This window comes from Passer domesticus, chromosome 3 (genome assembly GCF_036417665.1).
Source record: "Passer domesticus isolate bPasDom1 chromosome 3, bPasDom1.hap1, whole genome shotgun sequence".
NCBI lineage: Eukaryota > Metazoa > Chordata > Aves > Passeriformes > Passeridae > Passer > Passer domesticus.
In genome coordinates, this window is record NC_087476.1 from 16,616,130 (window position 1) to 16,748,965 (window position 132,836).

The 132,836-nt window shown below is 38.1% G+C and overlaps 2 long non-coding RNA genes across 6 annotated transcripts; one reads left to right on the forward strand and one right to left on the reverse strand.

The window, feature by feature from the left end:
* Nucleotides 1–13,887: 13,887 nt before the first annotated feature.
* LOC135296077 (uncharacterized) lies at nucleotides 13,888–96,226 on the forward strand. Of its 5 annotated transcripts, XR_010358126.1 has the most exons (6): nucleotides 13,888–14,046; nucleotides 16,961–17,109; nucleotides 23,139–23,258; nucleotides 35,738–35,804; nucleotides 92,719–92,960; nucleotides 94,291–94,589. It is a non-coding gene; the product is annotated as an uncharacterized LOC135296077 (long non-coding RNA). The 5 variants fall into 5 exon arrangements; XR_010358125.1 differs by lacking the exon at nucleotides 94,291–94,589 and having other exon boundaries at nucleotides 13,889–14,046; nucleotides 92,719–93,591; XR_010358128.1 differs by lacking the exons at nucleotides 35,738–35,804; nucleotides 92,719–92,960; nucleotides 94,291–94,589 and adding an exon at nucleotides 95,861–96,226 and having other exon boundaries at nucleotides 13,889–14,046.
* Nucleotides 87,823–91,116, reverse strand: LOC135297923 (uncharacterized). The gene is made up of 3 exons (XR_010359858.1): nucleotides 91,049–91,116; nucleotides 88,175–88,277; nucleotides 87,823–88,070 (listed from the first exon to the last, which is right to left on the reverse strand). It is a non-coding gene; the product is annotated as an uncharacterized LOC135297923 (long non-coding RNA).
* Nucleotides 96,227–132,836: the final 36,610 nt, after the last annotated feature.

Sequence of the window (132,836 nt, forward strand, 5' to 3'; positions counted from 1 at the left end):
ACAAAAATGCAATGTAAAAACAGTTGTACCTAATAAAGCTGTAATCTGATACAAAAATAGGCAAACCCTCAGGAATTTAACACAATAGGCCAAACATTGTCCATTCCAAATGAGTTCCAGTAGTACCACTATTGATTCGGCTTTGAATAGCCTTCTGCTCTTTTAAAACAAACATATATAGATAAAATAGGATTTTATTTTCTGCTGTACAGATGCATCTGTTATTAATAATTTCTTTCACAAAGGATTTTGGCTAATGCAGTCCAGAAAAGTTCTTTTGACCAGCTTGCCACAACCTCTTTCTTGTTCGTGAAGCTTTTATTTTCCCCTCTCCTGATGAATTCACTGGGGTTCCCTCTGTCCCTGGCTCACGAATTGCTCATGTTCAGGGTTCACCAAGGCCTGAGTCTGTCTGACCATGGGAAAAGGAACTGTCTCTCCCAATTTCTGACCATGCTGTAGAGCGACTGTTGTGGGGGACTGACTGTTGTCATGCCATGGTAGTGCCAGAGCAGGGAGCTGGGGCGGTGGAGCGAAGGAGCAGGAGCAGATGTATTGCCTTCCTGCAGTTGGATCTGTTGCTCCCAAAAACCTGGAGCTCCAAATGTCAGAGGAAAAGTGACATTTTAGACAACAAGGCATCGCTCCCTTGCCTCCCATTGCACTCAACTATTCTATGGCCATCTCAGCTGAACTGAATATTTATTGCTTACAGTGATCATTTATTATTCTGTATCCCATTTTTCAGTTTTATGTGGACTGGCTTAGAAACAAGCACAATTAGCCTAACAATGGGTTAAGCTTTCCAGGAAAAAAAATAGAGACATTTAGAAAAGGTAAATAAAATGTCAGTTTCAATTGTAGAATAATAAGACATGTTTTTATTTGTTTAATCTCCCTCCTTGAGCTATGTCTCAACAGACCACTGTTCACCTTGTGATGAATGCTGGGCTTTTTCAGGATCTATGTTTAAAGGTTCTACAGAAGATTGATGGGCTTCCCTTTTGAGTTCATCCTTCGCTTTCAAGATGACAGTTTATCTGCCCTTTTCTTACTCCTTCTCTCTTGCTTTTAAAATTACACTTCCTTAGACAGAGAACAATGTTCTTTGGTAATTCAGCTTTTTCTTTTTTTTCCCTCAGCCAATGGCAACATAGTTTTGACAGCTTATAAACCAAGCTTGCTTTTAAGAGTTATTTTGACTTGGCTATCTTTCAATCTCAGATTCTGACTATTCCAATTCACCTTCTCCAAGTTTTCAGCTGAAGCCTTAATTAACTCTTCTTTTTTTTCTTGTGAGGATAGTTTAAAAACTATCCAAATGAAATCAAATAATTAGATATTGTAAAAATTATTATTTTTGCTATAGTGCTTTTATTCCCACAGTTCAGATACTGGAGACCACACGCATCACATTAACAATTGGATGATGGACTGTTAACAACGTGCATTGTCCAAGCTAATTCCTTCCATGCTTTTTTCCCTGTCATAAGGATTTTCTGTCATTTTAAAGGACATGGGAAAGCTAGATCCCTTTCCTTCTGATACTGACAAGAAGTTGGGAGCTCCATTGCCAGGTTCTTGCAGAGGAACTAAGTTGAAACCTGTTTGGCTGAGAAGACTGATAAAGGCAGCTCTCATCCTCATTCTTCCTTTTTACAGTCACAGTAGAAGATACCCACCCTGGGGAGCTTTATGGCTCTCCTCTCCTGATAAACATGAGAAACTTGATGCATGGGAAAATGGGACTTGATGATAGCTTGGCACTTTCACACCTTAAGACTCAAACTCAGATCTGTCAGAGGCGCATGCTACGAATATGCTGATGAAACATAACCCACACATCACAACCCTAGTTAAGAGGCTTTGTATTTGTCTACTACAAGTTATTCTTTCATCCAGCCCACACTGAATTACATCAAAGAGTTCTATTATAAGGTTCTGACCATATCATAAGGACAACATGGAGGAGATGATTTGACTTGTGAGAATATGACAACACTTAAAACCTCCTGCCATGTTGCTGGCCACAAGACAACACTTACAGTACTGACACTTGCATCTCACACAGACTTTACCAACATTTCAGGCTTAATAGTGACAGGTCTTCATTTGAGGCTTTGAGGTTATCAGGAAATCTTTAGCCCACCTGATGTGCACACAGTTAGCTGTATTACTTGTTCAGCTAGAAAGGCAATCCAGTAGTCACCAGTAACTGATGCTTGCCAGCACTCATTTAAATTCAGCTGTCAGACACAATCAAAAGCAATTGATAGAAAGCTGCTCCATTATAATTCCTCCATTTCTATCAAACATTCTTATGTGGAGTTGGATCTTGGTCTGGAGCAGTGCAGTAATGTGAGTTGATAGCAAGCTGGGAATGAGCCAGAAAGTAAATGCTTAACCCAGAACCAGCACCTCTGGGAGCAAAGACTTCAAGAATCAGATGTTTTGCATTTGCATTCCTTCCAACTTCATATTGGAGTATGGAGAGAGATGATGGAAACCATCAATAAGATCAATTATAATTTCTTCTTTAACATTTCTCTTTCCACACTTTATCCAGTTGGGAATTTCAAATAAAATCTAGGACTGTGTTATTACCCTCACAAGCTACAGACTAAGAAGTTAATGAAATGTAGCTCTAATTTTAGAAATATCAGTTCATTTGGAATCTGTTTGACAGGGACAATGATGCTAGGCAGCTACAACTGGAACAAACCTGAAACAGACAGCAATGATGCTTTCAGTTTTCTGTGTGTGTGACTTGAGATTTCAGGGCTGCCAAATTTCACGCATTCCCACAGCTTAACAGTCACACATTGAGCCAGGCTTCAGGGATTGATAACGTTGATCATCAGGAGATTGCCTGGTTCTTGCCCAATTTTATTTGAGACATGGTTTCTGTCATATTTTTAATAACATCAATCCCTTGGGACGCTATTTTCTCTGAGATTTTGCTGCCCACATTGTACGCAAGAAACATCTTGTAACCTCACTTAGACATATTTCTTTCACCCCTCTGTAATTTAAACCAGAAACCCCTTGATAACGAACAAACAAGCTTGCTTTTAGTGCACGAAAACATATTAGAGATATAGTATTCTTGTTTACATAATACTTTTTTTCCATTTGAGTCCCTTGCTGTGGAGTTCTGAAGAAATATTGTACTCTTTTTTATTTGTATTGTTGTGGCACCTAAGAGTGATAGTTCTTGACTCCATTATGCTTCATTGCGTGGAGAGAATGGCAAGATGTACTTCTCTAAGAGCTTGGTTGAGAAGCCTGGAGAAATTAAAATAACATGCTGATTGGAGAAAGAAGGGAACTCAGTGCTTAACTACTGTTTAGATTTTGGTTTCAAGGTATTTAATGAAGTAATTTTTGGATGCTTACTGGGAGACCCTTTAACAGAAGGTAAACAGAAAGACAAATCAGGCATCAAAACACTTTAGTAATTCCATCATTGAGATTCAGATTGTTCATCTAACATGATTTTGAGAAACACTTGTGCTTTCTGAAATCCATGGTATAACAATGAAGAAAACAATTTAGAGGTGGCGCAGTTGAATGCAAGAGAGTATTTTCACTGCACACCTGTAGCTCTGTACTTCACTCTGTGTGGTCATCAGACAAAGGAGAGGTGCTCCAGGGAGGCAAAGTACCTGTGTTGAATGTGTAAAACTAACTTGAAAGTTAGCATGAATACTAACTAGAATGAAAACTAACTTGAAAGAAAGCATGAATAACCCTTGTAAGAACTCATACTAAAGGATATTGATAAATACTGAAATTTCCCACACATTTCTCTTTCAAATCCTTCTAGGAATATCTCACTAGAATATTTATAATATGTTCAGAGGTTTGAAAATAAAGCCATTTCTAAACCAAATTAGACTATTTAGTTTACCTGCAATATATATATTAAAGTGATTCCACATGATTTAGCAAACATCTTGGCAAGCATGTTATTGTACTCATCACTTCTGTTCATAGCTATTTTTTAGGTTGTATCTAGGGGCCTGCTTTCTGCTGTCTACTTTCAGACATCTATTTTGGCTGATTTAAATGTGAGGACGGAAAAAAAAACCACTATAAAAATTCCTACAAATAAAGTCTTTTTTTGAAAAATGAGGTGTCATGTATAGTTTAATTTAATCTTTGTGTGGTTTTCTTTGGCATGTTGCTCACACTTGGGATTCATATGGTGTATCACAGCAGTTCAGTTTACAAACCCACTTGTTGCTCTACAAATGGTTATAAAAATTCCAAGAAAATGCTGCAAAAGAGCAAGTTTACAATCTTGAGAGAAGTAAGTGACAAATATGTTCTTCAGAAGAGATAAAGTTGAATTTCTGGAGCACATGCACTGTGAAAATATCTTAGAGAGTAATTTTGGTAAATAATAGATTGTCTTTTTTCCTTCTGCCAATACCTTCTCATTTCACTTCTCTCTCTTTTGGTGTCCATCAGAGGAAATATCAGGCCACAGTTCATGCATAAGGAATATGTCACATTTCTGAAATTCATATGTGTGCTGTCAGCTCCTTTTTCTACCAAGAGTTTGATAATCATATTGCATTGGAGACATGAGGGCTTGTTTTCATGAAGGTTTTCAAGCCATACCCCCTGAAATGTATGTCCTTTTGTATATGAAAAAGGCAGTTTACACAGTTGTGTAGTAAAGACCATATTTTCTTACATTTAGGAACAAAGACATGTCAGGCTTTATTGAGCACATCACTAACTATATAACTAGCATTAAACACTCTATTTGCAACTGTTGCTGTGTATTTTGTGTGTGATTATCACCCCTAGATCTGCATCCTATAAAAAGATATTTCTGTTTGCTTAATTATAAAGCTCTTTATGAACAGGCTCATCTGTAAATAGCTTGGTGCAGCTGAAATAGAAATATAATTATAATGAAGGCAGATGTTTCTGAGATACTTCTCATGAAACTTGTTCTGAATATACAAAGGAGGAAGGCTCTTCTATCTGGAGGAGTGTTGGCCAAATGTGGTCTAATCATCCAAATGTGAGGGGGGGGAGGTTCACTTCGAGGGAAAAATCTGAATAATAATGACAACAGCAGTAACACCAACATTGCTAACAATGATATGATTATTATTTCCAAACCTATATACAACTGCCCTTTCCCTTGGTAAAAATGTTTCTTCCTGAATCCTGAAGGGGCAAAGAAATAACTTACGTAATTTATTCTTTGTAGACTAGTTGCCAGAAAATGCTGGACTTTTATTCTACAATACTTTGTTAGATTGATGAAACTCTCATGGATCCACGAAGTTTAGGGTCATTTGTGTATAAATATAGCACTTCTGTCTGCCTTGCTGTCTCTGCATATGCTCTTGAATTGTTTAAATCCTGTCAGTGAAATAAGGAGACAATTTTTAAAAATTGTTATTTTGACATCCAAGGACTTATAAAACTACTAAATCCTATTTCCCATGGAAATTTTCTTTCCAAATCCTTAGAAAATGTCACCTTTCAGTCAAACCACAATCTTCCTTCCCCCTCCCCCCCTTCCTTCACTAACAATAAATGCTTGTGCCATGACAGCTGGCTGAGAGCTGTTGATCCAAGCCTGCAGTCCTCACTTCAGTGGAGTTGCCATCCTGATCATCTCCCATTTGTCCCATCTTCAGTGACTCACCAGCAGAGCCTGTCGCTGTCCCAGTCATCCTGTGATCAGGGTGCCCAGACAGCTACAGCCATCTGGCAGGCTTGTGAGCTGGAAACAGCCAGTTTAGTCCACGATGAACTGCTGCAAACGAAGCTGTGCTGTGGAATAGCACCTTCCAGCCCAGGACAGTCTTGTTGTACTCACAGCATGTACACGGGAGTTACTGGTTAGCACTGCTGCTCTGCTCATCTTCCTCTTCCTCATCTCAGACTGCATGACTGAACAATGAAGTATGGAACTGGGCTGCCTTAAAATAAGAGAGGCAGAAAGTGAAGTGAAGTGAAGCAGAAAACACTTAAAGGATGATTTGAACTAAGCCAGTAGAACTCCTGATATCTCTGCTGTGGATATCTCTGTTTTCAAACATAAACACAAGCCTCTGACTAAAGTTTACAGATGAGAAATATGAGTGTTTGTACCATGAGACATCAGGGATTTGATCTAAAAGGAACACGGTGATTTTAAAGGGTTGTGTATCAAGTTTTGAATGTAACTTGGGGTAGCCTGTGGTTCTCTTTGAATGGTCCATTGGCACTGCTCCAGGTTTTGGGAGAAGCTTTCACTGATAATATATATCAAGCATATTTCAATTTAAGAACACATCACAGTTCTCATTTCAAAAGTTGTATCCTAGGTCACTCCTCTGCAAAGGAGGAGCAAACCCTGGGGAGAGATTTCCTTGCCTGGCTGAATAATTCTGCTCTCTATTTGTGATATTCTTAATGGAGGAACAACAAAATATCAGGTCTTTCAGTGTAAGTGCATCACTTCCATTAACAATAAAAAACATTGCATATGTGCTCAGGATGAGAATGAACTTCTCAGACTGTACATACCTGTGCCTGAGGCCAGGCCTTGGGGCCTAACAAAACAGGCTGGCTTTCTGGTCTCTTCTGACCCCAAGGGACCCAGTGTAACTAGTCTACACATATGGGACAGAAAAAGACAGAAATGAAAGGTGTTTCATTTATCTAGAAAAGAAGTATTCAGCAGTGACTCAAATGTAGGAATTGAGATTAAAATTAATGGAGTACCTGATGCTACAAAACACATTCTATTAATGAAATTAACAATTATTTTCAATTTTATGCAGAACAAATGCATTAAGAAAGGTGATGACAAATATTTGTGCATCAGGAATTATACATGCTGTGATAGGAAGAAAATTACCCAACTGTTTCTTTTCTGAATGGGGAACTGAGGCATAGGGATATGATTTACTAGAGATTTCTCTTTTTCTCTCTTACACACACAAAGGAAAATGGGTGGTTTTGACTCCTGTGCAAATATTAATTTTTCTGCATTTGTTCCAAATTTGTGAACTGCACTTGTCCTCAGACTCCTATATATATAAAACTGCTGTCCACAGGACTGCTGCTGATAGAAACTGTCAAGTCTGAGGCAGACATTTAACCTCCCAGCTGTGAATGTGCATCTCCTTTGCATCTCCATCCTCACCTTATACCTGCTCTTCATTGTCCTTGTCAGACATTTTCTTCTGAGAACTTCTACTTGAAACTGTGTCCTTATACGAAGACGTTAAAATGCTACTCTGGCTACTAACTAAAAGAAAGCAGTTAATGACTAACCCTTGTCCTTATTAGGGGATAAGGTAGAAAGCATTCCATTTGAATTTGGCATAGAGGAAAAGTATCTGAAACTGTCTTTCCCTGAAAAAGAAATGTTACCTGTTTTTCACATTTCTCCATAGTTGACTCTCTAAATTGACACTGAGGCATTCTATCTTTATTAGCTTGTTCACTTTGTTATGTTCTTAATATAATTTGTTTTAGAATATCTTGTTAGTGAAAAAAATGCAAACACAAAAAAACCTTGTTAAAGTTATTTTGTACTTTGCTACAAATTCAGAATTATAGGGCAACAAATTAATTTGTCAATTTTGAAGAAAACCTAAGTGTGTCTGATTTAAAATATTTTGCTGTCATTTTTGTTTACCACTTTCCTGTTTTGTTTTTTTACCTTTGTCATACTGATGACTGTACAGAAATGGAAGTGTTTCAGAAATGTCTGTCATGAGATTAACAGCACAGTTTTGCAAATGTGTGAAATTAGACCATACAATTACTCTTAGTGATTCTGAGATAAATTTATTTTATTTCTTCCCAGTATGTACAGAGGGGCATGAAGGGATGGGTTTTAGATTGCATTCTTATTTAAAAGAAGACAAAAATGGTCTTATACCATTTTAGGGACTGCTGTGCAGCATTAGCAAATCTGTGCTCTTCAAAATAAAAAAAAACCCAAGAATCTCTTCAAAATGCTGAAAGGTTACATTGCTGTATTTCATTTGTATCATAGAAAATCAGTTTTTCAGATTTATAAATTCCTCATGTCTAGAACTACTTAAAGTGATGATTATTTCAGGCATCAGTTTTGCAGTTGACTCCACATAGCCAAATCTGTGATCTCTATAAAGTCTAGAGGATAGTGCAGACATGTTTGTAAGCCCATGCACTGATCCATTATTCCTTCATCTAAACTGGTGTTCTGATACCTGTAGCTACTATTGTGGCTCATCCATTGCAGTGAATCATCACATCCCCAGCTGGGAATGCCATACTTGGCGCTAGTGTTTAGTTAACCAATGTGTGGTTAAGGGTCATGAAATGGATGTGAAATAAGAGGAAACATGGTAGGACAGCTAATACCTTAACAGGGACAACAGGGGCAACAGGGAAATTGTGGGTAGAGGTGGAATAGCCCCACCACTGAAAAGCTGAAGACTTTATTATGTTGGCTGCTATTTATCTTGGTATGTCTGACTCGGACAGATATTGAAGCACAGATCCTTTCTCCATATACTCAATATAGATTATTTGAGTTAGAGGAGTGGTGATCAGAGTTACACATTTTGTCTTGTTTTGTTTTTTCTCCTCTCCTTCTAAATAAAGAATTGAATTGATATATAGAGAACTCTTTAGCAATTCTAGAGAAAACTATTCAAGTGAAATAGTATCAAACTGTGACTTGTGATCCTTTTAATGTATATTCAAGTGAGACCAAAATCATGTAAACAATGAGCTTATTTCCCTAATGTGTTTAATAGTTTTCTTTGAAAAATCAATGATCTTTTTCTTGACTTATAATAATCTTTATACAAATAAAATTCTGTATCCCAATACTAAGTTGTGAGGACCTCTGAATTCCCTTAATGCTGGTATTTCCTTGGATCAGTTTTACAATGTGAAGTTGAAACAAAGTTAAGAAGATTTTGACTATGCTGTTAGAATGGGATGAAGATGTCTGAGGCCTGAGTTTGGTGGTAAGCTCTTAAGTAAAATAGAGGGAGCTTCAGTTTTCTGTGCAGTTTCATTTCAGTTACCATACATAAAAGTAAATTTTAAGGATATTGATTACATTATACTATGCTCATTGTTAAATGTCATTTATTTATGTGTGTATTCTATATAATAATTTAATAACAACATTTTATTGGCTGTATAACATACAATTAATATAATATTGATATTGTATATTCAAAATAGTATGTATTACAGCATGTAGTTTTACAATATTCCAGATGCTGATAAATCTACATTAAGTCAGGATTTTTTACCACTGTAAATCTACTGCAGCAGGAATTTTTTTCTGAAATCTTTCTGAAAAGTTATCCTGTAAAGAATCTGTGATATATAATAGTAAATTTTTTGCACTTGTAGGACACTTCAAGGAGATAGGATCTGGACCACAGCCTTCAGTGGTAATGGGCAGAGCAGCTGGGAAGGGACGAATCAAAGAGGTTTTACAGTGTGGGATCAGGAGGATTGCAACAGCTGGGAGGGTCAGGCAGGTTATGACATTTGGGGGAACTGTTGGGTAGGGAGCTCTTCGCTGAGGAGGGATGAGAGTTATGGCAGCTGGAACTGAGTTGGTGTTGAGACTTACGATCAGGAGGAACTGGGAACAGTATAGCATCTGGAAGCTGATCAGGCAAGGGGCTCATATTATCCGGGGGATCAGGAAGTACACAACAGCTGGGAAGGGTCAAACAAATACCCAACACACATGGAATTGAACAGCAGGGCCTGGTGCCACATACGGCTTCTCACATTCCTTTTTTATGCATTGCCGCTCTCTACCTTTCTGTAAATTTCTCTTAACTCATGTTCAAAATGTGTCTTTGAGGAAAAATAAGGAGGAAAAAATAAATTATATGAAATTCTACTAAGAAAAAAATGTGGACAGCCCTTCTTAGACAAAAGGTGTCCAGCCAAAGCCCATGTAATTCTAACTATTGGCTAGTAAAATAATTTTTTCTTCAACCCTCTTGCACACACTGCCCTACCATGTGAAGATTTTTTTAAACATTTTTTCCAGGAGCTCAATTAGCCAGAGGAGTTTAACTTTCTCCTCCAGTGGGAGCTCAACATATGGAGGCTCAATTTTTTGTGATACTGCCCAGTGATACTAAGGGAACTTCATGACAGATGACCCTGGTGCAGGAAGAACAAGCTTCATGTGTCTTGCTTGGCATACACCACTCTGGCTGAATTGATCTGTTTCTCAAAAATTTGTTTATTTAGTGCTTTCCTGGTCTCAGATGTTGCACTATTATATAATACAGTTATAATTGTACGTGACATTTTTTTCCTAAAGTTTCTACTTCCTATCTGAGGTTTATTATTTCTGTCCTTCATGTATGTTTTTGCTGCCCTGTTTTTTTTCTTAAATTAATTCAAAAAGTGAGATCTTTATGACCCAGTCCTGCCACATTTTCCATAGTTTTACTTTCCTATTTTTGTCATTTCTCTCTGACTTTTGCTGACACTCCTAGAAGACCAGCCTTTTTCATTATACCTCTTTGCATCTGCACCTCCTTGCATCTGCACCCAAATATTTTGTTTCACGATGCATTTTGATTGTAAGCTCATTTTGCAGAGATTATTTTTAAATTCATATTTAGATAAGTACCTAGCATGATGCAGTCCTTCACAATCAGTGTCACAGGTACTAAAAAGAGTAATAAATTATAGTAATGAGTTCTTTGAAAGCCCTGATTCTTTGCAAATCTTTGACAAATTGGGAAATTATGTCATATGTACTAGGCAGTTGTGACAAATATGCATAGGGTGGATGGTAAATTGTTGCTTTACCTCTACAAAAATCTGTAGTAGTCTCTTGTGTTTTCCATAGCTGCTCATATGATTTCTTTTCTTCTATAGGCTCTTATTGCTTTCCAGACATGCTGTGCCTTGTCTTTGCCAATTGTTGCCATCTGTCCTGATGACATTGTGATGGAGGTTGAGTGTGTTGCTGAGCTTCTTAATAATGTCACAGTGTCATTTTGTGTTACTTCTGTCACTCTGCTGCTGTTACGCTAACTTGTCTTCCTTCATCTTTTCTTTTACACAACTCTTATACTCAATGCACCAATGCAGTCTAAAAAATGCCCTCTGGATATAAGTTCTTCTCTTCTTTCCACCATATCCAATATCTCATCTGTTCTCTACAGCTGCTTTCTGTGTTCACTATTTATTCCAATCACATTCTATATGGTAGAAAGTGCTGCTTGTAGGACAGATTTTTTTAATTTCCTCTTGGCATTCAGTAACACCCTATTAAGTGGCTGTGTTTACACTGCAGTTGTCAATGATCTTTTCCGGGTCCTCTGCTCATTAAGCAATAAATTCAACTTTCCTGGCTAGCAGTGTTTTGAACATTTCATGTGGCAATATGGAGCCAGTCCCACAGGGAATGGTTTCCTCTTACCAGACTGCTCCCTCCACGTGCTATACTCCCTGTTGGGTTTATCTAACTATGTCATCTCTAGGAAGGATACTTGAAGCAAGCTGTTGCCTCTTTCTTAGTCGCATGCAGGTTGCCAGGGAGCCTGGGGGACCCACCATCTGACATTATAGCACTCAGTTTCTAACGGAATATGTCTGAGAATCCCACTGAAGCATAGGATGATAAGTTCCCTCTTTCTTTTTTGGAGAATTACTTCTCATCCACAATCAAGATAATAAAATATTTCTGCCAACCTGTTATTGTGTTAGCATTCGGATTTCTATCCTTCACTGAAAAATTATAAAAATAGAAATAGTTTTCAAGGGCATCTCATGTGTGACTTTATTTCACGTTTTGCTCCAAGACTGCAGAATGTGAAAAGCCCTGTCGATCTGAGTCACAGAGATGGCACAGGAAAAACAGTAATTACTTGGGCTTTCCTTTGCTGCTTCTGTATTCTGCTTCAACTTGGACACAGGTAGATCACACCCAGGAGTGAGAAAATAATTCATTGCACAATCTGGTGCTTAACCTGCCTACCAAGACTGAGAACGAGGGTGCCCATTAGTGCCAGCTGTAACAGTGCTTGGGAGATGTGGACCATCCACCAGGAGTTGGACCATGATCACAGTTAATTTCAAAAAGGACACCGAGCAGCCTTCAGAATAGTAATAATTTTCAACCACTCCTGAATTGCGACAGATTCAGACTTAATTTAATAGAACAGACACTCTTAAGAGTACTAAGGATTAACACTAGGCAGAGTGGTAACATAGAAACAAATACAGGGACAGAAAAATGTAACAAATCTATAACCTTTATTTAAAATAAAGAAAGAAAAAAGAATTAGAGAAGCTTGACCCACAAAGGGCCTAACAAAAAAGAGGGAGTGAGCTTGCAGTCATGCTGGTATATGGTGGAAGGGCTGAAAAGAATAAGTTGTGTTATTTCTTGATATCTTGGAAAGGAAACTGAGATCGTGCAGATAGAATAAAGTACCATCATACAAAGAACTATGTTTTAATATAGAGCTTAAGCAACAGTGCTGAAGGATATCCATTATTAATGGTTTAAATCACCAAGTTCCCTCCCTTGTAATCTTTGTGTTTGATTCTAGTTTCCACTTGTGTAACATGCTGATGCCTTTTGTTCTCTACCTCATTCTATTCATCTACATGCAAACTTAATTTTCTTCCTTCATAGTCTTTTTCTCTGCAGCATCACTGACATCACCTAAGGTCCCAAATATTTTCTGCTTCTTTCAGCTCTTAGTTCAAACCCCAGCTTTGGTACAACTCTCCTGCATGTCAAAGGGTTATTTACACAACTCAGTCTTCAAGTGATGTTCCCTTTTTGGCCTCTGGGCATGTATGAAGGGCTATTTCAACATTCATTGACTTTGACCCTCTCCTGGTCTTACCTCAGCATGCCACCTTTCCACTTGGATAGTCTAAGTCTGCCTGTCATCATTTCCAGTGCCACCAGTACTGTTGCCCTCTCTTCTGCTTTCAACAAAATCTAAGTGCAGATTTGTTAGCTTGCTATAGGTAAAGTAAGTTAGAAAGCATGAATTATGAACTGCTCAAGAAATAGCAGCTGTTGAGCTTGTGTGCACAGCGAGGTTTGTTTGCTGCTGATCAATAAAAATCAGAGTCAGTAGCTATGCTACCAGAGAGACCATCTGTGGCTAGAGAGCCAGAAGCTTGCTGACCGGGATAGACACTGCTGGCTCAAAAGAGGACAGGGACAGGTTATATTCATATAACCACCCAAAGAGGGCCATATTTAACTATCAGCAAGTGCTAGTGGGCAATCTGTGTGCAAAAGCACCTTACTGCCCTGAACTTCCTTTGGGAGGAAGGGGATAAAAATCAGCAGCAAAGTACTGGGATGTTACTTTGCTATGTTAGTGTAATAAAGTAGCTTGGCTAAAAAAATAGGGATTTTTACTAAAGACATTTGATACCAAGTGACCAGACAGGAACAGAGGGACAGAAATTTCTCCATTCTGTTGAAAAAACAAAGGTAGGGATGGTTCCTCTCCTATTCTTCTTGTGAACCTTGTGCTAACATCTCCTAATCAAAAAAATTAACTTTTGGCTCCATTTCCTTTTCCAGTTACTGCACTGCTTTATACTTCACTCTTGTGCACGCTGTTTCCTGTCACTCCATTTTTGTTCCCCAAGTGTGGACTCCTCAGGATCTTTTCCTTTCAGGAAATTCCCCAGAGCCCTTCCTTGGAGGACTTATATAGAGCTCCCCCCACCTGGGTGGACAGAAAAGTTCCCCATGGAGTCTTGCACAAAACTGATCCATCCCAGTTCCTTTCCCCACATGTCCCAGCTTCCCCTGGTTTCTCCTTCCCCTGTCTCCTCATTGGTTGTGGTGCCTCTGGTGGCTGCCCCTTCTTCCCCAAAAGCCAATGCCCTTTGCCCTGCCCCTTGGTACTGCCCCTGTACCGGGCTCTACTTAAACCTCCTGCAGAGCATGTGGTTCATCTGACTCTGGTTCCTGTGTGGTGTGTTGGAATAAACCTCGGTGGAACTGACCACATACAAAAGACCCTTCTGCCTCTCTTCATTCAGCTAGCCATGGTGAGTGTAGTGTGTTGACTGCCTTGCCTGAATGTTTACCCAAGTGGCTTTTTCACATGAGATGCTTATTTGGAAATAGGTAGCAGCAACCACCATCTAAATCCCCATGCTGCTACACCCAAGCCCAGCACAGATCAGTCTCATTCAGGTAAAATTACTCTTGCAAAATTTCAGATGCCTTCTTGTTAGCCAAATCTCATACTCAATTCTCTGTGCTATAAATTTTCATCAGATGTCATAAATGTATCAAGCATGCTTGTCTTAAAATTCTATCATCCACTGGCTTTTGAGGTATCAACATATGTTGGTTTTTCCTCTTCCATTTCTGATAATTCCTCAAGTCTTTTATAGTTTCTTGTTACTGATTATATATTAATATGACTCTTTTTTTCTTATTCTTCTTTCCTTGTATGTTGTATCTCTGAATAACACATCCAAAATCAGCTTCTGTTTCTTTTCAGATGACTCACAGACAGAGTTCTCCTTCAGATTTCTCTCATGTTCTACAAATAGAAGAAAATACACTATATTTTTTAAAGGTCATTCTGAGTAAAAAAATGAGTTGTAACTCCTTAATGATCCACACCATTTCTTTTCTTCATCACTGTAACATCATCCTGCTTGTCTCTGATATAATTCAGTGTTTCTGCACTTGGCCCTCTCTCCATGTTCTACCATCTTGAGTATTACCAGGTTTTGTGGATGCTTTCCTGGAACATCTGGAAGGTGTATAAGCTATATTCTCTCTCATTGTTCCTCACTGTGAAAACCTTTTACAAGCACTCTTCCTTACAACTGCATTCCTAATTACTACCAGCATCTTTAATCTCAATTAATGTCTTTACTTCAGAGTCACAGTTTTGCCTTTTTGTTTCCATCCTCTCTCTTTTGTTGTAAAGGTACATAGATTCTTGATTTCAATTTAACTCTGCCAAGGAAATTATATCAATTCAGTGGTTTCCCTTTTTCTTTTAAATCACTTTCTCAATCTTTAAAGTCCTTGCCAGGTTTTCCCTGCTTGATTCATATTTGCTGGAGAGAAGTTGATTTCTAGCCTTAGCAGTTGATGTCAATATTTGTACTGTCCTTGCTTGAATTTTTTTGTGTGCTTTTTTCTTAAAGACTTCTTTGTACATGGAGGAAAAAACCATAATCCTCATCAGTACAATTTCCTTCTCCTCCTCCAAAACTTCTCTCTGAAAAGAAACCACCTTCCTCTGCTGAGAAACCTACAAAAACCTTAGGAATAATTTGGCAGCCTGAGTGGGATACACCTGCTCAAATGTTAGTGTTTCTCACATAGAAGCTATGTCTGAGCTAGTCCCAGCACACTTACTAGTCAAGTCAGATGGGAATCATGGATTTATCTCATCCTAAAGTTCACATGCATCTCTCTACACTGATGGTAAAGAGAAGTAAGCAGATGGTTCCTGTGCAGACATCACAGATATATAAAACCCATTAAGTATACATAAGATAAACTTACTATGCTGATTCTATTTATCCCCCTATTTTCTGTTATTTCACTTCAGGTATTAGTATTATTTTTCCTTGGATGTCAACTCTAGAGTAGGAACTTTCTATTTTCCCATCATCGTTAAACCCATAATTATCTCATGGCTTATTTTCATAGTTTTTCACAGTGATAATATACAAAGCAGCCAGAGAGCTCAAATAGGTGACTTGACACATTCATCCTTCTTATGAAGCACTTGCAGAACTACTTAGTACTTTCAGCTGTTAGACAAATGTTTTCATGGGATAAATATTAATGAAACAAATTGTTGTTACTTCAGAGCATTTCTTTTGGCTTGATTAATGTGGTAGGAGATTGTATCTGCTGATTTAATTCTAACAAATAAACAAGTTAGTCAGAAAAAAATTACGTGGGAAAGCTGCTGGATTACTCAAACTACAATACAGTCAGTTTCATGGACCTGAGAAACCATAGTCATAAAAGAACGCTTTCCTATGTCTGAGTATAGCACAGAGCCTACTTTTTTACTATAGTCAGAGAAAACTTCCTAAAAATAAAGAAAGAAAAAAAAAGTAAATAGGACGTGGTAAAAGAAAGGAAAATAACTAGTCTTAAGCACAGTGTAAGAAATAGCTTGGCAATTTGTTTACTCTCATACAGCAATTACTGTGCTAAATTAAGTGCATTAACCAAATGCCCCCAGTGGCTTATGCCGTGTTGTAGTCAATTCAACATATGTGAGGTCTTCTCAATTGCACCAACATGTTACATTTGCACAAGTCACATTTTGTGTCATTCTCTATTGGAACCTGAGGGCTGTTTTTTTACAACTATAAACAGAGATATGAGCAAAATAATTTTACCCACTAGCAGTGTATATGTTCCCAGAAACATAACATCCATCTGTCTTTCTTGCATTCTTACTGCGTCTGATATCAATTTGAGTAGATAAATACTTATTTTGAAGTGTTTTTTCATAGTCCCAGATGTGTGAATTTTTAATTAGTTCTAATAATTGCCTTTTCTATATTGTTTCTATGAACCATGATGTATAGCATCTAATCCTTATAAATTACATCTAAAGTGAAAATTTCAAAATCAACCTATTATAGGTTTATATTTATTGCAAGCAGAATTGTAGCTTTCTTGATACAGACAGAAGTGCACCTGTGATAAAAACTAGTCATAGAGTGTCTGTCACAGCTAATGTTCCAATATAAGATATATTAGGGCTGGAGCCCTTTCATAATGATTTGTCTTAGTGGTATCTGTAGCAGCATGGTCAGCATTGCAAATCATATTAGTATGTGAAAGACTTTCTCAAAGAAAAAATGGGTGTGTCCCCAAGAAAACAATCCCGTCTTTCCACTTTGACCTTCAGCCTTCCCTCTTTGGATAGTGTTCAATTAAATACTGTTTCTCTCTCCTCTGCTCCAGGCACATTTGGGTGGTGCAGAGTGCTGAAAAACTGCTGAAGAATTACATCTTCACTGCATGGAGAAGTCCAGAGGTGCCTTGCAGAGACATCATCTATACAGAGAATAATTTTAAAGCATTCCCCATATGAAGATGCCGAGGAGGAAAAGGTTAGCAGTTAGTATGATGATCTTTGTTTTAAAGGGTCCAAAAAAATATTAATTTGAATAATGAATATTAAGCAAAGGGAACAAGAGTATTTAGACCTATGTTATGTCCTCTAGACACTTATATAGTTGTACACAGAGAATTAAAAATTTGTCTGGATAAAAAATTTATCCCTCTTGGGCTTCTTTCTCTCTCTTGTTTTTCTCCATCAGCTTTGTGCGGAGGATGACGTATGTCTTCCTTTTTATAGTTGCTTCTAATTATTTCCTTTTCCTGTGATGATCTACCTCAATCCATTTATTTTTCATTTTTAATCTTCCCATTCCACTGAAAGCATGCCTTAGAACAAGGAGAAATCAGATCCTTTGATGGTGCAGTGGAATATTGTTGGCTTGCACTGGCATTACATATTGGTTTGCTTTCTTTTCATACTGTTACAAAATATTATTATTTCAAGAGATTACAGTGAAAGTTGAGGAAAATTCATTAATGAAACGCCATTAAAATGAATGTTGAAAATACAAGGGTTAATGAAACAATAATAAGCAGGAAATAGCTCCAGGCTGGACCAGTGCACCTTATCTGCACCTAAAGCCTTGACAGTGTCCCCTTAGCAATTGCCTAAGTATTCCCATTAGTCAATAAAAGGAGAAATAGATTTTAAGCACCTACATACCCACCACTTAGACAGCTTGAGGAAACTGGTATCTCACTGACCTTTTTGGAGACAGAGCTGAAGACCATGATGCTTTCTTTTTATCTTCTGGATACCTTTGATAATTTGTCTTTGATCCCTGTGATTTCAAAATTTATACCTCACTCAATAATTTGGAACTTTGCATAATGGGAGAAGTGAGTGTGAAGGTCATACAGGTTCCCTGAGTGGTGTAACTCCAGTTTTTCTTGATGCCTTTGTAGAAATTTGAGTTGATGTACTGTGGCTGCATGACTGTGAAAACTCTACTTACAGAGGAAAAAGTAATGCACATGGATTTTACTCTAAGCTAGTACTCTGCACAGAAAAATAGGAGGTCCTGCACAGGTTTACATGGGTCGACTTGTTCTCCCCTCCAAAGAAGTTCTCTTCCAAGTCTCAGTTAAATAAAAAAAAAAAAGCAGGAAAGAAGAAGAAGAAAGTGTGAGACAGACCTTAAGGATTTAGAAATTGCCTATGCTTTTTGAGAGCTCAGATTTTTAGCAGATACTTTTATGTAGTAATCAGTGCTTCCATTCTCTACAATAGACTGGGAAAGAAAAGATTGTCAAAAGAAACCCCAAACCAAACCAACAACAGCAACAAAACCCTCCCAAATCCAAAACTCCACCAAAGTAAAACAAAAAATCAATGAAGAAAAAAAACCCAGAAAATCAGTTTCGGATGTTTTTGGTTTTGGTAAGTGTATTTATTATTATAAAAGGCACTGGTTCCACTAAGTCTCAAGGCATGACTTTAGTTTTATGCTTTGTTTGATGCACACCAGACAATTATTTTAAGAAAACAGTGTGCCTAACTGTGTACCACACCCTACTGGACTTGGTGTTTCTTGAATGTAACAGGAAATGTTCAGTCTGTAAAGCCATAGAGGAACAGAGTTTTTGCCTATGGGCTTCTGGAAATGATAGTTTTTGCAATTGCAAATTTCAAAGCAAAATCTCTTCTGAAGCATTTAACAGTACACAGATCAGGAAACTGGTATTGTAGATTTGTTAATGATGCACATGCACAAAACTAGACCAAAATGCAGGTTGCAAAAACAGATGTTAGGTCTGTTGGTGGGTTGTATGCAGCAGCCTACTGGATGTGAAATGGGTTTACATGTGTTTTTAATCAATGAATCTGTATCAAATTATACCAATGAATGCACACATGTGGAAGATAGTGCTTTAGTGCTTCAGTGTTATTATCAGTAAAAAAATAAAGCGTTGTCCTGCATCAGACTACACTTTATCTGATCTCTATTATAAATGATTTAATGAAAAAAGAGTGACAGGGAAGTTCTCCTTATACGGAGAATTATTTTGCAGATTAAATTTTATGTTAGTCTGAAACACAAGTTACATTTACTACCAGAAGCTTTATGTGACTGAAGAAACTTGTCTTTATAAAATGGATGTAACATTTTAGGGCTTTTAATCATGCTTGACTGGAAATTAGTCCATTTTTTGTGAAACAGCCTTGAACACATGGTGGATTTTTATTTTTTTTTCCCAAATAAGAAGTTCCATTTCTTCTAACTATGATTTTGAATGCTTAGTAATTCATGTCAGTTATTCACTGCTGACTATAAACTTGTGGAGCAGAAGCGATCGGTGTTTTTTACTCTGCTTATGTATATGAACTAATTCTCCAGATACTACTGCATGGAAGTGACAATTCAATGAGCTGGAGTCATCCGTGCCTCATTGAAATCTGTTTAAAGCACTTTCAAATTGTGTTTAGAAGGCAGTCTGTATGCTGGATGTAGCACTGCTGTAGAAAATGGCAAGCTGGAGACCACTCCTCTGCTTGACAAATGATCACACTTTGGAGTACATGCCTTTGGAACAAAAACTTACGTTAGTCTAATATTTTATTCTCTTTTCTGCATCTGTGTAGCAGTTCAGGAGTCTAGATGATTGCACACAGGCCTAGCACAAGGCTGTCCAGCTTCTATCAAAGTTTCTTGATCACAATGCAGAAATTGTTACCAAAGTCAGAAGGAGCATTATGCAAGACATAACATATTCACAGATTATAGCACATCACTTCTGGGTGTCAAGGCTAGTCAGTTGGTAAATGGCCAGGCTTGCAATTTCCTTGTCATTTTCTCTGCTAATCTTTAAGCAAAATTCCATGACATTTCTTGTGCAAATGAATGATATTTTTCTTTTTAAAAAGGTGAGTTACAACATGGAGTTTCAATTGCTATGTAATAAAGTCGTTCCTGAGGACAGGTGACATGAAGGCTTTTAAGCAAAACAAAAGGAAAATTGATGGGGACGTTAGAGAAAGGTATTACCTGGAAGAATTTCAGCTATTTTGTAGAACAGTCTTGTGAAAAAATGCTCTCTTGAAAGAGACAAATCTATCAGTATGACTTAAAACTGAATTACTAAAGGCTATAGCTGTTATGCTCTGCAAGACTTCAGAGATGGAAATTGTAGAGGTTTCTTATTTTACTCTAGGAGATGTCATTTAATCACAATGTGACATACAATAAAGCTTCATTTTTCATAGAATCATAAAATTGTTTGGACTCAAAGGGACCTTAAAAATCATCAAGTTCCAATCCCTCTGCCATTGGCAAGGAAACCTTCTAGTAGACCACATTGCTCAATTTTTGTCTTAATTTGCATGACAAGTAGGGAGAGTTGCTTAGGAAAAATCAATAGTCTACGATACTGCCTTTAGTAATCCTTATATCAGTTTGGCTTCTCAAAGTTGAAAACTCTTAGCCACCTGAAGTACAATGCAATTAAATTAGAGGACGAAATAAAGACTGTGACTTAATCTATGTGCATTATTTTTATTGGAGCCTCCAATATCCCCAAATTAGGGCCAAGTTCAGCTTGGGCTAAATACTGCACAGAACCACAGAAACAGTGGACTAAGGAAAAAAAAAAAGGTTAATGGCAAGTATCTGGCAATCCTTTCCCACCATTTTCTATTTTCTCAACAGTGGCTTGTAGGAGGCGCTATTTTATATAAACTCCTTTTTTGTAAATTTCAGATATTCTGGAACAAGACTGGATGTTGCTACAATTTCTGTGTCTGTACTAGGGCACAAAGCATGACCAGTGCTGAACTCTCTAGTCTTGGCTGGACTGTCTCCTGACAATGATCTCTGGCATTATGCCATGGCTGGGGGTTTCCTAAAGGAGTTGCCAGCTAGGCATGGATCAAGCTCATTCCAAGGATGTGCCAGCACTTAAAATGATGCATGATGTCTTTGGCCCTGTTTGATTTATTGCTGGAGATGTTGCAAAGTGTCTGAAGCATTGCCCTGGTCTGAGTGCACTCCCGTGCTATGTGTGAGAGACATTGTGGTGTTCACAGTCCTATACATCTTCCCTGTCCTCCCTTCAGGAAATCTGCTTGTGATGAAAAAGTACTGATTGTAGATTCAGGAAGCAGTTATTATATCTCTGCCAGTGAAACCCTGGGTATTCCAGCACAGCCAAATAAGAATATTTAGAGAAATGAGCACAAGGGTTTAATGGTCTGCTGTTGTTTGTGTTGCACATGTTGAGTTACATTTGCAGTTCTCAGCTCTGAGGGCTGGAGTCATGTTCCCTTTGCATTGTGATTTCCTACCAGGTGAGACCTGTGAGCACACTGTATTCCCCTGCTATCCACACCTGGAGTCTAGGAACGACAAAATCTGATGGAAAACAGTAATGGTGACCTCCATGCAGATGTTATAATCTGGTCTGTGTGGTTATGAGGGCTGCAGGAAACACCATGGGATCCCTATAGTAAGGACAGAGAATTACAAGCATGGCATCCAGGGATAATTATCTTCCAGTTACCCTGTGCTAGTGGTAATACATTGGTCTGATATTATTAACCAGATGTGCCAAATTAAATGTTGAAAGGAAATGGGTGTTGTCCGTGCAACAAATTTTTAGCCCTCAGATTTTTTGTAAATTACTCCAAACACTGCTAGAGGAAATCCATGTACTTGCTTAAAAATACTTGTACTTCAAAAATACCGATCATCCTGCTGTGTCTTTGTCAACAGTAACTGAAAAGATGAACCAAAACCATGCCAAAACACCACTTAATTCAATCTAGACCATGTTTTAAGTATGCAAGTCCTAATCAAGGTTAATGTAGCTTGAGACTGTTACAGACACTGTAATAGTAAATATTAATAATTTGTTTCCATGATTTGTATAGACTATTGTGCTAGAAAAGTGGGAATGTGATTTCAAGTTACATGAGTTCTCCCTTGGAAAAGCTCTTAATCAGTATCCATCCTCCTTCTTTACTAGCATAATTTTATCAATACTACATATTTATTCATTATTCCTTATTATGCATAATTTTATATCTGTATATTATTTTCTTATAATGAGAATGTAGGATATCTAATGAGGAGTCTCAGGTGCAAAAGCAGAAAAAAACACACTTAAAGAATCACAAGAGGCCATAAAGTCGATTTAGAAGCACATTTTTAACTGAGTTAATACTTTTTTTCCACTTTGATATAATTTTGTGGAGGATCTAGAAATCACTAGATAATTCTTCTGAAATATTTTTTCCCTCCTTTGATGTTTTACCAGAAGTTTGAGGGAGGTGCTCCTTCCCCTCTCCGCAGCCCTGGTGAAACACAGCTAAAGTGTTGGGTCCATTTCTGGGCTCCCCAGCAAAGATATGGAAATACTGGAGTGAATTGAGTAAAGGGCATGAACAGAATGAAGTAGCTGGAGCATCTGATGTATTAAGAGAGACTAAGGTACCTGGGGCCATGCACTTCTCAGTAGTATCCAGTTAAAGGATGAGAAGCTGTAGGCAAAAAACAAAATAAAGGGAATTCAATTTAAATATTAGAAAAACTCTTTTATTGTGATGGCTTCTGAGCAGTGGAATAGGTGACCCAAAGAATTTGCACAGTCTCTCTCCTTGGAGTTATTAAAATTGACTGGACATGGTCCTGGGCAGCCCACTCTCCTTGATTCTCCTTGATTAGACTACTCAATATCCAAAGAGGCCTTCTGACCTCATCTACTCTCTGGTTCTGTAAAATTGATTTGAGTGAGAATTCCAACAGTCAAGGGTCTCTTTCTTGTTGTGATACTGATGCTTTTGCCCTGAAACAAAAATCCCACACTTCTTGCAGTTCTCATATAGTTTCAATAATCCTACTAAATGGGCTGATATTGCCAGTCTGTGATTTGCCTTTTTGGGACTCCATGCTGAACACAGCACTTGAATACACAGAGTCTATATCTGTGTGAGCAAATCAGTTGTGTGATTCACTGGCACTGAGGCAAACTGGAATGAATTGATTGGTATTCACACTGTTCAACTCTCCTACCTTCCAAACAGGATGGCCCCATCCCAGCTGCCTACTGGAGTGCTTGGCCTGTTCCTGCTCTTACACCATACCCAGGCATTCTCTTGGATGGGACTAGTTACATACTGGGATCATTTCAGCTATTTAACAGTGTAAGTTACCAGTTGCCAGCCTTTGGAAAGCATTGCATAATTTGTAAGTGTAGAGCTACTCATTCAGATCTATGTTCTTTTTTTTAAACATTGTTGTATTAATTAAAAAATAAAGGATAAAACTGCAATGCTTTAGTAAAAGGAGCTCAGAAAATACAAGCAAAAAAATGCAGTCCATGTCCTCATTTCCCTGCTATAAGACAACAGTTTCATGGTCTGGATCATCCCTCAGGTTTGTGCTCAAGTCATCCTGGAGGCTTTTTGAAGATCAGGATCCTTTTCCTGGATGACTTTTCTCCAGAATCAAAGAGATTTATCTCTGAACCAGGATAACTTATAGTGAATTTGGCTGGTTCCTCAGTGAACCCAAACTCTCTCCTGACTCCCAATAGGAATGACTGAATTCCCATCTCTTCCTGTCTTCTGCTCAGAATGCTCAGAAACTTCCTGTGTGGGCCCATTCTAAATATTCCTACTGGTGCCTTGGCTTCTTTGTTTTGCCTCTGGAAATTCTGTACTTTCTGACGTATTTTTTTCCCTTGCAAATTAACTGACTTTCTGATTTAGGCTTTCTCCCTTGCATACTAACCATCTAATGAATATAGCCATTAATTACCTTACATTGTACCAACACATCATTCTGGTAGGGGTTTTCAGGAGCAGCAATTCTCAACCTTTTATAATTCATGGAAGACGCAACTATTCTAAAAAGAATCAAAAGATGCCTTAGCCATTTCAAAAAAAACCCCAAAAAACCCAAAAAAGAAGAAAAAGTGCAGTACTACTGTGACAGGTTTTATTTGCAAATAAAAATGAGTAAATCTAAAATAAATGTCTATTCATTTTTTTTAACTTCAATTTTGTCTGGATAAAATCATATATGAATATATTTCTCCCCTCCCCAAACTTAAATGCACTATTACTTTGTGAATTGCCTTCTAATATTCTATGACAATAGGGACCAAAGACTAGGAGAAAACTTTTAAATAAACAAGAAGAAATACACATGCTAGGAACATTGCGCTAAATGTTGTACATGAGCACATAACTGAATGTCCAAAGAGATTTTGAGTCTAAAAGTACAAATAAAGACCTATGAGACTGAATATAAATAAAATAGGGGAAGGGAAGGGGAAGGGAAAAGAGAAAAGATGGGAGAGATCATAGTATACAATAGTTCTTTTATTCAGTCTAGGTAGTATCTCTAGACAGTATGCGTGTATATAAAAATTCCATTTGTACTGGCAAAAATATTTATGTGTGAAAATTAAAAAAATAATTAGTTTATTTTAGGCAGTTTTAAAAAATCTGTTTCATCACAATTATCAAGAGTATCTTCCAACAAAATCAACTTCCTTCAGATACTAGGTTAGAATTGTCTTGAAGTAAATATTTATCTTCTTACATTAAAGCCACTTTTTGATGTAATTATATTTGAAACCTTTGTGGCAATTTGGATATTTTGGCAAGGTATTAATAGTAAATGAAGATGTCAGCTGTTTCTCAGCTTTATATTGTCTCAAAGGTTTCTATCTCTATTTTTCTCATCCTTTGATTTCCAGGCATTTTGTCCTAGATTAAAAATGTATGTGTGTGAATTTGGGAATGATGCTTGTGAAGGCTGACCTAGAACAGAGACTAGATGAAGCTAAAGAATAAAGTAGGTATTTATTAAGAGGCCTCAATAGACTACCTTGGGCAGCACAACCCAAATGGCCACAAAAACAGACGACCAGGCATGGGGTCTCACTTTTATAAGTTCTGGTCCATATGCATATTGGAGTTAATTGTCCAATTACAGATTTAGCCTATGAAGTCACATTCTTCTTGTTTTTCTCTGTTCAGTCCACCGTTGTTAATGCTCTCAGGCCTGAGATCTGGATCAGCTGTCCTTGATCACCAGCTACAGAAGGAATAGTTTTGTCTCCCTACTCTGTGAAGAGAGCTTACCATCCCCTAATAGGAAGCTTAGACTTACACACTAAAGCAGAACAGAATCTAAAAAATATAAAAGACAAACCTGAGGCATCAGGGTAATTAATCTTGATGCTGAAAACATTTAGCATTTCCCTTAATAAATAAAACATGGGATGTGTCATTCCATTCTTAGAGTTTGATACTCTAGGTCCTCACCTACTCCCAGTCAGAGGATTCATTCATGGGGAGGAAGGCTGAGTAGTCAGCAGATTTTCTGAGAGACATGGTGGAAGATGAATTTTAATATTCTACAGGCAGTACTATGTGATATTGCTTCAAGTATATTCATTGACCTGGTCAGAGAGGTGGAGCTGCTGGATAACCATGGTGTGAATAACTACAGGAAGCCAGCAGATCAAAGAGCTCTCCACTGTTTAAAAAGCTCTTCTCAGGAGAGAAAGGAGTGGAGAATGGGGTCAATTCTTAGATGTCACTCCTGGTGAGAAGAGACAGTGATGGAAGAGAAGGCATCCTCTGGTGAAAGAAACCAAAAGGCTTTTTTTTTTTTCTCTTGTAGGGTCTGCTCAATGTTCTTTATTCCCTGCCATAATAGAAACTTTGTATTGTGTCTTCTCTATCCTCAGGCCTTATATGTCTAACTTATTTAATTTTTTAATTGTTTATTTTTGGTACTGTGAAGCTTGGTGTTGATCCATTAGGCCTGTAAATGCTAAGAGTGTGTTCCCTCTGGAAGGATGAAGCGCTGTGTTTTTGTACAAAGATAGAGTTTCAGTGTCTCACCTGTCTAGACTCACATATTCTCAGTCTTGTACCTTCTTTTCCTTTGTATATGGGTGAAAAGGTGTGAGAAAAGAAACTGTGTTAAGTGAGATAATCTGTTAGTAAATCCCCAGTATAGCTGCACAAAATGATCAGCAGCTGTAACCCAATTAAATGTAGCAATTTCACAGTGCACTACTGCTCACCAGAGAGTATATACCGATATTCTCTGAGTATTCAGCCAAATCATTTTGTACCACTGCTTGCAAACTTCTCCTCAGGAATATTTAACATTTGGCTAGAGCTCCTCAAACACAAAGGGAAGATGAGAGGGAAGAGAAAAAGCAAAGGAACATAGTGCAAGGAGAGCCAATTAGTAAGTAAATCCACTCTGTCTCTTGAACACAAAGTAATCACTTCACAGGTGTGCACAGAAGAAGTTGCAGTTATAACATAACTAGAAGGTTAACTATTTAAAAGGTCTTCTCAAAGAGCATTTAGATTAAGGAGCCTTTCTTCTTCAGTTCAAAGCTCCTGCTGCTGGTTTATGAGTCCAAAGTGAGGAACCAAGCTATTCTTTGTTTAATGTGATCATTTTAATAGCTAACCCATTTCTAACTTTGCTTTTATAGACATCATGGCTCCAATCTCTGCTGATCTGGATGCTTTTTGCATGCCCATATATCTGTGTCATAAAAGTATTTGGCTGCCAATTACTGGGGTGAGGAGAAAACACCCCCAAAATACTCTTCCAAGGCTGAGCTTATATATTTCTCACCAACATACTCAGTATGAGACATGCCAAGAGACATCTTTAGTCCAATAAATGGTTTACAAAACAATATAACAACATTCATAGAAACTTCTGATTGTATGAAAGAAAATTTGAAAATCAACTTTGTTTAATAATTTCCTTTTATATTTGAAACTCTGTATCTTACCTCCATTGAAGTACTGTGACTTTTGCCCTGCTCATCTGCCAGACAATCTCAGGAAGGCTCAACCAAAGTGTGAAAAGCAGGACTCTTACTTTTGTCAATTAGTGAAAGAGAGCATTTAAAGCCATGTGTTTTCTTCTGTCCACATCTCCTGCTGCAATCACTTATTGTCAGTCATCTTGCAAACATGGGATTCAAACAGAGGACCTTTTAATATTTGTGCAAATTCTCCTGTGCTTACAGTCCCTTAGCATATACTGTCCAGGCCTGCAACTCTCTGCAAAGACAAATCTTTAGCCTGTGGTTATGTGTCACATATATGAAGAAGGCAGAAGAAAAGAGCCCAGACCACTGTAGAGCTCTGGTTTTTGCTCTATTTTTTGGAGGCAGATGTAAAGCAGTAACATATTAAATCCTGTCGGAGCCTTGATTTCATCAGTGGTGCTTGGTTGCTGCTTAATTAACACATTTTATGACATTCTGAGCACCACATGGACCAGGAGTCACTATCTCACATATAGGGTGATGAAACAACAGCAGACAGGGGTTTCTGTCCTGAATTTTGTTTCTGTAGTGTCCTTGTTCCATAATCACTCATTTCTGTAAATAAATCACATAACGCTCACTTTCCAATAAAGTATTTACCAGCCTGAGGTTATCAACACTATGTGTTTTTTTTTTTTTATTTCTTTATGTCCATATGGTAAAGTCCTAGTATAAATTTTATTTTATCCTTTACAGACCTCTGTTTCAGTTCATTTTAAGTGACTAATTTGCCTAAATAGCCTTCAGTTTGACTTGGAACTTTTTCAGCTGAACATGGTAAGAAAATAAAAGAATGTATATGATCTGTTTAAATAATTGCCCCTTAACATCTCCAAAACTATGCAGAATATTTTTCTAAGCAGCAATAATGCCCAGTACTTTTCTGCCTATTTTTGTCCTTTGTCCTCATTTCTGTAACTGAGCCCACTGTCATCTGGTAGAAATATTTACCAGTTGGATCTGAATTGGCCTGGTAACAGTGAGAACACATCTGGAGTCTAGACTCAGCGGCTCTATGGGCAGGGTCATATCTCTGCGCTCCATCAGCCCCAGCGCCTATTTCTGTTTACATAGGTGGTGTGCATAGGCATCATCTGTTTCACTTGTCAGACACTGCCAGCCCCAGCCGCCCCCTCCCCTTCTCCCTGACCCTCCACCATCCCACTACTATCAGCTGGAGACAGGAAGCAGGGGACCACTGGCACACACAACAGGAGAAGAGGGGAAAGAAAACCCCTGGATCTTGTAAAATCCAGCATTGTCTGTGTATCTAAGATACAGTTCAGCTCCATGGGATTCGGTTGAAAGCAGTACCTTTGTCTGGTATGGCAGGAGGCTGCATCGAATAGGCAAGGGACAGAATAATCTCTTGCTACATGAGAAAGTATGCTCTAAAGTCTTTAAAAGCTCTTTAGGTTTGATTTTTTTTTTCTCCTCCTAATTGAAAGTGTGTTCTTCAACCCCTTGCACTTCAAAACTAGAAAGTGTTGCAATATTTACTGAGTACTACTGTTTACCTGAAGAAAGGGACTAAAATAAGCAGAGGAAATGTGTAATGGCAAAAAATATAGTCAAAAGAGATTGCTGTGACAATAATTATGTCTCATAACACCAAGATACTTAAATTTCTGTAATGTGTGAGGTAGCTTGTGTGTGTTCGAGGATAAGAGTTATGCAATACTTCATTAATGCTTCTTTAAAATAAGATGATAGAATTTTCTTTTCATCACTCATTAAAAAATGAGTCAGTCCCAAAGAATAAGAGCTATCTCATCAAAATGTGTTGGGGGTTAATTGACCTTGGCTGGATGCCAGGTGTACACCAAGCTACTCTGTCACTTCCCTCCTCAGCAGCATTAAGGTGAGGGTCAGAAAATAAGACAAACAAAACTTGTAGGTCAAGATAAAGGCAGTTTAATAAACCAAAAGCAAAGGGCAAGCATGGAAGCTAAGGAAAACTAAAGATTTGCTCTCTGCTTCTGTGTTCACTTCTTCTTCCTGAGCAGTAGGGCTTCTTGCTTTGGAAGACAAGTGTGAATGCTTCATGCCCCTCCTTTCTTCCCAGGCTTAACTCATGATTTTCTCTACCTCCTTCATCCAAGTGGCACAGGAGGAAGGGGAATGGGGACTGTGGTCACTTGGCCACACTTTGTCTCTGACATTCCTTCCTCTTCAGGGTGAAGACTACTCACACTCTCTTCCCGCTTCAGCATGGGGTCCCTCCCACAGGAAACAGTTCTCTACAAACTTCTCCAACCTGAGTCCTTCCCATGGACTACATCTGTTCATTAACTGCTTCAGTGTGAGTTCCTTCCATAGGGTACAGTCCTTTAGGAACAGGCTGCTCCAGTGTGGATCCTCCATGGGTTCCTGACAGCAAACTTGCTGCAGCGTGGGCTTCTCTCTCCAAAGAGACACAGGTCCTGCCAGGACCCTGCTCTAGTGTTGGCTTCCCACACGGTCACAGCCTCTTTTGGGGATCCCCTGCTCCAGCGTGGGGTCCTCCACAGGCTGCAAGTGGATGTCTGCTCCTCTAAGAACCTCTCTGGGGACACAAGGGGCACAGCTGCAAGAGCTGCATTAGAATCTCTCTGGTGCCTGGAGCAACTGCTCCTCCTCCTCCTTCACCAACCCTGATGTCTGCAGAGCTGTTTATCTCACATATTGTCACTCCTCTCTCTGGCTGTTGTTAACTGCATTATCACAGAGGTGCCACCATCATCACTGATGAGCTTGGCCTTGGTGGATCTGTATCAGAGCTGGTGGGTTTTGCCTCTGTCCGGAGAATTATTTATAAAAAAGGCATAACCCATACAAAGACATATTTATGTGATACCCACTTCTAGAGTCTGGTAGAGATGTTGCACAACACACCTTTGGGGATTTGTTAGGAGGTATGCATAGCTTAGACTAGTGAGAGGAAGGTAACACTTTAAATCATATGTGGATTGGCACAGTATGGCCCTTATATCACACTCTTAAGTACAGCGCTGTTGCTCTGAAAACAATGAGCAAATGTTTGTAAGAGATGTGTGCCTCTGTTTCATTCCATAATGTATAAGCAAGTCCTCCTATTGTTGAGAGGAATTCTGTTCATAGAGAGAATTAACAGACAAATTTCTACAATCACAGTTTTGGCAGTAAACATTCTCTCTTCTCTGAATACTTAGAGCTAATCAGGGAACACACACAGTTTTGTTGAAGTGTGTGAGATACTCTACTGTGTTTTGCATCAACATAGTGATGTTAAAGATTTGCTTTAGTTGCTGGGATAGATTCTGTCATCATCACTAAGAGTTGTATACAGTCTTCTTCAGTGCTATGGGCCTGCATAAAGTTAATGAGTTGAAAAGGTGCTTGCAATGTATTTTGGTATTGGTGATATGGCAAAAGTCAGAAATAATCCTGCTTGAGTCAGTCTGCAGAGCAGTTGGCAGACCAGGCAATATTTGTTTTTCTTTTTTTTAAAGTACTTTTTTTTCTCATAAACTATGAATAAAATTTTGAAAAGTGAGACTTTCTGTCTATTCAGTGCATGTTGGAGGCGGTGGTAATACATCTTTTGACTTTAATTGGAGCAGAGCTTAGCTAAGGCCAAGTATTTTTGAGATGTCTCAACATCACTTTAAAAGTATCACTTCTGAAAACATATTTTTTTCCAAGAAAACAGTGTTGTTTTCAAAGCTGAGGGCCAAACATTGTCAAGTCTATAAAAGAATGGTATATTAGGTTTGAATTTCCCTTTCAAACACATTGGCTTGGAGAAACTGACAAAACAAAGCTAGCTGGATCCTCCATAGAAGAGAAAACTTAATTCAGATTTTATATCACAGATTTTGGATGTAATATTTTCCAGTATAAAAAGGTGAAAATTGCTCCCTTTATGATACAAGAGATTAGTTTATGAAAATATAATACCCAGAAATTACTTGAGCATGTTTTTAGCATACATCAAATCATCACAATATTTCCATGGATTTCTATGATAATTCCACTAGTGTGTGTTAAGAAAGCACTCAAAAAATTACAGAAAGTAAAAGAAAAATAGTTACAAAGTATTTTTAAAAAATTTATACCTATATTACTGTAATTGACATACTATCATGTAGAGCTAGCTGAAGGATTCAGTTCACAAAGCTCAATTGTGATAAAGATCTCACATTACTGTGAAATGCTGAGAAACACTCATTCCCTAAGATAGTTTTATTATTACTGAAAACACTGCCAGCCTAAGGTAGAAAATAATTGGCTGCCAACAGAAAACAAAGCAGGACGTATTTGAAATTGATCTTTTCACTCAGTCATTTGTATTCATCTGGTCACTGCAGATGGTGTTAATAACCTCACAGGTAGCGTGATTAACTGGGGCTTGGCTACGAGAGCTCTGTGGATGTAGAGCTATCAATCTGCTCATTCTCATTGTCTTTTTCTGTCTATTGCTTTTGCTAGTGGTGGCAATGAGGTGCAAGCCCTGTGAGAAGAAGCTGAACAAGCTGGGGTTGTCTAGCCTGGAGAAAAGGAGGCTCAGGGAGGATCATATCACTCTCTACAACTGCCTGAAAGGAGGGTGTAGCTAGATCTCTTCTAAAAAGTGACAGGACAAAAGGAAATGTCCTTAAGTTCTGCAGAGGAGGTTTAGATTGGGTATTAGGAAAATTTCTTTGCTGAAAAGGTGGTTAGCTGTTGGAGCAAGGTACCCAGGGAAGTGATGGAATACTTGGAAGTTTTTGAAAAACATGTGGGTATGGCTTTTGGGTACACTGTTTATGGTGAATGATTGGACTCAGTGACCTTAAGGGTCTTTCTCAGTCAAAATAATTTTATCAAGTAATCACACAATTAATTCCTCATCCCTCATCTAGCATAGAAATTATGATTGTATGATTCTAAATATTAGAAACTCTCAAGATAAAAACCAGCTCTTTTACCTTTGAGTGAATGAAGGAGAACGTCTTTCCTTCCTGTTTCCACTATGTCACAAATGTTCTTTTCTCTTGAAAGCACAAAATTTTGACTCTATTTTTCTCCCCCTTGTCCTATGATAAACTCAGAGAAGTAAGAAACATGCAGTACTTTGTGAACACACATTGAATGGAGGCGTTAGAAGATCATATATATATATACACACACATACACATACATATGCAGCATATCTCAAAATCTTCCCAGGGAGGTGAAAATATATTTTGCAATGCGTAAAGGTAAATTTTTCGGAAGATCCCATGGTCAGATTTTTTTTGGTTGGTTCTGAAAAAAGGCCAACATTCTGAAGTACTCATGGAACTTTGCAATACTCATTGCAACATCTGTGGGCAGTATTTTTTTAATGATTGGTACCTAGGGTGTAATTAATGCCCCAGAGTCTGGCAATCTGTTTTGGCATTAAAAAGAAAACTGAGAAGTTTAGAAATCACTAAGGAATGAAAGAAACACTGAGAAACTGCTAGAAAGTGTAGACTGTTTATTTTGAGTAGCAATGAAAAGTTACCTTGATTGCCTTGCTACTTTCCAGAAAAAGGCTAGCTATGGAGTTAAAATTATCCTGTAGAAATAGAGGTGGCATGAAACTACTAAAAATATAAGCCTAAATCAGGAAATAGTAACATTTCACCAGGATAACCCCTTGGTGGTGGAGCTGCTCAGTTACAACATTGGAACCTCTGCAGTGTGTCTCTGTGAAAAGTGAGCTCAGGTAATATGACTGCAGCTGTCAAGTGCTTGGACAGCATTCAGGGGACACAAAAGGAGTGGACAAAGGATATGCTCAGAGTCTCAGGTGTTGTGCTGATGCAGCTGACCACCTTCAGTCAAGTTATTCTATCAAACACTTTTTCCTGACATGCTAACCTCATCTTTAAATCTCTGTGTATTTTTTTCATATGAGCAGTATGTATGAACAGCACTGGGGTGAGGCACACAAGGGCAGAGGTCAGTGGGAGGGACCTGTCATTGTTTAGCTTTCAGGAAAAGAGGATTACAATAAAAAATTGACAAAACTGAGAGCTTTGAAAAGAATAGCCATGAGCAGTCAGATTTCAAAACTTTTAGTAGACTCAGTTGATCAAAGTCAAAAGAATCCAAAACAATTACGATGAATGGTGGGAGGAGGAAACAGGGACTTTCTAACTTGATGGTCTAGGCATAGTAGGCATGCTTATTTCTAGGCCACCCTTGCAAATCTGGCTCAGCTAACAAGGGTGGGAAATCATAGCCATGTAAAAACTGTTTATTCTCAGAAATTACATGAAGGGAGTCATAGATCTCAGTCACATTTCTCTGGACAAATCCCTCCACATTTAAACATATCCTCACAGTGGACAGCACATGGCACTTGGCACACACCCCACACTTCGAGGGATACAAGGACAATATTGGTATGGTAACTCCTAGAGGTAATCATATATTCCCAATTTTTCCTCAGTCTGGCAAAAGTGGAAAGACACTTGAAGCCAAAGTACCCAAAAGGAATGAACTTCCCCAAAGACTTCAAATTACACTGTTACTCTGGCAATTTTTACTGTGGATAAATTCATGAATTTGAGAGGGGGTTGTGAAGATAGTGGATGTGGCCATAATTTTGGCCTGCTATGGAAAGTGTGGAACCAGATGTGGAAGTTAATGTAGAAAAGGAACGTTGAAGGAGTATAAACAGATGGCAAATAAAATAAGGCCTTTCTGTCTCATATTTATGAAGAAGTCACATGTAAGAAAATGAACTTCTAAGAACCCACTGTGAGCAATGAAATAGGAGAGTCTGGAAGAAAGAATCTGGGACTGATCCTATTAAATAAACTCCAGTGTCAAAGAGTATCGTGGGATGTATTGCTCAAGAACAATAAATCCTATCACAAAGATTTCTGTCGCCAAGATTTAGTATCTACAGTATGATACACATACTGCTGGATTAGCTCTAGCCTGCAGACCAGCTGATAGTTCTGTGTAAAAAGGATTTTTTTTGGCCATCATATTGACTGAAAGGTCTTACTTTTCATCAAAACCATTTGAAATTCAGTATTTTTCAGCCAACCCAATGCTTTACTGTGTACAGTTTTCCCTTAGGATTTTCTTTCCTTTACATGGTAAAGGGTCCTGGTCCAGAGCTCTCTAAATAATCGCCAATTGTAATTAAATTCAGACAAGTAAAATATTAGTTTATTAAGAATTAAAAGGTGATAGAGTGTTTCTACCACAACATTATTTAAAAAAAGTCCATGAAATTCAATGATGATTCAAATAATTAGAGGGACTTTATTTTAATATTTACATGCATGTTGATACTGCTGTAGGACTGAAAATGTACTTTTGTAACTTGAAAGCCAAAATGAACCCACGGCATTTTTAGTTTACCTGATAAGAGAGACATTTGCGTTGCATTTCTTTACCAACATGTGACTCCTTTAACTGTATGCATATTCAGATAGAAGAAAAATACATGTGGTAGAAATTCTTTGTTGAAATAGCATGTCAATTATTACAAAGTTATAAATGCTTTAGAAATGAATTACTGTCTAACATATGTTCACTTAAGGCTCTGAGTTGAAAAAGGTAGTAAATACGCTGCATGAAGAATGATCATGAAAATAAAGAAAGAAAGATCTGGACATAATTACCTAGTTCAATTTTAACTTTCCTTAGTAACTAAATACAAACATCTCAATTTACATAATCCAAGGGGTTTGCTGTGTTTGTACAAAATTGCAACAAAAAAGGATCTAAAACGTGCAATGGATGTAAAACACAAGCAAGTAATAGAGGACATGTTACAGCAATATTGACAGCTGAACCTTTAGTGGAATTTTACATTTGAAATTTTACCATATCTCTTATTTCTTATGGAACACGTTGACCTCTTCATGGTTTCTAGAATTTGTCCAGAAATGAATTAACTATTAATGTCTGTTAGACTCTTACAGAAAAAGATAATACTGAAACTTAAAATACAGCAGATTTACAGGAAGTAAAGGAACTCAAAATAGGCAGGGGATAAAATATTTTGTTTCATCTTTAAAAGCAGGGAAATTTCATACCTCACAGAAGGCTATTAAAATATAGAAGAGAAAGAGGTGGAAATGCTGAATACTGAGAAAATGTCCTAGTTTGGAAAGTATTCATGCAACAGCAAGTGAGATTCAATATTATGTAGTTTCTATCTTTTGTATACATAAAAACTCTTTTGATGACAAAAATTTGGTCAGCTGGGAGACAATGAAGTTGTATTTTTCAAAACTGTTCTTATTCCTGTTAGGTTAAAAAGGAAATGTCAAATCTTAAGTGCAACGATCATTAGGTTGAATGCAATATTAACCTCAAGGTTTATCTTGGCTGAAGAATACCTTCTTAGTTGTTTGGGTCTCATAACACCAAGCACCTTAAAACCTAGTCTTGCTTCAAAGAAAGTAGAGGGTAAAAGCCTAGTCAGTAGAGTTTAGTTAGTGACAGAAATGGGCTTCAGCTGAAAATGACTTCACAGGACTCTTGGATTGGGTGTGTGTCAAGCACATATTATCACTCTGTGCTGGAAGGAGGCACAAGGAAGGATCATGTTACACACAGAAACATAGAACCTCAGAATGGCTGAGGTTGGAAGAAACTTCTGGAGGTCCTCTGGTGACCTGGTACAGGCTGTTTCCTAGAATTATATCCATACAGCTTCTGAATATCTCCAGGAATGGACATTCCATGACATCTCTGGACAACCTGTTCCAGAGCTCAGTCACTCTCCCAATAAAAAGATGGGTTTTTTGTGCTCAGACTGTACCTTCTGTGTTTCACTTTGTGCCTGTTTCCTCTTATCACTAGGACTGGAGTGTGGCTGAAAAATAGGGAAGAGGTTTCTGACCAGAGAATCCACATGTAGAACAGACAGGTAGGGCTGCAAATCAAGCCTTGGTGAGCATGGCCACCAAGCATGGGGAGTCATATCCATGCTTGTGATGGAACTCTTGCTAATCCTAATATGTATGAACTGTTTTATTAATGCACAGATAGAGACTCTGTGAAGGTACAGAGGACAGCAGCGCTGTCAGTGTACTGTCAATGCATTGTTTTCCGTATGTTCATGTGTTCTCTCAACTGAGCAATAGACTGGGAAAGACCAGTGTGGTCTTGACTGGTCAACTGGTCAGTGGCTTTTCAGAAAAAGAATTTCCTCAGAAAAACATTTTCTTTCTTTCTTGCTTTCTTGCTTTCTTGCTTTCTTGCTTTCATTCCCGCTTTTCTTGCTTTCTCTCTCTCTTTCTCTTTTTCTCTCTCTTTCACTTCCTATTACTCATTCCTTTATGCTATCTATAGGACCACTTTCCTTCCTTTGCTTCCAAAATTTAGTTTTGAGATATTAAAGTACACCATTGATCTTTTTGTTGTCTCCTCCACAGGCATGTTGTCCTGAGATTTTTTTTAGCTCCTACTAAGCCTCCATAATACTTCTCCAGTTGGGGTCAAAGGGTGGGATTTGCTCAGAAGTAGAGGGTAGCAGTGGGCCTGTGATAGACTACAGTACGGACAGCATAGGTGAAGAATTGTGATTTTAGATTTGAAAGAAAATAATAAGTGAAATATTAAAAAAAATTGAATTTGATTCAAGGGGGCCTTGATGTGGCAAAAAACTCCAAAAATCTTTGCAATGACCTAAGTGTTGAATTTACAAATAGCTGATGAACATTAGACATATAAACTTTTTTTTACGAGAATTGGATAGCTCTAAAAATTGATACTTTAGGGCTTTTATAATTAAACTTCTACCCAAGGTCGTTTGGCAGTATGAATGAGGAATCATTTTTCATGATTTATACCATTACAATATAAATGTTATTAATATGTCTGTTAATTAAGCCAGTAGTTTTAAAAGAAATTCTTTGATCCACTAGAATGTCAAAAGTCTTGTTTCCCGATGGTAAAGTGGCAAATGACAACATGACTGTAGAAAGAGCAGTCTTAGTCTTTATGGAATATCAGAGGAAACAAACACTGAGCTTGCTGTGTTGGTTATATATATTTTAGCTACAGTTATTTTCTTTTCCCCTATATTATTCAGTAAAAACATTTCATAAGTAAAACTTTTCACTTCAAAAATTTTGATCTGGCCTTTTTTCTGCCCCTAATACTAGAAAGGTTAATGCATTTGTTTATCTGTGCATGGGTATATGGTATTGGAAAACCAGGGAAATACTTTGTCTGCAGCCATGTCATTCTTCAATATATGTGCTTCTGGGTAAGCTTCCCTCAAAACTCATTATGAACAAACAGCAGTGCTTCAGTACATCTTGCACTTGCTTTTTTCTTCACCTATTTGGTTAACACTTTCTCACATCCATGTCAAGTGCTGCTTGGATAATCTGGTAGAACCAGGCACTCTAACTTGTCCACCAAATACAGATGAGGATCAGACTTCAAGATCTACAGCAATTTATCATTGTTTTTAATTGTTCAAATCTGGGCAGCTGAAAAGCTTTCTAGAGGCAGATTATTCTCTCACAATGCTTCTTCTGTCTTCCCCATTTCTAAAGAGTAATTGTCATTGTTATCAGTGAACGAATCTTTTGTTGGCTCACATAATTTCACAATTGAAAATATAATAAAAATAAATATAATGCAGATGTAATGGTCTTCTGCTCTTACAAATAGCTTATAAGTGCATACAAATATCTTTAAAATATATTATGTAGTACACTTCACAGAGGACCATAACTCTTGTAAATCGAATATTGAACATTTCTTTTGTAGATAAATGGCAGATGCCCTAAACTATGTACCTCAAACCTCCAAAGAGTCATAGATTTTTGAGTGTTTTGTTAACAAATTTTCCCATTCTTTGGGTTTTTACAAGATTTTGCACTTCTGGTTTCTGTCTGAGACTGAAAAAGCAAGTACCCAAGTACCACAACAAAGACAGTGCTCAAGATAGTTCAGGCTTGATTTAGAGCAGGGAGTATTTAGATTCTTTTAAGGTTTCCAGTTAAATTTTCAAATACAAGAGTATTCAGATAAGCAACCAAGCTGACTGGTGTTCATCTGAACTGAGCACAAATACTCAAACTTTAAAATTTACCTCCTTACAGTCAATAAGGTCTATTTATGGGACAATTCTGTATCGGTATCATGTAATGGATTGCAGGCTTGCATATTTTCTAAGCATTGGTTGCGTATAACACACTTTGTATTTTCTTGCAGAAAATACAGACTGCATACTGAAGCAATTTAAGAAATATATTTCTGAGAATATTGGAAAAAGACTTGTCATATGTATACTCAAACATCTATGATTAGATTGGGCCCTTAAAACACACTCAACATTCAACATTTGTGGTAGAACAAGATTACACTGTTTTGGATCATTACTGCATTTTTTTTCTAAGGAAAAAAAAAAAAACTTTTTCAAAGAAAGGAAATTAACATAAACATTGGCTGTTTATCACACTATGGTATTTGTTTTCCTTATGGCATTTGCATCATTTCTTAAGCAAAGAATGGCAAGCATTGCAAGAAGTACAATGAAATAAACATAAGCACCTTGTTTAAATACTTATCTGAATATGACTTGCATGGCTTATAATTTTTTATGCAGCTTTAGGTGCCACTCAAATCAGTCTCACTCTTACTGCAGTTTTAGTATTTTGATTTTAAATGCTTAGAGTTTGTGTTTCAGGTAGTAGCTGAAATAAGGTGCATCTAGGTTAAACAGGTGTTTTGGAAAACACATACAATAATATTGTTTTTTGAACCAAGATAGTTCCCTTGACAGAAAAATTGTACCTGGAGGACAAAGGGACTAATTGGTGATTGTATAATGTGGCCTGAATCCAGAATTCACCAACTCTCTGGGTCAAAGCTTTGGAAGAGATTCTAGAGATGTTTAGACAAGGACAATACTTAACTGCCTGGAAAGATGATTAAGAAAGGCTGGAAAGAATATCTCAGAGTAAAACTCTTATGTCCAAACAGATCATAAGGTAGCTGAAGTTTGTTTATAGTATTTTGCCTTTATCTTCATGTGGAATTCCGCTTCTAATGCTGAAGCAGAAAATCTGCAACTGCCACATGAAATGCTAAATGGAAAGGAATTAATAAACACATGCAGATTCTGTTAACAGTATAGAAAACAATTCCTTGCTTTTTTGGTGCAAGAATGTTCAATACAAAATTCACATAGCAGAGCTTCAAAATTGTCAGAATTTTAAAGCAATTATGAGACACTGAGAAGTTACTCTACAAGATGGAGAAGACTAAGGAAAAAGGCAGTTCCCCACTGATACGTCTATGCCGCTCATTTATTTACTCTGAAAACATGCCAGATATCTCAGAACAGGCTGTAAGTTAACTAGCTGAAGAAATTTTGGCTACCGAGCTGCTAAACCTCACATTTTTAAGAGATTAAGTTATAAAATGAAATAACTGATATTTGAAGATGAGTGGGATCCTATGAGGATGCCTTGAAGAGCAAAGGAACCATTAAAAGCTTGATGACCTATATATAATTTCCTTGAAACACAAGAAAAATCCACCCTGCTGTAAAATAAACCAGCTTGATTGAATGGGGAACTAAAACTGAATTCAAAAGCAGACCTGAAGAGGTGGAAACTGTAGAAGTGTAACCAAGAAGGAATACACCCAAACACTTCGGGAGAGTTAGGAAAGCCAGACCTTGGCTAAGTGGAAATTGGTGAAAGAAGCAAAAGTCAACATGAATGGACTCTAGGGGGCTTCCTGTCAGTGAAGGAAACACCGGGGCAGGTGTGGAGCTGCTTGTGAGTAGTGCAGGTGAGCTCATGAGGGCAGGGAAATTAATGAGGTGCTCAGAGCCTTCACAGAAAAGGTCTTTCCTCAGGTCTTTTGAATTTGCATGCCAAGTAAAATTTGTGGAGTATAGAAACACATTGAAGCTTTGTAGAGTATCACCTTAGGGATATTGTGGTGAGCTGATCATGCACATACACCAGCTCACAGGACCTGACAGGATACATATGAGAGTGTTGAGAGAACTTAAAGGTTAATGTCACTTCATGTTTGATGGAAGGGCTGGTAAAGTCTTCATACAGATAGCATGTGTGAGGGCAACACCAGACAGGGCCAGTGAGACTGATAACTGGAAAACAAGACTGAAACAGTCCGTGCAGACAAACCTCAGCAGGCTCCTGTTGATGGAGCCTCATGAAGTTTAACAGAAACAAACATTAAGTCCTGCACTTGGGAAAATGCCTATACTGTGCACAGTACAAGATGGAGACTGACTGTTCATCAGCACTACAAAAATAGTACTTGAGAAATCTTGTGGATCCAGATTAAACCAGTTCAGTTCTATAATCTTGCAATGACGAAAATGAAATCCAGTCTGGTATATATCAGCAATAATTTGGTAATCCATCACTAGCACTGACATAAATATATTGTCATTATTTATTACTTATTGTGATTGCTTACTTTGAAGCTTTTAGGACATTACTTGCATCTCTGAAGATATATTTAGTTATTGTATCAGATCACGTATTCACAGATAACAATCTGCATGTGGTTCAGAAAACAGATTAATTAAGGAGTTTCAATATGTTCTCATCAGTGATGATCCTGCTTCAGCTTGGCACCCTGATTAAATCTTAAAGCACTTGATGAAGCATCCATTTGTGTTCCTGAAAAGTGGTTTTCTGCTCTTTCCCTCTGTATAGAACAGCCTGTGCAAGTGAAGGGGCTTCTAGAACTGCTCATATATATCTATACATTATACATATATGTACTATATGTATACTATACATATATATATAATGTATACTATACATTATCTGCCCAAAGAAACAGACTGTGGCTTAAATCAATGTATAGGGCTATGTTGCCTAATATAGTAACTCTGGTCTGGTTTTATTCCTCAAATTCTTTTAAAACTACTGAGACATTAAGAACAGTAATATGAACAAAGTGCCTAACTACGGCAATGCACCTTTCTCTAAGGAAGCTTTAGTTCTTAGCAAAATGAAACAATGAAATCTGCTCTGCATGGGAAACCACAGATATTAGCTTTTTAAAAAAAGCAAAGGGTTTTTAAAGCAGGAAAATAACTGAAATTGTTGAAGCTGCTGCAGCTATTCTTATACTGAAATTAGGCATTTATTTAAGTGTTATACTGGCTTTATCCTATTGAACACTATTATTCAGTTATATATTCAAAGAAACTGAAAGCAGAGATGAAAAATTGTACTTTACTTGGCTAAATATAAGAAAATAACTAAGAGTGCCTACTCCTGAACAGATGTTAATTGGCTGTTCTTTTCACAAGAGTTAAACTTGAGCAAATACCAAATTTCCAAATCCAGCTGAAAGGCAAAAGAAACAGAAATGTTATGACAGACATAGAAAACTGCTGTCCAGGCTGGTAGCCAGGCCACCTGAGACCAAACAGGAACAGCTGGAAGCCAGCAAAAATCATTACTGCCTCAGTAGAGTCCCACTCATGTATTGCAGAAATGGAGAATGAATAGTACTGAAGGAATCAGTGAGATATACTTGAATTACTGGAGAAATCTCAGACAACTCTTGAAAATGGAGAAAAAGTTGAAAATGTGCTTTATTTTTTTTTAATGGTGAAAGTATAAAAAATCCTATATCCTTTTCAGAAAGATCATTATAAATACCAGGAGCACTGAAATTAGCAGTACAAATTGCTTCCAGCTGAGATTGCAGCCTACCAGCCCTTTCATTACTGAGTTGTGACTATTCTAACAAGGTATGCAGTGAATTTAAATTGCACCTTGATGACAATATGTTGTCATCTCAGAAATATATTGATCCCTTAGATGAATTTTGTCATAAAAGAAAAATATTGGTATCTAAAGTAATTTATCAGAATGGAATTGAAAGGGTTACATTTTAATGCTGATGTTACCATACTACTGGTGCTACTAAGACTTTGATCGTAGCAATGTAGACTGAACATTTTTCATAACCCTGTAAAGTGATTGTGCATTTAATGAAAGGAAATCTTTCAATTTTACTTTTAAAAATGCTGGAATTAAAAATTGTTGGCCACTGCTGCTATAGATTGAGGTCAGTTAGACTCTGCCAAAGACCACTTTAAGACTGTAGGTAGAGAATTAATTTCACTGAATGCTGGGCATCCACACTTGCATTTGACACACACTCCTAATGACAGAAAAATACACGACGGTTTGTATACTGTGTTTAGTACCTATTTTTATTTGGGTTGAATACTTGTAGAAGCATTTTTCTTTTTCTACTAACTTGCTGCTTGCTTGCCTATCTCAGTCACAGATTCAGTGATATTGATGTGTTATCATGTGATAAATCTGCATCCACTGGGTTTTGACAGGTGGCTCTTATGCTTATTGTACATTATAGATGCTTACATTTGGTGAGATAGATGCCACTACAGATGCCGAAATCTTTGTGAGAAATTCAGCTTATTTCACATAATTCACGTAATTCAATTATCAGTTACCCTAGGGCATCCAAGCCAATGTGTATTTCTTCCTCTGTTCAAGGACCTAAGCAGATGCATTTAGATTTGTCTCTGTATATTCTTTTTTATTTACCACATGTACACATTTTATTGTCTTGGTAGAAAATGATGGCAGCAGAGAAATACATTGTTGTCAGTCAAAGCCTCTTAATCTAAATGAAAGACCTCTTGGCACTGTAGTCAATGGACATGGGATTGTGGGAATAAGGTCAATCCTTTTTCACTTTTGTGTTCTTGATGAAATGTCCATTGTATTTCACTGAAAGTAAAAATGTACACTGTAAAGACCGTGGATTGTCCCATGAAATACAGCAATCCACAGCATGTTAATGCTTTTTTTTTTGCCTTTTCATATTGCCCTAAACTGCAAGAAAAAACATTGTTTTCAAAAAAATAATACTAACCATTCTCAGCAGTTTCTAAGTAATGGACTCTCCTTACATTTCAGGCTTTTAATTCTGTTTTGTTTCTTCCATTGAGGAGATGGAAAAAACCCTAGATCAATTCAAACTCATTTTTCAAAAGCACTCACTTCCCAAGCAGAAACAAATTACCACCATCTCTCTGAAATTTAATTGCTTTCACTTCAGCAAAACACCCCTTCTGCACAGAGGAATGAAGAAAAAGAGAAATGCTAGATGCACCAGTAAAGAATGAGTAGGTTTTAGTTGTTTTTTCCTTCTCCTAAATTAAGTTAGGGTTACTTGTCCATTAATATATAGTTGCACATCATGAAAAATTTGGCACTTCCCGTGTTAAAATCAAGAGCTGAAATATCTGTTCATCTATTCCGCTCCAAGAGAAGGTGCTTCTGCAGGGAAAAACAAAGAGAAAAGGTAGAAAAAGAAGCAGAAAAAAAGAGAAAGGGAGAGAGAAGAGAGGAGAGAAAGAGAGAGAGAGAGAGATGGAAAACAAGCCAGGCAGAACGCAAGGAAGTGAGAAACTGTGCCTGCGTGAGAGAAAGTGAGAAGGAGGGCAAGAAGGAAAGCAGGAAGGCAAAGAACCAAGAAAGAAATTAAATCTAAGTTGCAATATTTCTGAAGCAGTGGGTCTAGCATGAAATAACGGGCCAACCAAGTGTAACATAAAGAAGTTCAAAGTAATAGGGTTTGGTAAGGTCAAGTAATGATTTTTTTTTTTTTCATGTGAGATATTGTTCTTGAAAGTGATGCTGAGCTATAGCAGGCAACGGTAGGAAAGGAAACATCTTGTTTACAAATGTCAGCCAGCAATTAGCATCATTTAAAGAGTGGAACCACAACGGCTGTTTTTTGTTAGCTTCGAAACCCATCTCTTTCTTGTGGCCAAGTTTTAAGAGGCAAAGTAGACAGCAAGACTCTGAAACCAGTTCATAAATAGTTGATTTCATATTTTAAAATCTTGCCTATAACTGTCACCCCCCTCGCGTGGATCACAGATGGTGAAGAACTAATTTGTTACTGTTTGATAACGGCTTTTATGTATCAAAGCGCTTATTTACTACTCTGTGGGGGGAAATGACAGACTAAAAGCAATTATGTGTTTTTCTTTCAGTTTTTCTTTAACCACTATGCTCTTTGGCTTTTTTTTTTTTCCACTCCCGACATGTTTCTTATTTGAAATATAGCATTGTGAATCTTTTACATATGTTGTTTCTCATTTAACCCTCTTTCTGGGTTTTCAAGAATGCATCTGGCCAGGCAGATCAACTGTAATCTTTCATGATTGTTTATAATGGCCCAGTGATAAGTAATAACACTCAGGGGTGTCTCCCGGTAACAGCGTATTACATTACAGTATTAAAAATGCAAATTGGGACTTTGCTTTTGAAGATTGTCAGGAAAATGTTTCAAGAAGGTAGAATAGCTACCAGGATGCCTGTAAGTGAAATCACCCCCTCTCCCCCCACCATCTGGGGCCTCCTGCCTGCAGGTTTTCTGAAGGAGCCCCTCACCCCCTTCTCCTTCCCCCAAAATAAATAAATAAGTGAAGAGACTTTCCTCTGTACATGGTATTAAGTAACTGATGTTGGATGTGTGGCCCTGAAAAGTCATGACCTCCTGCATCTTTCCATTTTTTTTCTCTCACTGGTGATATGCAAACTGCTCACTTGGTGTTGCCAGCAAGAACAATTTTGCTCTGGGTTGTGCTTTCTGGTGTTGCATGGCAGCAGAGCTGATGGGCATGAGGGAGTAGTTTGTGCACATATATTTATTTAAAATAAACAAAAGGTTCTAATTTGGTGATGACCAGGAGTGATTTGAGGGTGAGTTTCCTTAAAATGAAGCAGTGGACCTGCTTGTGTGACTAAAGGTGAGGAAATGCATGAACACCATGGTGAATTTTGTCATTAGTGTAGAATTTTTTCAATTGAATTAAGAGTTAAATTTAAAAGGCAAAAAACCCTGTTATAGATAGGAATTTCATTATGGCAATGCAATATCTTAATAATGGTTATTGTCTATTGCTGCTGAAATCAGTCGGAATTTTCCCACTGACTTAAATGAAAGAAGGAATAAGTCACCATGGAAAAACCCATGGAAAGATTACAAGCTTTTGTTTGTCTCATTACATCCTTTAAATTACCTCCTGGCTCTCTTTGCCTGTTTCACCCTCCTTTTCTTCTTCCATATTATTGTCAAACTGGCATTAGGAGATGCCTGTTAATGTCAGCAGGACTGCTTGGGGAGCAATAAACTTAACATGGAGAGGGACAGCAAGTTTTTGCCAAATAAGAATATATAGAGCATGTACTTCCTTACTTTCTGAAGCCTGCCTTGTAGCCAAAGCTTAAACTATCGAGAAAAAAAAAGAAGAAAAATCAAGGAAATGCAGAACAGAAAAGGAGAATGAAAGGACAATGGAATTTAGGAAGCTAGTTCAAAGCCTGTCCTGTTTAAAGATGAAATATCATAATATAGCCCTTATTACAACTAAAATATGGGAGTAGCACTTAATTCAATGCTTTAATACCAGAAAGCTTCAATAGAATCCATAAATCACTTCCACATGTTTTTGAATAAACCTCTGTCCTGCGTTGTACAAATTGCTTTCTCAAAACACAGTCTGAGTAAGGTCAGCAATCCTTCCCTCCTCTTGTGTGACTTTCTCAGGGTGAAATTCACCCTTGGCAGTTGTCAAGAAAATGACCTGTGTCGCTGAACTCCTGCCTAAGCCAATTGATTTCCAGTGAGAGCTATATTTAGGTTAATCAGGTCCACTGTGTCGGGATGTGGCAATGAAATAGCTGAAGCATGCTCTATCAGGCCCCATTTGAAAATGCTGGCCCAAGTGTGCTTGTCATTCCTGCTGTATTTCAGACTCTCCATCATTTTGATAATTATACAGCATGGAAACTTTTTTCTTTTTATAGTCTTTGAAACTATAATGAAGTCTTCGGTGCTGCCAACCCAAACCATCCAAAAATCTTGAATCAGGCTTGAAATAATCATCAGATTGGCCTGAAAATCATACAACTGAATGTACTTGGCTTCTTTTATTTGCCTTCTGGTTTTGAGTGTTTAGGGTGCAATGGGGTCACATTTGCAGGGTTTCCTCTGCCTCTGTGTGGGCCAGAAATGCAACCTTTTTATAAGACAACTGAAATTCCTCGGGTATTCACATGACTCCAGGAGCTGGGATTTAATGGGGGTGTGTGGGGGAAATCCACTGTGTTTGGGCTTGTGATAAAATTGGAAGTCTTGGCATTACAGAGCGTCTCACATTCAAAGTTTGTTTATAAGGGGAATATAGTTATATGGAGAGAGAGAACAGAGTTTCCTTCTGTTCTTTTCTGACTTGAGAGAAATTCCTCCTAAAGGGGGAACTTCACTTCTCAGAGCTAGCACAAGGCCTATTCAGCATCTGAAGTGATGCGTAGACCTGGCTGTGTCTCTTTGCTTAAATTTACTTCATGCTACATTAAAAGAAGCTGCAGAAGTTATTGTAGCTGAGATAGTTTAATGTTCACAAGGAAAAAAGAAATCCTTTATAAAACTGCCTATTATGAAGGATTTGGAGACAAAGTTCAACACACTGGAGTACAGAACTAAAAGCCCTTGTGAAAGAGGATGGAGGAGGCCCTTGAAGCAGGGAGGGAGCTAGGAATGGAAGTACATGAGCTTTATAACATTTGGTATAATTCAAGATAGGTATCCAGTCTTAGGACAAGTATTTGTGCAGTAGGAGTCATTTTTAGAGATGTAGGTAGGAGCATCACCTGGAAGCTTTGCATGTAGGACTTAGATATTAAAGGTGGGATTCATTGTATCAGTTATAAATATCTAAACCCCAGGAAATTTAAAGTGACATTTACCTTATCCATCATCTACACCTGTGCTAGCTCTTTGGCAAGCAATGAAAATTATTAGATGCTTCTGGAGTGCAGTTCATGTCATCCTTATATATATATCTAGAACAGATTGGATAAACTGCACTATAAAAATGCCTTCTAATTGCCATTGGCTATGTAGGAAACTCAAATTGATGGATTTTAAGAGGATTAGTTTTTTTGTAGACTATTGGCAGTGTAAAAGTCCAAAGTTAAGCATTTTTTCTATGTTTTGCTTAAGAATAATCTTAGCTGACACTTTGTGAGCACTTTGGGATACAGCTGTAAATGCTCTTGGTGCAGCAATATGTGTGGTATGTAGATGTGTGCATGTGCAGGGTGCTTGGGTATATTTTTTTATGTTAATATCTAATGTAGTTAGTAAGAGTAGGGAGTTTAGTGCTGCTCCTGGAGAAGACTGTATTGAACTAGACCAAACTACATGAAAAGGGAGATGAAAGTATGGCTTGGAACCATTTCTGCTACATGACAAATGTCTAGATAAGGCTCACTGGTCACGCTCTGGGATCCTCAACTACAAACCAGTAGCTATGGCCTAATGTCTCAGACCAACCTATAGTGCTTTAAAATTGTTTGTCTAGTTTTGCTTTCCTTTTGTCTTGCTTTTCTTTTGTGACACCTTTAAGTAATGCACCATTAGTGCCTCTTAATCCCAGTTGTGTGTGCCTTAAAAATTGGCAGAATGTTTTCAGTCAAAAGGTATCACATTCAATTTAAGTACAGGATTTACACTGTGCCAAGCCAAGTACTCGTTGCCAGCAATTTGACATCCTGAACAAATAAGGTTTGAATTTCTGCTCTGAAACAGGAAAAGGACCATTTAGTCCATTTGAATATCATTTAGAGTAGGATAGCTTTATTTTTTTGATGCATCGGTAGTGTCAAGTGTGGATTCTGACAGATTTATTGAATTGATGCTTGCACTGCAAATATACAGCTTTAGACACAGTTTAAATACCTATTCAACCTTTCTATGAAATTTAAGTTATGAAAATATCCTTTGATAGGTAGATTATAAATGTAACATAAATAAGTGACAACAAAACTTTCTCAGGGTATTTTATCCAGCATAACTATGACTGAGGTTAAGAACAAGGACAGGGGAGATCACACATGAAGGAACAGATCAGCAGAAAGATGGTATTTATTTGCCAGTTTTGTCATAGAAGTCAAACCTCATATTCTCAGACCCTGACTTTCATCTTCCCTCTGTTGCAGCTATTGCCCATCTATTGAGACATAGTGTTTAAGTCAATAAAATTTTTTCGGTGCATTCCTTTCTGACGCAGAGAGAATAAAATATTGACAGTTCTTACTGCTCTAAATAACCTTAACCTGAGCATGTGTCTGTGGACAAATGGGGCAGGAGATAGACAGTGAAGTGAGGGTATGTCCTTGTACCTGAAAGTAGTGTAATCTTTTTAATGAGACAATCTGAGGTAATAAGAGCTGCCTCTTAAACAGGGCCATCAACTTTAAGTAGGGCACCTCACCAACTGGACTTATTGTTTCTGTTCTGAGAGTTGGCTTAGTTACAGATGCCTTGGGTAGCTCTGTCAGGAGCTCCACAAGGAAGAGATGTATGGATACTCTTAGTGCCCAATAACCAGGTGAAAGACCAAAGGGAGGAATTAGGGGATGCGCGCAGGGGATGGCACATGGCGAGTCAGGCTCCTCTCCTAATGCTCTGTGCCTTAGAGCACCAGCTATGGACTGACAGGTATGTAGCACTCTTACATGGTGCTACAAACCTAAATGTTCTGCTTACATGGATGGAGAGTGAGGTGTTACCATCAACAGTGTTGTGCAGCAAGGTGAAGTGATGAGACAGGAATTCAGACAGACAGGAGATGACTTTTGCTTATGTACATGGATACAAGCCTGTGTCCCATTTGTTATACCCCTGTCCACTCGGCAGTTTTAGGGGAAGGTTGTTTCATTCACTCTGGGTGGTGCATGGGAAAAACAACAAAATTCTCAGGAGGTTCTATAACAAACGTTTACTTGCAAACTTTAGAGCATTAGGGTAGAATAAGGTGCATGGCAAATTTTAAAACAACATCCAGGAAAAGTAAGGCACTTTGTGAACTTTAACTTAGCAAACTTAAACTTGGCCAACTTTAACTTACCTAGACACAACAAGGCACTTTGTAAGGCATTGACTGGAATTCTTTAGTCTGGGTTACAACATATGTTGAGAAGTTGGGAGAAGAAAGAGAGTAAGAAAGAGAAAGCAAGAATAAGAGTAGAAAGATATTTATGTTGGGGGAGGTTTAGGTTGAATATCAAAAAAATATTCTTCACCCATGGGGTGTTTGGGCACTGGAACAGGCTCCTCAGGGTCATAGCACCAAGCCTGAGAGAGCTCAAGAAGCATTTGGACAATGCTCTTGGGTACATGGTGTGACACTTGTGGATGGTTCTGTGCAGGACCATGAGCTGGACATGATGATCCTTGTGGGTCCCTTCCAATTCAGCATATTCTCTGATTCTGTGGTATTACCACCTGCTGATCCAGAAAGATTTGATTGCTGCAATTTTAATGTCCACTGATGAAAATGATGGTCGTAGTCTTGATCTATTGGGGATGAGGGGAAGCCAATGAAACATAAAGTTCAGTGGTTTAATACACGGGAACACCATCTACCTTCCCTGGTGAGGGGAATTTTACATTATATGATGTAACACTGTGGATCAGGTGCAGTCCTTCAGTGGAAGGCTTCAGAAGTGCGTCCAAGGGCTCTTCAGGGGTCTGTGAATGACCCCTTCTAAGACATGATAGCTGCTTGTCATGTCAGCATAGCTGAGCCAGTCTTGCCCCATCAGGAGGGATGAACACCTTTGGGCCCATGTTTGAATGTCCCGGTACCTTCCCTGGAGCAGAGTTTTCACACCTGAGCCAGTTGTGCAACAGAGGACACTGGCATGACAAAAAGCACTATCCCAGCATGCAGAATCTGCTTCTTATTGGCCTCTTCCCTTACCTGGCTCAAAACCCAGGTTCTTGCTGAATAAGTGTTGATTTTTCATAGTCACCCACTGGTGCTCACACGCCCTGCACCTGTTCTGTTCCCATTCACATCATCAGCAAACACCACTGCTTTTTCAAATGGCTGATTGTCTGAGCCATTAATCATGAACATCAGTCTCTCATACCATCCTCTTCCTCCTACTACTAATTTAGGTTTAAAACTTGTTTACAGAAATCCTGGTGAGGCATGGTAACATTTTCTAAACCTCATTTGGCAGACTTTGAACACTTTTCATTCGTGGTCGTGCTGTGCCATTGTTCAGAAAAAAAAAATTACAGCGTTTTCTGTCTCATGGCTGCTGCAGCACAGCCTGTATAAAGAGTTTTAGCTTATCATCACTTTTTACTGAACACTTGCAAAAATAGTAATAATAATAATAATAATAATAGTATTAAGAAGAGCTCTAATAACCAGCCCTTCTGTTTGAAGCTCCTTGATTTATATCCCTCAATGAGGCTGAGATTGCTTTGAGAGAACATTCGCCTGTCTCTAGCTATGCATCCATTGAGGGGAATGCAAGCTAAGGGAAGTCAGTGTGGAAGACTTTGAAAGGCTCCAACAGGAAACACTAATTTACTTTGAAGAAGGGCTACAAATTGTATTCGGGATTTAGGTGAAGAAGCATCTGATTTTTAACACTTTTGTTAATTAAACTTACAATTAAGTCAAACTTGACTTAATTAAAGACATCATGCAATGGAAATTGACAGTACACTAAGACAAAATAATTTAAATGCGCTCACGTATTTTAAAAAATCCATAGAAAATTTCCTTATGTTTTTTAGCCTGAAAGCACCTAAGAAGCAGAAGTCACTAAATGTTTACTCTCAAAGACAACTTGAAATACCACCCTTATCAAAAACAATGTGCAACACATGATATATTAAGAAAATAAATACTCAGCCCTCAAATCTATCCATTTTGCATTGTGCTTACAATGTCCTGATTCTTTAGCAACATGGATTTTTTTGCATTGAGACAAAATAAATGCAAGACAGTCCTCATGAAAGCAAAAAAAAAGAGTATTTCTTCTTATTTGTAATCAAATGCAAAAATATAAAAAAATCACAACACACAAAAGAAACAAATGTACTTATGGTTGTGGTTTTAGCAATTGTTAATTTGACAAAAAAGTGTTTCAGGATCTGTCTCTGGCTTTTGCTGCTATGGATCTGCTGTACCATATGCTATTATTCAGACTAGTGATGGTGACATGGAGTTCATTTTCTGTCTACTGCTCAGTGTAACTTTCTGAGCTTGTTCTGCAGTACTGATAAAAAATACCCTTTTTTCTGGGCTCTCTAGAAATTAAAGGTGATCTCACATGTTGCCATTCTGCATTGCTGCTTGATGTTCATTTGTTCTGTCACCAGCACAACAAAGGAAAGGCAGCTTTAATTTGCTGTATGTTGTGTAATGCAAACGTGAGTTACTGTATATCCCTTAACAGCCCATCATTAATTTCCCTTGCATGCCGTTTCCAGGTTTCATATATTGCTGGCTGTTGTGATAGTATGTAAAGCATCAGCTGCTGTTTCACAGCTTGGATTTTAAGGAGTCCACAAGGAGATATCAAAAGCTGAAATTCTAATATTGCCTCTAATGGAAGAACTATTACCCAAACAAGCAGGATGTAGATTTCGTTCCTAGCAGAGTACTGCTATAGCATTCTCTCACTAACGGCTCTGCAGCATTCAGAGCCCTGGCAATGTATGGTTTCCAGTTCTGACAAACAATTATTTTATACTTATTCTTTTGTCCAAGGGAAAAAAAAAGTCTAACTAGTTTAGAAGCAATTTTTTGGTGTAAATTCTTACAATACATTGGGCATTTGTGGCAAACAGATATTAAGCTTGAAGCCAGAATAGTGAGAATCTGATAGTGACCTAAAATCTGGTAATTAGTAAAGTTATAGATAAGGACCAGTTTTACCAATTCTAATGTTCTTCATAAACAGCAGAGCATCTTTATTAGTTGTCTTGGAGGCAATGTGACTAATTTGACTCAGATTCAAACCCTGATTTCTTTTCTGTAAATTCAAAAAATAATAAATAGTCCAAGTGAAATTAGGAGAACTGACATATAATGAGAGTAATTTATTTTCTATAAATGTATTTTGTAAAGGAAGCTACAAGAAGTTTGTTTTCTAAAAGAAAAGCAAAGGGAAGTGTTGAGAGAAGGAAAATTTTGTTTAAACAAAACAAGAAGAATGGAAGAATCCCCATTCTTAAAAATAAGGAGATAGTGTGTTGTTATGCTTTGATCAAAACAAAATCTTATTTGTTCTGTTTCTTGGTTGAAGATACAGGCTCTGGTTCTTGAAGGAATGCTTGGGATTTTTAATTCAATCACCACTGTTCCCGTTCTGAGACAAACAAAGACACAAAACTGCTGCTGTGAGACCCCTCAAGTAAATTTTGATTCCATTGGTGCCTGTTAAGAAAAGACGACGGAGAACTTCCTGTATGGGGTTAAGATTGCTATTTAGTTTACCTATTTCTAAAAAATCTGTTAAGAATCAGAGCTCATCCTTAGGAGGAAAGTTATTTAAATGTCATGAACAACTGATTGCCAACAAGGTGGGTTAGCATCTTCTGGAAGACATGTTTCAGGAGATAGATGACAAGTACAGTCAGACACAAAGCAGAAGGAAAGAAATCACAACAGAAACCTAGAAGAAAGATTGCTAATGGAAAATCATAGGTGTAGGACAGTTTAAAAAGGCATTCTGTACAATCACTTTATAAATATTGCTCTTTTGTGCTAACTTATTGCCTCATCTGCTACTGTAGCTTGAATTTTCTTTAAATCTTTTTTACCTTGCTGAACCCAGTCTCAAAATCTCTGTCTATTCTGGAACAGTGCAACTGGAGTGTAATGGCTTTTTAATTTCATCATAATAAAACCTAGAGAAACTAAGGATCTTGACACTAAAGTAAAGATCTCTCTCACATAAAATGTGTAGGTAGCTGGTTTTTCTTCTCTATAACACAGAATTTTTCCATAGAGGCCTTATTTGTAAAATGTAACTTTTCCCTTTGCTACAAAATGACTCATTTTCAAAAAAATCTGGAAGTTGAAAAGAAAAAATCCAAGTTGCAAATTTAATGCAAAACTCTGGGTCTTTTTAGCTTTTAAACTTGATGCACAGGGGAACGTATGTGAAGGGATAGAAATCTGGGTCACAGCATGAAATTCCTGTTTTTGTATTCATAAAAAACAAACTCTATATATCAAAGGAAGGAGGTGTGAAGTAGTAAAAAGAAAAGGAGAAAAGCAGTCTAAAATATTCTCAGCTCTCGATATTTCTCAAAAACATACTGACTTCTTTCAAGATGTTATATGATTTCCTCCGACCATTATTGAAACAAAAAATGTTACTTTCTCTGCTAATAACTGCTCCAAATTTCTCTTCTGGAGAATTAATGAAACATTTTCAGTTTTCTAGTACCTTTTTCTATCAAAATATAGTCCTAGAGAAATGTTCAGGTGGGTACCAATTTCTATAGAAAAGCAGGACACAGACACTGAATATCTCCTTCTCTACTCATATTTGGCCAAGAGTTGCAGGGATGATGGTATGCAAACAAATCCTTTTTGGAATTATAATATTACCCTTGAGGTGTACAGTGTCTCGTGTACATGCCTGAAGAAAGAAATCACTGGTACACACCCCTTTTAAACAAGCTGGCAATCTGTATGTCTCCTGCACTACAGACCAAATTGTGGACCAATTACATGGCAAGCTGAATCTCCAGAGTGGACTGATGGAATGAATTTAGTTTACAAATCAGTGATGACTACCAGGTTCAAGACCACACTGTAGAATCATACAATTTGCTGAGTTGGAAGAGAGTCACAGGAATCTTTGAGTCCAGCTTCTGGCCCAGGACAGCCCAGGTATCACACCATGTTTCTAAAAACATTGTCCAAACACTTCTTGAACTTAGCAGACTATGGGATAAACCCTTGTTTTCTAAATGAATCTACCTGTGATAGATTGAGCTAAAAATGTAGGTTTGACACTTCTGAGGAGAGCCAGCAAATGAGAAATAGCTCTTAAAGAAATGATACTTCTAGCATGGCATTTGTAGTGGTAAAAATTGGGGTTTTTTTAGACAGCTGCAGGGAGATCAATTTTTCGAATGCAATTCTGTCACAGAAAGAGAAGGAAATGCAAGTATTATTTGAAGAGGAACATGCCAGTAATTATATGAAGTGCTGTTCTGCTGCTCTGGGATTTTATTTTCTATTATAAAATTACTTGGGAGTAACCTAAAAATAACCTTATAATGAATGAAAAAGTACAGTTTTAAGTTACTTATGAGAGAAAAAAGAAACAAAGAGAGGTAGCTGCCACTAAATTTCATTTGTCTTTTTAAATTCTTGCTCAGCTCACTAATGCTTTTTGACAAGAAGTTCCACTGCCCACTACTGAATTTACATCCAAGAAGTGAGTAACATAAGAGAAGGTACATGACTATACCAATATTCTAGTGACTTTCCTTGTGCTCTTTCCTTGCCAGTAATTATATTTTTTATGCACTCATTTGCTGTGGGAGAACACAAGTGATATCAACCATCACAGCCCAAATCAGGTGGGATTCCATGGACCAAGAAGAGGGATGACTTATTTCTGCTTGGTTCCGGTAAAGATTCCCAGTGCTAAGCTCATTTAGGACCTCGAACTTCCAATTATTCTCTTTGAAAATTTCCCCACATCCTTGAAAATTATGATGTGTGGTTAGTGACAGAAAGGAAGCATCATCCCTGTATAGTGACCATATGTATTTTTATTTACAGAAGAGACGGGTAAGCTTCCTTCACATTCTCCTAAAGATACAAAACTTCTCAAATGGGGATAATGCCATTCTTTATTATCAATAAATAGAAATAGTATTTCCAGGAATTCATTAAAGAATTATATCTTCAATTCATTAAAGAATTATATCTTCATAAACATTTTGGGCAAGATTCTTCTTTTGGGTTGAGGCTGTGCCCTAATTGGTATAATTGCACCCTCATTGTATTCATGTTATAAAAGTCTGTCAATAATGAAATATCAGTAGAATTCCAGATGCATGTGTTAGTCCCTGTGAGACACAAGTCCTCCCTGCTATGAGTCAGACAGAAAAAAAAATTTATAAAAGTCACGTGATTGCTCAATGGAAGAATAGTTAGATGGTGATACCAGTTCACAAAAGTGGTTTATGATGATCTACAAATTAATTACACACTTTGACTGCCAGAGATAGAGTGTCAACATTTGCTTGGATTTGCATGAATGCTGATGTAGGCTTGAAAACAGCACTTAGGCTCAGGCTAAACTTCAAGCACATCCTTTAGTCCAAGAAAAAAAGTCAGGACCTCAATTATATTGCATGTTTAATTTGGAGCTAATAAAATGTAGGTACAAAAAGGGAACATTTGAGTCAGTTTGTTATGCAGTATTTGACCCTATCTACCCTATTAAAATTTCACATTCTTTCTCCAGTGGTGCCGTATGGGAACACAAGATTGCAATTGTGCCCCAAGAGCATGACAGCAGTCCTCATAATAGTTTCTTCAGTCTTTTTTTACTTTGCTTTCTAAAATGATGCTGCCATATGTGCTGTTATATTTAAGCAGCAGATGCTGTGAACTCACAAAGTTGAAGAATGCTGAAGTATGATGCCATTTGAAAACAGGTTTTCTAAGGAAAGCTGACTTCTGCAAGGCTTTGGATTTATTTCAGGCATTTCATTACTAATTACAAAAGGCCATATAGAATGCATTTATACCCCTTATTGGTTGTGTCTTGGGGCACCTAATATATGGGCTCTCTGGCTTTTACTCTATATTGCTGTTTCCACAGCTACAAAGCAGCTATAAGCTCTGTTTGCAACAGCGTTAATGCTTTAATTTTGAAAAAGAGCTGGGAATGGGTCTTTTCACTCCTTTACTTAACCAGAGTTTGAGCTAAGGATGATACTGCACTGTAAACCAGGCTTATAGGATTAGGCTATACATTAGGTAAAAAGTATAATGTTAGAAAATTCAAATTGTTTCAGTTTTCATTTCATTCATAACTGACCTTCTAGCCATTTTCATGTTTGAAAATTAAGCAAACAAATTCACAGCCTACTCCCAAGTAGATTGATATTGGCAGACATGCTGGATTCATAGGGAGTCAAATCAGTAACAGTGGAACACACATGAAATCCTTGGACACTTGAGAGGGGATAAAGTAGAGATATGGAAGAAAAAAGTGAAGGAGGGACACATTTCTAATATAAAGGTTGCTTCATGGAAGTTGATTTGGGAAAATAACAGGATCTGGCAGCTGAAGTAAATACAAACATTTTTCTAGCACTGATGACTTGCATCAGCTTAATTTCATGTGTAACTTCACTGGATTTATGAGACTGAAATATCAGACTCTGTAAGGCAGGCAGTTCTTTTTTACACATGGCCAGATCTGAGCAAGTGCTGGATTCTGCTCCCTCGATGGGGCAATCTCCTATGTACGTACAGACTGTGCAATGAGATGCTGGAAAGAAGTGCTTAGGAAAGGGAGAAGTGCTTAGGAAAGGGAGCTGGGGTCCTGGCTGATGTCAGCACCCTGGCAGCCAGGAGGGCCAGCCCTGTCCTGGGGGCATCAGGCAGCTGGACAAGGGAGGGGATTGTCCTCCTCTGCTCTGCACTGGAGCAGCCTCACCTTGAATGCTGGGGGCAGTTTGGGGTGCCACAATACAAGAAGGATATGAAGCTATTATAAAGCAGCCAAAAGAGGGCAACAAATATGGTGAAGAGCCTTGAGAGAAAGTTGTATAAGGGGTAGCTGAGGTCACTTGGTCTGTTAAGCCTGGAGGAGACTGAGGGGAGACCTCAGTGCAGTTACAGCATCCTTACAAGGGGAAGTGAGGGTAAGATACTGATCTCTTCTGCATGGTGACCAGTGACAGGACCCAACGGAATGGCCTAAAGCTGAGTCATGGGGGATTTAGGTTGGATATTAAAAAAAGGCTCTTGACCCAGAAGGTGTTTGGACACTGGTACAGGTTCCCCAAGGACATGGTTACAACTCTAAGCCTGACAGAGCTCAAGAAACATTTGAACAATACTCTTGGGTACATGGTGTGACTTTTGGGGCTGTCATGTGCAGAGGCAGGAGTTGAACTTTGATGATCCTTGTGGGTTCTTTCCAACTTCCCATATTCTATGATTTTATGAACTGTGAATAGCGCAAGTTGCCATCATGGCTTGTATTAATCTGTAGTAATTCTTGCACCTTAGGGGATAGAGACTCTGATTTGGAACAAAGGGAATTATCCATTGAGGTTTCTGGAAGGTCCTGAACCTTTTTTGCATCCTTACACACACACATAAAGTATAGACTGGCTTGGGTCTTCTCTCACTTGTGACATTCACTGATTGACATTCCCATCAAAAGTATCAGTGAAAGTATAGATCTAAATGTCTCATAAATACATTTGGTATGAATGGCAAAGTTTTGGCAGTGGAGAGGGCTGTTGAGGTGGTCTTTGGGGGAAGAAATATGAGACTGACTGACTTCTGTCAGATACAACCAGTAGCTCCAAAGCAGACCTACCACAGGGCGCAGCTGATCCTATCAGCTGAATTGTTGGCACCTTTGTGAACACATGTATAAGAAAGAGCAGAAAACACCAGAGGCAAAAGAAGAGCAAGAAACAAGAGGGAACAGCAAAGTCAGAGAAGGGGGAGCAGGTATATGACTGAGGGAGCTGTGGCCTGAGGAAAACCCAGGCCACAGTGGAGTGTAGGCAAAAGGTGATAAACAGAGAAACTACTGCGCAATTGACCCCCATCTCCAGTGCTGCTCGTTACCTTGTCACAGGGACTGAGAGTAACCTGTGCCAATAATGAGGGTGGAGAGCAGTCTGAAGTGAATGAGTAAAGTGGAAGTAAGGAAGGTCAGGAGTCCTTCTTTCCCAGGAAAGTGGAAGAAAAGATGATTTTTCCCTAAGAACTCAATGCTTATCTCATATTAATTTGCAATGCTCTAATCAGTAATTAAATAGTTGTGCAATTTGCAATAAATTAAATACCTCAAGTTGAGTTTATTTTGCCCATGACAGTACTTAGCAACTGATTTTCTTGCCTTCACCTTTGTGGAGGCTAGGGGAGATGGAGACATGACACGAGATTGGAGTTCATGCAGCAAAGACAGCTTTAATCGTGTGCACAGCTCTTACAGAGGCCGTGCAACAGACTCTGGATTCAAACCTGACTGGCTATGATTTGGTTACCCCCAGCTCACTGGACAATAGCTGCCTGCTTATGTTCTCTTCATTGGCAACCACCCTAAGCAGCCAAACCCCTCCTCCTCTCAGTGAGGCTCACACACTGGGTGTTGGTGTCATACACCTTGACCCATGGAATCTCTCAGTCTTGTTCTCTCTTCCCCCACATCCAGCTCTAGGGGAGAGAAAAGGGGGAGTGAGCAAGTTTCTGGTTGGTTCTTGGGTGGTAGTTGAGATGAGCATTCTATAGTAATTTTTCTCTCTCGTTCCTTTCTCTCTTCACTTTATTTTTTTTTTCCTTTTCAGGTTTTGCTCTTTGGTCTTATTTTCTTTCCCTTTATAACAGTTTGAATAGGAGAAGTGTATCAAACATAGTTGACAGGAAGACAGGCTGTTGTTCTTGCAATTAATTCTTGCTACTATCAGTTCCCCAGTTAAAAAAAAAATAAGTATGGAACTGCTTCTACTGTAGATGCTTCCAACAGTTTGATATTGGCATCCAGATCACATTGCTTAAAGGGATATTCTAACTACACTTCCAGCCCTAAAACAAAAAATGTAATTGTTCTAAACCATAATTGGTATGGTTGCCACCCAGAAGTCATGTGCATGGGTTTCTAATTTGTACCTTTTCCTGCTTCCTCTTTCATTGTGTTTCACTCTTTCTCATTCATCTGCTGTATTTGGGGTGACATTCATTTTTATTAAGTGTCCATTGATTTATCCTTCATTTCTTTCTGGTCTCTGCAGTTCTGCTGAAACATTGCCAATCCAACATCACTAGAAGAAGTATTGATTTCAGTAGCAGTAACTGTTTTAACTAGAGTACTTGGCTAACGTGACTGCTAGCAGGATTTGGATTCTTCCACCTCTAGATCCCCCTGATGTGTGCTGACCCTCACAGTTAAGCGTTCTGTGTGATGCCCCCTTTCTGCTTGAAAAAGAATTAAACGTAAATCATAATAAAACTCTTTCTCCCCTTGGGAGGGATCCTACAGCATGACTGTAGTGCACTGATAGAACATAACAAAGAGATAATTTCCAGCTAAGCTACTTAAGGTTCACAATATCTTCAATGAGAGGGAATGTTGCAATGCAGAGTAGATCCTGGACTGTTCTTTGGAGCACTACACTCCATCATGCATAAGAATATGTTAATTATTCAGGCCAACAAGTTTGCATCTCAGCTGTAGTCTTTTAATAAGCTGACAGGCAGAGAGGAAATGGTCTGAGAGCACAAGCTCCAAGTTGCCCTTGTATTAAGAATATCACAGGCCAGCAGTGGAACTGAAAGAATAGTGCAGATGGAGGTGAGGGAGAGAAAGACAAAAGTGTTAAATAGCCAATATATGGTCTGCTAAATGGAGCTGTTTGGAGAAGAATGAAGCTATAAAATCAAGATTTAGATTTTTACAAGTTCAAGAGAGTATGGCTCCCATTTGTAGTTCAGCTTTGAGTCTCTTTAGTAAAAAATAGTTGGGCTTAGACTGAAGTTAGTGAAGTTTAGTTAATGCTGCAAGTAAATTTTTCAAAGAATCCCTCACTGAAAACCTGGTAACTTATCTAGAAAATAGATTATATGAAGCAAATTTTAAGTGTGCTGAGTTTTCCAATATTTCTGGTTTTTGAACAGAGTGTCTGAAGCAGCTGAAACATTTGTATGGTTTTGCTTTTCTTTCCAAACCTAACAAGGGTGCAGCTCTAGTAAATGACAAAATCCAGATAGAGTGTGGGAGCAGCAGGATCCCAAATTAAACAACTGGGAGGTTGATAAATGCTTCCAGTAGCAGATTTAACTACAGATGGAATCGTTTGACCATTCGACACGCCACAGTCTGCTTGTTGGGGGCTTCCGACCATCTCTCTGCAACATTAACTTCATAAAAACTTCCATCAAAGAGCCCCCACCAGAGTCACAGTGTCTTTTTCAGAGTATTTTCAAACAGCAGAAATAAACATTAAAAGATTCTGCCCTTCCTTCCTTGACATTTTTCTGACAGTAAATTAGAATCAGATGGAAGGTATCATTATTTCCACAAAGATTTTAGTGCAAAAAGATTCTTTACAATAACTTAGAAAAAACCCCAAACAACCTAAACACTAACCTTTTAAAAAATTGTATACATTTGACCAATAAATTCATAGAGAAATTTGGTTCAAGGCTCATATGTCTCAATTTATATTCCTGTCCTTAGCCAGAGGATATTTTCCACTGACCAACACTTTCAACAAGCAGTCTATTTATTATTCTGCACAACTGATAATTTCATTCTTCAAGTGTTTGTCCTCCTTTCTAGGTTGGTTAACTGCTTGGAGGTTTTTTTTTTGGTGGCTTTTTTTTTCTTTCCTTTTTTTTTAAGTACTGCATTGATTTTCTGCACTTTGAAATGACAAAATAATTGCATACCTGGCACTAGGAAAATAAATCTGCAGCAAATTAAAGTATTTTCATTCCAAGAATCTCTAAGAATTCGAGATGATATAATTTTAAAATGACAGTTTTTGAAAAGCAGAGTTTCAAACACAAGCAGGTGGTTCCCCTGCCTTCCTGCTGGTGAACACGATGTCAGTGCTCTCCAGAGAATCTGTTCACAGAGAAGGTGCTGAACTAGGATATTGATTTTGTGAACTGGGAATTTAAGAGAGATCTGAGATTAAATATATGTGGTTGAATGTAAATAAAGATACAAAAGAAGACTGAGCTGTGTACCTTTTTGGAGGATGACATTTATTTATTAGTATTGAATAACTGATTCCCCAGTATAATTTAGAAAGGTTAATGATACTTTGCTTGGCTACCTACATGATATAATTGTGAAAGAAGACAGAATTATACCTTTATTATTTCATACTTATGTTCTCCACATTATTGGGATAAGAGACATCACTGCGTATTTGTGTTCGGTGGTTTTGGTCTTTTTTGCAAACACTCCTGGCAAAGTGCAGGATGATGACCCAGAGAGTGCTTGTATTTCCTTCTGAGTTATGAGGTCTTGCTTTACTGTGAGCAATAATTACTTTTTTAGAGTGAAGAAATCGGGTCTCTTTTGGCTCTTTGTTGATGGTTCTTTGGAAATATTCTCAGGATCCAGTAACATTGACATTCCATTAAAATTCTATTTGGCAGATTACTTCATAATTATAATGGTCTGGAATTACAACTGAGTAGCAAAGTGTAGAGCTTTTCATTATTATTTGTGTTTGTATGCTGTAGTATTCACAACATGCTATCCAACATTCATCCATACCTTGTACCCACAGAGAAAGTCTTGGTGGGTACAGACTCAGAAGTTCTCATGATCTACATCCACGATTAGGTACTCAGAGTACCTAATTTATTCAACTCAGAGTTGAATAAAAATTCAAATTTTAATTAATTTTTAAATACACACACACACACACACACACACACACACATATATATATATAAAATTTTTTTTGTTACTGTAAAAAGTTTTCTGAATATTCCAGCAAGGACATAAATCTGAATTATTTGTTGGGATTCCAAGCTTTGTCACATGTCACCACCTATTCATATTGAATACATCATCCAGTGGCTTAGTCTTGTTTACTAAACTATACCTATATTGAGGTAGGAACTTGTTATTTTCCTGTAGTGAAAGCATCTCTTGGTACCTTGCCTGCTCACAGCTGGCTTCTAAGGTGTACATTTCAGACTTCAATCTCCCCTCAGGCTGCAAGTCAGATCTTTATTGCTCTCAGTGGCTGTTGAGACAGGCTGTAGGTGCAAAGGTTTAAGTGTGGTGCCCCTGCTGAAGAGCCAGGCCAGGCCAGGCCAGGTGTTCAGCCATGCACATCTCACATTTGGTGCATAGGGCAGTGCTCCCTATCAAGCACTGCCATTTCTATATCAACGACTGTACATGTTTTAGCAAATTTTGGCACTGGTAAACTGAAAATAAGTGGTGGCAAAAAATGTGATTGTACTGTTTCACCAGTGTCAGAAGAAGAACTTAATGAAGATGGTAATACAACACACTTACTACTCTGCTTTAATGTAAGACTCCCAATATTCATTATGAATATCTATAAATCAGTTATCACAATTACAGGCTTGCTGGGATGGTCATTTTACAAACACCAAGCATGAAATACTCAAAAGTAGAGGTTGATTTGTTTACAGATGATTTAGGATCCATATTAAATTTGAAATTGAATGACATTTCAACTCGTAAACATCCACTTAGGTTCTTGTTCTATTCAGAAAGGCTCAAGATCATGAGGGCCAGGTTGCCTGTGGCAGAAGTAAGAAAAGTATCTAGACCTTATGTTTCCAATCCATGGAACCATAGAATGGTTTGGATTGGAAAGGACCTTAAAGATTATCTAGCTCCTGCCCCCTGCCATGGATAGGGAGTATTCCATCAGACCAGGTTACTCAGAAGGGCATCCAGTTTGGTCATAAACACCTCCATGGAGAAAGATTCCACAACCTCTCTGGGCAAACTCTTCCAGTGCCTCAGCACCCTCACAGCAAAGAATTTAGCTAATACCTAAATTCTCCTTCAGCTTAAGACCATGCCACCATGTCCTATCATTACACCCTTATCCTTTGGCCACAAGAAATAATCTTCTCACTTACATTTATCCAGCACTTTCTTCCTTCATAAAGAAAAGTAAACCAGAATATCTATGCAAGATGTGGAGATGTTCTGAACAACTTTCTGTTTATTATATATTTGAATGTCCTTCTGATGGGTGACTATGCCTTTGCTAGTGGCACTCAAAGAGCCAAAAGAAACATATGTTCTGAAAAGTACCTTTAGCAAAACAGACAGATGGATAGGTAACACTTTAAATCAGGGTGTCCAATGATTAGCAATTCATTTGGTATTCATTGCGATAACATTAATTGTTATGAATAAATTACATTTAGCAACACTTGGAATTTTGTGAAAAGAACATTTGCCTTTTGGGGACTTTGTGAAAAGGAAGAAAGAAACTGCTTTTTTATTTTTTCCATTTTGTTTTATTTTTCCCATCTCAGAAAATTGGGACTTTTTGCAAGATTTTCAAGAAAATCACAAGCTGTGTACCAATATTTTAGATTTTTAAGTGCTGCTAATATGATCTCTTAGTAGGTTTTCTCTCAGATCATGCTTTTAAGCTTTCCTTTTTTTACAGCAGTTGAAAAATTTCTAAACTGCTCAGTCCTTTCTGCTGGTTAATCACTCTCCTACTCAGTTAAATACACCACAGAAGTGAAAAGATATACCTATTGCTTGTAAACTGTAAACAGTCAGTAGATTGTATTCTGATGATTACAGTTTATATTGGCTGGACTGGGCTTTAGCTGTCAGCACATAAAGAGAGAAATGGACAAAAGAGGCTCTGAGAGCAGATGTTGACACTGGAAGCTCAAATTCAGGGATCCTCAGCCTGTGGCTATGGAAGCCCAGCTGGGAGAAAGAGACAGGCTGCATTCATAGAGCCTCTCTGGGATCCCTGCCCCATGCAGGTACCCAGCCATTGAGAGACAGGAAGATGAAAGGCTGCTTCACAGATGTCACCTGCTGAGGGTTCAGCAGCCTGTCCAGAAATGTCATGTTTGGCAGCTGGTGGAGGATCCCTCCCACCAGCTCTGGCACACAGATTCTCACAGTATTCCGGGAAAGATGCTTACACAGGGGCTTCCTAATGAGACAACATTAAAGAGAATTTTTGGCTTCTGCATGTAACAGCACGTTGACATTAACCTAGCTGTCCATTCATTATACTGTTCTCCCAAAGATCAGTCACTCTAACAAAATGAATTTTAGGCATAAGCATCAAGCCAAATTACTCTGGAAAATTGTCGAGATGGATATCTCTTCTCATTCTGTTAAACAAATTCTGCATTCCTTTTTTTCTATGTATGTTTCAGAAATTCTATTGCTACAGGCTCAGCTGAGGTGCTTGGCCCAAAAAGCAGTACAAACAGCAAAGTTTTGGAGAATATATGACACTCAAAAATGGCATTCTGAAAGCTCCTGGGTCCTATTATCTGCTGGGATGGTAATATATTACCTCATCTGAACACATGTTTAGAGCATCAGCATAAAAACCCAGAGAATATTTCGAAGAAGGTAAAAAAGAAGGGCAATAAGAATTTGGCAGAAGGAAGTTAAGATCTAAGCAGAAAGGTGCTTAAGTGAACAAAAGTTATTGGTTAAGTTGGCTGGGAGGAGTTAGTGCTTGCCCTTTGTCTCCCCTACAGCCCTCAGATTAAGGCAAATGGCACATGCTTTGTCTTTTGCCTTTTGGGCTGCTTCTGGTGTGCATAGAAAGAACAAAGGGTCCTTTTCCATACTACATACAGGTTCAGGGAAGTGACAGGACTTGATTCTTGTAAATCAGTTACATTCCCAGAAATATTGCTTAAATGCATAGTATCAAAAATTGGCATGGTATCCAAAACTGCATTTAAAATTACTCAGAATGGTAACATTTCTCACTATTTTTTTTTTTTTTAATTTTACAATCTTCACCTATTTTTCCTCTCTTTTTCCTGTGTTCAATGTGTTAATAAGAATAGCCATGCTTATAACAAGTGAGATTTTTGGTATAAAATTTACCTAGTAGTGTATTGCCTCTTAAGAGTATTCTGAGGCATCAAAATTCCACTAGGCCCCAGGGAAGGACTATGATCATCTGCATTTTTCCACAGCTATAGTTTGGGTTATTGCTTTGGCTCTTCCCAAGGAAGAGCTGCTTGCTTACCAGGCTAAAATAGGCGATGGTCCTCAGAAGATATGGTAGGAAAGGTTTGCCTGAGCATGCCAAACAGGACTAAAAAAAATTTGTTCATAAGTCATATAAAATGGTTGAAACTAAAATCAGTTTTAGTGCTACTACTGTTTTTTACTATGGTGACTGAAACTTTAGAGCATTAGGGTCATCTTGACGCTTTAGTAATTGTTTTGCAAAAGGGGAGGAGAAAAATAATAAGTGAAAAATTAGAGGAGGGACTAACAGAAAGAAGTAAAAACACGCTGAAAAGCATGATTTTAAATAAATTCACAGCATCAACCAATTGGAAAAACATAGTGTCAAAATTTGAGCTTGGATTGGAGCATTAGCACCACAAAGCCATGGTGATTAAAGTTATTCTCTCAGTTACTTCCATCTTTTAAGAGGAACTGGAAGGATATTCCAATCTGTGGAAGTCCAAATTGAGATATTTTTGAAAAAAATCTGATTTTGGAAAGGTAAAATATTTAGTATTTTTGAAAATTGGTTATCTAATGTGAAAATCTGACAAAGAGAAATCTTCAGTTTGTTCCATTATCTGCGTATAATTTGGACATTTAAAGAAGAAAAAAACACTAAAATAAAGGATGTCTTAGACAAAACCAGAAAAAATCTCCTTAAAAAAAAATCTCCTTAAGTTCTGGCCCCTTTTAGTGTTTTCAGTGCATTCCATTCCCTCTTTATATTTGTGAGAGAACCTCAGCAAATGTTGGAATTTTCTCTTTAGGAGACATTGATGAGTTGAACTGTGGAATGCTAAATATACATATCAATGAATTTTTATGTTGATAAAAGTATTATTTTATTTTAAGTACAGTACTATATTCTCCACCATCAGGTTAGACTTCTGTCTAGTTGAGAAGGAGTTTTTTAATTAAAGAACATAAAATTTAAATGGTTCAGAAAATGTCAACATGGGTTCCTATTTTCAGCCCAACACAGATGATAGAACGAGAGGGCATAAATGAAAATTAAAGAAAAACAAATTCAGAACAGATGTCAGGAAGCATTTTTTTCAAGCAGCGAATCATAAATGTGTGGAATGGCTTACTAGGCAAGATAGTTAAGGCAAAAACACAGAGGTCATTAAAGAATCAATTAGAAGACATCATGGTGTAGATGGAAAAGGGAATGAGGCATGATGAGCCAAACCGCCTCTGCTTGCTACAAGACTTTCTCATGTTCTCAAGAAATCTGGACACTGGTGGATGTTCTTAGGACTCTATGAAAGGTGCTAGCTAGAAATCCACACAACTCTCTCCCTCTCTTCTCCTACTCTCTCCCTTGCTTTCTGCAGGTATCCAACACAACTTTCAGGAATACCATCAGAACAGTTTTAATGATGGGAGAATTTGCATTGAATATGCATTAGAGATTATGCATTAGAGATGCCAGTGAAAACTTTGAAACATGAAACATGTTACAAAGTGATTTTATATCACAAACAAGTTTGCCAGTAGAGCAACAGGCAACTTCTATTAGTAAAGATGTCTTCTACTGGGAAGATTTTTTTTGTGTTTTTTTTTTTTAATTTTTTTTTTTTTTAATATTACCATTATAAAGAAAAATTCAATAACATATGCAAGTGCTGTCAAAGACAATGTGGTAGAAATACTTAAAGGAGAAAGCCAAGTCTTATAAATAAGCCAGGACAGTGCACCTGGCAAATTGTATGGCAGAAACAAAGATCCAAATCTTGCTGTTCTGTCAGAATGGGGCAACCAGAGGATCTGGCTTAGGTGAGGATAGATAATGGAGAAGAATTTGGTTTACTATAAATCACCTACATCTATGAATGGAGGAGAAGGACAAACAAATAACCTCTGTTGCTCAAGATTATTTTGAAACAAAAAAGAAATCCGAAGTGATAATTATATCTCAAAAGCGACAGATGTTAAAACAACAAGATGCTTTAAAAACAAGTACAGGCTAGAAATGAACTAAAATGAAATTATTGCAGTAAGCCAGCTGACCGCAATTATTTCCAGCTTATGCTGTTTCAACAACCTGTAAAATTCTAAATATATGGGAACTAAGAGTCATATTTTTACTCTGCAAGTCTAGAGAGAGTTCTTTAAAGGGCTAGTGCATTATGAGGGTGGAATGATTTTTTAATCATTTAAAACATTCAGAGAACCAGCTCATTCTTGGTGAAAAAAATTTGTCTTGTGTTAATCTGTATATTACAAACAGAAAACTGCATCTTGCAATGTTCTTGATATAAATAAACTGATATAAAGTTATGTTAGGCAATTCCAGATAACAGGTTGGATTTGGTCAATGGGCAATGCAGCCTAAATAGCAATTCAGTCAATGAAGTACAAAATACCATTCAGCTCACCCTAAAGTAGATAGTCCTGGTGAGATTAATGTCTGGTTAAGAATAGTAACAACTTAAATCACACTGTTTGAGAAAATCCTTTTTGTAGCTACAATGATTTTTATTTGCCTTAATCTATTTAGGAAGTGATTAAATATGAAACACATTGATCTTTTCCCATGACCACCAGATGATTGGATGAAGTGTTTCTATCTGTTTAAGATCTCTACAGCTGATTTAGCCACCATAAGCTTCCTTGTCATCAAAAGAGAAAAATTGGCCACTAGGGAGGCCAAGGTTTCATCTCAGTCTAAAGGATATCAGATTAATCACATTATGAAAGTGCCCATTTTTCTCTACTAAGGGGGTGCAAAGGGAGTTTAGGGTGACTAGGGGCTGGTGTTGAAATCTAATTAATACCAGTCATAATGCTGAGTTCTTCCCTTGCTACACTCTTCTCATGGAATCATGGAATCATGAAGGTTGGAAAAGGCCTCCCAGATCATCAATTCCAGCCTTTGACTACTGTGGCCACTTAACCATATCGTGAAGTGCCATGTCTACTCATTTTTTGAATGCTTCCAAGAATAGTGACTCCACCACTTCCCTGGGGAGATGGTTCTAAGGCTCCAAGTTTGATCAATTTAAACTTGTAAGATCCTTAAAGTTACAAGGAATTTATACTTGTACCCTTATTTAAAAATGCTCTTTACACTTGCATCTTGTGAGAAGGTAGAGGAATAAAGACAAAAGTCTCAATGGAGACTAGGGAATAATTATTTCTTCTTCCCATTGAGGGAATGAGTAGAGCTAAGAGAGCCCAACAAACAGGTCTTACCTGTGGCTGTGTGGAGTTCAACACTTATTCCAATAAAACTTATTTCTGTAAAGAACATCGACAGAAAAGTAAAAACCAGTAAATTTTTGCAGATCTCCAGAATTTTCCCATAGTTGGGCTCTTCTTTTTCTTGGAACTGTTCAGCCCTGCTTTTGACCAAAAACCCAGAAAAACACCGTGAGCTCACACTTGTGGCCCACTGGGGCCTGGGACGTGACATTGCCAGCACAGGAGGGACTGATAAGAGACTGAGCGAGCTGAGCTACACCTCACAAAAATGACTCTGAACCTGCCATCTCTTCATAACAACGAGCCATTTTATTGCTTAAAATGATTGATTTTTTATGCTTGTGAATATTTTGCTTGTTAAATAAACAGGTTTATTTTTCGCTTTTCTCCAAAGAAATATTTTCCTTAACTATTTGGGGAGGGGCCACTTGAATCTGCTTTCTAGAGGGAGCCCTTTGAAGTTTCCTCCCAAATTTGCCCTAAACCAGGACAGTTGTTCTCCTTAAATTATATACAGTGTTTGAACATTTTTGAAATTACATCATGAAATGTACTTTTCATAGTTTCTTCTATCTCTCCCTATTTATAGAAGGAAAACTAATCTGAAACTACAAAGCTGAACTGTTATTTGCAAACCAATAGCAGGCAGAGATGGGATGCTTCCCAGGAGATTCACGCCATCTGAAAAGTCCATTTATTTTTAAGGTACTGCTTAGACTACATCAATGTTCAGCAGAGAGAGATGATCCACCTCAGGGCATATGACCCTCCTTGACAATTAAGTTTTGGCAGGACAAATTGCCTCCTAAAGGTGTCTACATCAGTCTGCTGAATAGGCAGGAAAAACAGAAAATCTGCTAATGTTTGAAGCTTAACTTTCAGATGGCTGCAAGTAAATGAGGGTGAATTATGGCTACAAGGGAAAGTTTGCTATAGCCACCTGTGTATTAAGAGTGATCACAGGCAGTGACATAAGAAACACACAGACCGCAAAATAATGCTCAGACTTTTAGAAGGAAGCAGAAACATCCACATATGCAGGCAGATTCATGTCTTAATTGGGCTCAGGCATGTATGTTACATATATTGCCAAATTTCACATCATTACATATGATTTGTAGTAAAACAGAAATGCCTCAGACAGCAGAATTAGCAATAGACATTACATTTCTGCTTGGGTGGGTAAGAAAATGCTCACCAAGGTTCATAACATGAAGTGCCAGACCTACTGTGACTTAGTGATTCTAAACACTGTGGAAGTTTAATAAAACAGGGAGTAAATTGGCTTATGCCATTGGAGCTGTGCTTTTGGCTACATGACTGAGCATTTGTTTTGGAAGCTGGAGACTCTGGTTTTGGTCCCAATGTTAATTAATTGTACCAGGCATTTGCAGTGCAGTCCACCAAGGAAGGTGTAAGACAATGTCTGGATGTGAATTATTTAAACATTACTGGCTCATCCAAAGGGTTTTAGTGGTCAGGTAATGTCCAGCTGGAGCAGTTAAGGCCTGTGGGTGAAGCCAATTGTTCTGCATTTGTGAAGGACCTCCAAGTGACTCTGTATTGCTCAGACAATTTTGAACATTTTTTTTTAAATTTCATTTTGTAATTTAATTTAATTTTTGAATGTTTTAAAAATCGAACACTTAATGTCATTATACTGCTGCTCTGCTCTGCCAGAACACTCTGTTCATTGGCCACAGTCCGCTCATCCTTGCTTTATCTTATTGGCAAATAATTCTCTTTGAAGCAATGCAAAAGCAAAGTGTTATGTGTAAGTTATCTTAAAATTGAATGTTTCTCTGTAGAAGGAAGATATCAGCTCTCCCTCCAAATGATAAATAGAGAAAAATAGTTTCTGAATGGAAAACCAGAAAAAATCCATCTCTCCAAACAATTACCGGGTAGCTATTTTGGTTTGTGGAGATATCAGTACCTCTTCACATCCTGCTTTAGGACTTCGTTGACTTTCCAGAGCAGGTAACTCCACTTCTCACCCAACACTCCGGACCACTGATGCCTCACAGCCTGTACTGATGGGAGGGTGGTCTGTAAGAGGCACAGAGATTCCCTCTGAACATGAAGAGCAGGACCAGGGCTGTGCTGAAGTGCAGAACATGGTTTGCATCCAGCTGTACTCGCAGGCCACTGATAATGGTGGAGTCAAGGCCACTGCATTTCCCACTTTGAAAGGCAATTTATCAGGTCTGTGGCTGGATTTATTACAGTATGACTGGAGCCATGGCAAGGGGTAGACAGTAGAATAGTATACAGTCATTTTAGTCCTTAGACTACCGTAGTCTTTTGGTGGGACTATGCCACATAACATATTGGGTTTCAAAACTATTCCTTATCTCTTGTTATGACTGTTGAATGGAGGATTGTTGTTGAGGTCCTGTTGAATAGAAGAGCCCGGGAGAGCAAACTGTTGGTAACATGTATTAAACAAAACAAAACAAAACAAACAAACAAAAAAAAACAACAACAAAAACAACAAAAAAAAATATCAGCGTGAACCTAAGAAAGACAAAGCAGTGGAAAGTTCTTTCGTTGGGCCTCAGTTGTCTTCCATGGAACTATAAAGCCTGAAAGAGGCAGCCTCTTTCAGGGGTCTGGCTGCCTCAGGCTGCTGCACAGTCATGGCATCTTTTGGAACATCAAACTGTCTAGTCTGGCTTCTGCTTGGAATGTGACTCCATCTGGTGAGAGCTTGCCAGTCTCCACAGACTGCACAGGGAGCTTAAGGGTCTTCCACAGATCCATTTCATTTTACATTTGTGCTTAAACCCAGTGGAAGCAACTCCAGCTGAAAGATGAGCATGTACTCAGTTGCTGTGACATTCACAGAGGGATGAAGGGAAAATATCTACAGGGAATACGGAAAAGATCAGAATCAAAGTACTTAAATAGCAGGAAGGAAAGAAAATGGTACAGAAATATGACATAAGAAGGGAATGACATTGGAGATACAGATGGAGGGAGAGGCAAGTGTCTTAAAACAGAACATTTAAAAATACACTTCTGTTATTGTTTTGATGATAGTTTCCCATTTTTTCATAAAGCAGAGGATTCAGTGAAGCAGAACTGAGGAACATTTTTTCTACTTCTTGCCTCTCTCTTAAGTTTCAACTTCTACCTGCACTAAGAAGCAAGTAGGTAACTGGTACTTTTGTTCTTGCATATCTTTCCTGTAGAATAAATTCCCATACGTTAAAAGATTTGTTTTGATTTTATATGCTTTAAAGATATTTTCCATCAATACTGTTCACATTTTAATTACAATAATTACATATTTTTCCAATATTTTTTGTGCCTTTGATTATATGCCTAAAAATGTTGCAGCTGTGTTTACCTATATCCTTTTTGTCTCAAGCTTCATCTGAAATGAGAATATCATTTATATATAGCTTTCTACTGGCTTTGTGAACTGTTTTTCACAATACCCCAGTTTAGCTTCATATACATTCACACAAAGGCAAGTACTCAGCTCTCTCAATTTGACTGATTCTGGAACAGAAATCAGAATAGGCAGAAATTCCCAGTGTAAATCGTGTGACTTTACAAGAAAGAGCAAAATAGTTTTCCGTTCGAACAACACAAAAATATGTATATCAGAGAATGCTGCACAAAAAAATTTAAAAAAACAGTGGTGGAAAGATATACCTTTGCCTATTATTATGGAATGGAGGGGGAGATATTAGAAAAAAAAAAGAGTTGAATAAAAACTGAATTTTTATCCTTGCTTCTGGTAGTATATGCAATAACCAAATACTCTTCCATCATCCTTTTTCCAGGGATATTATTTTATCTTCCATGTAGCTGACCTATTTCTCGGAAAGAGGCAAGGTGAAATAGTAATAAAGTTTTGTACAGTTCATGTGGACAAGAGATCTCTCACTCATTATTGAAGCATCCACTACCATATGTGGTCTGTAGAGCAGCCAGACATTTGTGGTCCAGCAGCTGCTAAGGATTTCTGGTGGATTAGGCTTAGAAGTCTCTTCATTGGGAATTGGAAAGGTCTATGGAGTTTCCACAGTGGCTATTGGAATTCCCTTCCTGCATCAAAGAATCCAAAAGGGCATAACTGAAAGCAATTGTTTCATCTAGATTGCTCTGCTGCCAGCTCCTGGAGGCAGCTAGTAGGAAGAGAAGAGCTACTGCTGGGGTGAGGGATTTTAAAACAATTCACCAAAGGACTTGAGAATCACTCTCTATGAAAAGATAAGAATGGAAAACAAAGATAAGCGAGGAAGAAGAGAACAAAACCTAAACAAGGAAGAAAGAATGAACAAAAAAATAAAGAGATGAGTAATAAAAGGTATCCATCAGGACCTCTATGTCCTAAGGCAGATGTAAAGGAAGTTTCCACATTTCCTACTACTATTTTTCATTGAAAACAGTTTGCCAGAACTGGATGTTTTAAGCATGCATTGCCTTCTCCAGATACTCCTGAAACACACAGACTTCATAATCCATTGAACAGCCAAATAATAAACTGAGGGAGGGAGGCAAAGTGTGTAACTGGCTTCATCTTCTCTGTCACTTATATAGCATAGTTGAAGCTTTCTGCTGAAAAGCCAGTGGGCTATGGAGCAGCATCACCTTCCTTTCCGTTGTGTCTGCTGAGTATTGTAATCCTTTCATAAACTTGCCCAGTTTATAATAACATTGTGCATTTTGCTACATTTTCACAATGGACTTCCAAAGTATTTTCCAGGTAAAAAATGCTTAGCAGAGGCTGGGATAATGAGATATTATCAACCTCAAGCACTCGGTAATCATGACACTTAAAAACTGTGAGATTTTTTTGAAAATTATTTTCTGAATTGCATTTCTGTGATGTGATTTAACTTTTGCCACAAATGTGAGGGCTAGAATGGTGCTGGTTTTTTATGAGACATTTGGATTTCCACTTAAGTAGTGCCACTTCATGAGTTACTTTTTTAAGAGAAATGACAAATATTTCAATATTCATACTAAATTGATGAATTCTCTTGACTTTCGAAGACAGCTCAAATTGCTGCATATATTTTGTGGGCAGCCTCTTATTAGCTGATCATTTGCTGTGACAACTGCAATTTTTATTTCTTGGACAGATTTCCCTCTAGACTTTGTAATCTAAATACTGATTTGGCAGTTTATTTTTTAAAGCAAAAATAATTAAATGCTTTTTCCAAGTAACGTAAGTGAAGCTGATTTAAGCCAATGAAGTTACTTTCATCATAAAATACAATGAAAGCATACAGAATTTTATAAGATATCTCATACTCCATATAAAGGCACATCCCAACACTAGATATAGCCTGAGATAATTAATATTGTTCCGCAATTCTGAAATCTGTTTAATTTGCAGGATTTTTTTTTCTTAAATTGGGCTTTGTTTCTGGAACATATATATTTGGTTTATTTCACAGAACACTAGGAAACAGTCAAATGGGAAGAAATCATTCCCATTTTATGACTATGTTTGCTGACTGGAATCAACTCAGTTTGCTCCAACTGAAATTTCTGATGTACTGTGTATTGGGTCAAAAGCATTGTCTGCTTGAGGAGCAAGCCAAGCCCCATAATTTAAGGTGTGAATATTCTTCTTTCAGGAGATCCTTTTACAATCATAGAGTTATTTAGGTTGGAAAAGACCTCTAAAATCATTGTCTCCAGCTGTTAACTTAACACTTCCATATCCATATTCTTATGCGGTCTTTGATTTTTCTGAAATAATTTGAACTTTTGGCTCTCATAGCAAAAGGCACAACATGATGTCTAAGCTCAGAGACCAGTAGAAATACTGTAACTTATGACAAACTGGTTGTAATGATAAAAATGTCCAACAGTTTGGGGGTAGTCCATCTCAGAGCTTCAAAGTTTGAAAGTGTAGATTTTGTGTTATTTTGTTGGGGTTTATTTTAGGAGGTATGTATGAGGAAGAACAGTCACTAACTATGGGTGTCAAGTCATGCTTGGATATCTGAGGGAGAATGTGGACTCCTGATGGTTAAGTGGAGATCCCACACAACTCATCTCTGTTTTCAGCTAGTCTTGGTGCTCCCTGTAGGACAGAGAACTGAGTCAGCATTGACAGCTGATGGGTCTGAACACTAAACCTCCTTTCTTGCATTTTCACTCCTAAGGACCTGAGGTGGAATTGTTTTGAGTTTTAGTCTTGGCTACTTTATATGATTCACCTCAGTAAAAATTAAATCACCTAAAGGCCTTACTATAGAGCAAGATGATTAAATTTAAGCAGCAGAAATGGGAAAAGTTGACCTGGTGTCTTCCTCTAGAGGGGCAGCTGGGTTGTGTGGGGCGTCAGGCACAGCATCACTAGCTGGGCATGGGAGGGTACTGTCCTGCTCTGCTCTGCACTCAGCCTCACCTTGAGTGCTGGGGGCAGTTCTGGGTGCCACAGTGTAAGATATCAAACTATTAGAGGGTGGGGCACGGAGATGTTGAAAGATCTTGAGGGGTAGGGGTAGCCATATGAGGAACAGCTGAGGTCACTTGGTCTGTTCAGCCTGGAGAAGAGGAGACTGAGGGGAGTCCTCATTGCAGCTACAGCTTTCTCATGAGGGGAAAGGAAGGGGCAGACATTGTGCCTTCTCTCTGGTGACCAGTGATAGGACGTGAGGGAATAGCCTGAAGCTGAGTCAATGAGGGGTTGTTATGTTGGATTTTAGAAAAAGATTATTCACCCAGAATTTGGTTGGGCACTGGAACAGGCTTTTCAGGCAAGTGGTCACAGCACTAAGCCTGACAGATCTGAAGAAGGATTTGGATAATGCTCTTGGACACGTGGTGAAACTCTTGAAGCTGTTCTGTGCTATGCAGAGTCAGGACTTGGGCTCAATGATCCTTATAGGACCTTCCAACTGATCCTCTTCTGTGATTTTGTTGTTCTGTGATTCTGTGAAAGGGGGTTGTTGTTCAGCTCTGTGTGTTTCAGCAGTTTTCATTCACTGCGCCTGAGAGACAGTTGTGTCAGACTTGTAAGCTTGTGATTCAAAAGTTTTCTTAAGAGTGACTGCAATATTCAGTAAACATATAGGCATAAATGGCCAATATTGCATATTGATGGTCTTGAAATATTTATCTTCATTAAATATACTAGGTTCACAAGTAGAATATATGTTTATAACTATAGTATTATGAAGCATCTGAGGACTCTGTTGTCTCCTTCAGCTGGATCAAAGGTATTCAGAAGCCACATTGTATTGTCTGTGGCAGTGCTCCAGCCTCAGTGTTTTCAGTAGGTTTTCTGGGGCAGGGCCAAGACGTTGTTACAGTAGAAGAAATAAAACTTCCACTGGATCAGAAGGACTAAGAGGAGTGAAAACTCTGGAAACCTTAATTTCATCAAGAAACTAAGCTGAGAGATTTCTAAAAAGATGCAGGCAGAAAACTTTCTAAGTCATTATTTAGGATTTGACATCATATCTGGTACAATTTAAAACAGTTGTACAGCTTGAAACAGAATTTTTCACTTTTTGAACCATAAAGCTACTGTTCAACACTTCTGGTGAATTAGGAAGTATTTTGGCCAACCATTGGACATTCCTGTTGGTCACCACATATCCTATTGGCCCACACTTTTACTGAACACAAAGGTGACATAATGACTGATTATTACACTTCACTAGACTTCTGCTGATCATTAACACAACATCTTGGCCTGCTGATGGTACACAGAGCACAGCTTGGCCACTGTAGGAGCAGAACAGAATCCAGTATCTGACAGAGGAAAAGGGATAGGAGTGTGTGGAACAGGCATTTCTATCCAGGTTGTTGTTCTAACAGGCTGTGAGAGGTGAGAGATGTTATCTTCTGGTGGCCTCAGCAGTCCACTTCAGCAGCACACAGCAGCATACAGCAAGTCACAATGCAGGTAATTACAGTACTGCTAGCATTCCTTGGTAATCACATATCCCTCTCCTCTCATCTCATTCACAAGTTATCTTGATATCTTGGTGCTGAATATGGGAGAATTTGGTTCAGACAAATATTTGAACCTCTGTAAAATGTAATGCTCATTTTCAAGAGTCAAAAAAGAGGAAAAACATAACGGGAAACAGGAAAGGAAGACCATTCCAAAGGAGAGACCATGGACAGCATCTCTACACCCAAATTACTTTCTAGTCTACAAGGAAGTGGAAGTGGAAGGAGTATTTTTTTTCGGTGACTTCTTCTGCTACAACAAGCCAAACACCTTTCACAAAGAGCACTTCAGTCAGTTCCAGAGATCTCTGTCATTGTAAAGAACATTCTTCAACCAATCTGTGTAAGCAAAGGAACTCTTTTCAAACATTGAAGTCACTAGTGACCAGGAGTAACCTATCTGCTTGATTTTAAGTTTAGAAAACTGATAGAAGAAGAAAACTATTGTTAAGAAACAAAAAGTATATTAGCAAAAAAAGAAACAAGGTCAGGAGAAGGACATTACAAGGTCTTTGCCTTCTCCTAACAGCTATGGGAATTACATAGAAATATCATGTGCTAATGATGTTAACAAAAGCCAGACAAATAATACCAGGACAGCTCTGCTCCTGAAAACCTAGAGGTTTATGGAGGTTATGTTTGGAGCACTGTTATGTGTGGTTATGTGTGAAGTCTCAATCAAATTAAAAATAGTAATCCCAATCAAGATGCCAGACACATCAGGGTAGAGAACCCTGAATTTGCAAATGAATGTTGTGAAGGAAAGCAGTAAGATTTGAGCCAGGGTAAAGAACATTAATGGGCCTTGACCTGTTCTGGTTTCTGAGTTTACAATGTCACCACCCTTCCTAATGGAGGAGAAGGAAACCAGAGCTGATAAGAGGGTTTCTCTTACAGCTGAGAGTGTACATTGTTGGAGGACTCCCACAGGCCTCCAGCACCTGGATGGCCTTGGCTTTCAGCTGCTGGGCTCACAGAAGAAGAAAGGACAAAGTTAGGGCTCAGTTTGTGATCAAGGATGGACATCCCTGCAGAGTCCCTCTTGCCTAGGTTTCAGCTTTCAGAAGGTCCATATTTGAAGTAGACAGGATCATTTTCAGTCGAAAAGGAAAGGTGGACACATTTTTAGAATGCAGCTGGCCTTAGCTATTTTAGACATTTACTTTAGTGATGAATTGCAGCCCAGCATCTCCCTTTGTTGGTTGATAAGAAGCTAACTCAGATTTTAGATGTTTAAGTTGTTCACATGAAATCTGATCCCAAGACAGAACTGGCATTATAAGATGTATTTGTCATTTGAAATGTGGATCATGCATGTTGTATGGGCTTTCCAATGTCCATTTTTGTGCTTCTTGCCCTTAAAAATCATCTACCATGAACATTTCTGGTCCACATTTTTCAGCTTTTCTTCTGTGTTGTTCTCTTACTTTTTTCCCCTCCAAAATACTCATGCGCTTCCACTCTTGACTACTTTTTTTTTTTTTTAACAACACTGTCCTTATTCTTCCCCTTCTAAAGTAAATTGAATGATCAGTATGCAGGGGCGAAAGGAGAAGGTTTTCTTTTGATCCAGCAATCGACTCCTCTAGTTTCTTCTCTTGTATCTGGCTGCATGGGTCAGAGAGACATGGCTTGCTTTGTGTTTCTACAGTGCCTGGTACAATGGAGCCTGCTCCATGGCCAGAGCTCTAAGGCACAATGGTTGTACAAAGAACATGGGAATAATGAATAGCAAATGAAGTAAGAGCTAAGTAGAGAGCTATGTTGAGGTAGAGAGGGGTGCATGGGCAGTAATATGAGAGAAGGCCAGAAACAAAGAGATGGGGAGGAAGAACCAGAAGATACAGTAAGAAACATTCGAGACTGAGGGTTAAAAGTTCAGTGTCACAGGAATGGAATTGAAATGGAAAATAAAAATCGAATGTGAAAAAGGGTACTAGAAGAAAATAATAATGAAAGGTGAATAACATGAGAGTAGTACAGAAATCCCCAGAAGGATTAAAAACCTCTTAAATATTCAGGAGAAAATGGAGGTAAGAGGGTCAGGAGTCAAAAAACCAGAGGCAAACAGGATAAAAAAGGCATGATAGGCCTTGGGATAAAATAATTGAATCCAGTCCCTTAAGAGCACAATGTTCTAGGCTTACTTTTTTCTCCTTTCTTTTTTCTTTTTTTTTTTCAAAATTTATTTTAATTTTAATTTTTATTTATTCAAAGCTTCTTGCAACAGTATCTTTATCAGCTTATTTTCCTAAGGTGATTAAATATCCCCTTTTTCCACCTGGTTGGTCTGCAGTTTATATTCAGAAATGACTGGGTGTTAGTGGGCAAAGATAAAATCCACGTGATGAATTTTTCAGCCTGAGAGTGACAATGTTCTGTCCTGCCATGTCAGCCAGAGCCTGCCCTTGGATGCTCAGCTCTCACTAAGCTGCATGTGTACAGCTGAGGGTAGGGTTTAGTCCTGCTTTCCAGCATACAATTAACACAGAAGGTCTATACATTATCTCATCTTGCATTTTTATTATTTGCAGCTTATTGTTCAACTGAGCATGTATCATTGGTTAATTAATGCTGCCAACACTCTGCTCCACTAAATGATTGTTTAGCCTAGAGTGGAATAAAATACTACAATGACTAATACAGTATCATTATGTAACAGAAAATTAAAAATCTGATAATTTGATTGGAAGTCTCAGGTGAGTTTTTTGTATAAAAGTGTTAACCTCAAGTAGCTATAAACAGGTAAATGTTTTATTCAGCTGACTGATAAGGAATAAATGCTTATGATATAAATTATGTATAATTAATACTCCTGGGATAAAAAAATGTATGCTAATGGGTTGTCAGTTAATTAGGAAAGGAATATGAGGTAAACAAAGGTGATTAGACTATACCCTGGGACTATAAACAGAAATTGTGCCTTAAATAATCTGTAAAAAAACCCTCACACATTAAACAGCAAATACTTCACTTTTAATTCAGAGCAAAAACATAATGCTTTATGGAGAAAGGCACAGAGGAGATGTTAAATGAAGAAGCAGCCTGTGATAAAAGATCTAGAGGCTGCTGAGTAACTCACCTTCCCTGTTCTGCTTTACCTTGGTTTGTATATTGTCTTGGTCTTTCCTCAGGTAAAAGAAGGCTGAAATAAGATTTGGAAAAAATATGGCAAATAATGTGCTGGAGGACCAATTTTAGCTCATAAAAATGACAGCTCTTAATGGCTGGTCTTAAATCTGCAACATGGGAGATGTTCCCCAAATCAGTTTATGCTTCCAACCTGCCCTTTGACTCACTGATCCTCTTTGCTTCTGCCAGTATCTTTATGTGATAAATGAGACCATTCTCTTTCCTGCCATTGTATAATTTCATTTGCAGTAGACATTTGAAATATCTTCCCATGAAACAGAACTGAAGTAGAGAAAGACATGACAGAGATGAATGCTCATTACAATCTCAGCCAAGTCTTTCCTTTATATTAGAAGGGGACACATCTGCATTGCTTTCCAAAAACAGCCATCTTGGACAAAAACGAAGATTCATCTCCCCTGTGCCTTGTTTAGGACAGCAACAAAAAGCAGCTATCAAGGGAAGAGTTTAAGAATGAAACAAATACATATGACACTCACCTAGCCTATATATTACTGTCCTAGCCTTCAAACACTTACAGCTCGTGGGCTTCCTGGCCTGGATATATATGCTAATCTCCAATGAATTTATTCTTCATCATTCTGGCCATTCCTCCTTTGAATGTATGTAAGCAGTAGCTATTCCTGAGGCCATCCAAGGAGAATGGCGAGACCAACAACAAAGCCACCAGAAAATGCTGAGTAGAATCAGTACAAGACACTCCCTGCAATGCCATGCAAACTAGAGTGCCATTGCCTAAAGGCACATAGTGTTATTATGGGTTGCAGAGGGAAGGGAATTTTTGGATTGTTTAAAGCTTACTTGAAGTTGGACTGGCTAGTGGGTAGGAGAGGTCTCAGTGCCAACCACTGGAATGAGAGGCTGTCAACCTGAGGGGCTCAGTGATCCCCATTCCAGAGACTGTCTAAGAACAGCTGCTGGGGAATCTCAGACTGGGGGTTACCTACTCCACCAGTGGATTTCCACCCAGATATGTAGGGAAGATGAACAGGACTGAGCCTCTGTGCTGTTCAGGTGTGTTGAGTGGAATCTGTGCTTGCGTGGGTGTTGTTAAAGGCACTGTTCTCTGTGCTGATCTGTGGGGCCAGCCATATGTCTGTGTGCTTGTGCCTTCTGGGAATACATACCCAGCAGCCTTGCCACTGGCCAGACCTGGAGACTCGCTTCTGTGGCAGCCTTGCATCCATGGGGACAGGAGTGGGGCAAGAGGGGATCCCCATGGGCAACAAAGCCACTGCATTTTGTTGCCTATAACAGTACACAGCTGCAGTCCACAGCCTGCCACAGAACAATTTGATGCCCGGGGGAGTTGCACAGGTCAGACATGCACTGCTGACTGCTGTTTCTCCTGAATTGCTCTCCTCCTACCACATTTGACAGCCCCAGGTTCATTTCTCAGAAGAGACAGTGAAAGTTGGCACCTACCTCCTCTCTATGTGTCTCTCATGAAAGTTCATGCAAGCAGTGCTCTGAGAAAGTTATCAAACTGGAGGGATCACCACAACACAGAGCCCTCTGAGAGTCACCACCTGCTTTCTGCAGCAAACTGCAATTACAGTGGTGGCTATGGTCCAGATGGACAGAGCTTCCTCCTGCAAAACACCCTCCCTTTGGAAAGTCAGTTGAGTTGCCTTAAGAACACTTTTTGGAGCTTTTTAAATGACTGTAAGGGAGTCTAATGCTGCCACATTTTTAACTATATTCTTCAGGTCTCATGAGATGGACTGAATCAGGTCAATGTTGTTTTCTTAAGGTGCAAAAAAGAATTCTTCCGTCCCTTACACAATTTAGTCATAAAACTGACAAGAAACCTTTTGCAAACATGTTTATCCTGCAGGGTGTGTCATTATCAGTTTCTCAGTGAATTAAAAATATAACTTAAAAAAATCATTGTGGAAATAAGTGCCTAGTTTCTCATAAAACTCATCTCTATAGAGTGGTGTAATTCCTAGTGAAGTGGCTTGGTAATTTTGGGTATGTTTTCTTATACTCAGGATCAGTTCAGGAAATGCATAAATTAGATCTCCAGTGTATACTTGATAGTTATGTGGGGGAGTAGCATGGGCTGGAGTTGTGGAACTGGACCTGAGGATGACCTAGCACTGGCTGTGCCCTCACCCACAGGGCACAGTCGCAGGGTGCTGGTAACAGGGTCCATTGGCACACTCCAACACAGAGAGCAGTGAATCAGGGCCAGAGAAGGGACTCCAACCAGCACTGAAAGGAGATGGAGGTAGAGATGGGGCTAGAAATCAGTGCTGCTGCACCATCACTGGGATGGGGACTGAAGGCCCTGGGAGGATGCAATGAGGTCCTGAGCAGAGGGGAATAAAATCCAAGAGAGGTTAGGATGGGACACTGCTGTTTGTGCCCTCAGAGCCTGGCAATTATATATTGGATGATTGCTTAAATTATGTGGGATAAAGAAGTGCCATAAATTTATTATTAGTGGTAATATTTATATCCCTGTACCACCTACACAGAGTAGCAGACAATAACCTTTCCCAAGCGTAGTAGGAGAAGTGATATCTGAATGACGAAGGGTAAAAGACATCCAAATATATGCATTTTCCCTGAGATTTTATGCACACAAGAATAAAATCAAGTTTATGATGGCCTGGGTCAAGGTATTTTTCAAGATATTGAGTTTTGTCTTTAGATATGGTGATCTCACTATTATACAGACATCCACAGACTGTGATATAGCAAAAGATGTCTGAAACAAAAGAGAATCTCATGAAGGCAACTAGCTTTGCTGTATGGTGCAGATATGGCCAAATACCTGCATATATTTGGGCTATCTGAAAATACTATTTGATTTCACCCAGGTATCAAGCTACCACATGAAGTATCTGAAATAAAAAGTCTTTCAAGTGTAATATATGACCCCTTCAGCTCCTTTTAATGCATGGAAGATAAGAAAATACTTTCTGAAGGAAACTTTTTAAGACTTGTAAACATAACTGAAAATATAGAAGAGGATATCTGACAGCAGGATCTCTTCAAGTTCACATTTTGAATTATCTCAGCACCACAAATTAATTGTGCATTTCCAAGATTGTTTTTGCACAATTTATATGTCAGTGACTAAGACCATATCCATTTTCTTTCTCTGGATAGGCTGAAGATGGGAAGCACAAAACATTTTGCCAGCCTTAAATATGGAAGTTTAAAATTACCAAATGTAAAGCTCTAGCAGTGGGCTTTTAATTTGGCTCAAGCTTTCAGAGTCTGGCAGGCTGATGAAGTGCAATTGCCATGGGTGAAAGCAGAGCATCAATTAACAGACACATGCGAGGTTGGCACCTACCAAAAATTCACCCTGAAAGATTTAAAGACAAATAACTCAGTGATCAGACACACCTGGAAATCTTGGAACAAACTTCACAGAGTTATGAAAATTAAACCCACTAAAAACTTCCAGTTGAGTATCTGGAACAATGCTATGTGGAGGCCAAGGAGGAAAATGATACTGTGTATTACTAATTGTAAATAGCAGATTATTTATGGAGCAGATTTTAAATAAATTTCTAGTGATACAAAAGACAGTAAGCATTACAGGTAAAGAGCACAATAGACAGTCTTTTGCAAAAAAAGTTCTCTGAAGACCCAAAGGGTCTGAATCAAAGATATTGATGTCTGTAAAAGTTTTTTCCATTTACTTCAAAGTGCTTGGAATCAGACTAACAGCTTAAGAAATCAGATTAAAGCCTTCACAGATGTACTTGGGTCTCTGGCTTCCCAGATGAGTTCAGCCTATATTTAAAGGCATTTTACCATTGAATAAAAGGTAATAGTAAAAACAAATACTTACAAATACTTGGTGTTTGCCTTAAGTTGTTTCAGGATGTAAATCTGTTTAAAAACACCTAATCAACTCTTTTTTTTTTAAGTGTCTTTTGAAGGCTTTGGGTTCACAAATGAAATTCCCTAAGTAGAAATAAGTCAGCTCTGAGAAGTGTGGAAATGCTGTCCTCACTGAAGTGAATAACTTCTCCCCACCACCAGGTCTTGTGCATTTTAGTCATATGTTTTAGATAGTATATTAGGAAAACTGTAAGAAATTAAAATGTACTTTCAGAGAACATATTTATATGATCAACTTTCTGGTTATCAGAAGAAAGTTTCTGTGGATGAATTATTGAAAGGCCAAGCATAGAAAAATGTCTATTCCTGATGAAAATGTTACCAGACTATTGATTGTTCCTTTGATGAAAATGCAGAAACTTCTTCATTATGAAAGACAATACAATCTGTTACAGGCACTGATATATTTCAAGGTTTTAAAATTGCTTTCTGATTGAGTCAGTGTTGCTTGGGCTCCAGTTCAATAAAGCACTTCAGAGTGTATCAACCTTTAAGTTTGGCAGGGTTTAGGTGCCAGTTACTTGATCTTAATCACGAGCCATTAAATAAATGCTTAAACGCTTAGCTGAACAGTGCTGGTTTTAAAGCACATTAGGTTGAAAGAAGCCCCAAGAATGTATCCTTTTCATACTGGTCTTCTCCCTCTTGCTTTGCTGAAAAACCCCTCTGGCTTACTTTTCTCAGTCTCTCCTCTTTTTAGAATGGCTGTATTCACCAGCTGTCTGAGATATTAAAAAGTTTTGAGGGACTCTGCACTAAAAGAGCCATGGCCTTCACTGCCTTCCTTGGGTTACAGTGCTGCGACCTTCACTCCTTCTCAGCATTTTCACTGGCTTACAAACCTGTTCACATAAGATGAACACAGGTTGTTTTTATGCTGTATTTAATTAAGTGTATACAGGTGCTTTTATCTATGCAACAAGTTGGAAATTCAAGTTTAGGAAAATCTACTCAGAGCTGAACCCATCAGGAATATATTTTGTAAAAGAATAATTGTGACCATTGTTTCAGTATTAATTTTAGCCTGGCAATGCTATGTATATGATATTGAAGATTAAATTCATGCTATCAAATCTCTAGCAAATTCTGGATTGGCTGTATTATTTGAAGTTCCTCAATGTGTTATGGTTGAGATGGTTTGAATTCTCTTTAAATTAATTGCTCTGAGCAGAGTCTCTTAGGGAAACTGAAGATGACAATATTTGAGACATTTTAGACATAGATAAATCTGTCATTTCCAAAGTAATTTTTTGAGAGGGCCAGAGATTTGTGGAAGGCTGGTATGTTATAGCTGAAAGTATGGAAGGGCGCTGCCCAGGTAGGCACAAACAGGTGCAACCTTCTTGAAGTCAGGAAAACTATTCTGATTTGAACCAGCTGAGATCTTGCTGTATGTAGTTTGGCTAAGGAGACACAATTTGTTCTGGCCCAGAGATTCAATTCTGACTTTGAAACAACTTTTTTTGGGTAGTAGAAACCAGGTGTTATTTCCAAAAGGGCTTTGGATTTCATCTGTACTTAGTCATGCTGTATTTGAGAATATCTCTCTGCTCTTTTCTTGGATAGGTCTAATAATTAATACTCTGAAATAAGAGGTGGTTTTCCATTCTTCAGTTTCTTTAGCTGCATAGGTATGGTATGATCTGTGCCTGTCTTTTATTTGTAGGTCTGCTTTAGGAGAAGGGAGAAATTAAAGGAAGAATAAACATGGGGTAGGAGCAACAAAATAAAAGAATATTTAAATGATTTCAAATGGATTGTAAAGTGTTGAATCATAAAGGATTGGCAAAAAAGCCCTCTCCTCATGCGGTCTGGCTAATATTAGGAATTATTGCCTCAAACTCTGCAGGTGTGGATCCATTTCTTTCATTGCTAGCAAATGGGGTTGCAACTGCCTTTGACAATGTAAAAGCTGCACAATCCATGTGCCCCAGGGCAGACAATGATGTTGGTGAGATGCTGATTTTAGGATAGAAAATTACAATGGTTATATAGTAAACAGCACCTGGAAGTTTACTAATGATTTTTTCAATTAACAGCAGCCCTATGGTCTGATTATTCATGCATGCTCTCTATGAAAGGAAAGAAAAGAGGCAGATGTTAAAAAGAATCATTGGTGAGGGATATTTTTAATTTTTTTTGTAACTGGAGGTACAGCCTCCTTCCTGTTATCACTACTTCTGATAATGAGATGCCAAAACTAGTAAATTAAAAGTTTTTAAGGAATTTTAAAATGTTTAGACTGTTCTACTCTCCCATTAACTCCAAATACTCACATAAAGTGCATGAAAATGGACAAGTATGTGCATATGTGTGTATGGATATTTAAGCAGACTATTCTCTGCCTGTGGCTTGATATGTTGTTTTGGCATCCAAGTAAGAAAAAATAAAAACATCCCACCAAAAACTGCATGGCCATGCAGTTCTTCAGCTTTACTGGATCATCTATGATAATAATGGCTGGATCTCTCCCCTTAGAAGTCCACCAGGTGTGCACCTGCCAGGTTAGTTATTTTAGAGTGCTGAGATTTAAAAACACTCCACCATCTGCAGCATAAATTTAAAAGTACAGTAAGGCATACTGGTACCTCATATATTTTCTCTCTCTCTAGTCATCATTTATTTTCACAGCTGTTCTCGACCCACTGCCAAGCAAAGGCCTCTTCAATTTCTTTTCTATCATATTGAGGCATAGTCAGTATCTTAACAAAGAATGGGTGAGGCAATGACCATAAAATACAACCTCTCTTTTCCTTTAACCCTTTGTAAATCGCCACAACTAAATCTTTTGGAAGCCTCTGAAATGGTCTCATCTTTTCACTGCAATAAGCTGTTGCACATTATTCTTACAGGACTTCCAGCCTGATATTGCTAATCCAAGAAATTATTGAAGACATTCTTAGGAAACTTTGGATGTTCATGCTGATATGTCAGGACCCTGCTCTTCTGGGGTTTGTTGGTCACTGATCTTGTGTTTGTAAGGGCAGGTAAAACCATGCATGTTTTGTTCTTATCTCTGGTCAGACAGATCATACAAAGGTGTAAAACACCTTGCCGTGGGGTGAAGTTGATAATATGGTGAATATGAACTTGAGTAAATCCATTCTCTGAACCAAGGCCAGGGCTGGACACAATATGTACTGCTGTCTGTATAGACTCCTGGTTTGCAAGAGAAAAAATTAAAATTTACAGATTGAAATTTACCTATTGCTTTTCTGGTTTGTGTCCAGAAGAAGCAAGTGAGACTGAAGTTATTTTTTTTAGTACTAGCTAAGTGATTGCTGGATATTTCAAGATATTTCTGAGATATTTGCAATGCTGGGTTACTGCCTCTAGTGTTGGAAACAAAGTTGTCTTGGACCTGTCCAAAACCTAGCTGAGAAAGATGTCAGGCACTAGCCAAGGAATCACAGAAAACACTGTACCAGAACAGGTTGATGAGCTGCAAGGCAGGATTCACCCCCATTACCCTGCTGAAAGGGCAGCAGTGATGAAGTGGTGTCCTGCTGAGTGGGACATGGGTCTGACATGGCACAGGATCCTCCTGTGTTCTGAAAATCCTTGCCTGGGCAGTTATCTGCAACTGCTGTGATTCAGCACAGGGAAAGGGCTGGTGTTGAGCAGGTAACACTATGCTTTGTCTTCATGTTTTTGATATAGAAAAGAAAATATTTTTTTTAGATTTCTTAATCTCCTTACTTTAATAGACATTTTGGCTCCCTTATTACCCTGGAATCCCTTGGGTTTTTAATTTCTTATCTAAATTAGGACACTTCACATTTTCAGGTTTAACTTTCACGTGTGTTTACAAAATGCAAACATTATTATCTATGTAATCTATTATTTGTCTACCTAAACCTTCTCAGGAACAATCTGAGGATATGAATGCATATCTGAGAGATGTTGTCTTGCAAGTGAGAATGTCTGACATTGTTAATAAAGTCAGCTGTAATAGTTCAGGTATGCAAGTACTTGTCCAGTCATTGGACAGGCTCTTTTTCAGTTAAATTTGGGTGCTATTCTGGCCAAGGGCATCATGTTTTTGTGAGCTGAATATAATGCACATTGTGTCTATCCAAGTACACAATTCATCCTGAAAAAAGGCTGAATAATATTAACATAAAGATACTGAGACATGTAAATACTTAGACTTTAATTTGCATAATCCAGTTAAACTGGAGATACACACACATGTGTATATGGTATGGGTAAAAAGAGCAAATAACAAACTTTAGTGGCACAAAATTAAAGGTAAATGAAGTCATATATATTTCAGGCAGTTGCCTGACTTTAGTGAACTGCCTCTTGGACTTTGGACAAAGGACCTTGTTTGTGCAGGGGCAGATGTACAAGGGGTGAAGGTTGTTGAGGGAAGCTGGACACCATCCCACTCCAGCCAACCACATGATGTGGTTGGCATTTTTTGTAGTCGGGTGAGGAGAAGGTAGCAATGTGGCTGTGTGGTCTTTCCCATGTCCAATTTTCCTCACATCAAGTGCTAGTTCCTTGCCAAACCAAATGCTTTTTCTGTCTTGTGAATCCCACTTGAATCCCTTTATTTTAAAGCCTTTGAAATGCTGAATTTTAAAAATAATTTGTAGTTGCTCTTCACCAGGTAGGATATTAAATTGTTATCAAGATATCAGATGAAAGACAATAATTGAAAATATGACAGTAAATGATACCTTTGAGGCAAATTATTTTCTCTCGCAGGTGCCTATGTCAAACCAAGTGTTTAGCAGGAGTACCACACACACTGCACAAATTGTTTGGTATTCCTGATGAACATTACTTGGAATAGTCCTGGTATGCCAAGAAAGCTGTGGCTGACTTGGATTTTCTGACTTGCCATTGTTGCACAGTCTTTTCTCAAGGGAAGATTCTGAAGTCAAAGAAGCTAATCTGAAGGAAGAGAGTGTGCAATTTATATAATGCAGAAACAGGATTCTCAGGATCAGCTGGGCATAGAGAGAGGTCAAAGCTGAAGCAAGTTATTTTGCTTTTATACTACAGTGAATTGAGTCCATCAACATACTGATTCAATTGTGATCTCCACAGACGGTATGAACTGTGTGGCTTGTCCAGCTGAGGAAATCTGTCTTTATGGTTGGTGCAGAAAAATCAGGTATACTCTTAGGTGAAATTTTGAGGATCAACTTGCAGTCTTGTAGCTGGTGAACAGAAAAGGGTATAAAAGAGGATATTTTAATAAGCTAAATTAAGCCTTTCTTATTGTGGTACATGTAGTATTTGGAACAAGAACACACTTTGCTACCTGCAACATTGAATTTTTTGTTTCTTGATCAATCAAACCAGGACTGTGTTCTCTGGCTGAGAAAGCCATGGACCATTTGGGAGCAGCTGTGCTTGCCGTTGACCTAGAATAAATGCAAGACCAATAAGAGTGCAAGTGCCTATGCTTATATTTGCTGCCCTTGTGAATACTGTTGAAATGTCTTTAAATGAGTTTGTTTCGGCTTGGGGCCTGCCAAGGACATTTTTAGCATGTGATCATGTGCCATCAGTGGGAATAAACCAAAATAACAGAATCTGAGTGTTCTTAGGGCCTCTGAAAACTCAACTATTTATTAATGTGTGGGGTTTTAGTTCAGTAGCATTTGAAAATTATCCTAACTTTTTAATTTCTTTTGGGGTTTTTTTGAGCTTTTTGGAAATTGCTACATTACAATATGCAAACAAACTATAATATACCTGAATGATGGAAGGGGTACCAGTAACAGCCAAATTGTCAAGTTTATACTCCAAAGAACTGGAGAGGTCAGAAAGATGGAATTTGGACTGACAAAACAGATGTTAAAATGTTACACTAAATAGAAAAGACTCTTCTGACTATCTAAAACTGTAACTGCAAAACTATTTTAAGGTCTCTGCTAACAAATGAAAATGATTAAAATTACTAGAATGATATACTTCCTGCATTTGTGTTTTTGGTCATAATTATGTTCTCTCATGTCAAGAGTAGACTCCTCTTTACTGTCCTTGGTTAGTTCACCATTCATAATCAGCCAGTACCCATCAACAGATTTACCCAGCAGAAAATACCAAAAGGGAACAATGAAAACTGAGCCAAATACATTAAAAAATAAATAGCAATTTTCCTATTTTCTGCACTACCTGACAAACAGCATTATGCTAAGCTGTGGAGTGGGGGCAAACCATGGAGAACAAAGTATGAAAGAAGGAGGTGGTAGTGATGCTGTTGGTGTCACTCTTCTTCTGAGTCAGATTTGAACTTATGCCCCAGCCTTGTGTTAGGCAGTAAAGAGCTGCTGAGATTGCTGTGTTTCAGCTGAGATATCAAATAAAGGTCCCGACCTTGTTCTCATTAGAGATCCCTGGGTACTTGTTCTCATTAAAGATCTCCTGGCACTTTTCAAAAGGGAAAAAGTGTTAGCCCCAGTGTCTTGGCCAAATTCCAGCTTGGGTAATTATGTTCTGCCTACCTAAATTCCCTTGTTTCAATTCACTTTTATTTTTATTTTCTTCCCTAACCTGTATACACAGGTATCATGTGTTGGGAGACAACTTCCTCTGGCACCCTAGATTTGCTTGCATTTTTGAGGTAGAATTGAAATTTGTATATAATATTAATAATTTGTTATGTCTACAAAGAACTAAAAGTCTTATGATTTAATGTAAAATTATTTTTAGAATGTAATCTAAGTCTTTCATGTCTTGCAATGATCAGTTTCTCACAATTATTTCTACTAAGAAAATACTTTTTAGATGGATAGTTTGAAGGTACCTTTTACATTATTTTAGTCAATATTTTTAAAATCAAATGATGCAGTGTATATTGAATATCAACACCTACAGAACATTAGAAGGCATGCTCAGCTTCGAAAACATTTGTTTATTCACTTTTTATGAGCATGAAGAGACAAAACAAGGAAGATGGGTGTGGTTTGGGTGACTTGTGTGCAGAAAACCATTCTACAGAAATAACATCAAATATAGAAGATGTTAGTGCCATCACTTACAACCTTAATGGAAGATTCTCTGTTGTGGTACAGGCAATGGAACCCCCAGAGACTAAAAGAATTAGCATTAACCAAATATAAAAATGAAAGTCCTCTTTGAGGTTCCATCTTTTATATTTCCATCGTTTAATATATTAGAGATAAACTCAAGCTAGAATATTGAATAAAGTTATATATACCTTCAAGTATACACTCAAACATATTTCACAGGTTTGGAAGAATAGTTGTTTTGGTATAACCTTTCATGGGCAGAAGTCACTCAGAGTTAAAAGTTAAGTGTGCTCAGTGATCCATCTTGAGGTGACACAAGCCCCAAAGGCTGGTGGTTGGCACATGGAGGAGCTGTATCTGTGCCTGGCTCATGCAATGACTCCCATCCTATCCAGTCCAGCTGTGCCCAGGTGTGTGTGATTTGTGTCACTGTTCAGGACTGGTCAATTTTGGATCCCTGTACACTCAAGGGAAACAGATGGCTTCAGAAGACTGCTGCAAATGCAATTTGGGTCTCTGAGGAAAACCTTGTGACAAAGGACCCAAACCCAAGCACACCCATCTTTTCTGAATGGAGCTGCTATATACATGCAGGAGCTGTTAAGCTTTTGGGAGATTACCCATGCTAGCTATTTTTTGTTCAGGGAAGCAATTTTGTTTGTTTTTTGATATTCTACTGCCATTGCTCAGTTGCAGTTCTTCAAAGAAAGGGATCCTGGAAGAATGAGAAAAAAGGGATTATGGGCCTGATCCTGCCTGGTGCTGCCCAATATTTTAGTTTTGTGAAAGCTGGGGGTGCTGAGTTGCCTGTTTGCACAGATCCGCTTATGTCCAAATGTTGAAGCCTTTGATGGGGAAAAAAATGGTTTTTTGGTTTTTTTTGTTACCTGCTTTCAGGTATGGAGGGTTTATTCAATACCTGGTTGCTTTTTTATTTGTGCTTTTAACTTGTTGTTTTACTGATCTTTTTGCACAGATTCCTCTAAATTGCACGTTATTTTGATTCTAATTTGTATCTGTTTTTTTTTTTTTAAACCTCACTAGAGCTGTTGCCGTGAAAATAAATTAAAATTGAAAAGTCTATAATTACAATATTAACCTGTAATTATTTCTAAAAACTACAATACAGTACAGAGCAAATGTTGAACAACTCTCACATCAGCTTTGTTGGGTAACACTAAGCAGTTGACTGTACACTAAGAAAAAATCCTGAGCCAAGGTTCCCATTTGGACTGAAGTCCTTGTTCTGGACAGTCCTGTTATGTGAGATCACAGACTTTTCTGAGAACCCTGCAAATGAGCAGGCCCTGGGAGACTGGCAGGTGAGTGAGATGTCCTTGGTCCGAAACTCTCTGGTGTCAGTATCTAAAAATAACCTCCATGGCAGGGACTGGAAGGACACAGCTCCACACAGGCTGCTCAGGCAAGCTCCCCTTTGCCTTAGGGCGATGCAGAGATACCAGCATCGCTGACAGCAGCAGTGCTGCATTTCAAGAGACAGTTCTTTCTTCTCTCTTTAAAGGGCACCCTGAAATCCCACAAGGTGTGAAGGAACCTGCTAGGAGCAAGATCCTAAACCAGATATGGTGTTTATGGTACCCACTGCCATGTCACATTTAAGGTGATGAGTGATACCCACGGGAGTAGAGAATGAACCTGTGACAATCTTGATCTCGCCTACCCTTAGTGCACTCTTCTGAAGTATAATTGAACACAATGGGAACAGAGGACTAATTTTATAACTACTGTAGTCCCTACCTATTCATACTTCCCTGCTTTTTGAAGTCCCACTCAGCATCTGATACATCAGTAAACTCCTAAGTGATTTATCTAAAATCTGGCTCTTGGGTAGAAAATGGCAAACAGAAAACAAGGTAAAAGTGTAGCGCAAAGACTTGATTTCTGGCCAGCACTTCTCCCTGATGAAAAGGGTTTTTGAAAGTTTTCTTGAAATTTGTGATTTTTGCTGAAATGAGAGATAGCTATACTCTATGAAGTTTTGCTAATTTTTCAAAAAAATGTTTTGAAACAGAACTAGCATTATACACTCCTTTTAAAACTGGTAGCAGGGAAGAATTCTGTGAGGTTCAAATTTCAATTTCACCTATTAAATTTTATTTTCTTATAATTTTCTGCAGTTTGAAAATTGTTCTTCATTTTCATTCTTTCTTAAAAATAAGTCAAGGATTTAAGAAACAAAGTATATAAAGAACTTTTCCAGGAACTTTGTATTGCTACATGAGATAGATGTGCTGGGGTTGCTGCTTGTATCCTGAATATGGCTTGGTTTTTGGATGGCTTTGTCAATATGAGCTGAGACCTCTCCTACTCCATCTCAACAGCCAGCAGGACCTGAGGCATGTAGCTCAAAGCTTTCTTGAGTTTGTTTCAATTACATGCACTGTTTTACATATGCTTAATATAACCTAGAATAAAACAATACATTTTACAGCTATACACTATACTGCTTCAGATGATCCTGTTCAATACTTACGAGGGAATAAAAGTCAGGATTTTTCTACCATCCTAATTGCTGAGGCAAATACAATCTCTAGAACTAATATGAAATTCTGCTCCATGGGGTAGTGGCATTTGATATCTGTGAGGAATATGCAAAAAATATTGTTGTTACCCTCTTGCCAGTGGAAGCAAAACTGACCATATCTAGAAGAGATGCAAATGGAACTTAAGGGGAATATAGACCCCTGGGCTACCCATCAGCTGTTCTTATATGGAGTTCAAAGACCTGTTCTTAGTTTTCCTTTGTGCAAGGGCTCAATTTTTACAATGAGACAAAATTAATGGTATTGGTATCCCTTTCTTGCAGAGTGGTCTCGGCTCAGCATCCTAAGTGGAAATGTTATTGCTTAGTCAGCTACCCCTATTCTGGAAGTCCCATCTTTCATGCTGAGATAAATCCATTATCCACAAAGTAGAAGACTTATTCCGTGGGAGTGTCTACCTGGAACAGCAAAACCAGAAACGTTAAAGTATACCTGTCTCCACTATCACAATCCCAGTTGGTTTATTTTCTGCACATACCAGTTGACTCTTTGCTTTCTTGAAAGAGTAAGAAGAAGAAGAAGTTATTATTTGGAAGAAGTTATTATTTCAGAACAGAATCTTTGAAAAAGGAAGAAAATTGGTATAATTACAGTAGAATGACATCCCTGACCAACTCTAGATCAACTCTAAGTGCCACAGCAAGCTCTTTGGTCTACTCCAAGAATGTAGCCACAAGCTTACTTTTCCCCTCAAGACTGAAAGTTGAATCACAGTATATCCCAAAATACTTTAATGAACAAGAATTAAAAATTAAATTTCAAAACCCTTGTAAGGGCAGTACATCTCAGATACCAGTCACTACAGACTTTTTTAGCTAACTGTGTTTTATTTCAAATAATAACAGTAATTAAAAATACATATCTTAGAAGCACAAGCAGATTACTTAAAGAACATTTTAGGATTATAAAAGCACTTTTCATTGTATCAACCAGATGTCATTTCAAATGCTACAATTTGGATTAATTAACTGAGCTCAGGACACCACTATATTAAACCTGCTAGTTGTACTACCCATCCTCCCTCATATCCTTTTGTAATTTATTACTAAAATCTTGGCCAATTAGAAAAACACAATGTATTAAGTAAAACATCACACTGAACCAATCAACAGTAATTACTCAGACTAGGAGTAATTTAAACGATTTATGGCAAAAATTAAAAAATTTAAAATGCTTTATAAAGGTGTGGATTGTTTCACACGTACACATATACAGTATGTGGAATGTATGGATTCTATGTTGAAATGATACGATTAATTGTCTCGCAGAAATGCTACAAATCATGTATTTTAGTAAAAAGATCATTATAACAGGATATAATTGATTTAAAGCACTAGTCTGATTAAGGAATACAGCTATAAAGTGCTTTAGACCACACTGCAAGAGCAATTCTATCTATCTTATAGATATACTTAATTACTTCAATAAGTCTGTAAAACTATTTTATAAAGCAGTAGCTTTTAAATTACTTTCACCCTAGAAGAGATTATGATCATTTTGTGGAATATAATGCAAATACATTTCTCAGCATATTAATAAATCCTAACATTTGCTGTATTGAAGACTGGAGGAAAAGTGCTGTCTTTATATAAATATAGGCGGCCTTCCTCTAGATTTTCCTTTAGGCTAAAATAAATTAAGTGTAGATTAACTAGTGTATAATAATACTTCCTTATCTATACCAAAAAGAACATTATAAGTTTGACCACTTTAAACTGGGGCAGTTCATCTGGGTTGGACCCAGCCTCTGGTCTCCAGTGCTGGCCCATGACAGGTGCTTGGTTTAGAATTTAAGAGCAGGGTATTAACAAATATTTTAATACATTTTTCATCAGCCTTCCTGTTGGAACCCAGGGCACAGGGAATGTTTCTCTGCCTGTCCTGAGGGGTTCTGACTCCCTGGAAAGCATTGCCTTTAACCTCTGGAGAGGGCTTCCAAGACTTTGGGATAGATTGGAGTCTACAAGTGTGTGAAATAGATAATAGAGAATAGTGCAGTCTGTCACAGGTGAGAAATTTAGAGTTTTTGGATTTTAATATAGGAGAGAAGATAAAGGATCTTGTGCATTTTCTGAGCTTCTTCTTCATTTACTCCATTTTCTACAGTGCTGGGAGCACAGTGTGGTTGGTTGGCGGAAACCACAGGGCAGAGTTTACATGGACAGACAGGGATTAGTTATTGGTAGAAAGGTAGAAATAGAGTATTTTTAAGAGTTAATTGGATAAAACAGCTTTAGAAGACCTTAAAACTGTACATCATGGGACCATTTTTGCTGTACTTGCGCACTAAGTCTACTGCAGATGGTGTGCCGAACTTCTGATAAGATAAAAATAAACAGCAACTTGAAGACCAAAGAAGGTCCTGTGCGTCTCTCAGTCCTGGCACAGAACGGTTAAAAAGAGTTTTCCCCCATCAGGGTACCCTCTGGGACCCCGAGGGACTGCATACCTTCCATATAGTAAGTCATAATTTCACTCCCTTTGCTGCTCTGGGAGATGCAAGACCTTCAATGGAAAGACCTGCCCATTAAAGAGCCAAACCCAAAATCAATGTCAAGGAAATTTTTCAGTACCTTGGTGACTGTCAGAAGATAAAATTACTTTTAGAGATAGGATCTCATTATGTAGAATTGCTTGAGTGTTAAAATTAACATTTAGTAAAAGAGATCGGGTTACATAAAGCTTTGGTTCCTTTATTGTTACAAAGGATAACCTAACAGGAGAAAGGCATTGGAAGAATTTGCAGGCTCTTAAGTAATTTATAGTGAAGCTGGGTGAATAACTAGGAATGAAGTAGCTGACAAAAATCAAACCTGTTTTAAAAAACACCTAAACTAATCGTAGGTTTATGACAGATGAATTTGTCATTCAGTTTAAAAAGAAATTGTAAGTTCAAGAAAGGAATTTTTATTTGTATTTATATACTTAATTTTTGTTGAACCTCTAGTGTGTGCTTTAGCACATTCACCTTATCTGTGACACAATGGCGAAGTTTATAGATAATGACAAAAGGTGATAAGATACAGGACTGTTTTATTTCAGTGTTCATGAACTTCCAGAAGTGATATTATCTATTGAAAATAGTACTGTAGGTCTCATGGCACTGGAACTCTTATTTTGACGGCATGCCAATATAACACAGGTAAGCATGCTCCAGATGTACTACAAGGTTGGTGTGACAGAACAACAAAAATACTATTCCAAGCTTAATCATGTTTGCAAAAGAGCTGTGATTTTTTTTTCCTTTTAGTAAGAGTCTGGCTGGGAGGGGAAAACCAATTTATCTAAAGTAAAACAAATGCATTTTTCCTACTTCTGCAGCCTCTGCCTATTTCAGGTTAAAGAAAGGATATATATATATTTTTAATTAATGAAGCATACTTTCTCTTTTTCCTCTCTTTGCAGCAAGCCTTTTGTGGAATACTGATAAAGAAATATGATGAAGGTGATTGGATTGCTGGAGCAGGGTAGTTCCCTGTCTGAAATGGACCATACAATTTCGGTGGTCACTGGAATCTAGTCTACAGAAAAAGCATATTCTGCTGAGTTGCAGGTGTAATTTGAGAGCAAAGCACATGGAAATCACACACTTAAATCAGCAGAGCAATCTAAGATGGACAAAAGACAGTCCACATTAAAAAGCCAGGAGATCCATTTCTGCTTTCCTTCAACAATTCATACACAAAGTGCAGATATAGATAGACAGCAACAATATTATCAGATATGTGAAAAAGCGCTGTTTAAGAGAATTGTTTTTCAAAGTGTTCAGTTCTAATAAAATTTAAATGATTAAGAATATGTGAATAAATTTGAATATATTATTTTTTGAGTGTTCAACAGTTCGTTATCTTCATAGTCTTATTTTAAGGAATTTCATGGTTCTACAGCAATACCATTTAGTGGGTTGTCCTTGCAGAAGGAGATGCAGTAGAGGAATTGGGAAAGGAAAATACTCAGTTAATTAGTACAGTATTAGATCTTGCTCCTATTTAAAATTTAACTAAAATACTAATTTGGCAGATTTTTGGCCAGAAAGGAAACACTATGCGCTCTTAAACTTTGGGGAAGTGAGTAGGAAAACATAGAGCTTGAAAGGCATTTTGAGTGCATTTTATAATAGCTTTTATCTCATTATTTAATACATTCTATTTTATATAAATTCTAATACAGGCTTCTTCTTGTTGTTGTTGTTTTTACTATCAAATCACTGCATTCATTTCTCTATGGTTACAGCATATTAGCCTGGAGTGTATAATTTTTTTCCTTAATTTTTTCCTTTTCTTGTGCTTTTGTCTTTATTACCTTTTATTCCCCACTGATTACTCTCTGAGAAATCAAAAGCCTAGAGCATGCACCATCTCACCTTACTCTGCAAAACTTTGTAAAAGCCTTTTTTGAGGAACGATGGCTGTTGAAGGTTGTCTTTACAAATATCCCTCCATTTTCTCTTCTCTGGACAGGAAAGATAAAATCTGCTACAGAAAAAGCTGCAAGTGTATTTCCACTTAGATGCTAGAATATGTTTTATAAGTACTCAACCAACTGAATAATCAAAATCTTTTAATAGCAATTTACTATGGGCTATATACAAGAATAATAGCTTTGCTTATAATTTAAATTATTCTTCTCCATTATATCTGTAATGAGCATGTGAAAAAACCAGTAGAACCTGAATGAAATGAGCAGTTTCATATATTTGACAGGAATTTTCTCTGGGACTTCCTAAGAGCTTAACTCTAGCTCAGCTCTTATTACAGGTTTGGACACAGGCTTTTGTGTGTTGCTCACAGAGCTGCCTCAAGAGGAAGGGCAGACTTCCCTGGGAGCCCAGATCCCACCAGATCCTGTCTGGTGGGAAGGCAGTTTGGCAATACAGCCTGTCCAGCTATGGACCTGCCTCTAGCCCTGTGGGCACTCGGGGCTCCCTGGCTGCACAGGGTAGAAATAAGGAGCGCATTTTGGTTTGAAAACATTACTCCATCCCTGCAGCAGTGATGTCGTGGTGTTTTCTATATCAGATATTGTGAAGTCAGAGCTTTTTAAAATATAATCCTTTGGATGTGTAAGGTGTGAGTGAGTGTGTGTTATTGCCTGGATTTACAGAAGTTTCCATTTCAAAAGCTTTGTCCCATTTCTGGGCCAGATGTGTTTGTAAAACAATGACCAAAAAAAAAAAAAAATCCCCATTGTGAAGCAAAATTATTTCAAATGAACAAAGAGCCTCATGAGTCCTGGAGCTTACTTCATTGGACCAGGCCAGAGACACTTTATCTGCAAACTATCCAACAAAGTTTGGAGCAGCTGAAGAAATTATATTGTCACAGAACCAAGGTAATTATTACATTGTTCGGGGGTTTCGCCCTGGCTGGATTCACCTCTGCAACTGGACAGAGGAAAGAAAAACTATAATAAAAGGCTCATTGGTTGAGATAAGGACAGGGAAAGATCACTCTTTGTTTACCAACACAGACAAAACAGACTTGACTTCAGAAAATTTACAGAATTTATTATCAATCAAAATCAGAACACAATAATGAGAAAACCAAATCTTAGAACCACTTTCTCCCTACCCCTCCCTCCTTCCTGGGCTCTATCTCCTGCCCCAGTTGCACGGGGAGATGGAGAATGGGGCTTCAGTCAGATCATCTGACGTGGTTTCTGCTGCTGCTCTGGGAGAGGAGCCCTTTCCCTGCTCCAGCATGGGGTCCCTGCCATGGGAGACAGTCCTCTACAAATTTCTCCAGGGCGAGTCCTTCCCACAGCTTACAGTTCTTAGCAAACTGCTGCAATGTGGAACACTCTTCCATGGAGTGTAGTCTTTCAAGAACAGCCTGCTCCAGCATGGGTCCCCAGAGTGTCACAAGCCCTGCCAGGAATCTTCTCTATCCTGGGCTTCCCATGGGGTCACAGCTTTCTTTTGGGCATCATCTTGCTCCACTGTGGGGACCTGCACAGGCTGTGGGAAAATCTCTGTGTCCCCATGGTCCTCCATGGGCTGCAGAGGAATCTCAGCTCTGACACCCAGAGCACTTATTCCCTTTCCTTCTGCACTGACTGGGATCTGCAGGCTTGCTACTTTTCATATTCACACCTGCCTCTTCTTTGAGCTCAATTACAACTGCACAATCACTTTTTTCCCCTTTTTTAAATATGCTCTCACAGATAACATATTACATTATTACTACCACCTCTGATGGACTTGGCCTTGGCCCATGGTGGGTCAGACTTGAAACCATCTGGCATTGATTCTGTCAGACATGGGGCAATCTTCTGGCAGGTTATCACAGAAGCAACCCCTGTGGCCCCCCTGCTACCAAAATCTGGCCATGCAAACTCAACACATGTGGTCTAGAATAATTAGACATTATTCTTTCAAGATGCTTCTTGATGTCCAAAGTTGTAGAAGAAATACTATATTCTGACCTAAGAATATATTTCTGCAGCATATGTACATTAAAATTTGTATTTAGAGAAGACAGACAAGCTGGATTTAGTTTCTCTAGGGAGAGCCCCAAGCTATTCAATACTGTGCTATAAAACAAATGTATATTTTGTGAAATTAATATCAGACTTTGGGTGTTGTGTTTAGTATACTCAGACCTGTTAGATTGGTGACTGCTGAGTTCTCAAGGGATAACAGGAACAAAATCAACTGAAATGACCTCTGTTTACAAAGGACAAAAGCAGGGTGCAAATAATCAATATGTAATCTTCAAGGGTCACTCAAGTATCAGGGGGCACTAACAAGGAAGGTACATCTCAATATTCTTCGATATTGATCAAAAATAAAACCTCAACAGCTTTGAATAATAAAACTTGAATAATATATATTTTATTTTGATATTAAAATAAAGAATTAAATATAATAAATTAAAATATTGTGGTCTGTGGGTTACACTACCACCCTGCACTATTACTATCACTACAATCACTAAAATATCTACAAAGATGTCTTAAGTCTTGCTTCCATAGCATTGCTATATTTAGTCAGATTTCCCTTTGCTGGTTAAAAAATTCTGGTTTATTGTCCTTGTGCTAAGAGGGCCAATACCAGCTAATTCAGAAGAATGTACTAGAAATCCCATGAAATGTTAATAATTTTGGTGAGGATGTTTTGGTTCTAATTCTAACACACTAATCCTCTCACATAAAGTCATCTCAAGCTCCAAAGCATTAAGTTTTCTGTTTGTTACATTTCTTTTTTTATCTTAGCATGGGGCAATGTTGGACATTGCAGTTACAGTAATATACTATAGTTATTCTGTAAAACCTTAGTTGAATTTGCCTAGCTGGCACCCCACCTCTGTGAGTTCCACAGTCTAATTATGCTTTCAGTGAAGAAATTTAACCAGGTGGGAAAGGAGCTGAAAAAGTATTTTCATTATTTCTTTGCCTAAGGCCTTACCTAGAGAAGCAAGTGGTCCTCTCCAGTTTGTTGAACCAGGAACACAGCTAAATTAAATTCTGGGTTTTGGTGTAATAAAATCCACAGATTAGGAGGCAAAAATAAAATTAATCCTGTGAAGAAAACTATGGAAATGAAATTGGTTAAAATTCTTTGTTCAGTCATAAGATGCTAAAATAAGAGGACTGCCTGAGACCCCAGAATTTTTGATCCATTTAATAGAGATGCAAGAAAGAAAAACTATTAGAGCTTCATAAAGTTTGATTAATGTCTGAAGGACTTCAAATAAATGGTTTTGATATTGCCATCTCAGTTAGAAACAAATTGTTGCCATTGACATTCTCCTTAACAGTACATAGTTGGAAAATTATAAAAAAAGACTACAGAGGACTTTGAATAAGCAAGCAAAAGCTTTTGTTTCACTCAAAATTGTCTATGGTCAACTAAATTATAGCAGAATTACAGTGAGACTTACTGTGTAGTCCTTGATGCAAAGGTAGGAAAACACCAGCTCTCGATGGCTGAATTAGTTTGTTCTGCACTGCACTGTAACACATCAAAACCAGTTCACATTATCTTTACATCTACATGACTGGGAATTACTGCTCATGATACCTCAGAAATGCTTAGCAGGAAGGAAATTGCAGCTTAAAACTGAGGTTCCTAGTTTTAATTATTCTAATGCTACTGTTCTGTTTAGATCACCTTCTGGAAAAAAAGTATTTCTGTGGGAAAAAAAGAATGTGTTTTTGGTTGTTATTGTTGGCTAACACATCCACACAGACACAAAAAAGTAATAAAAGAAAAACTTTCACAGCTTTCCCATTATTAGTTCTGGGAGAACATAATAAAGCCACAGCTGGCAGGCACATTTTTTTTCTTAGCATTTGATAATAGAATTAATTGGTAAGTGGAAAGCTTACAACCCTTTTTCTGCTGCAAGTTGCCCTCTGCTATCATTTTGAATAGATGTTAAAATCCAAGCTAATTGTAATTCACTTAATAATGAAGAAATATATTTGCATCATCAATAATCAAGGCCTTTTTTTTACAAGTAATTTTAGTGTAGAACATCAATAAACTGTGGACAAAAAGATGTTCAGGTTAGCATGAGTAGTTCAGGGTGATGGGGTAAATTCAAACGCAACACTCTAATATACATCTCCAGTCTGTGTGCTTCCTGTTGTAGTGACAGCACTCCCTATTGGCAGCATTTCAAGAAGCATGGGGCAGGGGTGGGGTGGGTGGGAGAAGAATGTCTGGCTTTCTAGTACCCTACAAAGCTGAAGTGAGCAGTACTGTGAGTGATGAGCAGTGTTGTCTACAGTAGTTCAAGCCCATTACTCCATCCCCATTAGAGACATTTATCATTTAGTCACTATGCTTATGCAACGGTATTCTAAAGTTGCAAAAAATACCTTGCCAGCTCTATATTAGGTATGGGTGAATTCATTCTGATAAAATGAGAACTGCTCTGAATTTTTCCCAGACCTGTAACTGAACCAAAACCCAATGCTCATCCATCATTTTTCAGACCCAAAAGTTTGTGCTTTGCAAGCAGAGCCACTATGTATCAGCTCAGCAAGGTCCCTAATGCAGTGGTTGGTGGGCATGGTATAAGAGCCTGACCAGAATGGAACAGATTATTTGGGAATTTCTCCATCCCTTTCCATCTGCAAACTTCTCTCCTAGGCTTCTTGCCAGTGGTGAAACCATGGTGAGGATATAATCTGCTGGCAGGCCAAAAGAAGTAAAGTGTCAGCAATATGGATTGATATATATATTTAGGAATAGCTGGATTTGAAACACAACAAAAACTTACAGTCAGTTTAATTCTGGGAAATGATAACCAGCAAAATACTCCACAATTAAAAAAAATAACAACCAGTTTCTACTATTTTGATTCCCATGTCATGAGTTTTTCTCACGTTTTGTTATTTATAAGCCATTATAACATACATGGCATTTACAAGTAGCTTTCAGCAAATTCTTGTGCAGGTATAGAAGAGACTGTGTATGTGATTATAACAAAATTCATGTCTTTCAATACAAAGTTGCATTGCATCTTGTTGATTTATCACCCCTATCTAAGTACAGATTTGTATGTGCTAAGTATTTCTTTAGTGAACACTTTTCATATATTGACCTGCTTGGAGAACAGATCTCCTTAAAATCTGATAGAAAGTAAAGGAAGAAATATGTATTACACCAATGACATGGAACATAATAAAATTTTTAGTCCTTAAAAATCTTGTTCAATTTCAGTTTTTGTTTTTGTTTTTGTTTTTATTTGTCTAAACAATAAGTAAAAAGCAGTTGCAGTGGTTGAAACTAAATTACTTTCAGTGTTTGAACTGAAACCATGACTTTTCAGCACCTTCCTTCCAAAAAATAATCTGAAGTAATAAGCCTCCATCCTTTGGTGAATGAATGTATTTCTTTCTGCCTGTTAATATTCCAAGACTCTTCAAAATTTACATTTAATCATCTACAGCTAAGGAGCGAAAAATATTCCAAGAAGTTTTGAAGAGGTAAAGCAAAAATTAATGTAAAGATGAGACATTGGAATATTCTTTGATGACCATGGTCATAGATTCAGTACTGCAGGCTCCTAGGGTGACATTGGACATGGGAGTATCTCAGAATTACATCTGAATCCTCTGTAAGAATTTTTTTCTATGTTTGTTGACTAAAAAGATCTCTTGTTGCAATCAAAAAGGCGTTGAATCTGTTCTCTCCAAGACAGGAATGTAGGATGATAGTAAAGAATTCTCCAATGGGTGAGTCTTCCCTTTCTGTATTGAAGAATATCTGACACAGCTTCTTATTTAGTCCGTTGGCTTTACTGGACAAGTAGTTGTTTTCTTTGACTAACTTTCAGATTTTCAGTTGTCTGTCCTGGCACTGCAACATTTTTGGTTTCTTTTCTTCAGAAGCCTCACTTCAGCTTTGCCAGCATTGATAGTCAAACTAGCTAAATGCTGTTCTGGGTGTTGTCTAACAGGACCGTGCTTGAAAAGAACAGTTTAGGAAGAGTGCACCTGTAAAGTTCAGAAATGGGCTGTTTATTGTAGCTTGTAACGATTTCAGGGTTATAGTAACTGTATATAGGCACTAAAGAGAATTTGGGGTGTCTTCTGTGGAATAATCTTTGACAATGAAAGTATTAGAGACTCTGGCACCTGTTCAATATTGTCTTAGCTTGTTCAAAAATCCATGCCACACAGATAGAGACTTCTCAAGGGTAGTCCTGTTGTGATTTCTCTTGATTTACAAAGGAAATGAGTGGAATTCATCGATACAATAGGGAAAGTCTGGAGGACAGAATAATGTCAAAAAAGCCCCTGGTGATCAGTACTGGTATTTAATCATAGAGGAAGGTGTTGCTGGATCTCTCAGATTTCCAATTTATTACATACTCTTTCTTCTCTGCTATTTCAGACAAAAGCTGCTATGTCAGATATATCACACAGGATCACGTTGCCGTGTGGTACACTGAATGTACCACATGTGTCATGAAGGTTCAGCTTTGCAGATCTGAGAACTATGTCTTTAATTAGCTGAAGAAGATACTGATGTTAGAAAGAAATAAGTTTGTAGCACTTCAGCACTTTTTTCCAGCTATGTATTGAAGCAACATATTTGGTATATAGACTATTAAAGCAGCAAGCAGCACAACAGGAATCATAGCTGTTGGCTAAAATTTACAAAAAATAAATTGGATCCTGGAAACTCTGTAGTGAACCCCACTCCATTAATAAATTGTTAAACTGAAAGCTCACATGTACTTTCAGTAACCACTGACATTTTATCTTAAATAAGGATGAGAAATTTCACTTCCTACAAAGTAAAGCATTAAAAGGTTCCTTATCTATGGGACCAGAATAGGCTATTAGTAACACTGTCTGCTTCTTTTTAAAACCCTATTAGTGTCAGGTAATATGTTTCTCCAATGACGCCTGATATTCTCTTGGCTAGGAAAAAAAAAGGGAAAATGAACTTTCCTAGGGAATATTTTAAGTAATAATAGCTGGTTAAAGAAAATGTAACCTTTAGCACCAGTAAAACATATAATAGCTTTGTTCTTAAAACTGGATTCACAGGCATTATCAATGAAATCTGTTATTTCTATTTCTGTACATGTGTTTCTTTTTTGGTCTATAGCTATACATGCATATTCCTACTAACCAAATATTCAGTTTGTGCTATTTTAATTCAATAAGATGGATAGCTAAAAAGCAGGAGTATTCTGACAGCTAAAACCTAGTATTTATTCTTCTCTGAGTATACAGTGCAAGTTAAGAGATGGGGATCCCAAGCTGCTGTGTGAGTATTGGCCAATCCTCTACATGTCATAGTCCTTTAAATAAGTCTGTAAGAGACCTACAGTTGCCCAGGTATGCCTCACAGATTATGCCTTCAGAGCTACAAAGCCCAAGGCTGTTCAAATAACATGGACACTTCATAGTGTGAACAACATAGCTGGAATTCTTGTAGGAATAGCACAAACTGCACTACTGTGTTTGGAAGCACAAAGATTGAAAACACTATATCATATGCAACAAGCATCATATGAGAGACATTTCTCTGCTGCCAAATAAAGCAGGAACAGAGCATAAACTTAAGCACCGAACAACTGCTTGTCCATACTGGGTATTTCCTGCCACATTTACATTACAGTTTAGTGATCTAGACGTTGTCTGGGCACAGTTTGGTAGATAACATGTACTGTAGGCTATGTCCCAAAGGTACAATGAATAGGACTGTGTTTTTCTCTCTCTATTTATACATCCCTCCATCAATATCTGTGAAGGCTGTGTGTGTGTGTAGGCAAGTGTGTGTGTATGCAAACTCCATGTCTCCTTGCAATATGTCTTGGCATGTAATGTTTCCTTTGCTTTGTGCCATGAAAATATCTCACTGTGATGTCCTATGACATGGTCCTTGCTTTGTTTCAGACCTCTAAACTGAGAAATGTGCAACACACTGTAACCATGTCCTAAAACCCTCTGAATAGCCAAGGTCTTTGGGCTAAGTGCAATGTGATGTAGATGACACCTGTGCATGCCCTTTGGCCTAAGGATAACAGTCCTTGGCACACATTTATTCTCTGGGGCCAGTATAGATATATTCCATAAGAACAGGCAGAAAACAACTCACAACCAGAATGTACAAATATTAGACATGGAATTGAAGCCTACCATGCTGGAGATTTTCTGGAAAGTGCTTTGATGTTTAAATGCAAGTAGAAAGTCCCTGAAATTCTTGATTTTACCAGTATTGAGCTGCTTTTCAGAACTACCGTTTAATTTTCTAAAGTGAAGATTAAAGCAAAAGGATTAAGTACTTGGGAGCATGTCAAACAGAAACATCTCCTAAAATCCAAATGTTCATTAATGACGTGACTGATTCAGATCAATGGTGGCATGAGGTTTCTACTGAAATGTCCTCCTGGAACCACGCAGTGAATTCCAGGCAAGTGTGAGAGAAATGATCCCAGGTGATGGATCACTTACTGAGTGGCTCAGAGCAACTTTCCCCAGAATTCATTCACTTGGATGAATGTTCCTTTTAAGAGTGCTTCAGAGGTCAAAAGTCTTTCTGGCTATGAAGGCTGTGAAAAAGAGGAAGTCTTTCACCAAAGCACTGTTTGTTACCAAGCTCCCTGGGCTGTGAAGCTTGTTTTTCATTGTTTCATGCCTAGTCCTGATGAACTGGTTTGGCAGCTGCAATTTTAGAAACTACCAAATAAAAGAGAAAAAAAAATAGTTGGGGAAAATTTTCACTGAGAATATATGGGGCAGGAAGCCACTTTAGAAATCTTATGATTGCCTAAAGAACACAAAATCTATGGAATTAGACAACTTAAACCTAGATTCTGATTTTTTCACCCATCCTGGTTAGTAACTTATTGTCAAAATTCTCCTTTCAGTGAAGCTATGGGAGAGTTTTACTCTCTGTGAGTGAGCATTGTGAGCATGAAAAGCAAAGTCTTGGGCTGATTCACATGCTGCAGTTAACCACAACTGATAAACATTCATCTCTTGAACAAGACTGTATGCCATGCTCTCACATTCTCTATTTGAAATATGATGGCACAAATTATTGATACAGACTTCAAACTTGCTGTGAAAAAACATCCCATTTTTTTGTGGTAAGTCTTGTCCACAGCTTCTTTCTCCCTCAGCAAAAGTTTCAGGCTCCTCAGCAACTGTCAGTCTAGTATCTAACACTTGCAATGCAGTCTGAGTTTCAAGTCAGTGTACTGTCTAATGGAGCATCCCTTGTGTGAAATTCTAGAGCCAGCATTATGTCTGTGTGCTACCTCTTGCCACCAAGGTTATAGCTAGTATGTCCAGTTCATGTTGTCCTTCTGTCATGTCAGCTTCTGGGTGCATTTTCAATTCTCTTGCCATTATGCATCTGGCATAAAAGAGAGCAAACCTGCACCCTGGTTAGTACACCAGGCTTTAACATTGCACATGCTTCTTTATTTGCCACTGACCTTCACTCACACAGTGCCAGAGTCTCTGTCATGTGAAAGGGCAGTGGAGCAGGCAGGCTACCAGGCCTGCAGTCCCAGTAGTCTGTACAGTAGGAAAATACCACACTGAAAACTGCCTGTATACGATCCCATGAATCCATATAGCTTGTTGTTACAAGCTTGGCAGATTAAGTGCTCTCTATATTGTTCTTTATTGAACTGGATCACTTTTCCTTTTTTTTTTTTTTTTTATAAATTCATTTTCTAGGTTAAATACATGGTCACTATATTGAGCCTAAACAGGAAAGATCATCTTTCCCCTTCAGACTTGCCACACAAAAATATAACTGTTTATACAATTAGTCATACTCAGAGCTTCTTTTTTCTTGATAAGTCTCTGAAGTGCAAATTAGAGGGATGTTATATAATTGACAATGAATTTTTAAGACCTTGATACACTTGGTGTCACCTGTGTCTGTGACAATAGCAATACAGTATCCTTTCCCTTGCCACACAGAGATTTTTTCTTACATAGCTGTCTCTAGTCATAGTTTACTTGTTTCAGTCACCTAAAGCCAGAAACATAATCCTGCCTGTCTGATTCCAAGACAAGTTAAATAACTGCCATACGTCATGTGGGCTTCCCTTTGTTAGAAGTGCTCTGTGGTAAGTTCTAATTAGAACAGTGAAATTCTTAAGAAAGCAGGAGTGAGGTGGTATGGAGGAATGCAACTATCTACCTACTGCATGATCCTCTGAAAGCTCCTGTGGCTAGGGGTCTCCCAAGCCTTCCTTCCTCCCTTCCAAAAGAGCTTGTCTTCTCCTTCCCTTATCTCCCTCACTAGAATTTACAGAATCAGAATTTTCATGATGTTTTAAGCTTTATGTAAGCTGATATGGACCATTTTCAGCACTTTCTCATTCTGGGAACGAACAACACACTGCAACTTTTGAATTTCCCTTTAAGTAGAATTGATCGAGATTCTTAAAATGTCTGTGAAATAGAGAATTATAATTCTTACCCTTTTTACAGTTAGAGAAACGATGGCACTTTGCAGTTTAGTTAACTTAGAAAATCATCAAAGAAAGTGATGTAGGAAGGCTTATATGTTTAAATTGATGGAGGCAGATAGACACACTCTGGCATCACTTTCGGTCTTGCCCATTATTTCTAGGTGTAGTTAATGTCCAAACTTGCATAATTTGTTTTTAACAATGCTTACTACCTGAGCATAAGATTGTTTTGTAATTACCAGATTAGAACTGTCAGATCAGCTGGGCTGTAGTCAGAATGAGCTTGTCTGAACCTGCTGGTGGAGAAAAGTGCCCAGTGATACGTGGAGTCTAGACTGCAGCGAGTGGTTATCACATGCTTCTCCTGCAAGGGTTTCTGTACTTGCTTTTTCTCAAGGTGCCCAGTAGAAATTTGTATCAGGGTCCTCAGAAATGTTATCTTAAGATTTTGCAATTCACATCATAGGTGTGATGAGGTTACTGAGAAACACAACTGAAATAACATCAATGCTCTTCCATTTATGTTATGCTAGAATTGATCATGTTTCACGAGGAATTCTGTGGTTTGTATTCTTAAATCTCCAAATTGAAAGGGATGTTGCTATATCTCCTATAACATGTTGGCTTCATCCTTATTTAATGTTGATAAGGTGCAACAGAGCAACAGTTACCTGTTATTTTTCTGCACAATACAGTCATGCTTATAAGACTACCTAGTATAATATCAGTCTCAGAATCACAGAGTCAAAGAATCATAGAATGGCTTGGGTAGAAACCTTGTTGCAACCCTCCTGCCATGGGCAGGGACATCTTCCTCTAGACCTATCCAACATGGCCTTGAAAACCTCCAGGGATGGGGCATCCACAGCTTCCTTGGGAAACCTGTTCCTGAGCCTCATCATTCACATAGTAAAGAATTTCTTCCAATTATCTAATCTAAACCTATTCATTCAATTTTAAACCATTCCCCCTTATCCTGTCACTAGATGCTCTTGTAAATATTCTTTCCCCATCTTTCCTGGAAGTTCACATCAGGACTTTTAATTAGGTCACTGCAAATAGGTCACCCCAAAGCCTTCTCTTTTCCAGGCTGAGCAAAGCCATTTCCCTCAGCATTTCCCCATAAGAAAGGTGCTCCCTCCCTATGATCAAATTGGTGACCTCCTCTGGGTTCGCCCCAACAGGTCCATGTCCTTTCTGTGCTGGGGTCACCAGAGCTGGATGCAGCACTGCAGGTTACAGAAGAGCAGTGTAGAGGGACATATCCACCTTGTCTGACCTTTGACGCAGTGTCTGGCTTTGTGGTCTGGAAGTGCACATTGTGAGCTCATGCCTTCTTGCCTTCCATCTCATTAACCTTTGAAAATGCTTACTTGAGAAGAAGAAACATTCAAACTCTGACATCTGTACCTAGAAGGAGAAACTATAGAATAGCAATACATCATTCTCCCACAGCTCTGCATCCCTATTGTTTTTCCCTTGAAGCTGAAATAGGTCTTCCTTTCAAAATCTTCTCCTTTAGGTAGTGGAAAGAATCCATCAGTGTAATGCTGATAGGCTATATTCTGTCTGTGTAACACATCAGGTCATCCATCAGCACATCCATTATTATGCCAGGTGCTTCAAAGCTTGGCTCTCAAACCCCATTGTATTGCAAGCTGCTCTTAATGCACAGAGACTGTCTTCACTATACAGATCAGTGGGAAATCGTTAAAAGCAAAATGCTTCTACTAGGGCATGAATCTCAAAAGGTTTGGTTCAGGCAACAAAAAAAAACTTTTTCAATAACTTCTTTGTTATGAAAATCAGGTCGGAAATCTCATGAGAATAGGTCTTCTCCTTATGAGAAATGCAGTATTGTCCCAGTTTTGGTCAAAGTGAAAATACCAGTAGAATGATCTTTTCTTAAAATAGTTCAATAAATCAATGACTGATTCTTATCAAAACCAGGGAGAGTAAGAAATCTGTGAAAACTCAAAATGCTAAACAGGGAAAGAAAATGTTTGAAAATGGATAACATCACCCTGGAGCTGACTTCACAAACCTGGAAAAATCCCCCACAGGCCTATCTTCAAGAAGGTTAGAACCATATGTTTCTGTGTATTTGCTCTTTATGTTTTCAGCTAAACCAGAAAAGAAAGAGAAAAAATAATAAAGCCCTCCAGCTCTGTTACAGCTTTCATCATTTCAGATCTTTCCCTTAATAATTCAAAGTAAACTAATTACCTAATTATGTTAACAGGTGTCAGTCATTCAAATATAAAGAGCTACTAGAAAGACCTGAACTGGGGAATTCTTTTCCTTAAGTGTCTGCACTTAAAATTTGAAGCATAATGGCATTAAAACAACTGATTGAGTTCTTTTAAAGACATTGCAGCTTAGATCCATACTGGAGGCATTCACCTGTGAGGCAATTAAGCTTTTACCTCCCATTACAATGCTTTGGCAAGCTTCCTGATGAATCCTTTATGTGTGGCCCCTCATGTCTAAAAGCCTACAGTAAAGAGTTGTACTGTTTGAAAGGAGGATGAGGAGCTGCTTGTTAAAGAACGGGGAGAACACTGGCCTTGCTGTGAGTGTTATTGTGTTGATAATTATCCTGTGTCAGTTATCTTCCTTAAAAGTACAGTATTATGCCATGACAACAGCCAGTAGAACTGTTGGGGTCATTGCTCATAGGGCAACATGATGTAAAATTATTAGGTGTTCTAAAAAACACACAATATCAAATTTTCAATAAGAGTTTAAGTTGTTTTTTTCTTTGTAATATATTTTGTGAATTATAATTTTCTCCTGTCTTCCATGTCCTTTTGCCCTTCCCACCACCCCTGAATAAATGCAAGTGTCTGCTTGTGCATGCTCTTCAGTTCCATAATTTCCTGAAAAGTCTGACAGGGTTGTATCTCAGTAGAAAGCAGAAAGTCATTAAAGTGACAAAAAAAAAAAAGAGATCCAAAATACAAATAAAGCTTATTTAGCGAGATAATGGAGACAAACATTTTAAAAGTGTTAATATCAACACAGGACCTTCCTTTATAGTCAAAATATTTCAGGGTTTGAAAGTTTTGGCTTTCAAGGAAAAGAAAATTAGGAGAATGAAGCATGTTTGCCTGTTTGTGATGCTCAGACGAAAGCTAATTTTTCTGACAAAGGCAAACTCAAGTAATGACAGTCAATATAAATATTGCTTAGGTGACCTGTAGTTAATTTTTCCAGTCTGGCACATCCAAGCACTGAGCCCATCTATTAACGCTCTCCTAGGGGAATGCAGACACATGCCTATGTGTATGCATATTGTTTCTGCTGCCTTGATTTCTTACTGCTGTATTTCATCCAGTGGCAAAAGCAATATGTGTTTTGGTGCTGAAAAACCTCTATCCAAACCTAACTCATTATATTTTACAAGGATTTAATCCAGCATGACATTGCAAGAAGCTAGAGAAGTAGTTGTGGTAAAGTCAGGGGGTGGGGAGGAGGGAGCTTGACTGGAATTTGGGAGACCTGCTTCTTTATGACTGCCTACAAAACAGTGCTGTGGAGAAGGCATGGTGCAGAAACAGGAGTTAAGCCACAATGTACGCATGTGATCCAGAGCAGGGAACCGAATTCTGGCAAGTTGTCTTCTTTCAGTGCACATATACTTAAAATTTCAGCATGCATTTTCTTAAAAGTTCTAGACTTCCTAAAACATTACTCTGATTCTGTTACTCTGAACACCTTTTTAATATATAATATATAATACATGGAATGAAGTACCTGGCTTAAACTAATAATTAGACACATTCATCAGAGCAGTTAAACACAAAGACAGCAACTCCCACCTTCAGTCTTTGAAAGTCTTGGTACTGCAAGGTATAAAATTAAGCATGAGCCCACTTTTACCCTCTTCAGCTCTTTCTCAGGCTCTATTGACTACTGCTGTTGACAACACAATGCCTGATGGGGCAGCAGTCTCAACTGAAATGGCCATTTATATGATCTTACATTACTGTATTTTTGTGTTTGGTATTAGTTTGTGCAGTGTATTTATGTTGAAGCAGTGAGCAATAAGATGTCGTGGCTAGAAAAAACATGGACAGCAATGAACAGACTGAGACCTAAAATTATTCTTCCTTCTTCAAATCTTCAATAAGAAGTTTTACTTCAGTACAAAAGATACCCTCCTCTGCCCGCAATATTTAAAGAAAAATTAAAAAAAAACCCAAAGTCTTGTCAACGTGCAGGTGTCAGGCAGACAAGGCTAATTCATTTTAGTAAAAGGACTCATTACGCCAAATGCTTGCGTGTATGGAAAGAGGTAGGTTACAGAGAGTGGATGGATCTCTGAACAAAGAGCAAAGAGAAAACAGGTGCTGTTTGAAGTTTTCTTGATATGGACATCTACAGATAAACTTCCCAAAAACTCCAGCCAAAGTACTGTTTTTAAAAGATGAGCCATTATGCTGTTGACTCTATTTATTTTTAAGGAAGATTGAAATGCATATCATCCAAACAGTAATGTAATTACAACTGTACTCTCTCCGTTTGTTTTTGAAAAATAAAACAGTTTCTCTGCTAGGAAAAGCTTATTTAAAGTTAACAAAACTATCAAAGGATATAGAGAAAGAAGGGCTTGGGGAACTATTCCCTTGTATTGCACAAACCACTTCATCCAGCAATGTGTTGAGGCTCTGCCCCATTTCCCCCACAGGCACGGTCTAAGACTGGTTTAGCCTCTGTGACTTTAAACTCACAGCTCAGGCTGAAAGGGCTTGAAACACCACACCTCTGGGATTGTGGATCAGGAATGAGAACAATGCAGAGGAGAGATGAAAATATTTCCTGCACAAAGTGGCCCTTAGCCTGGTACTAGAACAGCTCTTTTGGCACTGCAGGAACCAGGTCAATAGCAAGCAGAATGATGACAAGGACAAAACCCAAAAGATGAATCGTCTTATTTTATGACAAACTCCAGGATAAGGAATGTAGTATCTGGACTCTGCAATGGCAGCAGAAAATTTTATAACACAACAACTCATACAGGAAGCTATTTTTTTGGGTTAATATTTAATGTCCTGTTTGCTACTTATCAATTTTCTAAAACCTTTGAAAAGGATACCTATAATTCCTGTGAGTATCTTCATTCACCACTTACTCTGTCATCTATATGCTCTGTATATTTACAGAGTAGCAATAGTAACAGTCCTGAATGTTTCCTGTAAGTATGTTCGGTGAACTACTTTTTTATATCTTTGAAGGAAGACATAATCATTTTCCTTAAACAATTAATTTTAACCTTGAAAAAGAAGAAACAATGTCTGCCTGAAAATGTAATTTTATTTCATGTTTGTATGCAATATGATTCTATTGACTAAGCGAGGATTGAATTGTTCCAAATATAATAATGCATGGAAAAATACTTAATTAGGTTTAGAGCCTTGAAATACAAGCAACTTTATCTGAACAAAATAAATGCAGTTTTCTAGTAAGTGCTGCAGACACTATGTGCTTTTCAACAGAACAAAACCAGAAATGCAGACTCAGACAAGGATGGCTTGTAGAATTTTGTGGTGGGTATCAGTTTTTCTACTATGATGTGCAGATTAAACTGTGTTTCTCTGTAAATGCCACTATCTTGTCTGCCCTGGGAACCCAGCAATATTATGAAGGCAGTAAATAAGAACCAAGAAAAAATCCTGCATAGGTACTATGTCAAGAGAAGCAGAGGTGATATGGTTTGGATAGGCTAAAATATGTATTTCTTATGTAAGTCTACAAAGTTGTTTGGCTCTGCAGTATTTTTTCTCCTCTGAAAATGAAGACAAAGAAGAAATAAATATCTGAAAATTCTCTGTAAATGAAATGCTGAATACATAATTCATGGTTGACCAAATCACTTTTAAAAAGCAGTTTGGAAGCAAAAATTGAATTTTCCTGTAAAAAATGCCAATTTTAGTTTCAGAATTGTAGTTCTCAGGATAGGCATGCATCACTAAAATACCACAAGTGTTACTTAGAATCTTCATTAATGGCAGAGAGAGGGGGATTGTGTGCACCCTTAGCAAATTTGCAGATGACACCATGCTGAGTGGTGCAGTGACACACCCAAAGGATGGGATACCACCCAGACGGACTTGGACAAGTTCAAGAATTGGGCCAATGGGAGTAATGACCAAGTACAAAGTACTGCACTTGGCTCAAGGCAACCCCCAGTATCATTCCATTCTGGGGGATGAACAGATGCAGAGAAGCTCTGTCAAGAAGGAGTTGGAGGTGCTGTGGGTCAGAGGCTGGACATGACCCATGCACGTGCCCTTGCAGCCCAGAAAGCCAAACGTGTCCTGGGCTGCATCAGAGGCAGTGTGGGGAGCAGGTGACGAGGGGGTTCTTCCCTCTGCTCTGCTCTGGTGAGAGCCCACCTGCAGTGCTGCACTCTGGGGTTCCCAGTACAGGAAGGACATTGATCTCGTGGAATGAGTCCAGAAGGGGACACCAAGTTGATGAGGGGGATGAAGTACCTCTCCTATGAGGAAAAACTTTAAGAAGTGGGTTTGCTCAGCCTGGAAAAGGTCTTTGGGGTGACCTAATTGCAGCCTTCCAGTACCTGAAGGGGACTTACAGGAAAGATGGGGCAAGAGCCTCTAGTGACAGGATAATGGCTACAAAAAGAGTAGGTTTAGATTAGATAATTGGAAGAAATTCTTTACTGTGAGGATGATGCGGCTCAGGAACAGGTTTCCCAGGGAAGCTGTGGATGCCCCATCCCTGGAGGTTTTTAAGGCCATGTTGGCCAGGGCTCTGAGCAACCCGGTCTAGTGGAAGATGTCCCTGCCCATGCAGGATGGTTGGAGCTAGATGACTTTCAAGGTCCCTTTCCAATTCAAACTGTTCTACAATTCTATGATTGAAATGTCTTAATAATGAAAAATCTGTAATTTGTTGATGGGTCATAGATTATTGGAGGATCTTTAACCAGATATAACTGAAAATATTGATTCAGAAGAAAATGTTGTCCCTGTGAGTTGAAAGACAATGATATTACTGCACTCTCCAAAACCTCTGATAAAGTTCTTCTGAAATCAATGGCAAAATTCTCACTGACTTTAATGAGTGAGGATGTAATCACTAGATTACTTAAAGAGATACTTTTTTCAATATTTTTTGGGTGTTTAAAGATGCACTGCTGGAATCTGGTCAGCAGTTTTGCAGCCATCTCTTTTTTACCCCCTATTTTTCCTCCTCTTGCGCCACCCCCACTTTCTACTCCCTTACCCTCCTCTTTTCTTTGTCCTCTTTCCTGTATCCCCTTCTCTGCCTTAAACCATGTTTATGTGCATGTTTATGTTTATTTCCTGTGCTGCTATAAACTCCTCTTGCAAATATCCCTGCTTTCCGAAAGTTTTGTGAACTGCAGCCTTGAAAGCTCAGACAATCATGTTATCCAAAAGAAAACAGACCCAGTATGGGATGGAGCCCTTCTTCGTGCAGTAACTCGTGTTAGAGCTACGTTATTATTCCATGACAGAAATATGATCTAATGTAGGGAGGTCTTTACTGGATACTAGCGGATCCAGCTGCCATTTTTGACTGCCCTGCTGCTATGTGAGATGGCTGCTGGCAGTCACCTCACTTCCTTGCAGCTTAGCCCCATCTCATGTAACAACAAGGACATTATTTCCATGCCCCTCTTTCTACCTTTCTGAGTTTTGTGGATGTAAAATGTTAAACTTGTGAAACAAAGCAGGTGTGTATTGAGAACAGTGCAACTTCTCTATAAACCGCTGAAATAGATCAGTAACTATGACCTTCTTGCACATTTAGACCAAAGTAGCTTGCAAAACAAAGAAACCCTTTATTATTATACAGATAGAACTGAGACACAGATGCAAAATACCATTTCTCATTCCACACTAAATAGACAATAAAGCCAAGAATATAACCTGTATTTTCTAACTTCTGAACTAGTCCTTTTCATCACCAGTTCTTTAAGCTGCTTCTAATATGTGCCATATTTCTCGACCTTCCACTTGCTCTGCCACTCAGAGTCCCAGGTGGGTGGCAAATCATCCTAAAATTCTTTCATTAAGAAAATAAAGCTCCAAGCATCTTGTTTTCTCAATTCAGAAGAATAAAGAAATCTTTGCTGCACATTACAGACATACATTGTTCTTCCCAAATTGATCTTCTCTTAAAAAACCTCTGATTGCTACTGTGCTGCATTTCACATGCAAATATATTGCATTCCTTTTTTACTTGTTCATAGTTTAATTGGAGAACAGCAGGTGATCAAAATCACAGTAGTAAGAAAGGTATGTTTCTGTAGAACAGATGAGACTTCCATTTAAATCCTTACAGGGGTGCTTTTAGCTTTCTCTATTAAGCAGCCTTGCCACTTTCAAATCCCATAGCTATAAAACTGAAACAGAGTCTTACCTGTCTTGTAAGTTCCCTCAATCACACAGGAATGGAGAGAAATCTTAGGCCAGTTTGCTGTCTTGTTTCTTTGTACTTAGTCTGATTTTTTTCCCTACCAAAGCCTTATCACAAGAAAGCATATGAACTTAAAGAGAAAAATCTGTTTTCCTTTCACTAGATGATTTGCTTTAAATTAATTGTCAGCAATGGCACACAATTGTTGTTCAGGTTTGAAGAAACAGATAAAAATGCAGTATAAGAAGAACAATCAAGTAACCTACATAAATTATGTAAGATATTTAAGAATAGAAATGCTATTTAAATGAAATATGACACCTATTTGTACTTGCTGGTTATGTTTCAGACATATCTTTATACCAATGTAATAGCTCCTGAATGATTGCCTGTGATTTGTCTCTCTGGAATCAAAATCTGTATTTTCTAAGTCTTGACAAGACCACAGATAGTGATATTATCTCTTTCTGTCAAATAATGAATGAGGCAAATAAAAAACAAGTGGGAAAGAAGGAAGATGGAAAAATATAGAACACAGCAAAACACGTCATTTTCTTTGTTCTGTGTTTTTTTGTACATTCTCAGTTTGTAAGGATTTTTCACTCCTTTTTCTCAACATTTATCCACACATCTATCAAATGTGGACCTATCACATATTTTTCAACCTTTAAAATATATGGTAATGCCAAAAATCCTTACAAACTGCCAGAGACTGTCAGGAAGCAGATGACCCAGTATTAACTGTTACTAACAGATAGCATAAGTTGGAAGATCTGCATCATGTGATTGTTTTCATATGAGATATCTTTAATCAAATACCTTTACAGGCATAAGTCTGAATAAGCACACAACTCTTTCCTGCCTTGTAGGTCAGGTGATTTGTATTCTCACCGAGGAGAAGAGGAATGAATATTAGCCATTGACAAAGATATTTTTGCTTTTCCTAAAAATCAGTAATCAGGGAAAGCTCTGTCATCAATGACTGTAAGTAAACCTTAGCCTGGAACAAGGCTTATATTTACATCAACATTGCCCTGATTCTTTATTAGCAGGACTAAATCAATGTGGAGGATTTCCTCAAGTTAGCTGTAGTTCTATGAAACTCACAAGTTTGTCCTAAACCAAGACAAATACACAACTACTCATACCTTAAGCATCCTTAGTGTTGCTTGCTTTACACAATTGTTCTACAGATCATAGACACAACTGTGTTTTGTTGTGTTAGCTTGAAATAGTAAGCAAGAGTGTTTTTTTAACTTTGTAATACTTTTTGGGAAAATCTTATACACTCCATTGCTCTGGAGTGTAGATTTAAGGAGATGGCATTCAGAGCACCTTTGGTTCATTACCCTTTGCTTATTAATATGTTCTGACTATGTAACATGCATTAACATTTGAACTTATTACTACTTTTAAATAATATTTGACTGAGGAACCGAGGTTTCAAGGACATTATATCCCTGCAAGGTTCATGAAATAGGCCATTTAAAAGAGGACAGGAAAGACAAACTAAAAATTCTTATCTAATACAAGAAGAGTAACACTAGAAGTCAGACTTCATAAAGTGGATATGTGCTTTTGGGGGTATCCTGTCTGTGGTTGGGTTGGAGGCTGGATGTGAATTCTTATCTAATGTGTCTTTTAATATTTATTTACAATAACTGTTTTGTATTAATGTAGGTTCATTTAGTGACATCTGGAATATAATTAAGTACCCAATGCATTTTAGATTCAGTAAATATTTTCTAACTCTACCTGGCTGTGTCTGAAAAAGAAAAAAAATAATCTCCTCTATTTATCTGTTTACATATACTTTTTTCATATGTGAGCATATATTTCACAAACACAAAACATTTCTATCTAAATATAAAGATTAATCATAATAATGAATCACAATCATACAGAGGTTTTGGGGATTTCTCCAACTGAAAACATCACCTGGCCGACAGGAACCACATGAAATTTGACAAGTGTGAAGTACTGCAACTGGGAAGGGGTAGTTTCACACATCAGTAGAGTGTTGGGTCAACTGTCTTGAAAGAAGCAGAGCAGAAAAGGAGCTGTGGGTCCAGGTGGATGCCAAGCTGAACCTGAGATAGAAGTGAGCAAGCTTTTGCTGTTTCATGCCAGAGTTAGGAGAAGTACTGTCAGCAGGTTGAGGAGGTGGGAGATCCTTCCCCATTATTCAGTGATGGTGAGGCCACACTTGGAGTATTGTGTTGAGGTCTGGGCTGCACACTACAAGGGAAGAAATGTGGAAGATCTGGAGAGAGTCTGATTAAGGGTGACAGACAATGAGGAGACTGGTTCATCTCTTCAACAGGGAAAAGATGAGAGAGATGAGATTGTTCATCCTGGAAAAGAGAAGGCTTGGGGGATCTCATTATTGTGTGGGATTTTGAATGAAGGCGCAAAAAGGAAGGAGGCAGGCTCTTCAGTGTTACCCAGTGACAGGAACAGAGGCAGTGGGCACAAACTGAAACACGGGATGTGCCGTTTGAAGGTCAGTAAATATTTTGTCGCTGTGAGGGTGTGAGTGTGACTGATCCCTGTTGATAGATGACTAGAGAAGTCATAGTCTCCATCTCTAGAGATTTCAAAAGTTGTCTGGACATAGTGCAGGTTAGCCAGCTGTAGGTGGCCCTGCTGGAGCTGTTGGTGGCCCAGCTTGAGGTCACATATCTCCAGAGGTCCATGTCAGCTTCAATTATTTTGTGATTTTCATAGCAGTCATATTTTTCTATCATCAGCTTATTGATACAAAAAGTTAATGTGACTGTGGTATTTTTGGACCCTTCTATCCATGGACTCCAGGTTTTCACAGAATCACAGAAGTTTGGAAGTGAACTGTAAAGAATGAGTAAAATGCTGAGTGTAAGGTCAGCTAGGCCAGGTTGCTTTGGGCTGTGCTTAGCTGAGTTTTGAGCATTCTGAGAATGGAGACAACACAGCCCCACTAGCCAACTTGTTCCAGTGTTTGGAAAGCATCACTATAGATAGACAATTATTTTTTTTTGAGTTTCCATGGAATTTATTGCCTTTGAGCTTGTGCTGATTCCTTTTAGACTTTTCAATCTCTACCAATGAGAATTCTTTGTCTCTTTGTTAATCCCCACACATAAAGTGTTTATACATATTGATAAGACTACTGCGAGTCTTTTCTTCTCCAGGCTGAACAAACTCAGTCAGATGGTCCAGTCCCTCCATCAGTTCATTGTCCTCCCCTGGATTTGCATGTGTCATGTCTACATTTTACTGGGAGTTCAGAATAAGACAATTCACATTATATAATTACTTCAAAAAATATCTTGCTGTTACAGAATAAATCCTGGATGTTTTAAAGAGAAGATAATAGTTTAAGACCGCGGATGTATCAATAAAAGATACTGCAACTCTCTGTCAGAAAAAAAGATTTCTGAAAAGCATACTGGCATTTATATTCTTAGAGTAATAATCTCTATAAAATCCTTGCAGAAAGACATGGAGTAACTAAGGTCTTTTTGCGTCCCTTCTTTTTCTTACTTTTTAAAAATAGAAACTAAATAGCTTTAGAGGCTTCTCATTAATTTCTGAAACAATTGAAGAAAAGTATTTCAGCCCTCATTAAAGAATACTGATTAACTTTATGTCTCTAGATATTTTCATAATTCACCTTAATTTCATACTTTAATAATACTAGGGATCAGAAAGCAAGAAGGAACAGATGTTTTGAAGATTATGAATCAAAAGATTAGCCCAACCTGTAATAACAAGGAGAAAAAGTTAAATATCTTTCTGAACATTCATATAGTTAGGAAAACTGTTGCAGAGATATAGGTCTTGATTCTGCTGATATATTTTCCTATTAAGCAGCACTTTCCTTCCAAATTCAGTTTTCCCCCATAGCTTTCCTTATAAATCTTCTGAATCAAAATATTAGTTTAAGATTTCCCTGTTGCTTTGTTGTCCATTTGAAGTTAAAACTGCAGTGAAAGGAGTTGAGGCAGAGCACAATCATATTTTGAATATTTATGTGCTATGTGAAATATTTTCTGTGTTTAATATGAACTTAAGCTTGATGTCATTTTTCCTGAGGAGGTATATCACAATCATAGCTTGAATTATAGAAATGGAACTACCTGTAGTACTTGGAATTATAGATGTGGCATAGAAAGCTCAGTTTAACACAGAGTTGGAATAGAAGTGCAATAGAGTGGTGGAAGCCAGCTTCACTCTGTATTCTTGGTACCTCCAGGGCTGTTAGCATTCCTGTCTAAAGAGATTTATTTCATTTACTTTAGTGAGTGTTGGATTGGACCATGAAGGTGGTAGTCAAAACTTCTAGATCACAACTGTTAGCAGGATGCTCATAAACAGTTCAGACCACATAATATTGATGGCTTCTACACCATGGAAAAAGGGTAGGAGGTTTCTGGAAAACTCAGTCATCTGCATTGTGCCACAGAGTCGGTGGGACTACTCACATCTCCTGTGCAAATGCAGGTTGCTATATGTGCAGAGAGAGTACGTCCTTTTTCTTTCCTGTCCCGTATCTCAGATTGGAGAAAGCTCTTTCCTGACACTGAGACATGCTAAGGAATTTCTTTGGACATCAAAGCAAAGGTTTATTGAAATCTTATTCTTGCACTTCATTTTCTCTTCTACTGAAAGGGGTGACAAAAACCAGGGCCTACTGTGGAGGCCACTGAGGAAATGATGCTGAGTATTTACTCCCTGGACAAAGGTAAGGCTTGCCTGTCACCACAAAGTTGTTAAGAGTATGAAAGCTATGTTCAGTGTGCTGGTAAGAGATGGGGACAAATGTTATTCACAGTATTAGTCTTTCATGAAAAAAGGGTTTTCCTGTTCTTTCAACTTTTACCTGGGGTCAAGGACATTTGTCTACCATACCTTGATTTTTTCCCTGCAGAAAAAGTAAAAGAGATCTTTCATTGTGATCAACCTTTCTTTTTTTTCTTTGCAGCTCTCAGTGAGATATTATTATCTTGCAGGTGCAGAACTGGGGAGTGAAGGACCCGGATGATTTGTTCCTGGCCACCTACTTGTTCAGGAAGGAATCAAACCCATATTTTTGTTTTGAGGCAGGGCTATGCCCCTTGTCAGACAGAGAATGGCTGCAATGCAGTAGCCTTTATGGACATTCCTGGCCGTGCCATATTTCCCTGATTCACTTGCCACATAGGTTCTGAAATATTTATTTATAAACCTGACTTAAACTTCAAATTTTAAACAAAATTCAGAAACTATGAAGTAACTCAGTGTGGGGCAGTAACTCAGTGTGGGGCAGAGGAATATAAGAATATATTTTCTTTTACTGCTTTCCTCTTCCTACTGAGTTCCTCCATCACCTGGTAGTGTCTCCCATACATTCTGATTCACTATCTACATGGTCTACACTAAATCAAAAATATCAGCTGTGCTTGCTTTGCTTCAACAAAATCATGTTGAAATGGGGGCCTGGAGACCAAGTTAAGCAGCCCAGGCCTTGGTGAATACTGTGCTCCCCCTGTAACATTCCCCTAATTTATCTTCGCTGATTTCTTGCACATTCCTCTTTTACATTGTTTCTCAATTCTTTGGCAGTCTAAATAATTTATAGTAGAAAATGGAACTGTGAATGGAAGCAAGTCTTCAAATTAGGCCTAATCCTCTCAACTCTTAATAGTGGGTGAAGGCCTGCCTCTCACATGCCTACATAGAGAATGGGCTGAGAGGAACAGGAGTGTGTACCTCTGCTTTAATTTTTTTGGTGTGGTTTCTCTAATAAGCAGATTTACCAAATGCATTTTTTTGATTGACATGTGTAAAGCTGAAATTTTTGTAGGAAGGGTGGGACCTCTTTATTTCATTTGCATATATTTACCCTTGGAACAGAAGTCATTTATATGAATTTCCAGGAGGACTGTAAAGGTTATCCAAAGACTATCTTTCAAAGGGAACTCTCGTAAGATATGTATGCAAAACATGCCTATGCTGCCACAAGCAGGTAATTTCACATGCAAAAATATGCTGTTATAGATGATGAAAAACAAGCTGTCATTCATGCAAGGCATGGTTTACTTGTGCAGTTAATACTGCAGATTCAGCTACTAAGAGACACCTGCAGGAGACCATCTAAATCATCAAGTCCATTTGTCATAAGTGCAGTCATTACAAGTATAGTCCAAATGGCTTCATAAAACACCTCTTTGGTGCACTCAGCATGCTACTGAACTGGAAACCTCTAGGTTAAATGTCAAATGACATAAAAGACTGCAGTGGGCCACTTGAGAAGGACAAGGTGAGATCAAAGATATTAGCAGCATCCTAGATTCTTCCACTGTAGTTCTGCAAATGGCCATATGGTGCTAGAGAACCCACTTTCTATGGGAAGGCTTTCAGATTTCTTTTCTTGGAGTTTCAAAACTGGACTAGACAAGACCCTGGTCTGTTTGGTCTGGCTGGCCCTGCTGTAAGCCACAGTTGGACTAAATGACCTCGGAAGGTCTCTTCCAACCTAAATTGCTTTTATTATAATACAGTTCTTTTACTGTTCTCGGCTTCAGAACTTCTGTATGAATTGAAGTGCTCACATGATTTTCCATTAATTTGGTGTGGGCCAAGAATTAATTCAACTGTTGATATCCTTCCTTAGTTTGGGATACCTTTTGTCTCTGATTTTTGAGCCTTTGAGACAAACAGTTGGGAGTGAGATAAATGAGCACAGAGAAAGACTAAATGTTAGGGTTTTCATCAGCTCATGAAAAAAGGCAGTTTTGACTCACTGTCTGTTAAATTAAATACATCATCCTGGTTCTGTTGTAATACAAGAAAAATGCATAGATGAAAATCCTGAGGGTAGAATGAGTTCTCTATACCTTATGTAGCACACCACTGTAACATTGTACATTGCTGAAATTTGGGCAAACAACTTCAGAGTTTTGAACTTGACATCTGTACTCTTTGCTTGAAGGAAAATGCACACACATTAGATGGGAAATGTGCTTGTGGGGCACCCTGAAATCAGTTTCAATTTTTGATTGAAATCAGTGGTAAAATTTAGAATTTAAAATTATTTGAATTTAGTAGAGCGGGATTAGGAACTCAGCTGTCGAACTCCTTAGGGAAATTTTCTTGCCCTTGTATAAGTCTAGAAGAGATCTGGTCAACTGAATCCAATACAATGCTCTAAGAATTATCCCATTCATGATAAGAGTGGACAGATCTCCTCCATCAGTGAAGATTTGTGCTGATAGTGTAATTCCAACTGAGCTCAGCAGACAGGGAAACACCCACATCTAGCTGATTTAATTTTTTGGGCATAATTAATTAAAGTAGTATCTGTGATCTGTTAATTAAAAGAATGAAATCTGAAATTAGATTTTTGGTTAAACAGAAAATGTGGACTTGGCAAAAGTTTTGAAACTCACATAAGGCTTCTGATAAATTCACATTGGATATGCAGTTATTTGGGGGGTGGGGTAGAGGTTAAAAGAGGGTCTTTTATCTCCCCCACAAAACCATCTGTGAGCCTTTTTTTATCTGACAGGCAGTAGAAGAGGAGGAGATGTGTAGGAAAAATTAAATGTTCACATTGTTCAACAAGAAGAAAGGCATGTGTCTTAGAAGCTCTCTTATCCAAGCTTTTGCTTTCCTAAAAGCTCTATAAGCCATATTTAGGTTGTGTCCCCTGAAGTAGCCTTAAGGAACTTTTCTAGCAGAGATTTCAGCGTGTCCAATTACGGTCTGAGAGCCTGATCGAAATATCACTGAAGTCAGTATCTCCACATTCCAGCTCAGTGATTGTAAATTAGGGAGGTGGAGGTCTACCGTGCAGAACCATTAAAGTATTCTCCCCTTTAAGGCACATGTAACTAAAAAAAAATCTCTCATATGTAAACAAACCTTAGCAGAAGAAGATAATGTTGCAATATATGACAACACTATTCAACATGCTAAATCCTGCATATATTCAAAGAATTTGTCACATCACCTAGTTTATAGATTTTTTTTTTTTAGGAGTCCTTAGACATCTATATGTGGTGTGTATCCAGCTATTCAGAATCCTGGGATTGGTGACTTTTCAAAATAAAACCCCATGAAAAGTTAAATCCATGTCATATGATGTGGTAGTAGATGAACTAAAATTATACATGCATACTTCATTTGCCCAAGCAGTTGTCTCTCAAAACCAGTCAAGTAGGGCTTTGACCCAGCTTCCAAATAACTCATCACTTGAAAATGAAAAGAAACCAAAAAGAAAATAATGTCTGAGTTCAACACAAACATACACAAACAGAGACACAAAATATACTTATTTATCACAGCAGGTATTCTCACTAGTGTCATATAAAAGACTAACAGATATATTTCCTACTGTGTTTGTGTATAAGTGCAACACAACAGACACACTATAAGAACAATGTGTCTGAAAACTGGAAATATTTCTACATGCCGCTCCTGTAGAAACCACAACATTTTCATGAGTATCTTAGAAATCATGTATATTTAAATTAAGAAGCACATTAAGAAAACTGATGAGGACATGGGATTTGAAGTACAATTTCTACAACCTGTCTGGTAGTCATTATTTTATATTTTAAGGAAGCAATATTTTCCATCATATGCTGAAGATAAATGAATGTAGAAAATTTCAGGTTTTTCTCTTTAAATTTGATAACAAAAGACCTATGAACTGGAACTTGTTGATACTAACAAATAGTAGGTGGATCCTTCTTAATTTACGGGTTTGGACTTTTCTTGATAGGAACAAGATTAATCAGATATTTCCAGCCTTAGATGTGGGTCAGAACACAGTAATGATGACATTTTATTTTAGGTGTTATAGGTTAAAAATGTTCTCAATATATAAAATATTTTTTCTCTAATTGTTAAAAATAATCACAATTTTAAATTGATTTCCATAAATTTAATTTTATTATTAAGACAAAATATTATCTCTAATTAAAGTAGATGAAAGCTGATTAGCATTATCCAATTCCTGATTTAAACCCTTGTGTTTTCCACCTACTGTTTGAAGAGTTTCTCTAGTTAAAATTTGTTCTTTTGGTCTGAAAATACGTGGCATATAACACAATGCTCGTTTATCAACTATCATGGTTTCTAATGCCTTAATAATCTGCAAATATAGTGTAGTGACAATTCTCATGAAGAGATGAATTCCAGTGTCTCCAGAGCTGAATGACATCATGTTCTGGGGGAAGAGCAGGACAAAGGGCTGGCAGACCAAAGTTTGTCTCTGTTACCTGCACCCTGGGCACCAGAAGCACCAGGAATACACCTCAGCCACACATTCAGATGTGCCCAGAGACCTGTAGGGTCTTAGCTACACCAGTACCAGCAAACAAACAAGGCTAAGGCCTCTTTCTTTCTATTGTTGCCTGGCAGGGAAACCTTATGTCTGAAGTGTCTGTCCCATGGCAGGTGGCCTCACCCTGACTGCCAATAAATAGAACCTTGCACAGACTCTGTCATCAGCTGTGCCTGGTCTTCACCAGAGAGCAGACAAAAAGAGAAGAAAAGAACACACCAGGGTTTGTCTACATTATTCAGATCTAATTTAGTATAGGCAAAGCCTTTTTTAAACAATTTCTTTCCTGAGATTTCCACTGAGATCAAGGACATTGCCGCACTAGAGCTCCAGGTAAATATGGGACAGGATGTCTCTTGGGTGCTACCTGACTGTTGCTTTCAGAAACTAATTAATTTGCCTTATAGGACACAGATATAAGGGTTTGACAACACCTAAGCCTCTGCTTTTAATGGAAATGCTTCCAAAGATAATGAGAACATAAATATGTCACCTCAATTTATGCCGACGTGAATCTTTGCAGGTATCCAGGCAGAAGGGAGGCTAGGTCCACAGTCCAACTACATTCCTTGGCAAGTCTCCCTTCAACTCCTTAAGATTTGAGTCATACTCCAGGTGTAGAGTAGAGATATATATTGTTGTCCTGCTTCCAGCCAGAACAGGGTTAATTTTTTGCAGCAACTGGGAGGGGGAACCAAGGTTGTTCTATACCATTGCTGGGACTGGAGGCAGGGACTCTCTTCCAGGGATAAGGGGCTCCTTCTGGATGAGAAAACATGGTGGAGGGAGGTGTCCAGTATTTTCTGCTACTGGTGATGTTTGTCCATATGAACATTTTATTTTCTTACACCTTTTATTATTAGTATTGTTGTTGTTACTGTTCATTTTCTTATCTCATTGCTGCTCCAAGTAAACTGTTCCTATCTCAACCCATGATATTTGCCTTTTGTGCCTGCAGTTGGAGGGGACATGGGGAGCAGTGGGGTCACTGAATTAGGGACTGAATTTCTAAACCATGACAATGGTCTATACAGGAAAACTATGCTCATCCGTGGAACAGTGTGTATCTTCACACTCACTGAGATGAGCCCATAGTTTATGCTAAACCCCAAAAATGCTTTTGGACATCACTGCCAGTTTTTCCTTGCTCAAAACAGTGTTAGGAATTATATTAACATAGGACAGGTGACAAGGAACTTGTGCTCAATCCTGGACTTGTAGACTTTACTATTAGAGACAGTTGAAGTGGTACCACCAGGAGTAGAAAGAGAAGAAGCTTGTTTGCACAGGAATGTGTTCTCCCTTTAATTCTAATGATTCCTGGCTATTTTTATGTACAGTAGTTAGTTTTCAGACTGATGAGAAGGAGTCTCATTTGTGCAGATGGGAAATGCTTATTATGCTAATAGTGTTCTGCATTGTTAGCGGAGATTATTAGACAGAGATGTTAGAAATGCCTCTAGTGGAATTAAGTAGGTGACAAGGTAAAACGAAGAGATAAATGACAACAGTGATTAGGAAATGGATTGTGCTGAATACATCAGTGCAAAGGAAGAGGGGAAAAGGACTACTTTTAAAACAAATTGTTTAATCAGTGAGGTATCCATGAAAACATACAAAAAGATAGTTTGTCTAGATGATACCAAACACTCCTTGTGAGATTATATGTGATATTTAATTTGGAGAAACCTGAAAGAAGTATCAAAATGATCAGCAAGGAGGAAAAACAGAACACGTGAAAGTAAGGAAGCCATAGACAGGCTTGTGTTTTATAATTAATATATACTGTCAAATAGCTATATTATGTATGGACGACTACATATTAAATGTGAAATTTAGTGAAATGTGCTATTAATCTTCTCTGAACTTGTAATACATCAAGAAAATCAAACTTTAGAGGTAGTCCTACAGGCTGTCTGGTCACACCAGTCTCCCTTTAACACCTTAAGAACTGCTGCTCTTTGACAAGTTGCTTCTATACCTACTTCCTGTGTTCCAGATGAAAATGGGATTTGTGACTCCAGTCTGAAAAATAGACATTTGTCTTTGTTTCTGAAGTAACACATGTCAATAGCCTGACTGTACTGTAAACTTTCACTAAATACTTGATGAAAATCAAATGCTCATCTATAAAGTGCTATTGCAGCACTGCAGTTTGATATGACAGAACCAGTCATGGTAAATGAATGATTTGAGGAATATGGCTTTTTCCTTGTTTGTGGATCAGCAGTGAATCAATCCTGCCAATATATTGATTATTCTTAATTATTCAGTATGGGTAGAAGCTTTCCTTGTTGTGTCAATTACCATCACACGGCATGTTCAAACATTGATCATTTTGGCTGTTCACACTTGCAGTGTGTGACAGATCGCTAAAGTTTCTGGAGCCGTTTTAACTCCCTCATCATATGCCTGAAACTTCTATGAGAGGCAGAAAAGTGAAGAACAGCAAATGGTTACAGTCATTAGCTGATAACAATTGTTCTTGCCTGCATTCAAACTTTCCTGCTTTTGTACCTGGTAGGCAATATAAGGATTGCTTTTTTTCACCCCTTTTATTGAGTATCAGTTAAACAGAGAATTCTGCTGGGACAAATGCTGCTTCTTTCAGATTAATTGTGAATAACATCTGTGGCTTCCTAGCAGAGATAATCATGAATACAAACATTTACTGACCAGAAAACTTGCGTTGACTAACATTAAACAGGTTCCTGAGTTTTGTTTGGAATGGGCACATGTGAGGTAGCTGTTTGTGATTCTGAGAACAACTGCAGAACCTCATCATGCACCATCCAGCTTTCCTTTCTCTTGTTCTGATTGTGTTGATGGAAGGCCAGATTCTCTGATCTACCTAGCCAAAATGGGGCACCCCTAAATGCATGGGTTGCAGTTGGTGTGCACACTGTTGTTGTAATGCCTGAGTGTCTCACAAACTTCAAATTCTCTGAGAGGAGCAAGTAAATTTTCACCTTTCACAGACAGTAAACTAGAGCCATGCAAGGCTCCATAACTTGTCTAATGTCACATAGGAAAACTGCGGCTGAACAGGGAACAAAACTAAATTGTGGACCTTAAACATCAAGGACTTAAACATTCTTTCAGGTTGATAATGCACAAGACACTTGAGCTGTGAAGCCAAACAATAAAGGTCATCTTCCATGAAGAGGTGCCCAGGATACAGAATGTGTGCTCAGCTCTTTTTGATGCTTGATAGGAGGGGAAGAGGAGAAGGAAAGGCTGTTTCATTCCTACTGAAATGCAGCTCAGAACAGATTGTGCATGGATGTGATTTATCATGATGGTGCAGATGTGAACTGGTGTAACCAAGGAGGAATCACCTGTGTCCTGTTATGAGAAGTCCTTTATTCCTCTCATTTCTGACACTGAAGATCAGGCAAGGAAAGTTCATTGGGTGTCCCACAAGAGGGGAAGGGCTCTCTCTCTGACGGGAAGACACTAGGAGATATTTCTTTCAGAGTGGGAATCTCCTGTTTCAAACACTATCAATTTTTAGGAGACTGCTTAGTAATGATGGAATGTTTCTTGTTTAAGAAGTAAAAACATTTAACATGAGGGCCTACACTGCCTAGACACGAGGAGCTATTCTTTTGTGTCTCCCTAAAGAATGATTGGAGCAAGGAGATCTTTACTTCAGGCCACAGTGATGAGGAGGAGCAAAGCAACACTGTGGAGAATATTTCTGTGCCAGAAGGTACTTCTGTACCAGAAGTGTCTTCATGAATCCAATTTGCCTCTGATGATGCACATTTTTTGCAATACAATCATTTAATGTCTTGTTTTACCAACAGCTGAAACAGCTTTACAAGACAACTTCTAAGTTGAGAATAGGAACAGACACAATGTCCTCTTTTTGCTAGTCAGGCTGTTCCCACACTGCCACAAAAGCATTGTCACAGGCTAAACCTCCAACTGTGACTCTGACCTCTGTCCTTTCTGGACAGTAAAAGCATCAGTCAATACTTGAGACCCTTGCAAACAATGGGCTTTGGTGAGAATACCCTAAAGCATCTAACACTTCAAAAATCTGGTCACTGTGAAAAAAAAAAAGGCATCCCTGGGTGAATTGCTGCACAATATGAGTCTAATAAATAACCACTTAGCCTATTTCTTCTGTAAATAAGATGACTGAGAGGTTGGTAAACTGCTGTCTCAGTCACTTCACTTTCTTGGATGTCTCCTGGGCTTCAGATTTACATACAGCACAGACAGAGAATCTTTTGGGGAAATTCCGATTTTGCAAAGATTTTGGGATTCTTAACAGGGAAAACTAACATAATATTTTGGGATTTAGAAATCTGAATTGGAACTGCAACATTTGATTCTGGAAAATTTTTACTTTTATGTTCAATTGACCTGCCAAGTCACCTGCTCAATATTTTGTTTTGGATATCTTGAAATCTGGAGATTCATGGTAGAAAATAGAACATGAAAAATACAGGATATTGCAGTAACTGCAGTAAGTTCAGGTAATGCCAATTCTTAAATGGAGCAAAAATGTAGCATGATGATTCAGTTCAACAAACTGAAGTTAAAAATTACAGTAAAATAATTTTTTGTAGTGTATTTTAAATTTTTTAAATTATGCCTTTTCCATTCCCTTAAAGAGCAGTTTTCCTAATTTGAATCCATCACAGGAAAACAAATGCTCCACAGAAGAAAAATTCCCATTTCTATTTGTCAGTTGCAGACCTGACAACAATTCTATGTACTTTTTGACTTTTCAGGATTAATTTATTGCATTTAAAAATGAAACAGTCAGCCTGATTAAACACTGCTAAATAGAATACACCAGCATGCATAGAAAACATCTGAAAATATTTATCTGAATTATTGCATTTTTTAATAGGGCTTGACATTGGCTGACAAAGAGTAGATGTATTGTGTTTACTTGGTTAGCCAAGTGCTTGCTTTCCCACTAGATAAATAGCAGATGACACTGGTTCTCCTGAGCAAGTGGCGAACTAGAGTGGGGGCTGAGTTGTCCTGAGGTGGGGACCACAGCATCCCTTAATGAAATTACAAACCTAATTACATGCTTTTTTCCCTGTGTTCAATCAATATAAGCATAGAACAGATATTGGCACTTGCAAGTATTCTATTCTGCTGGTGACTTTTTCAGTGCCTCCAGAAAAGCTCAAAGTAACCACACTCCTAATCCAGCTGTCTCAGAGCCTTCACAGAGATGAACAATTCCAGATTGCCATCTGCCTAAAATTGAATATGGAGCTGCTACTCTGTTCTAGTAAAACTCTGCAGACATATTTCTGTATTTTCACTCTCCTTTGGGATGGATAAGGGATCTTATAATGTTTTTTGGTGGAGAACAGAAGGGAAAAAAAAATGAGGCATGAGGTAAGGGATTTTTTGTTCAAATCCCTGCTCTGAAAAGCACATTGTGACTGAAAAAAATGTTGCTTTGGGAATTAGTGAAAGGTAATTCATGAGCCAGCGTGAACATGTTGCTTTCCTGCTTCATTCTATGCCAGCTCCCTAGGACTTCAAAGTTTGAATCAAAGTTTCTGCCTTCTGTTAAAATTTTCTGTGAGCTGTTTTTCTCTTTCTGAAGGTTTATATCTTGTCTATGATAATCAGAGAATTTGGTAGGTACTTTCCACCAAAGAAGCTGCTTCTGCCTAAGAACAAGCTGGTGAACAATTGTCCCCAAATATTAGTTCCTGTTTCCTAAAAGAGCCCTGCTGAGACTTCCACAATAAAATAATTTTGTAGGGTACATGGTATGACTTCACCAAAAGGAACTTACACATGCAGAACTCTTCAAAAAAGTTTTAAAAAAATTAAAAGTTAAAGACTGTGCATACATCCTAAGTTTAGCGTTCAGAAAGATAAATTATTGGTTTCAGTGTGTATATTTAAAGTCAGACTGGTATATGTGTTTAAAGTAATAAGGTAGACATCAGAAAGTTAACAATTTAATAGCAGGGTGCCTAAGAATGCCAGGGCTTTTACTGTGATCTGAAGGTAATTGACAGTTATTATTCTTCACTTAAGAGCAGCGGCCCACCCCAGTAGCAGTGAACAGACAAATCACAAAGTATCGTGTTCCTTCTTGATTGAACAACTTCAGGGGCCCATGGTTAACTGCATGGCCTCTTGTTCAGCTGCAAGAGTGTCTTTTTATTTGTTTGAGGAAGTGCCCAATTGAATATGGAGGTGAAAGAGAGGCCATTTCTCTTTTCTTTTTTTTTTCTTTCCCTTTTCCCCCTCAGCCTCAGAAAGGTCAGGAGCCTGCTTCATCTGTCATGCTTAATCAGCTGATGAAAACACTGCAGATGCATGAGGTTGTGGCTCCTCTATTTTAGGCATAAATCTTAATGGAAGAATCATTCTGTAATGTGTTACTTCCTGAAATGTGGAGCTGCTCTTTTAGGAGTCTGCTGCAGGCTTTTGGTAGCATGGGTGTACAGTGTTTCTGGAGCTCTCCCAGGGCACCACGCTTTTGTTGGGTGATATATGTGACAGCTTCCCAATTGCATATGATAAGGCATGTTGCCTCAGACTCCAGTAAAAGGCTGTAACAAAAGGACTAGACATCCCAACTGGAATGTGAAACAAGTCATCAGGACTACAGTTAACTGGATGCTGCTGACTGAGGAACAAAGATGGGAGTACATTTCAATTGCCAAAAAGAAATTGCTTGTTCCCCTCCAACCCATCATACTTCTGATTTGAAGTGTTTGCAGAACAGTTGAAAAATGCTGTGTGTCTATTTAAGGTTGGCAAGAGATGTGCAGTCATTGATCTAGAGAGTGAGATAGAATTATGCAATACTGGCACAAGTAGTCCTTTTTCCTGGCTGGTGGGTCTGGCTCAACATGCTAAGGGACAGATATTGTGTCACACCTTGTCAAAAGGGCAGATGTCATTAAAAGTCCTTCTGAAATTGTTGTGGTAAAAGATGTCTTTTCACTAAAAACTATCTATCTACCTGACATGTCCTAGTTCTTAGTCTTTAGATATGACATACTTTGTACATACATTCCTGGAAGGCCCAAGAATTTTTCTCAGGAAGAAGACCCCACAAAGAAAAAACTGTAGCATGACAAGATGCAGTGCCTTTTCTACTGTCATTAGAAGACACCCAGAAACTAAAATGGGCATGAGTTGCAACATAGAAATATGAAGTCCACGATAGTCATAGATACTGCATTTTGTCACTGGATGGAGGAAAAGAATACCCATACTCACACAATATGAAAGTAGTCTACAGAACTTTTCCTTTTTAATGAGCTTAATCTCCCAGAAACACATGGTTGAAAAAAAACAAAAAAGAAACCAATAGACAGGGACTTTGTATGGGCTTAGAAATTGAGAGGCCTTGATGTGGTCTGTGTCAGTTATTCTGACAGTAAAATGTTTGCTACAGAACTAGCTGGATTTCATAAAACTTTTCTCCCCTAAGTTGATGTTCAATTAAATGGTTCATCATTGTATTCATGTATGAATCAAATTTTTGAAGTCCAGCACTAAGAAAGAGGGGACTGCAACAGAAAACCTTCACATCTAACCTCTACCCCAATATTTCTCAGTATATCACATTATAAAAGAAAATGCAAGTGAATGTGCAGGTAAGAGATGTATTAGATGCACGGAGCATTCATCAGCTCTCGCCTGGCATACAGAGAATTCAAGGTCCTTGTGTTTGCAGGACTACTGCCAATATTTTCCTGTTTTCTTGAACCTGGAAATGCTGCCTTGAGCAGAACATACAGGATGCATC